The sequence below is a fragment of the Alosa sapidissima genome, chromosome 7, assembly GCF_018492685.1.
Source record: "Alosa sapidissima isolate fAloSap1 chromosome 7, fAloSap1.pri, whole genome shotgun sequence".
NCBI classification, from domain to species: domain Eukaryota; kingdom Metazoa; phylum Chordata; class Actinopteri; order Clupeiformes; family Clupeidae; genus Alosa; species Alosa sapidissima.
The window spans coordinates 23,938,716-24,082,894 of record NC_055963.1 but is presented as its reverse complement, the minus strand read 5'-3'; the positions used below and the strand labels follow the sequence as shown (position 1 = coordinate 24,082,894).

General features: G+C 44.2%; 2 protein-coding genes across 3 annotated transcripts; both read right to left on the bottom strand.

Moving 5' to 3' along the window:
* Window positions 1-45,502: 45,502 nt before the first annotated feature.
* On the bottom strand, window positions 45,503-91,557 carry tbc1d22b (TBC1 domain family, member 22B). Of its 2 annotated transcripts, XM_042098107.1 has the most exons (13): window positions 91,252-91,557; window positions 87,753-87,809; window positions 86,930-87,279; window positions 85,275-85,442; window positions 82,293-82,363; window positions 80,012-80,140; window positions 77,835-77,900; window positions 74,588-74,702; window positions 66,211-66,317; window positions 62,197-62,272; window positions 57,063-57,190; window positions 51,265-51,360; window positions 45,503-49,792 (listed from the first exon to the last, which is right to left on the bottom strand). In XM_042098107.1, exons 1-13 carry the CDS (start codon window positions 91,305-91,307, stop codon window positions 49,664-49,666), a joined length of 1,548 nt encoding a protein of 515 aa, XP_041954041.1. In that variant the 5' UTR covers window positions 91,308-91,557; the 3' UTR covers window positions 45,503-49,663. The 2 variants fall into 2 exon arrangements, with proteins under 2 accessions (XP_041954041.1, XP_041954042.1); XM_042098108.1 differs by lacking the exon at window positions 87,753-87,809 and having other exon boundaries at window positions 91,252-91,556.
* Window positions 91,558-103,767: 12,210 nt separating this feature from the next.
* pim1 (Pim-1 proto-oncogene, serine/threonine kinase) lies at window positions 103,768-107,833 on the bottom strand. The gene is made up of 6 exons (XM_042097718.1): window positions 107,409-107,833; window positions 107,067-107,173; window positions 106,845-106,895; window positions 106,329-106,695; window positions 105,565-105,741; window positions 103,768-105,423 (listed from the first exon to the last, which is right to left on the bottom strand). The coding sequence occupies exons 1-6, from the start codon at window positions 107,488-107,490 to the stop codon at window positions 105,233-105,235; spliced, it is 975 nt and encodes a 324-aa protein (XP_041953652.1). The 5' UTR covers window positions 107,491-107,833; the 3' UTR covers window positions 103,768-105,232.
* Between the last annotated feature and the right edge of the window lie 36,346 nt (window positions 107,834-144,179).

Below are 144,179 nucleotides of genomic sequence, written 5' to 3'. Positions count from 1 at the left end.
GACCATAAGAATGCTTCCTACAGCAGAGTGGACATAATATGCATAATATTTTCAACATCACTGGGCATGACGCTGATACTATGAACCATAATTGCCCCCCCCCCCCCCATTCCTCTCACGCTGTGTTCTTTTTTGGTCAGTGTGGCCTTTCTGTGACTCACTTGTGTCCTGAAGTGAGCATCCCCACGTCTACGGGCAGCCGAGAGGGAAGGAGACACCTGCCCTCTCCAGATAAATCAGACCCACACAAGCACAAAACAAGTACAAAAATAGCAGTTTTTTTCCTCCCTCGCTCCCTCACATTCCAAATATGCCTGTCTGGCACACGAGTGGCCTCCTCTCCCCACTATAGCTTCATATGAAATGCAGAATATGGAGTCCCATTATAGTTCTATTGTCATCTGCCCGGCCGATGAAGAAATATGAATTTCCTTGTTGTTGTTTTCAGGTTCAGAAACCTGGCCTTGTGTGAGAAATATCATTACGCGTTTTCTATTCCCCCCCCCCCCCCAAACAGAACACACTATTTTCAATTAGATGTAATAAGCAATTTGGTGGTGATTAAATGGCTGTTAGACGGGCCATCTGTGTGGCCTATTATAAATATGATAATTCAAAGTCCTCTGCATTATTCAGTTTTATACAAAATGGCAGTCATTCAGAGGGAATGCTTGGATGTCTGTTTGGGGAGAGGGTGCAGAAAATTGATCTCATCTATTCGAGGAGGTCATAATGACAGCCAATGAGGAAGGAACCACAATAAACAACCATAGGGGAAGACAGATAGGGTTTTAGCTGAGTTTCTCATAAAAACATAGGCACCAGTTAAAATATCTGACACATTTCACAAACATTCACTCTTGAAACAAACTACTGTTACACATTCACTCGCACACTGTTTTAAAGCTTATTCTCATATAAGGTCAAAACAAACAATGTTTTGTCGGCCACAAGCACAACAATGTTACAGCCCAAGAAATCACCACATACGGATTACTCAGTGTGCCAATAGAGCCTTCCTCAGTATAGCAAAACATTATATTTCAGTTTTATCGTGCTTATTTTCTGCCCCTGGAATGCTAATCAATAATGCAGAATCAAATCAATTAGTAACGACGTTGTCTGTATGCGGACTGAGCCATAAAGATATTTTACAGACCGATAAAAAGTTAGTGTGCGGCAGCGTTACGCCATATGGCTTCGCTTGCACGCTTTACAGCCCACTGAGTAGCCACGGGGCCTTGTTGGCTCTGGGGCTGTGGGGATCAGGTTTTTACTGCATGCGGTGACAGGCAGGGGTCTCACAATCATCGCTGCTAATCAGAGGATGCCTCTAGTTCCAGCAGTCTTGAGCTACGCTTTCAAGTATGACAGGAGAAGCATACGGGTGAACGGGGAGTTCTTAACAAACCATGTAGTCATGTTGCCATCGGGTGTGATCGACATACTGAAGCTACTGTGTAAGAACCTCACTGGGTTTTATTTTTCTTCCTGTGTGGCCTTATATCTCTAGAGGTCACTGGGTTTTATTTTTCTTCTTGTGTGGCATATCTCTAGAGCTCACTGGGGTACACTGGGTCCTTATTGTTATTTCTGGAAATCAGTTGGAGGCATTTGTGTTTGGAAGGCGCCTCTTTGGGTAATGACAGAGACCGTTAAGGTTTGTTGCTAAGAGAATTGCTGCGGTCTTATCTTGTGTCTGCTGACTGTGGCATTAGTCAAAACAGTCCCAGCTGTCTCTCTCTCATCTTTTCTTTGGGAAATTAACTTTTAATCTCAACTCTGTCGTAGAGGGGAGGAAAACATGATGTATCACATTTAGTGCTTTTCAATTTACCTCCAAGCCAAGGGTTCACTGATATCCCTCGCTGAGCAAAGGACAGAAACAACTTTGAAGAATAGGCTTTGATTAGTATTGTTTAATGTGTTTTTTTTCCCTCATTCCAAGAACGCAGTGGAGAAAAGGAGTCTTGTTCCGTACTCATTCCACCAGATGTCTCCACCTAATCTATCACAGAGGATTAGCTCAAGGTGCAACAGATTTGGGACCACCTCATGATGTGAAAAATGAATCACTGATTGGAACAAATGTCTGACCTAAAGCATGAAAATCTGCCGCCATTGTGCAGTTGATTCAAAGGGGCTACAGTAGTGGCTGGTGATTTTGAAATACTTTTCACAGGTTATCCCATCAGGATAATTGATTTAGAATGCTAATAATGTGAGTATGTTTGGCTTGGCAACATGGCATTCTGCACAAGTATAAGTATATATACTCTTTTGATCCTGTAAGGGAAATTTGGTCTCGACGCAGTGAGCTGCCTGCTACAGCGGCACTCGGGGAGCAGTGAGGGGTTAGATGCTTTGCTCAAGGGCACTTCAGCTGTTCCTATTGGTCGGGGTTCGAACGAGCAACCCTCCGGTTACAAGCCCTAACCAGTAGGCCAAAGTCAAAAGACAAAGTCATTCACCTACCTGATAATGGCATCCAGATCCCCTGTGGTAGCCGAAGGTTGCCTCAGTTACCAGATAGCTCCCTGTGTTTACTATGAAAATACCTGTCACAGTAGGGGCATTTAATGTTGACACACCCCACGATGGGAGCATGCACTGTGTATACCCTGGTTATTCCATCCAGATGGATCAGCAAAGGCCAGGAAAAAACGGGGAAAGTGACGTTTATTTTCTCCATATTCAACTGGTGAATAGGAGTATCTCTTGGTCATCACTAGACAAGACAGACATTTCCCCTGCTCAGTTTTTGCTGGTGTTACAGTCTGGAAAGGGATGATTGAAGAGAGCTTGTCAGTCTGCTTTCTTGCGCAACCAATCAGTGAGCCGCGGTGGGTGGTTTTGGGTGATAACAAAGAAGACTCCTTTTCATTTGAAATGAGACGACACAATATTGCTGCTCGCGAGAGTTTCGAAAAGATATTGCATTTGAATACATTTGATCACTGGTCTGAAACTGTCCATAGAAAACTGAGCAGAAAGTTCCCCAGGCCTTTCTTGAGTTAAAGATTTTTATTACACGGCTCTTCACAAGGCAAGTAGAACGCTCCATTGACTTGAATGGGATTTCCCAAAGTTCTAGCGGTCATTATTTCTTGGGAAAGGACCTCTGAAAAAGAAATTTAACAGTGTCAATGGCAATGGAGTTTGTGCTTAAAATTCAGGTCTTTCATATCACTACGCAAGGACTGGAACTTCATTCAAAAGTGACGGTTGATCAGCTGTGTTCTGAAGAATGTTTGATTCAAGTTCAGCGTGTGTTGTTGCAAACTATTTGTTTCTCAGCAAATGCCACGATGAACAGTAACAAATAGGCTAGGCTATGTAGGCTAAAGTCATATCGTGGGGAGTTTATTATTTCGTTTTGGCAAGTAACCGTGTAATAAGCGGGATAATGTATAGAATGCTGGTCATTATTGGGAAAATAAGTCCTGACAGGGCGAACAGGACCCAGATACGCAGCGGAGGGGTCTTGTTCTGCCCTGAAGGGACTTATTTTCCCAATAATGACCGGCGTTCTATACATTATCCCTTACTTAAGTTCCTGCTTGGGTTTCCTATTCCTGCTTGGGTTTGCTTTACTGTTTACATTAAGACATTAAAATATTCCAATGTTATATCACATAATTTGTGAAATAGATTAGGTAACACTTTACTTGACAGTATTGACATAAGAGTGACATGACACTGTTATGAACACATGACACTGTCATGACACATGAACCCTAACCCTAACTTGTTATGACAAAAAACGAATGTCACTTAATAACAGAAGTGTTTATGACTTGTTTATGACACATTCATGACAGTGTCATGTCACTCTTATGTCGATACTGTCAAGTAAAGTTAACCATAGATTTTCAGGTGATCTGTCACCAAACCACCATTTCAACAGGATGAACCACTATGAAACGCTCACTTAAAAATCTTCTGCACTTACAGTTAGGAACAAAATTATTCATACCCCTGGAAAAATAAATTTAATGTTGATTTTCTCTCGACCAATATGTTTGTTCTGACTGAAAATGACACTGCCACATAGCTAAAAGTTGTAAGACAATGTGGTAGAAACATGGAAGCATTTTTATCTTTTTAACATTTTTATGAAAAATGGCATGTTCAAAATTATTCACACTCTTTTTAAATAAGCAATGGAAACCTATTTATTTGCATTCACAGCTCTAAAAATGGTTCTTATAATACCTACCAAGCCTCTCCATGTCTCTACAATGATTATAGATCGCACCTTTTACAAGGATACAAGGATACAAGGAAGTTTATTGTCACATGCATATAGTTACTGGAAGTAAGAAATGCAGTGAAATTATGTCTGGTGTCAGTCTATTTGTGCAAAGTGGGGGGGGGGTAAAAAGTGCAGTAGAAGAGGGGTTTAGTAGATTAAGTGGCAAGGGCTGCATAAGAAAGGTGAGGGAGGATTGGAATTGGGGGGGGGGGGGGCACCAACAAGGAGCATTTTTAGCAGCAATCCGAGTTTTGAGGCAGAAACGATTATTTGCCATCGCTCTGGCTTTGTGCTCACTTTTCTGACTGGACTGGCTAGGCTACTCTAAAATGCTGTATGTTTTGGATCATTGTGTGGTTTAATGGTCGAATGCCGCCTATTTGGGCAGGTCTCTCGGCAGACTGCCTGATCTTTTCCTCCAAACATCTTAATGTAGCCCCTTGTTTTATTATTCCATTTACTTTGAGAAGGTCACCAAGTCCCATTGTCTGAAAAACACCCAAAATGAATACATTTCTATTGCTATTCTCCACTGTGGGTATGGTGTTTTGGTGGTTGAAATGTTCACCCCATCCCAAAATAGACCACTTGGTCATCATGGAGGCTGATCATTTATCACTCTTCTCCAAACACGCAGCTTGTATGCAACTCAGCTTAACCTTAATAATGGCGCACTTGGACAATTTAGCTTTCGCTGGATTTTTTTTTTTTGACCCAGAGATATGGCCTGACATTGACATAAAAAAAGCATTAAACCTCAATGATGCCATGTCCATTTCAAGTGCGAGGGTAAGAAGATTATTATTTTGGGATGTTTTTCAACCAGTGGGACCTGGTGACCTTCTCAAAGTAAATGGTAACACTAAAACAAGGGGCTACATTCAAATTCTGGAGGAACAGATCAGGCAATGATCCAAGACATACAGCCAAACAAGGCAAGAAATGGTTAACAGAGAACAATATCAGCATTTTATAATGGCCCAGCCAGAGTCCAGACCTCAATCCGTCAAAAAAAAAAAGAGCACCAGGCCAGAGTGATGGCAAAAAAATCGTTCCTGCCTCAAAACCTCAATATCAGAATACAACGATGATGTGCATCCAGGACTTTGGAAGCCACTGGTGTGGAAGTTTTGAAACCAATCTAACATCTGCTGAAGGAGGATTTCAAAGCAGAGGTGTTGATTTGTGGAGACAGGATTGATTTGCGACCAGTCTTCAGAGAAAACCTGACCTTGTCTACCGAGGATTTCACCATATTCCGCAATCAAAATGTCAACAAGATGTTCCCCAGACATGTGCTCTCATCATGGATCTGAACCCATGAGACACAAGTGACATAATCCAGCAGACTACTGACACTCTCAGAACTAGCATGTCTAGCACTATGTTGTTATGTCCCTGTGTGTCTTGTGTCCAATTTTACACTGTTCTGTTTTCTCGCTGTTTCCTGGTTTGTTTCAGACGGTCCCATGGGCAAATTATGTTTCATTGCTTGTTGGTAGTGTGATTGAGGCTCCGCCCTTTAAAAATATATTGACAAAATAAAGTATGCATAGCCATAGTAAAATGTATAATACTGTACATAAACCATAGACTGTATATATACCATAGAACACTGATGAATGTAGCCACAATGTCCAGTTCTATCAGTCAAAGTCAAAGTCAGCTTTATTGTCAATTTCTTCACATAAACTGTACTAGACATGCAGAGGAATTGAAATTGCGTTTCTCTCTATCCCACGGTAAAGAAGAAAAAGTGCAACAGATAAGGCAAAAAGTGCAACAGATAAGGACATTTTTTCCTAATACTAAACAATAAATAACAACAATATCACAAGACAAAAACACAAGAATGTAACAGTCAGCAAAAAAATTATGTATTATGTGTTGTGGTAGAGCAGAAAGATGTGCAAAATAATGCAAAAGAATAATTCTATATATGCAGCCTATGACATAAACAGTCATATTAAATCAAATTAATTTTGACTATTTGCAATAGATACACAATGAATGAACTTTTGCAATGTGCACATTGGCTAGTGTGTTTGTTTGTCTATGCTGGTGTTGGGGGACTGAATAAACGACTACAGCATGCACTGTAGCATAAATTTCTGTCAAACCATCTCTCTTCCTCTCTGGAAATATACACAGGTCACATGAAGAGGCCTCTTGAAGACAGTCAAGTATGGGTCAAGTCACGTAAGCGTATGCGTTGTTTCTGTGAAGCACTAGACGTGTGTTGCTCTTCGAGTGAGTATGTTACACGCTACTCTCCCCACACTTCTTCAGTCTTATACGCTCACGGCATCGCCATTGGTCGACAACCCCTGTGACTTTGCCAGATTATGGCAACTGAAGTGAAGAGAAGATGTAAGAGGACTGGGTGACAATGCCATCAATTAAAAGTAATCTTAATGAGACAAATGACAATTATTTTATGGTGTTAACTTTCTGTGACTGCAAATCAATGCGGGGAGCAATAAAACCATCCTTTGCTGTGCCTTGGACCATTCTCTGCGCTAATTTGTTTTGTTTGATTCAACATAATTAATGAATTCTATTCAGACTAATTAATCATGGTATCGCTGCACATTCTCAGCCAGGAGTATGGTCAGGAGAAATGGTTTTGAGTAATGGCTGTTCAGATTTATTTGGACAGACAAGGCATGCATGATTGACTGTTTATCACCCTCAGTCTAATCTAAAAGGTGTCAGGAGTTGACAAGAAACCCTATAATAAGTTCATGATTAAATAGGAACATTGAAATGCCTTTATTTGGCTTTTAAACTAAATTTTAAATAAACTAGACAAGGACAGAACAGTCAGAAAGATGTTGGGAGAGAGGGGTAATGTATGCTGCGGTGCATTCAGTGCATTCCTTTATTACTACAAATTCCTTTAGTAGTAAATGAGTTAATAATATTGGATTACTGTAATAGCCAATCAGTTGTCTAAGTTGCCTTGTATTTAAAATAAATGGTAAGAGCGGTCAATTTTTTGGTTTTCAGTTACACAGCACACAATCAAGCCTTTATTTAGCAGTTCATGCAGACATAGCCAAATGGCATAACAATATGAGAAGGATGCCATTATTCAGTTTGACAAAATGGTACAAAATCCAATTTCTCCCATTTGCAATGTTGTCAGTTTATCTGCTAATTGACAGTTGTTGTCTCCAACTGCACCATGCCTGTTGCTGTGTCTCATCTCAAAGCTCTTTTCATGGCCTCTGTGTCATAATGTCTGTACAATATTTATATGGCGTATATATAATTATACACTACTTTTTATTTCTTTCATCCAGTCTGCAACCTTTTTTATTGAATCTTTCAATAACAACATTTCTTCTTATTACTTTCTCATGCTTTGAGTTTTCCAGAATTGCCAACTTCATCATCCAAAACTATTTGAACACAGCGAATAACAATATTTTCAGGGAGAAGAGAAGAGGAAAGGATTATCAAGGTATCGATGTGAACTGTTGTAATGTGGCACTTTTCACTTTTTGCAGTCTTCATTGATAAACCATTAAAACCCATAGAGAACTAATTTAGTCAATAATGTTGCCTGGCGTGCAAGGTCAAACGCTCCAATAAAAGCTGCTAAGCATCTGTGCTGTTTGTATGGATATCAATTGACCTTTGCCATTGATCAGACCAGGCCACGACCACAGGAGGTGGTCAGCGAGGTGAGCAGTTAACAGGCTATAATGTGGTCGGTGATTAACATGCTAACTCATGTCACAATCCCCACAGTCCCGCAGCCAGCACTTGGGTCGTATCTGTGGATCTATTTATCCATAGCGGATCATGCCAAGTAAACATGACGGACAGATAGGAGGATAATGAAGCTTAGGGTGGAAAGCAAAAGTTGAGCCGTCCCCTCTTCTTGTGTTAGCTCAGCATGACAGCAGTAAATATAAAGTAAACAATGTGTGGTGGGAAAAGCCCTATAGCCCTAAAGAGACTATCACTTCACATTATTTTCAGTTTGCAACTTCTGCTGAACTTGTAATTTTCTAATTCTGCTTTATCATTCAGACACACAGTATTGTTATTGTAGTATGTTACATTTTTAACGTATGTTTATGAATATAACCTCAGTTCTAAAGGAGAACACGAGACGTTAACCAATGGGAAGTCATTCATGGATGAAGACATCGATTTAAACCAACCAATCTCCAACCACTTGTCACAGGGATTTTTTACGGGTCTCTATACAGTATATAGGCGCACTGGAAGAATCTAGTTCTTTATAGGCACTCTGAAGTGATCCAATGAACCATGTCAATCCAAAATCCCTGAGGTTGGAGATTGGTTCAGATCGATGACATCATCCGATAATGGCTTCCCATTGCTTAGTGAACTCAAGTCAGAGGGAACTTTTCTTTAACACTTTACATGAACCCTGTTAACACTAATCATGGCCATATGCTCTCATAAATAATTATAACAGTGTCATGTCACCATTATCAGCTATTATCATGACTAGGGCTGTCAATCGATATCATTTTTGCTGTGAAAGTATTTTAAATATTTAAATTAATCATTGAATAATCAGCATTAGTGACATTAAAGTTCAAAAACTCTTTTATTATTATTTTCACTGTTCAAATAATGGCCATAATAATCTATGATATGACCTAATATGCTAAGGAAATAAATTCAACAGTGCTTCGGGAAGAAGTTTTTTTTTTCACATACAAGGCATTTCAGGGCACAGATATAACCTAGTAGCCTGACCCTAGCCAGATACATTTTGTTCCACTTAGCTCCACCTAGCTTCACTCACATCCATCTGGGACCTCTTCCATTGAGAGTGATTTCTGCAACCGACTTTATGGTTCAGCCAATCAGGACGCAGGGCGGGAGTTTCATAGATGTGACATAGTGGAGAAGCGACCGTGAGACTGTTATCAGCGTCACAGGTTGGCTTTGATGTGAGTGGTTGAAGTAGCACGTCAATAGATGACGGACAAGTGGCTTATTCAATCATATGCAAGCATTTTTTGATTAGGTCCAGCCTTCTGAAGCAACACTTCAATGGATTGGTCCCAGATGGATGAGTGGAGCTAGGCGGAGCGAAATTCATCTGGCTAGGGTCAGGTTAATAACCTAGGGGACACAATGAAAATAAATTAACACTCCCCTCAATGTCAACACTTATTTCTTTGCATTGATGTGCGACTATAGAGTTGATGAACTCCGGTGATATGCAAATTCCTTGCTGCAGACATTGCAGAGGACTTTATTTTCAACACTTTATTTTTTAAAAGTAAATGTTCCAATCAATGACCCAGGCAGCACGTTTTCTTCTCTCTCCTTCATTTTACAGTCTAATTTTTACTGACTAGAACGGCTCAGGGTCAAAGGTCATACGGAATCGATTAATCTGCACAAAGTTTTTTAATCAGTTATTTTTTCTCAAATTAATTAATCGAAATTAATCAGTTATTTTGACAGCCCTAATCGTGACACTACAATGTTATAACAACTTAATAACATGACAGTCAGCTGCTATGGAACATAAAATTCAGAGAGCTGCCATGAAACATTAGCCTGTAGGGTCTGGGGACTCACCATTCGCAGTGCTCAGTCCGAGGGGCGGGATAATCAGTTGTCTTTCAAATTCCCTCTGCACGCAATAGGATAGCGCATGAGTTCCATGTGTTTTCCCACCAGCGGAGCTAGTTGGCTAGTTCAAACTTTTGCCAACTTAAAAAAAGCTTAACTCGTGTCACACTGTTCACCAACAGCAACATCCACCTTCTTTGTTTTCAAGTAGCAGGGAATTCATGCCGAACCGTTTCAACCCTGCCATCAATCATTATGTTAAGCCCGCCTATAACGAAGCTAATTTTTCCAGCTCGCAAGCCAACGGAGAATTGCTAGACTAGCCCAGGCAGGAAATTAAATTTGCTGCCACTAGGGTGCATCTAGATTTCTAGGCTAATGAAACATCGCACATCACAAGGACTGAACACCCAGCCATCCAGGGCCTGTGCGGCTGGTGCTGCTGGAGGAAGTCTAAGTGGACCCTCTCTGACCCCAGTCATCACTGTCACAGTCCCCTCACCCTCCTGCCATCCAGCATTCAGATCTTACCACCTGATTCAGAGACAGCTTCTATTTACAAGCCATCAAGATAATGAATTATTATTAACTACACAGCAACATTTCCCAATTGACCTGTCGCTAAGCGCCACCCTTAAAACGCAGATGAGCCAAGGACAGTCCAGCCTCAACTCCATAGGAAACAACAGGGAGGAAGCATAACATTACAAATTAATGGTTAATTATGGAGTTTATTTCCTCAAAAAACCCCGACGGATAACCATGGTCAAACGTTGTGCATGCGGACGTGTAATACCGATAGCCAGTACCCCGAGTAAATGGGGTATATTTCATCAACAGTAGCCTACAGGACGTCTCTCGCATTTGCAACAGCTCGACGTAATGTAGGCCACTAAGCCAACAACGTGGGCAGTGGTAACATTATGGGATTCCATTCCCCAGATTTAGCTCATAGCCTAGCCATAGAAAGAAAGAGCCGTAAAAATGAACAAAATCTCCATGGACCGCCCTTAGTGTGCGTCCAGCTGCCGGGGACCTGGACTATGCCAATATTTTTTCTTCTAAACTTGATCATCAGACTCTGCCCCGCCTATTTGTCAACCCAGGAGCCGCTACTGGTGGGCACAGTAACCAGGTTCCCTGTTAAATCCCAAGATGAAAATGCTCATTAGGCAACTACTGTATTCTTACTACATCGAATGTTAATGTAACCTAACATATCTCAGTCTCAATCTTCAACTAGCTATCGGAACTCCCCCTATTACCGTCGGTCCCGTATTTCCGCCGTCTTGCGTGTATGTGTCACTTAATATCCATTTCTATACAAACCAAGATAGCGGATTCCTAATGAAACGCACGCACCCACACCATTGGTGTATCTAAATTTGCTATGTACCAAAAATGCCATTTTACTGTGACTCGAAGAGCTGTAAACAGTATTGTAAGGCTGCGTGTACACATCCGTTTGGAGCTCCAGTGGAATTTTAATTTCATGACGAGAATTCTCGGTCTAACCATTCACATGCCGTTGAAACGGCGTAAATAGGCGACCCATCAGGCCAGCACTATAACTCCGAGCGTGGTAAACAAAATTGGATATTTCAGGCAGTAAATGCTCCCGTTAAGAACCAAACCAGATTTTGTTCAAATCTACACACCTATGGCTACTGAAAAATGTAAGGTTCATTTAGCAAGCATTAGCTAGCATTAACGTTAACGTCAGTGGTTTTTGCACGGTGATCTGGCTACTCACCTCCACTTTAAGATTGTCACGTTGTATACATTTTAAAGTTTTGAATATACCCCTCCATAGCATAATTAAGTCCCCTTTGATTGCTTCTGGAGGAAATTAAATCCTTTATCAACCAAAACGTCCTCAAAGCCTGCTTTGATATCTGTCAGCTGCCATTCTCCATAATGTATTTCTAATCAAGTCTGGTATGTTTGTCCGAGTTTCACACGGTAACAATGAGGGGCGGGGCTTAGCAACAGGTCAATTAAAAAGTGCACACAGACCATATGGCTGTAATATCAACCACCTCCATACACCTTTAATTGTTTAAAGTGGCTTTATCTGCTTTGTTTACATTGCCACTTAATTACATTTTCTTATTACTTGTTGTACTAAAGACCTAATTATTATTTTAATATCTTATTTAATATTGCGTTTTAACTTATTCTGTGAAGCTGAGCTGGCTCTGAGCCTAAGAATTTCACTGCTGATATTAATTTGACTCAATTTCTCAATCAAGTACTGTAAATGACAATAAACTTAAAGCTTGAAACTTGAAGCTTGACAATTACCGATAATAGTCACATGACATGCCAAATCATACTGTAGGGCATCAGCTGTTTTAATGTGTCATGACATTGATCATAACATGTTTATATGAAAACATGGCTATCACAGTCTTAGGTTACCACCCTGTGATATGGCTGTACCAATAAAGGGAGGTGAGAAGTTGGGCAATGGGCTTTAATGAAATCGATTTTCTTTGGACCTGAGTAAACAACCAGATTTAAATCCTTTGTTTTTAAGATTTGCTTGCTATACTTCCGAAAAGACTGGATAAGAATTGAATGTGTCAGTAAGTTTAATTTTATTGCTAGTTACGCCCCTTGAAAATCGGAGGTGAGTGAAGGGTCCCCAGACCCATTTTCAATCTCAGTTGAGATTTGAGAAGTGGTCAGGCGTTAGCCAGGCTAGGACATTCTCCTAATCTAGGAAAGTAATTCTAATCAGCAGTGGGAAGGGCAATGTTTACCGAAATACGGTAGAAATGCATAATCACGTTATACCGTATGCTAATCAGGAGCAGATAACAGTTAATAAAAGCAGATGACAGTTACTGATATTTTGCTTTTTTATGTTGTATGCTAGCCTGACGAGCCAAACTCACATTAAAATGTAGGGTCTGGGCACTCACCGTTCGCAGTGCTCAGTCCGAGGGGCGGGATAATCGGTTGTCTTTCAAATTCCCTCTGGAGAAAGGGAGAAAGTCACACATTTGATGTCAAAGTGGCAAACACTGACCGAAAATTGTTCATCAAAAGGACTAAAGTGTACTTTCAGTACACAATGCATAACTGTAGTTACACATGAAAAGAATATCTATCTAGAATTAATTTGCCATTTACAAAATCTATTTAATCTCATCTAATGTATTACATATATTGGTTTCATTTCTCTTCCAGATGAGGTGCTGGGAGCTGGATTGTGAAATGTGGTCGTGCAAGTAATAGTCTTATTAATTTATAATTCCTTGAGGGCTTTTTCTTTCGAAAGAAAATATTTTGGGATTCCTCTTCGCCAAGGCTAATTCACATAATCCAAAATAATAAAGTAAGTTTATGAATCTATTTAATTTGGAATTATCATTTTAACATTATCGTATGTGGCCAGTGCACCACACTGTGCCCTACCCGAACAAACGCTCCATAAGGAGACAAACAAGAAAAATGGAATCATTTCAGATGAAGGGAACAGCATCTTGAGAAAACTATGCTTTTGAAACATTACATTATGCAATTTGCATGTTCCATAAGCCTTAGATAATGTGAATATGATGATATGGTTAGGTGCTTCTTATTCAAATACCTTTCATTACATTAGATAATAGATTGTAGCAGAACAGATTCACATTGCTGCGGCCATCAAATGAAGCAACAGGGGAGAAAAAGACAGCCGTGACAGGCAAGCTTTGGGAAGGGCTGCACGCACACTGCTTGCGTGTAATGAGATAATAAATGCTCATTTCAATATTTAGATTAGATAGTGTTTCCAAATTAGGCTATGTTTGTGCACCTATTGCAATTTGTTCCCTTAAGTTGTTAAAAAAACAAATGGTGTTTTTCTTTCTTTTTTTTTTTATAACATATTGATAGCAGGTTGCCATTGTTACCATCTTGTGAAAGGTTAGCGGTGGCTACCGCAGGTCTTTCATGTATGCCTGCAGGTAGCCTCCTAGTCAGCAAACAGTCTTATCAATGTGACCCTGGGAATTCTACAAAAGGAGAGACCTTTAGTTTAGATGGAATATGACCTTGGACAATGAGCGCACAATACACTTTATGTACAGTTCATTTATTTCATTTCAGGGAAGTGCCCTAGACCGAAGGTTCTGGCTGCAATCTTTTCACCTTGTTATTATGCTGCATCAGGCGCCCGGAAAGCTGAATTGAAGTCAAATGACAGAGTGGACATAAATCGGTAATAATCCCTTATAATGTAAGAAGTAACCAATGGTGGCATACTACAGAGCTTCTTTGTTCAGAGGCAGACTACAGAGCTTCTTCTGCCTTGCTCTGGTGCTCTCTCTCTTTCTCTCTCTCTTTTTTTCTCTCTCTCTCTCTAGCTATTTCTCTCTCACTGACTCTCTCTCTTCTTGCCAGTCTTCAGGTCTTTGCACTCCCTTCTCCATGTTTCTATAGTAACACAACAAGCTGGATGTTACGTATGAAGTTAATGCTCACTCCCACTCATGAGTGGGCTTGCAAAATCACACACACACACAGACACACACACATGAACACTCACACACACACAGCACATACACAGACAGACAGACACACACACACACACACACACACACACACACTGCTGGCACAAACAAACACTGGCACTTACTCAGTCTCGCTCTCTCCATCTCTCTCGCTGTCTCTCTCCCCCCATCTCTGTCTTAGTCTTTGAAATCCACCTTTGTTTGCTAATTGCAAGTACATTATATATATTGATCATGCTGAGAAAGGAGAAGATGGTTCAAGGTAATTGTTTGTTCCATACATCTAATTTTGGAACGTCCAACTGCTCTATTAACTGCCAAAGCCCATAAAAGGATTATTCGCTGGGGCAAGGGAGCTAATGCATCAGAAGGGTACCAAGAGGAAAATGGAGCTGGAGTACCTTTTATGTGCTGGGTATCTTTTATGGTCAATATGGCTTTTTTGACCCCTCCACACAGAGAAAATGAATGTAGTTGACATGTGGCAGCAGATACACGAAGTTATAGCTCCCTGACAGAATGTATCCCTTTTTTCAAGATGATCCTCTCCCATGCAGAGAAGATTCTGCAGCAGTCTGGTGGCGATAGAGGTGCCAGTACAACATGGAGCCATTAGGCACTAGTCACACACACACACACCGCAAAAACACACACAAACACACACACACACAGCAAAAACACACACAAACACACACACACACCGCAAACACACACACACACACACACACACAAGGCACTAATCACACCTGGGAAATCAACAAGTCTCTCTGAGCCCTCGGACACAATCCACTTTCACCACGGGCAACAACCAGCCTCTACCGAAATCTCTGACAAAACACAGCAGCTCAGCCCCTAAGCTCACAGTCTACAGAGCCTCAGGCTGCTGCCTTTAATGCCAACATGTGCAAAAAACACATAAATAAAATGCATTACTGTCTTAGGCTTTTCTGCTCTGGCACATTCAAATGAGCTGAGCACCCCCCCCTGAGTCATTACTTGTGATGCGTACTAGAGGGTTTTCTCTTTCTCTGTCCACACTACCTATCTCTGATTGACAACCTCCCTCACCTTAGCTCTACTCACAACATCACTTGTGCCATACGCAGACTTTGATGTGTGTCTGCTGTGCACTAACGGTGTAGTTAAGAAGACGGGGAATGGGAAATGGTAGCATATGGTTGCTTCCATATGTTAGCTTATTTGAAATGACGGTATGAGTACACAAGTAAACAGTACCTCAGCGCTTGCTTGAAAGGGAAAGGACAGGTGGTTCTGCACTTCATTCCTGATTGCTGACAAACGTACACAAAACTGGCTTCTGCCGGTTTGGGAATACTTCAGCCACGTTGTCATTCACGAAAATGCAATGACTGGGTCTTGGTTATGAGAAATTCCCAGGATGGTTGCCCAGGGTTGAGCTCATGCTGCTGGTTTATTCACTGGCTTTCCCCAGAGACACAGCATTACAGTTTTTACAACTGTTTGCACACATTTTCAAAACTCTCGCCATGTCGCCATGTCAACATTAAACTCAACATTTTGAGAATAAAGTAGTTTGGAGAGAGAACGACCGCTCGGGATGATTGAAAGGGAGGACGAATGAAACTCTATGAATGAATCTAATGTAGATGATTAGACATAGGCCTACATCATGTGGACAAAACATAGAACATATTAACCTCCGTTGCTCAGCCAAATATCCTGTTATCACGGAGTTATAGGCGATAAATGCGATGGTCAAAAGTAAACGTCATTAGAGGTTTATTTATTTATTGTAGGCCTATTATTAAAGAGTGTTTTTCATCTAAAGGTTCAACTTCATGCTTATGCACTAGACTAGGTAGGCTATACAAAGTGCTCTCCCCAATCCCAGACTTTCACATTGCATGTTTGTTTGTAATGGATGCAAAACAGCCTATTGCGACCAGGCAACCATGTATTCTAAGTAAATGCACACATATTCCCTCACGGGATCAAAAGAGTATAGGCCTATATAGGCTATACATATCTGTGTTTATAGCCTCCTATATGTATTGCAGGTGAGACATGGAAAAGCAGTTTTATAAAAATGAGTTTTGCCATGTTAACCTATGGAGAGTGACGGCATTGGAAACATGTATTATTCTAGCTATAAAATACTGCATGGTATAACCGCGAGATACAGCGCTTCACGATGACGGCAATGAGTTAACAGAAGACGCAATCTATCTGAATATCTGCAATCTAGCAATCTATCTGAAATAACACCTATTTGAAGTAGGCCTATTATTCATGTCACATATTCTGTGTTAGTGTAAGCTACATAGCTTAAACTGTAGCCTATTAAACTGTATTTCGAGGCCCCAGCAGTGGCGCGACTGGCTGGGGCACCTGCACCGTACGCCGGCGACCCGGGTTTGATTCCCGCCCCGTGGTCCTTTCCGGATCCCACCCCGACTCTCTCTCCCACTCACTTCCTGTCAATCTCTACTAACCTATCTGATTAAAGGCATAAAAAGCCCAAAAAATATATAATAGGCCTACTATATAAAAAAAAAAAACTGTATTTCGAATCGACATATAGACACGTCGAGATTAAAGCCGACATGACATTTCAACTTTATTCTCGAAATGTCGAGTTTAATGTCGACATGTCGACTTTAAAGTCAACATGTCGAGTTTAATCTTGCCATGGCAAAAATATTTTTTTTCTTCATGTGTGGCCCTCATTCGTAGAATACAGTATTTTACAGCCAACAAGAAAAGGGGAAGGAAAAGACAATTAACCTTAAGATGTACATGAAGTTTTGAAAAAGCTGATTTTTCCAAAGATAGAACTGTATTTCCAAAGAAAGCAATTACTGACTACTATCAAATTACTTTAGCCTTGTGAGACCATCCTGATCTCGCAAGCTCCATTTTTCCACTCGCAGATCAGTCAGGCTTCTTGCGATGGAGAAAATTTGAAGCCGGCCAATCTGCGTTGGTTTTAAGGCGGGCTTATGGTTGTATTTTGGTCGACGCTCTGTTAGTACATCATACGCTTCGTTGATCTGATTGGTTGATTTACAACATAGGTGATAGACAGATGGTTTATCCAATCAGCTAACCAGTATTTTTGCCCCTTCCCAAAAGTTCTCCAACGGAAAGTTCCCAGATGGATATGCCGAGCAAATGCGAAGCAATTTCCACCTCTCTCACATTGAGAGAGTGGTTGAGGGAGTGGTTTTGTTATCAAACGTTATCAAACATCAGGCAAATGGCGCCTTCCTATGTTTCTTAATCAGTTATGAGTGTGTTTTGGGCGTAACATCATTTAAACCAATGAGAATGACATCTGTCGCATCGAGAATGACATCAGGCGCATTTGAAGGAATCTGCTTGCACGCGAGACCGTATGGAACTAGCCTGGCCTTGCCTTCTTACGTACTTTTCATCTCCCTCCACGACTCTGTCTGGGATTCCGGCCATTGGCCTCGCTCGCAACGAGCAATTCGACCCCGAGCCAATCAGCGAGCAGGAGGCGGGAGTTGTGAGAGACAACGTTGAGATTCTGCGCTGTGTTTGAATTGTAGTCCTCGAGGAGTTGGCAATGGCATAAGTTAATGAATCAATTCAGTCCGTGCTGGCTACGCTTCCAAATATTCAGGAATTGAAGTCTGAACAAAAGGAGTGTTTAACACATTTTATTTCGGGCAAAGATGTCGTGGCCCTACTCCCTACGGGATTTGGGAAAAGTTTGATTTGTATGTGCGGCAGACCCGGTATGAACGAAGCGGCGTGTTTTCAATGATCACATCTAGCTTTGACATTTGTGATGATGTTGTAGCGCCGAGGCTATTTGCCCCCGTGTTGGGCTTTCCCCTGTGTTCCCCTGTGTCTTCTGTTTTCTCGGCGTGTGCGTGTGTGTGTGTGTGCGAGTGTTTGTGTCTCCTTCCCCCTCCTGTGTCATAGAATGTGTCAATGAGTTCAGATGTGTTTTGATTGGGGGGAGGTGTCTGGAAGGGAATATTTAGGGGTTCAGATAGGTTAGCGATTGATAAGGGGAGGGAATAGAATAGGGGGTTCTAAGACGTATAGTAAGTTTAGTCAGAGTAGAAGTGGATTATGTGCGAGTGAGTTGTGTTGAGTTGTGTTGTTGGCCGATGAGTGTGAATGACGAGTGATTGAAACCGTGATTTATCAGCGATCAGTTTGTTGTTTTGTAGTGGAGAGTTTTGGAATGATATATCAGCCTCCCGTCTCCTAACTTCTCATCGGCGTTACAATATGTTATCTTCAACCTTACTGTTGAATAGTAATCTGCTATTTGCTATTCTTCAACTCTTAAATTTGTATCGCAAAGCTGGGATACGTCATTCACACCATCTTGTTCGCTCTGGTGGGGAATGGTTGTTGTAGGCTATACAGCGTATGCAATTTCTGAGCGTTGTAGTGTAGCTTACTTCACGATCGAGCTGGCGCATGCTGTAACATACGCCACGGCCAAAGTTAGCGATTGGGTGAAATCAGATCCAATCGTTTCAAACTTCTACAGAGTCCACGCATCCAGCTTGCAAACGTTCATCAATAGCTGAAATCCCAGACCCTTGTAGAAGCAAAGCGTACCAAGGGGATGGCAAATGGCCAGGCTAGTATGGAACAAGTGTTCTACTAAACCAAAGTGAAACTAACTTCACCGTGGTGTCATAGTCAATGACAAAACAGTTATAGGTAATTACTTTCACTATTGACTGACAACGGGTTACCATCGAAAACATAGCCTGAAAAAAGCCAGACTTACCCCAATAATGTTCGAATGACTGAATAAAAAACCTAAGGACATTTATCCTGCAGAGGAGTTGCTGCTTACATCTTGTGACAGTGCGTCTTCAGCTGTTTCATATACGTCAGCTGTTTCATATGTGTCTTTCGCTATAGACCAGGTTTTTCTTGGTCAGTGGCGTAATGCTTTTTAGATGGTGTAAGATAGCATATTTTTAGATAATGTGCCAGACCCCATCTTAGATTGTTAATTGACATACCCCTGGGCGCAAAGCTGAATAAAAGTGAAGTGCATGGCGCAAAATTCGAGTGAATAGGAGACGGGATGATAATCCGCTTTGCGCCAGGTTTTGCATCGCGAAAATAGGGCCCTTAGTGTATAAGCAGTAGAAAAAAACTGTAATAAAACAAATTACTTCTGACACCCATGGATATTAGGGAGTAGGGACACACTCAATGAACATGCGTTCAGCAAGCAGTGTGATGCAGACATGTGGACTCGAGTCACATGACTTGGACTCGAGTCAGACTCGAGTCATGATTTTAATGACTTCAGACTTGACTTGATAAACTTCGGCATGACTTGCGACTCGACTTGGACTTGAATACTATTCACTTGAGACTTGACTCGGACTTTGCCTCTTTGACTTGTGATGACTTGACATGTCTCGAATCAAAAACTAAATTTCCTGATCGTGGACCAGTCACCCCACAGACGCTTTCCCGCGACTAAAAAAAAAAAAAAAAAAATAGCGGAGACAAGCGGCCAGAGCACAGTACAGTACTGCCGCTACCCCCACACGCATTACGCACTGTGTGTAGGGCACCAAGAGACAGAGGAAGGACCAACATTTAGCCAATCACTAGTAGCTTTACTGCAAACTGATTTGCACTCTTGTTAGAGAACGTTTAATGTCAAAAAGCACCAACAGCATGTTACATAAAGTTGATACTTTTCGAGTCCTCTCCATTAAGATCCAACTTGAACTTATGCTAGCCTACTGCATTTAATTGAGAACGCATCCAAGCACGCACGAGAGGGAGAGAAAATGAGTAGGTTCCAGCTGGCTTGTCATTGTTGATGATGATTGATATCTTCTTTTAAATATAAGAAACATATAAAAGGAAATCGTGAAGGCAACAAATACGAGATTAGAGGAGATTGTGAATTATCTGGTTCTCACTAGCCTACTGTACTGTTATAAACTATGAGATCCAGGTCACTATGACATAGCTGCACTCACTGTGATTTGGAAAGTGGACAAGAATATTATGAAGAGTTGTCTTTGCCTTGTGTAATGGAACTGGTCTTAATAGTCTTGAAGTATTCAATAATTTATTTACATGAAGCACATGATATGCCGATTGAAATACATTTCACTCAGCTACTGTAGCTAGGTGGCTACTGGCTACCAGGCTCATAATTCACTTTTAATTGCAAACAGAAAATGTCAAGCAAGCATCATGTCATACATGCTTCTCTTTCCAAGGGAATGAAAGCTGTTTGTGCCAACTTAATATCATGCTTATCGTTGTTAATATTGTGCTATACATGTGGCACAAACAATGTTTGAGTTTGTGGACTAGCCATAGGCTATATTTGAACGGAGCTGGTAAAAAAAGGATCATTATGAGAACGTGTGACACAATGGGCTTAAAGTGACAGTGCACCATTTACAAATGAGATAAACAGCATCAAATGTGTAGTATTTCTTAAGAAATGAATACTTTAAAACAAAATTACTGTCATTATTATCTTTTAAATAATATAAAAGTGTTGACCTTGGCTTCCCTTATGAGTCGCCACTGCCAGACAGCCTAATAAATTGTTTGCAGGCAAATCTGTGGCCTAGCGCAGTGAACTGCCATCAGTCAAATTATTACTCATCCTTACAGTGGGCTCCGCAATTTGGAAAAACAATATATATATTTGCAGCTGTGCTGAGTGTTATGTAGCTATCCGTTTACAGATTACACAGGTATGCACATGCATATGTCGTAAAAGATTACAAGACAGAAACATTGAACATATTTTAATCTGTATTTATAAACAAAAAATACTGTGGATTAGATGGAAGTGCTAAAATTATGATCGATAGTCTAATAATGGCATTATTAAGTGAAGAGTACCTGATGACTTGTTCAGGACTTGAAAAAGATTGGGACTTGGACTTGGACTCGACTTGGCTTTGATGTGACTTGGACTTGGACTCGACTTGCCCTTCTCTGTATTTACTTGGGACTTGACTTGGACTTGACTGCTAAGACTTGGGACTTACTTGTGACTTGCCAAACAGTGACTTGGTCCCACCTCTGGTGTGATGTCAGATATGTAGTCTCTAATTTTGTTTCAATGCAAACATAGGCTGGGGTCTGCCAGAATGACGCCAACACACACACACACACACACACACACACACGTACAGTCTTATATGATTCAGATAAAAAAAACAGCACAAAAATCCCCAGAAAGAAACAGATCAACTTTCCTCACCTTTCCCTCTCTGTCCTCTTTCTTCCTCCCTCCCTCACTCTTTCTTTCTCTTTCTCTCTCTCTCTCTCTCTCTCTCTCTCACACACACACACACACACACACACACACACACACAATTACAAGACTATCTTGCCCTTGTCTCAGCAGCCTGCTGTCTCAGAGGAGCTGGGAGAGTGCTCTGGCAGCCATGACACCTGTTCCTCCTCCACTGCCTGAGGGCCTGCCTCAAGACCCTCATGCGCCTCTTACGGCCCCCTCTCCTGCGGACCTCTAACATACACTGCTCATTTCTCCTGCTGTTGGATTGGTTTTTGTGGTGATGTTTACGTTATTCCCTGTGGATTTGTTTCATTTGTATTCAGTGTCTGTTTTCTACTGATTTTAATGATTTGCTATGGATTTGTTTGTACAGCATCATCCATGAAATAATTATTAAGAGCATGTTGAAATGCCTTTATGAGCAGAGCTGGATAAATAGAATGTGACGATGAAAGGACTGACTGACTGACTGATGGATTGATTGATTCATTGATTGATTCATTGATTAATGGCATTCTGGGATATCAGTGGATATGAGCGTTCAGGAGGAAGCCTGGTAAAGTCTGTACAGCAAAAGTTACAAGAGAGACCCAGATGCACTGTTCAGGAAATTGTACTGAAAGAAGTTCTAAAGCGGATTCCACAAGGAGAAGCCAACAAGACAGAAACAGGCCAGAGCCCTGGAGGTCAATCGCAAAGGAAATGCAGGAAACTACAGAAAACACCACTCCAAGGATAAGGTCAGAAAGGGAACAGGGACATTCAAAAGGGCATAGATCTATAGATCATGGTTCACAGTGCTACGTCTCAGTCACGTAGTAGACTAGCGAACAATTTCTCACAATGACGCAAGGAACACAAGGAAGACAACAGTTTTCAAAAAGCCCAGACAGTCTGCAGGCGTTTTCAGGTGCGGTCAGGGCTTGAGTGGCTGTAGCATATCATATAAGAACAACAACATGAGGAACAGTATAGTTGGGGGATCACATTCTGAGCAATTTTGTTTATTATTTAATCAGGCTCCAAATACTTTGAGAAAAGAAAGTAGTAGTCTTCTCAGCTGGGCTAGTGAAACACACAGATAGTTCAGTGCTCCACTCTTTGCACTGGAAAACAAATGTTTTGCGACATTTTGTCCGTAGGTGTTGAGGTGGAGAGTTCACTCTCTGAAAGTATTCTTCTACCTTCTCTGAGCGAACGGGGCGAAGGGAGAAGCGCACCTACTGATGGCAGTCAAATGAGACACTCAATTACCCGTGCAGTAGACCATCACTCAAGAAGTTAAGAGAGCCTTTCATGAACACCCCTAAATGGAGGTGTGTGGCGCCGGAATTCAGTCGTTTAATTAATCCTGCTGACATGACGGAGAAGAGCATCCTGGCATTTACAGCCTAAATGGTTTGATAGAATTCCTCTCTCTGTCTCGTACAGACAGCCCTATAGACAGGAACGCATCAGAAAAGATGAACTCTATCGTAATTGTCCCTCGGGATATTCCATGCATGACTTACAGATATGCTAGTGCAGCGTGCTGAAGACTGTACTTTGGGGGAGACGTGCCGCTGGGATGAAAAGGTAGCCATCGCGGCACAGTCTTCCAGCGGTGATTTATTTGATGAGATTTCGCCCCTGCCTAAATCAAAGGCAAAAAACAGAGCTGGCATCTCTAGTGATTTATTAAACTTTTCCATTACATCACTATCAGATCAGAGGATGACACGCACAAAAAAAATTATTAAAGGGAAACGAAACTAAAATAAAGTTCATGTTTAAAATGCAAGCATTCGCTGTCATGTTTGATCTTGCTCAAGCATTGAGGGGATCGATGAATAAATATTGGTCAAATAAATAAAGGATGAATAAGCATTTAGAACAACATTTTATTATTTTTTTCATATCAGGTTACTGAGGCATTTGTCAGTACAATATCCTATTTAGTACAAGGGTTGTGCAAACATTGCAAGGCATTACAATGAAACCCTGGCTATCTCAGTGGCCACTGAGGCTTGTTTTTAGATGGTGTTCAGGCACCCTAAAACACCTGAGGACAAATCAACTTTTTTCTCCCATTGAAAAAGCTCCGCAACCTGAGGAAAATTACCCACAATGCGCCATGAGGGGGAAGTGCAGTTTGACACCAATGTCTGTCAAAAGATCACACATTTACACACACACAGACACACACACACAGACATGCACACACGCACACACACACACACAAACACACACGCGCACACACACACACACACACAGAGAGAGACCCACACAAACTTGGCACATACAAAACAAAGCGTCCAGCTCTGCAGTATCGAACACCTTGGCGTAAACATTTGGTGTCACGCCGCAGTGGCTCCCTCGGGAGTCGATCTCTCTGACTCCATGTCTTTTACAGCAGTTAGGCCTCAGCGGAGACACCCAAAGTAAACTGTTTGGCCTCACTCTCAAACACGCGCTGGGCAACCTTTAAATTGACTGCTTTCAGCGAGTTCTGAAGAGTAAGCAGCTCTCGAGGCTCGAAGGAGTGCAAGAAAGAAAGTGAAAAAAAACACATAAAGCAGCATTTAGGACCCCCCCCCCCCCCCACACACACACACACACACATACATAATTCGTAGCTAAAAATGCACTATTGTGCACACAGGAAGTGCACTCTGAGATGTTGTGTAGACCTGATGTCGACTCCTGCTGTTAAAGGAAGCTCTTTAGTAACTCAGCAACTACATATTTGAACCATGCAGGATGTAGTGCTTTAGAATCCCTCGGCTAAGTGATCTGTGTTTGTTGTTTTTGCTCTGCATTTATTTAGTAATTTCCGATATTTAAAGGGTAGAATGTAGTATCAAAATGTAATGCAAGTATACATTTGGATTCAGTCAGCATCTCTTCCTGTGTGCTGTATTTCTATGTAGCCACATTCAGATATAGACACATACACACACTCAGATACACAAACACACACAGACACACACACACACACACACACACACACACACACACACACACACACACACAGACACACACATGCACACAAACAACGCACAGCTGTATGCATGCATGCACACAAGTACACACACACGTGCACGTGAACACGCAAACACACACACACACACACACACACACACACACACACACACAGGGTGAAGCCAATGTGGGAGTCTATAACTCGATTCCCCTGTTCCAGCACATTTTGCACTAATGTCTTGGAATGGCACATTTAGGTACAGCCTTGGCACATTTTTCATTTATGCCTTTGTTACCAGTGCAGCAGGACAGAGAACCAAATTGCATCCCTACAATCATCTGTTGCTCACAGGTTAATATACTAGCGGCAGATTATGATTCATTTGTCGGTTATTACAGGAGATGACAATGTAGCCCATCTGGCGTTGCAGGTGGGGATCATGCACTTTCTTTCGCAATAAGGTCATTATTTGAGATGTCAAAATGGCAAATTAAGGCATGGTCTCTGCCCAGATTGGAAGCCATTAAAAAAAATAAAAACAACTCATTGATCATGTTTTCATCCATTTACAGTAACTTCCTCCTCATTCTGTCCACTCCATCAAATTAACTGAAATGGCTTTTTTTTTTTTGCCATGATGAAATTCAGGAAAGATCAGCAAAAGGGAAGCAGAGATATTGCAGGCAGCAACACCAGCAATTATCATTTATTTTATGGCAAAAGCAAATGTCAACATTTATATTAAAGATGAAAGAATATTAATGAGATGTTTCCTTACACTGGCGTGCATGTTCCTGGCCTTTGAGCCCTAATGGAGATACGGAACATGAGACGAGTGTTTGATCTCGCGCATGAACAGGCGTTGCTTAACTAAAACATTTCTTGCTCATCAAAGCCAACTTTTACATACATTTCCCCCACTTCAAGGATGCATTATTATGACTATGATATATATGATATGTTCCATGATTCTGCCATGTCCTCTCTCTCTCTCTCTTTCTTACTCTCACTCTCTCATTCATACACACAAAGAGTGAGTGAGAGAAGCAGTTCAGTATCGTGTCATTATTTTACTATTTTCATTTCATCTAGGGCAGAGATCATGGTGAAACGAGTCGCTAAACAAGGCAATTCAAATGGGGATGGACATGTGCATTTATTCATTCCAGACACTTCCATCTAAAGTGACTTACAGAACAGTGGGTGCTGTGTATGTACTATAATCCTTTAGAGATGAAATTAATCAGGAAAGACATGGCAAAACATTCCAAGTTCTTCCCAATGAATTCTATATTAGATTGCCAATACAGTTTTATTTCACTGGAGATTATAGGTCTCCAGCTATGTTTCTTAATAAGCTACAGTATGAATTTCACGTACACTCTTAAAAGGATTGTGTTGTCCCTATCTGGACACAGAGATGTGTTAAAACAACGCAAGTTGCGTTGTTTTCAACACATTCGTTTTAAGAGTGTGAGGTTTCATTTCAAATTAACTGTGAAACTTTGACAAAAACTTCACATTTGACACACTGTCAATACTGTCAACATTTGTTCTCTGCAGCTGTTTGTTTAACCCAAAATTAATCTTAGACCTCAAGCTATAACAATGCGACATGCAAGTGTATCATTGCCATCTTGAATTATGAGAATTAGATTTTTTTTTTTAAATTACTTGAAAATTCTGCTAGGGGCCTGTGGCTATTTTTGTGACAGCGACCCCCCACACACACACACCAGAAAAAGCCTGGGTCTGTATTAAACATGCAGTGGGTGAGGCCATGTTCGGTTGTCAAATTGTCAGCGGTGATGGTGACTCTGCAGAGGCTCTCGCCGCTTGGCTGTCTCTGTAGCTTAAACTAATGCAGTATCACCGTGACAGCGCCGGGGTGCCCATCCCCTTCCCCCTCAAGCCCAAAAAAACACCACAGGTAGCATGAAATTAAGCATTAACATTTCATGCTGCTATTTTCAGAGGAAACAAATGCTGTGTGTCTGTGTGCACTGCAGATGCATTGTTTAGATTGTTGTCACCCCCGAGTCCTCTGACTCGGAGAACATTCCAGACTGTAATGGAGAAGTTTTGTCTTTGTTTTCCTGACTAAAAAGTTTTAAGATGAGTAACTTTTGTTGTTGTTGTTGTAGGACTCTTGTATTGCTCAAAATAGCACTTATAGCGAGTCCAATCTATAGAAATGTGTGCACTAGCGCAGGGCTCAGTCTCACAGCAATTCCATACATGTATTATCTTGTCTATTGATACACTGTATTTCTGGGCTGTTGACTTGTATAAAAACGATGGTCATGACACTGGACATCACAGTCGTGAGACAGGTTAGTTTTACCCTACTGATGATGTGAATTGAACCTTAGACACATGTTCAGTGCAAACTCAGCTTGAACATTTAGGACAGAGCATATTGCGTTGCTCTTCCTCCTAGTCAGTGAATTCAAATACCATTCATCTGAGGAATGCCCGTTACATTTAAAAGGATACGTTTATAAAAGCAAAAAAAAGTCTCACATGCAATTATCTTTGTATTATCTATAACGGTACATTTAATGCATGTTTTATGACAATGACATGTTCACATCCATTAAGACCTCTGTTCTTGGTGAAGCATCAAATTGCCATTAAATGCTTGATTTCACCACAAATTATATTGTGCACATGGTGATGGTAGCAAATCTATTGCTAAGTCATGGTCTGTAGAAGATAGGTGGCCTTTTTAAAACCACTGAAACTGCAGGAACTACAGCCCCAAATCAGAAAAAGGTGGGACATGTAAAATGCAAATAAAAACAGAATGTGACCATTTGCAAATTCTGTAAAACCCATATTTAGCTGCAAAAAGGATACAGACGACATATCAAATGTTGAAAATGTGAAATTTGACAATTTCATGGAAAATATATATTAATTTTGAATTTGATACCAGCAACACATTTAAAAAAAAAAGTTGAGACAGGGGCATGTTTACCATTGTGCTGCTTCACCTCTTAATTCAACAGCATTCTGTAAACATTCTGGTTAGGAACTGAGGAGACCAGTTGCTAGAGTTTTGAGAATGAAATGTTGTCGCATTCCTGCCAGGATATCAGCTGTTCAACAGTCTGGGGTCTTCTTAATCATGCTTTTCATTCCATGATGCATCTAATTTGACAGGTCTGGGCTGTATACAGGCAATTTTAGCACCTGGACTGATCTATTCTTCCATGGAGCCATAATGTTTAAATATGTGCAGAATTCTTTTTAACATTGTTCTCCTGAAATATTCTATGAAAAAGAAGAAAAATATATTGTTTGGATGGCAATATATGTTGCTCAAAACCTGTACAGGTTTCTATAATTCAGAATTGATTGTGCCTTCAGATGTGCAAGATGCCCATACCATAGGCACTAATGCACCACATAGATGCTGCTGGGTTTTGAACTGAGCACTATAACAAGTTGAAAAAGTTGGATAGTCCCTTTCCTCTTTAGCCCAGAGCAGTCCATATTTTGATTCATCTAACCACAGGACTGTTTTCCATTTTACCTCAGTCCATGTTTAATGAGCTCAGTTCCAGATAAGACAGTGTCCTTTCTGCATCATATCTTCATATCTATTTGCGAATTGAGGGCCAGATGTACTAACGCTTTTGCGCCCACTTCAGGCGTATTTGTTTCGCAACGTGCGTGTAAAAACATTGCGAGGTATGTACTAAACAGGCCGCAATGAGGTCAAAGTGCAGACTGCGCTTTTCCGTGCCCTGCATATGCATTCAAGGGAGGATCCAGGGGAAAGTGGGAGTTTAGCGTAAAGAGATGGGAGGGGAAGCGTAAAGAGCGTTGTGAAAAATATGTCCACCATCTTGTTTTTTTAAAAGATAAAAACAGGATATTCTTTGTTAGAAAACATCTTCCTCCTTTAATTTATCCAAATGTTTAAAAATGGACAACACACAATAACTTGCTCATCAATCAGCTGTCTCACACACCAACACCCTGGCCCTTTTAAAGAGCACCAATAATTATGTATTCTGCGGTATGTACAAAAACTGCTTGTGAAAGCACATGTCTATTCTGCGCCTAATAACTTCCGCCTTGTAAAAGCACCATGGTCATCCAGTACTGTTTTTCAGCTTGTCCCTTGTTTGCAAAGATTTCTCTGCATTTTCTGAATATTTGAATGATATTATGTACTGTAGATGATAAAATCCCCAAATTCACATTTCACATTGAGAAGCATTACTTATATTCTTTCATCATTTGCCCATTACACAGTGATGAATAGCTCTACATCTTCTGAAAGACTCTGCCTTTCTGTGATGCTCTTTTTATATCCAATCATGGTGCCAGTTATCCAAATTAGCTGTGAAATATTTATTATGTTGTCTTTATCAATACACAACTTTTCCAGCATTTGTTGCCCCTGTCCCAACTCTTTTTGAAACGTGTTTCTGGCATCAAAATGAACATATATTTACCATGCCATATTTATATTTACCACATTTTATAACATTTGTTGTCTGTTTGTTGTCTATTATCTTTTTGCAGCTAAATATGGGTTTATGAGATTTCTGATTTGAGATATCAGATTGTCACATCCTGTTTTTATTTGCATTTTACACAACAGAAATAATGGAAAATGGAAAACAGAGCAAGTTGTTCTATATACTACAGGAGAGATAGATAAACAGCAAATGACACAAAATGACTGACAAAAAGGACAAAATTACCTTCATACAGTATATCTATTTTTCCATAGCATCTTGTGTTTCTCACATAGTATTCCTGCTGTTCCCAAAGATACTGTTTAAACAGATGGGATTTTATTGTTTGCAAAGCACCACAATTATCACCAAATATTTTATCTGACTGGGTTTGTTTTTTTCAACAATTCTTTCATCCTAAAAACAAAGTCAGAAATTGCCCTGGAGTGCTCAGACAGGCCTTTGTACTTTTTGTATGTGACTCCATAAATTAGGATGTTTCATGTCCTCTTTAAACCTTGCTTGTCCCTCATAGAAACTAGAAATCCTTCTCCTAAGTGTTGTATCTCTGGCTTCCTGTGCTTTCTAATATAATGTTCAAGGACAACATTTACAAGCCTCAGGGAAAAGGATTTGGGATGTTAAGCTGCTGTACAACCCATAATATTATTGTTTATTATCATTGCTTTTTGCCTTCTCCTCATGTTTCTTCTTGTTGTTAGCAAATGACCTTTGATGTACCCTGACTTGTTGTACCGTTACATCACCAAATCTGCATTGCAAGTTTCTCTCAACACAGCAACACACACAACATCTTCCACATCTCTAGCCATGTGTGGCTCCCAGTTTTATAAGTGCCATCCCCTGGGATAGCTGGAAATATGTGTGTTATTTGCTTTTTTGGACCAGAGGTTTGGTACTATATTTTCAAGCAGGTCCTTGTGTCCATGGAAACCCATCAGTTTAACCGGTAATTAGTTCGCCAACAACAAAAACATGCTAATGGTGTGACATTATGGCAGTGGGTAAAAAGATTTGATTAGCGCCATCACTGTATGGAGAGAGAATACCAGCACAGAAAATTAAAGTGCGAGGTTGCTATGCAACATACAGATTCTTGAGATAATCTCAAGACAAGTTGCCCATGGGGACCCGGGTTTGAGTCCGATCCGGGTCGTTTCCCGATCTCACCCCATCTCTCCCTCCCACTCGCTTCCTGCCACTCTCTTCACTATCCTATCTGAATAAAGGCAAAAAAAGCTAAAATATATACTTTAAAAAAGATAAACCACATCTCAGGGCAGTAGAGCAGCAAGTGCAATTTTTAATGAAGACTGTTATTTGCTCTGGCAAATTCTGTGATTCTTGAGGGGCGTACAATGGAGTTGAAATGAGTCAACACACAAATGTTGCTGAAATAAATTGTATCCAGTCATAGTTCATCCACTTAAGTGGCACAAGAACGGAAGGGCAAGGTGGTGGCAAGTGCTGACTGATTTACTGTTTTTCTTACATTTATGAAAAACACTCAATGCCTGAGCCTTGGGCAACAATTTGGATTTAATTCTTATTTAAAAACAAAAACTTTGCATTCATATGTTATCTAAAAACAGAAGCTGTAGTATACAGAGGTACTTAGAATGCCACAAAAGGCATGGCGTATATTATCAGTCTGTGAGGTCCGCAGGGACTGAACTTCATGCCCTTGACATTGCTGGCACTGTTTCAGCTCCACTGGTTGAGCAACTTGAACTGCGTGTTCTTCTTCCAGGAAGAGCTGGAGTGAACGTAGACTGCGTGGCATCACATCACATGTGGGAATCGAGCCACTCCACTCCAGTCCAGTCCAGTCCAGTCTAGTCTAGTCCAGACCAGTCCAGTCCAGTCCAGTTCATCCCACCTCACTGCTCTGCACTCCACGCAGGGGCCGATGCCAAGCCAGCCAGAGAGAGGAGGAGGCTCGTCTTAGAGAGAAAAATACATAAAATAAGATAGGCACTCTGGTCAACCTGGGTCACCAGAGAGGGAGTCCATCTTACATCACTTAGGGCGGCGGCGGTGGCAGAAATAGGCTGCCGCTGGCATACTGACATCATGAGTCCCTCAGCCTGTTCAGTTCCAGATTTCATTCCATCGTGTTTTTTTCTCTCTCTCTCTCTCTCTCTCTCTCTCTCTCTCTCTTTCTATTTCTCCCTTTTTCTCTGTCTTTCTCTGGTCACGTCTTGCTGGCTGAGGAGCCCCAGTCTTAAGGTGCGGCCCCTTGAGACAAGGCCAAGACTACACAGCAGGCTTTTCATTTATTCATCTGTCTCTTTTATGTGTGTCCTGTGCAAGTGTATTGGATGGACACAGGGTATCGACCTGGTCCGGAGGCAAACCACATAACATTTACAGAGCGGGCACCACAGGTTTCAGACTGATTGCAGTGTACAGGAATAGACATTTTCACATCAACATCAAAACACAGCACTCTCACAAACACACACACACAGATGTATTCACATCATATCTATTTTTGAGCCGCTGCCTTTGAAAAGCTCAGTGATGTAACACTAGCCTGGTGGGCAGGTCAAGGTGTGGAACACTGCAGGAGTAGTACACGGCACCTAAGCAATCTGAAAAACTCAGACAGGATTATCCAATAGGGCCCCCATGACAAAGAGAAATGCAGACACTGGATCCAGCGAGTCCCCATCTAATTAGTCTGACATCATTTGCATGAATCTTCTCTTTCCTTTTAGTGTTGTTTTGCCCTTCAGTGGCAATAGTAGGGTGCCATGGACCGGAATAACAGAGAACTTTTCTCAGACTGAGAATCCAGCGTCTGGGGTTTAAATCACTCTCTCTATTCATGTTAATGGCCCTGTTTGTGCACTAAGGCCAGGTGTCATTCAAAGAGTCTTACACGTTTTAAAAGCTCATTACAGTCGAAAAATAATAAAAGGGGAAAAATCCATCAAGGGCCTTAAAAAAGATCATTTGGTGACGGCAGCAGCAGCAGCAGCAGCAGCAGCATAAAAGTCACCTTTCACTCACCCAGGCCTCTCAAAAGCCTCTCCTCAGCACGCGGCTTTGATGTTTACTTTCCAACTTGGGCATCGTTGGTCTGTTTACTCTCAGCCCAGTGCCGACTCATTTAAGAGATTTGGCGACACAGCCATCCTGCGATACGTCGCCGCCATCGTGTCTGTGCAGAGTGGTCACTTTGGAGCACGGCTAAACACAAAGGGTCAAAGTGCTGATGGCTGAGAGACACTTCCACACTTCCACCACTCATCAGAGAGCATTGTTTACATTTTATATGTATGTGTGTGTATGTGTGTGTGTTTATGCTTGTGTGTATACATATGGCTCCAGCTGCATACTTTTAAAGCATAAATAATTCATATGCATAACAAAACATCAGCTGCTCCTAAGGCAAGCACATTTAAACCTGTAGGGTATTGTTTGTTTTGTGGAGATTTTTTTTTTTTGGTCCAGCATATTTAAAAAAGAATCTGTATTTCCGTTCACATTAACAGCCCGTTGTGGAGTAGAAAAAGTCCAGAAGGGCTGCCACAACAAAATTATTAGAAAATTGACTAAATTAGACATAGCTCTTTTGAGAAAGTAAAAGCACTATTGGCAGAAAAAGGTATACTAAAACACCTCCATCAGTGAGGAAAGCAAACACTGATGCATGTGTGCAGAGTTTCATCTCTTTCTAAGGTGCACTTAAAGCATTCCTGTGCGCTTTGTAATTTAAGGACATCCACTTGGCTTCCTGTAAGTACTGAAAGGTTTTTAAAAAAAACAATTTTGCTCTGAATAAAAGCTCAACACATGGACAACAAGTCCTTGTCCTTTACACTTACAGCATATGCACTGCTTGGCCTGTTCTGGCATTAACTGTAACAGTATTTTTTTCTGAGCTAATGAGTGTTTGCAACAAGCTCACACAGTATTGATTATATAATATTTATGTTGAACAAGCTGAGAAAAAAGAATCACTGACACAAAACCAAACCATAATATATATAATATGATTATTCAGACAAATGTGTTTGTAAAAGACTTTCTAATTGCCTAATTGCCACTTTGACAAACAACACTGGAACAACACTGCTGCTTGTTTCAAAATGAAAATGTATAAAAACAACTTTTATAACAAACTGCTGATGTTCTCCCATCCTAATAATTAAAGTAGCAAGTAACCACTTGTTTTCACAACACTTAAAAATCATTATGCCATTTTGAATTATATGTTGATACTCCCATGTTGGGCTTGACTTCCATGTTCCATGTTCCAGCTCTGTTGCCACTAGTGCTATGCTATGCTCTCAGATAATTATCGATTGAAATCAGATATTCTTAGTGATGCCATATTCTTAAAGACAACTGTGACTCTCTAGAACAGAAAAATGCAGTATAGCTGAGTCATTCCCTGCGTGTCACCTCATAGCCCTTGTCCCCAGCAGTGATGTTATTAGTCAGGTCCACATTATCAGTGCTGAGTACCTCTGTGACATCACAGCTACACCACCGCCTCTCAAAAACACCCACCCTCAACTTACATAGCTGCACAAACAGTAGACTCAATCCCAAACCCCTGCTGCTCCACTCTGCCTTCGCCAACCGCTGGACTACTGAAATTTCAAACACGTCTAGCTGTCTAATTGTTCTCTCCCACGCTCAAGGCCAAATTCCCCTACCATTGTTTCCAGATGTATTGTAATACATGTCTGGCCCTGGCAGGCTATCCTTGTCCTAAATGCATTGCAATTGAGCTGAGACACGTTCGACAGAGATATCATGGCACATTCTGTTATACTGAGTTAATGTGAATACAATTGTAAGAATCATGACAAGTCCATTCAGCTGGTAGGCTATGTTGACTCTATCCGTACTGTACGTGTGAAACATGTATACTAGATGTAACATACTGATAAAACAGCAAATAAACATGTGTAGGCTACTACATCTTATGCCCGACATCTCATATGGATCCTCCTTTCTAGTATAGAGTATTTTCCGGTCTATAAGTCGCACTGGACTATAAATCACATTTATTTAGAAATGTATTTCACAAAATCCAAAACCAAAAACAGAGACTATGTAACTGGACTATTGAGGCCAAAAATATTAATGTTAATGAAGACGAAGGAGTGAAGGCAGCCAAGAGGAGGGCCGGAAGGTCTAATTGTAAAGCAAAAGATTCACTGAAAGAAAATGCCATGTGGTACACCAAAATTTAGCCAACATGTGGAGAATACAATGCAATCAAGCATTTTGGGCAATGTGGAGTCACAAGCTGGCAGCAGATTAAATCTTCATGAGAGAGAAAACGATGGTTTTAAAAGGACGTGACCGAAGCAAGCCAGGCATAGACCTATAGGCCCGAAGGTAATTGTAAAGCAATTTACAAAAGATTCACTGAACAAAAATGTTGATGTGGTACATGAATATTTAGCTAAAAATGTAGAGAATGCAATGCAATCAAGCATTTTGGTCGATTTGGAGTGACAAGCCGGCAGCAGATTAAATGCCCACGAGAGAGAAAAAGATGCGGTTTTAAAAAGACGTGCACAAAGACACAGTACGTGCAGACCAAAGCTGCAGCAAGCAGGTGATATTTAGAAATTTATTTCACAAAGAACACCAAGAACAGACAGATGTAACTGGACACATAGAGGCCAAAAATATTGAGAATGTTAATGAAGATGAAGGAGTGAATAGCGGCAAGAGGCAAGCCGAAGGCTGCTGACGAGTGCCCGTGCTAATTGTAAAGCAATTTACAAAAGATTCACTGAACAAAAATGCTGATGTGGTACATGGAAATTTAGCTAAAAATTTGAAGAATGCAATGTTAGCAAGCATTTTGGACGATATATTGGCACAAGCTGGCAGCAGAAGAAATACTCGGCTGGCCACCTCCAAGAGAGCGAGTGAAAAAAATATGCACATTTAACTCAGGGCCTAAATTTCAGCGCGGGATTGTGGGATTGCGGGTAGCCTATTGCGCATAAGTTATTAAGTATTGAGCATAATAATAAAGTCCCACAACTCCATCATAATGAGAGATATTCCCACACATGTTACAGCTGCTGTCTGATAACGTTAATCCAATAATGGAGCGGTCTGAAAGCGTGACTATTGACTGGAAGGACCAACTCTTAGCCTACTTCAATTAAGCCCCATGCACACACACGCACGCGCAGGACCACTTTGTGGGTGCCTCTCTCTCTCCCCCTCTCTCACCGCTGAAGTCAAATTATAGCCTAGGTGCTTCTACATCAACGTTTAGCGATCAGGAACCGTCAGAAATTTTGCGAATACAGAAGCATGACAGCCTAAAATGCGAGATAACATGGATGTGTTCTCCATTTGAGGAACGTTATAATCGATTGCGGACGTGAACAGACAGATACAGACACTAGTAGGCATACTTTCACTTTATAGTGTGTGTATTCATTTTGTGAAATATAATTAGTAGCAAAACAGTGATCAAATATTAGCCTACATGGCAGTGAGTTTTGTTTTCAAATGTTTTCATGCATGTCTAGATAACGGGTGAGGAATGTTTAGGAGACAGACTATCGTAAATCCTCAAATCCTTATGGCGGGGGTCTTTTATTTAGGCTGAGCAAAGCACAACACCTTTATTTGGGGCATGGCTTGTACTGTTTGATATTGCTAAATATCGGGACTGATGACCACTGAAATCTGTGGGGTATTTGATGGTTCAAGTGTCGGGATTTCCATCAGCTTATTGCGAGATAAGGCATCCGCTTTCATTTATTCATGGGACATGTGTTGTGTTGAAATGGAAACCTTATTCCGTATAGCCAGAGGGGTCTAAGACAGCCTAAATTTAGTTATTTTTTTAATTCTGCATGATTTACTTTTTTATAAAATTCGTAGGCTGATGCCTGGCAGCAACAATTGTGTTTAAATAGGTTACTGCTTCAGCCTCTGGCAAGCTCAGAAGGGGGTGGCATGCAACCGGTAGCTTGAGAGCAACGTGTTGGAGACTCGTGGTGTAAGACAATGACTTTTCATTGGCAACAATATTAAACCAACCAACAATAGAAAATATTAAGAAGAGCTCTTTTATGAGTTAAATTAAAAAAAATTGTCCGAATCTGAGGCCCGGCTATAAATAGAATCCCGGCCATAATTTCAGGATTTAGGTATGCACATGTGCTTCAGGCATAGCGCTACCACTACTCTCTGACTGAAAGTGCACAGAACTTGTGCATTTGAGAGCGCTCTCTCACGGCTAGACAGTAATGTTTCATGTAGGGTTCATGTCAGTTATTATTATATATTTTTTTCATATATAAGTCGCACCTGACTATACGTCGCAGGGTCAGCCAAACTATGAAAAAAAGTGTGACTTTTTTATAGCATACGGTATGCTATAAGTATCTTATATCTATCTCTATTTATGCTCTCAAAATAAGTAAGTATAAGTATATATACTCTTTTGATCCCGTGAGGGAAATTTGATCTCTGCATTTATCCCAATCCGTGAATTAGTGAAACACACTCAGCACACAGTGAACACAGTGAGGTGAAGCACACACTAATCCCGGCGCAGTGAGCTGCCTGCAACAACAGCGGCGCTCGGGGAGCAGTTATGGTTAGGTGCCTTGCTCAAGGGCAACGCCGTGCCTACTAGTCGGGGTACGAACCGGCAACCCTCCGGATAGAGGTCCGAAGTACTAACCAGTAGGCCACGGCAGCCAGCAAAAGACAGTCTTTACTGTGTAATCAACTTCCAAATGGTGTAAGTAAAGTGAGGCTCACACCAGGCACTTCTCTAAACGGCCCTACAGCTGCATTCTCAGAGTGGTCTCAGCGGTCATCAGCACATGGAAATACAGAGGGACATTATACTGAAGTGTGAGAGAGTTATTTTGTTGTCTCTCTCCAGTCTGTATATTATGGCCAATGTAGCATTGCATTCCTGCTTTGCATTTGAAATGCCACCTTTACCCTTCTTGATTTCCATTTGTTTGAACAGTGGCTCCCCGTACCCAAAGCTGTCTGAGAAGGCACAATTATTTGGCCTGGGACTGAACTCAGTCATTGAATTGGTCACCATGGGCCCGGGAACCCTCTCGCATTTACATATGTTTCCATATGTCATCCGTGGCTATTTCCATCTGTATTATGGAGCAGAGATGACACTTGGACAAAATCTGGCAAATCAGTTTTTAAAAATGTGGCGTGTCAAGGTTGGGGAGTAGATTTATTCAAAGGCGCCGGCTCCGCTGGGATGAAATGAGCTCTGAGTCAGTTTTGATGTATGCAAACATAAGAGGAATCTCATCTAACCTTTTCTTTGGTGCACGCGGGACGGGAGGCACCAGCGACGGGAAGGAGGGGAGAAAAGAAAAACAGAGATAAGAGAGAGAGCGAGAGAGAGAAAAAGAGAAAGAAAGAGAGTGAGTGAGAGAGAGGAGTGCTAGAGCAAACAAAGATATGAAGTAAACAAGTGTGAACGTAATTTGCAAAAGAAAATGTACAGAATGCAATCAGGGTATTCCAAAGTAGCCTCGCCGGCTGAACGCACGCAGAGGCATGGCAATCATCATTTGGCACGAATGAGCGTGCCGTGCTTTACGTTCTCCTCCCGTGGCTGTGGGCAGAGCAAATCAATCACAATCTAGTGAATGAATGCCCTCACTGAGCATACCAGGCATGTGCTGTATTGGACTCAACCCAGTAAGACTGGAGACACTGGATACAGCGACTGCTGACGTATGTGTGGGGAAGCAGGCCATGCCAGTTCTGTGAGTCTGCTGCTGCTAATATGTAACTAGGCTCAGATCAGCAAATAAGCCATAAGGGGGCTGCATTGCACTCCTGAACTAAGACTGTGCACCCTCAATTAAAAGGGATGCTGAACATTGCCATGCAGACTAGATGCACTAGTGTGTCTCCTCACTCATTTCGGGTGCACCCTACCCTTCTAGTGATTCTGTCATGGATCAAGTCCCGTATCTGCCTTGGGTTCACAAGACATCTCAAACATAGAATGCACAGGTTTAACAGCTGGAGCAAGTTAAGATTAGATTAGATTAGATTCAACTTTATTGTCACTGTGCAGAATACAAGTACAAAGACAACGAAATGCAGTAGGCATGAATATAGACAAGAGTGTCGGTTCACACTTATTACTGAACAACAGTAGTAGTCCTGTGCTTGACCCCACAGGTGAGTGAGGGACAGGTGGCAATGAGTAGACAGACGGACAGACAGACAGAAAAAGAGAGTTGTGAAAACAACAAGCTCACTTTTGAAATTTGGTTGAATCGGTTGCTGCAAGGATTGTCACCAGCGAAAACAAGACACAGTGGAGAGCATTTCATTAGCCACGGGCTTGAATGCAATCAATAACCTGCCTTTCCAATTACTCGGCACCAGGACAACAGGAAATTCCTCCTGTATTTAAACACTTTAGTATTGACCACTCTAGTGGTCCCGCAGAAAGTCTACACTGAGGACCAGCCTTCATCCAACATTTAAATAGATCCTCGGTGGGGGGGCCCTGGGATTGTGTGCTGAACTGTTCCTCATACCTGATGGCACACATGGTGCAGTTGTCAATTATTGGTCTTAGGGGGAATGTCTGTGCTCCATCAAAATAACACTCTTTTTGATCTGAGAGTCTGTGCTTCTGAGATTGCCCAATTTTCCCCAAGTTTCAGCTGTGGCGGGGTAGCATAATTAAAGTGACACACAGGGCTCTGTGAGTGAGTGTGTGTGTGTGTGTGTGTGTGTGTGAGAGAGAGAGAGAGTGTGTGTGTGTGTTTGTGTGTGTGTGTGTGTGTGTGTGCACTGTTTAAGCAATGGCATGATGGACTGTCATTTATAAGACTATCATGAGCTACATGCACCTGAACACACACACACACACACACACACACACACACACACACACACACACACACACACACAAGCATACCCAGAGAGTGAGCACGAGGAGTGAGTGAGCAAGAAAGAGAGAAAAAGATGAAAGAAAGGTTGGAATATATAGAGGCCTGTTATTTTCAGATGGAGTCAGAGATCAGCCTTACTTACAGGATCTTTCTGGAGAGAGGAGCGATAATGCAGCTTTACAGGTCCTCTGTGTGGTCAAAGGCAGAGTGGAGTGGTTAATCACTCTTATCTGCACCAACCTAATCCAGTTGTTTGTGTTTGTGTGTTGCAACTGTACTGTGTGTATGTGTGAGGGCATGCCAGGTGGTAGTGGTGACAGGGTGTGTGTGCTGGAATTCTGCTGATTGTTTATATGAGCGCCACTGTGTGTATGTGTGTATACATGTGAGTGAGTGTGTTGCAACTGTACTGTGTGTATGTGTGAGGGCATGCCAGGTGGTAGTGGTGACAGGGTGTGTGTGCTGGAATTCTGCTGATTGTTTATATGAGCGCCACTGTGTGTGTATGTGTGTATACATGTGAGTGAGTGTGTTGCAACTGTACTGTGTGTATGTGTGTATACATGTGAGTGAGTGTGTTGCAACTGTACTGTGTGTATGTGTGAGAGGGCATGCCTGGTGTGGTGGTAGTGGTGACATGGTGACAGAGTGTGTGTGTGTGTGTGTGTGTTATAAATAGCTCTGCTGTGGCCTGTAAGGGAGGCGGTGGCATTCTCTCAGGCCCACTCCAGCACTATTGAATAAATGTCATAATGCCCCCATGATGTCTTCCTATGCGGGGAGTCAGTGTTCGGCCCCGCGCTTTAGCTGTGTAATGAAATATGTCTACCGTGATGTATGGCAGAGGGAGAGGCCCAAATCGAAAATTGAATCACACTAACTTAATTTGTGGTCAAGGCAATCAAATTACTTGTTTTGGCTGGAGTATTTCAGCAGCGCTGGCGATGAATTCATCTTCGTGGCAAACCTGTCAAGGTGGGAGCCGATGGGGGAACAAACAGGCAGGGGAATGGATGAGGAGGGGAGGGGACAGGAGAGGAGGGGGAGGGGTGGGGGAGGATGGGTAGATGTGTGTGTGAGTGTGTGTGTGTGTGTGGGGGGGGGGGGGGGGGTGGGGGTTAGGTGGTGGGGTACAGTAGCCTGGCGATGCCAATCCCACCAAGCGTCACTGTCTTTATTGTGGTCAGGAGAAGTGGTCTGGCCTGGGGATGTGGTTGGGTGACGGGGTATTGGTGTGTGGGTGTGCATGATTAATGAATGTCAATCAGAGCTAAATGAGGAAATGAATGCATCAGCTTGTAGCTCTTGTGATGAAAACAGCACTGGTGAGATTGAAACTGACAGCACCAGGCACTGCAGAGCCAGCTGCTCGCTGCTCTATGGAGCCCAGAGGGAAGAGAAGGAGCCATGAGGTCTTCTCCCCTAAGAGGCCTGAAGAGAGTCTGTTTCTGTGGTGTCCTCGACCTCCTCCAAACAACTTCTGAAACGGCAACATCTTTGCCTACCTCTACAGCCTTTGTCCGAAATGGACTTCAAATCAAAGGACCTTTTCTTTGACAGCATCAGAGTTACTTTATGATCACACAATGGAGGTGAGTTACAGTCTCTTTCGACTGGTTGAAGTGAGACTACGGGAAATGTTCACTGCTTCTTTAACTAGCCAAAACACAATGGTCTAAAAAGGAGTTCTTTATAGCTGAAACACTTATTTGATGTTGATGACCAATGAATGCTCAGCGTTCTCAAAGGAGTTCCTCGACAGAGCATTACAAATAGAACCTTTAGAGGTTCTTTTGTGGACAAAGGCACTCTATGGCTCTAAACAGCACCCCCCCCCCCCCACACACACACACACACATCAGGGCTACACGGTCACTCCATCATGTGGCATGCCACCTCTAGGATGACATTTTGATCACAGGAAATCAAAAGGCTTTCAATCTGACTGCTCCCCATTATTAGTTTTTCCCTGTGTGTTGCCGATTTGTCCACTTTCTTGTTGAGTAGATAAATCACGGCAGGACACTGGCTTGGGAGAGCCCCGGCAACAGCTGTATCAGCAAGATTACACCCCAGAATAATTATCTGCCTTCAGACATTCTGCCGCAGAAAACTCGGCATTTTTTACGGCCTCACAATATTACTTTACTCATGTTCATTCAGCGGCACTAAATTAAAAGGAGAGACCCTCAAACGTTGGCCTTGGAAAAAAAAAGTCAAACTGGAGAAAGAACAAAGCAGGACAGGATAAAGGCCACGTACATTCCAGTTTTTCAATTTGGTTGGGTTTTTTTTTTTGTTGCACACTGAATCCAATAAATCCAATAAAGTGTGCGCTGTGTCTGAGGAAACTTAAAGCTGTGCCAAGCAAACCAGAAATACTGAAAAGAGAAAGAGATACAGATAGAGAGGGTGATAGAGAGAAAGGACAACAGAGAGAGTAAAGGAGAGAGAGGGAGAGGGAGGGAAGGAGAGAGGGAGAGAGAGGGAGAAAGGAAAGGAGATGCTCTCCATTTATTTGCAATCTTCTCTTCCCCCTCTTGACGCCTCTGCAGCATGCGGAAAGAAAATCAATCAGTATGACAGGCCGGCTCACCTTCCATATACTCCGCTTTACTTATGAGTGGCATATCATTTGTCTACTGACACTTGACGGTGGCCACACACACACACACTCACTCACACACACACACACACACACACAAATAGTGGTCTGTTGCACTTCCTTCAACAATTCTTCCTTACCTTTCATGCCCCCACTCCCCCTGTCAGGCTGCATGTTGGTCTGCCAGTGTTGCTCCAGTCTGTGGTTGACAAACTCCTGCAAGAGGCGCACTCTGGCAGAAGGGGTGCCTGGACCTCCTCCAACAATCCCACGCTGCTTAAGCACTTTAACATCTTCATAAAAAAATCAAGTGCTGTTTGAACACCGAGTCACTGACAGCCAGGGAATGTGCGTGGGAGAATGAGCCTTGTAATAAGATAAAAGAAACATTGTAACTGTCCTTATGAATGTTGGAGTGGCATGTTCAAAAAACCTTGGGAATGGCATGTCACTCACTCACTCACACACACACACACTGTGACTGACATGAATTTGTGAAGTGAATGTGTAGTGTGAATGTGTAGTGTGTTAAGTGCCTGTGTAGGGTTGTTGTGCCTTGCAAAAAAGGTCTGGGCAAGGTAAGTAAGGCAATTTCACAACACAAGCATGCTATCTGCATCATATCATGCCACACAGTCAATATGTGATGAAAATAAAAAAAACCATGAAATATTCTGTCAATACTAATGGCACTTTACAACAGGTAAACTGACACTGACTGAGTTAGAACAAGGAATGCTTCACAACAATACAAAAGTACTCTACTATTAACATTGCTGCCCTGGGTTTAGTGCATGGCAGAGCAGTAAAGAATACATATAACAGTATGTACCACTACCATTAAGGAGGCTTCAAATATTTAGCCTATCAAACCATGTAAGCTACACCTGCAACATCATAACATAACATTAACCTCTTGCAGCATCACTGACTACTTGCATAAGAAAAACTCATTATTTCTTTCTCAACAGCAACTAAAGGCATATAGTATCTCTAGCGTAATCTTGAGCTGAGTGCAACAAAGTGTCTATTTATAGACAATGTTTTTTTTTTTTTTCAACTGGTCCTCAGTTTCAGCAGCCAATGTTTACCTATGCTATATTAATCTGGGCGTTAATTGTTTGTGCGTGTTGACTTCTGCAGAAGATAAACCCAGATAATGGATCCTATAAAGTGTGTTGATGGGAGAAACATACAGATGGCAGGAGGTTGCAGTTGCTCTATATTTACGACAACAGCGGAGATACACCTTACCAAATCCAGCTCACCGTTCTGCTGATACGGGTTTAACATTTTTGTATTTAGCTTGCACTTTCCCAACTTTTGTCACAACTCTGAAGTTATGCCTGCATTAATACCTCCGGTTTGTTTTGTGCAAATGTCAGGCGTGACTGACAAGCAATATATTAAATTATTTTGAGGAGCACCTCAGCAACAGCGTTGCGTTGTTAGTGGTGCAAAAATAAGCCTCTTTTTTCAGCTTGACTGATGCCTGGCAGAAACCCATAAACTATGCAGCGAGGCAAAAACGGCAGATAGCATCGTTAGATTAGAGTCAGCCCAGTTCTCTTGTCAATCACACTAGTAATTGCTCCAATGAAGCCACCTGTCTTAATAATCTTGGTCTGCCATATAGAAACACGCTTATCTACCAGACTTGAGAGAAAACACACACACACACACACACACTATCTTCTTTGGGTGCTTTAACTCAAAATAGCTGCTGGGGAAAAAAGGCCAGTTCAAAAGAGGCAAGAAAAAAAGGCTCTTGGTTTTGTAGAGAGAGAGAAAAAAGTACATTTCCACCTATGTGAGGTAGAAAAGCCTTGGCTCTTTCTGTATGCATTATTCAGCCTTTCTCCCCCGATAAGTTTGGAGCTTAAACACTTTTGCTGTTTTTAATTCAATACGCTTTCCCTCTGACTCCAGACATGCACGCACACACACACGCACGTCCCTGAGGCCTACCTGTTCATAGAGGTGAAGAATTTTCGACACTTAAGGTAAATAACACAAGGCCAAGAGGCTGCCTACACTGTGTGCAATTCTAGATGTGCAGCTCAACTCCGCTGCTGCTGTTGCTGCTTAAAGTAGCCTCAGGCCCCAGGCGAAGGCCAATTGATGACAGTAAAGCTTTTAGCAGCTAGCCCATCATCTGCCACCTCTAAGACAATACAGAGGGCACAGCAGAGCCAGTGGCATGTCCTGAGAGAAGAGGAGAAAAGAAAGAAAAGAAATCTCCGATTCCATCAGTTACTTCCTTTCTCCCCAGCTGTCTTTCTATCTAGTTTTTCCTTTTTTTGATGGCTGTGGAGAGAGAGAGAGAGAGAGAGGAGAAAAGAGAGCCCTTCACTGTGAAATCAGTCAGTGGAAAGAAGATGGACGAATAGTACAAAGTCTTGTCCTTCTTTCCTGTCATCTTTCTTCTCTGTTGCTGTAGTTCTTTTTTTCCACCTCCTCTTGCGTAGAGCTTTGGCCTGGCATCCTGATTGGCTTGAGAGAAAGGCTACCCCTCATTCCCCTCCCCGCGTCGTCCCACCAGAACCGTTATTTCTGTTCCCTCAATGCAGAGACCCTTGTCTTTTTCTTTTTTCTTTGACACGTCTTCGCATATAAATGCTTTGAAAGTGCTCTCTACTGAAAGCAACAATCAATATATTCTCTTTTTTTTTTTCAAGCGGGTCCAGTATTAAAATGATGAGATTTAATAAAGGGGGCATTTTGTCTGTGTGGTGGACAGCAGTCTCCCTTGTAGCTGTAAGTGGGCTGACAGTAGTGTCTCTGCAAAGGGAATTGTAAAAATCAGGGGGCACTTTGAAGCAACAATTAGAGAAATCATAACCAACCACCTGCAGATAGGACTCTCTCTCTCTCACTCTCTGTCTGTGTGTGCTTGTGTTTTTATGAAGAGCAAATGTAGCCGGGGGATATGTTCATGAAAGAGCCAGGGCTGTGGAAATATTTTTAGTTTCTGCGGATGGCCACATTTTTCCTCCCCTCTAATGAGGCAAATTCACTCAATACACATTTGGGCTCTTGACAGCTTCTTGGGGGCTTTTCAAAAACAATCCCGCACCAGCAGAAAGGCTGCCGGTCTCTCAAAAAAACATATTAGACAACACACATTTCAAACAACACATCTCATGTCGAGCGAATACAAGATTTCACCGTGGAATATTTACATGTGACATTTTGTTTTAACAACGAAACAGAATCCCCCTCATGTTTTAGTCATTTGGCGTAAGAATATTAAGTAGAACTGTGCACAGATTTGTTTCATAAAATTTTAATTTCAGATTAGTGGTTTTCCGCTGTTTTGCTGCAAATTTAACTCAATCACCATTTACTGCTTCGGCAGACACACTGAGGAGGTGCATATGCAACATGTCATTACTAACGCCTTGTTTGTCACGAAGCGACACACTCACACACTCAACACTCCAAGAACCCCCATCACCAGACTCGACAAGCTCGGGGGCTGTAGCAGCGGGTCGTTAACCCCGCCGATTGCTTAACGAGTTCTAATTACTGATGACATTTCCACAGGGCCGGTGGAACGGTCAGTGGGGCTGTGCGCATCAGTTAGGGGCACGGCACTGGCTGAGTCTAATGTGACAGCAGGCTTTCTCGGCTACACCTCTCGCACTGGCATGATTCATGGCTAATTGTTTGAATTGAGATCCAGTCACATAGACAGCCCACTTTGTGATCAAATGACATCTCCTTGTGAGGTTATAAGGCACAGGTGTAACCTCTGCTCATGCAGTGTTCAAGCGAAGTAGAGCGGATGAAAGTAGGGTTAAGATGTTTTCGGCCAAAGACAGTGCTGTTGGAGATGCTTTAATTCATACTTTGGTTTGTTGCCTCACAAACAGTGAGGCACTCTTTCCCCCCTACTGAAAAAAATAGGCAGACAGATGCACCGCATTAAGAGTCTCAATTGTTTAATATAAACCAACAGTTAAATATACAGCAGATAACTGTAATCTTTCTTTTTAAGGCTAAAACCAGCATTTACTACAGAAGCATTGATTAAGCAGAAGAACCCATAGCAATGACTGGAGCATTTTGGCATATTTAACAGAACAGACAAAAAAAACAAACACAGAATAGAATGAAATATATACGAAAGAAGCAAAACAAAGTAGACAGAAAGGAAGCAAGCGCATAGAACAGAACAAGAAAGGAGAGAGAGAGAGACACAAAGCGATGCTCAGGAGGTCCAAAGATGAGTGTGCAATGAATGAAATTTCACGAGTTTTCATCTGCATTTCAAGGCCTTGTGCAATTCTTCTGGAGAGCTGCGGCTCTATTAGGAACTCCGCGTCTCATGCACACACATGCGCATACACACGCACACACGCCCCCACACACACACACAAACACACACACGGCGCACATACTGTAGCACAGCAAACGCAACTGGCGACATACAACACGAGAATGAAACTCGCACGGCAATGAATAATGCAGAGCTCAAAGCACCCGGCCAACTGGCAGCGGGGCAGAAGTCAGACTTTAAAAATTCAGTGTACGGGCCATCTTGAAATGGTGATAATTATCAAGAGCGTAATTAACAAAAAGAGGTTGGGGGGGGCGGGGGGGGGTAATGAATTAATTCCCTTCTACATGTAATGAGAATGAGGTACAATTAGAACATCTCTGAGAGCTGAAACAGAACTGAAATAGCACACAAAGAACGTGTGTGTGTGTGGATGCTTGTACTGTATGTGGGGGTAACCCAGGACAAATCAGAGGAAAGTGACAAATACCTTAAGACACCATGGAAATGGCTAGAAATAGGGACACACCTACCTACAGTACAACTCCACAACTAAATGCCAGCGTTTTGGCAAAAAAAAAAAAAAAAAAAAAAAAACCAAAGCTGGTCAGTGTTAGTCCAAGCAGGAAGAGACAAATAAAGCCTGCGGTGAATCAAAATGATAACTGGGGACACACTAATATTAGATTTCACCAGCACAAGCTTCCCTCCTAATCCTCTATTCAGTTAGGAGGAGAGGAGTGTGTATATCGTTTCACATACACTATAGCCAGGAGTGGAGGACTGTTGTGAGTGTGTATGTGTGTGTGTGTGTGTGTGTGTGTGTGTGTGTTGCTTGGGCAGTAGCCCAAGCTGGAAGTCATGTTGATGATGGGAGTGTAGGCAGAACGTCTCAATATTCCCCAAAAGAGCGAGAGCGGAAGCTTCTCTGTGGAGTGGTTCTGAGAAATCTCCAACGCGGTTTCGCCGCCATCACTGGCCTGGGAATCGCTGCCCAAAATTCATATTTCTCAATTTAGGTTAATTAAATGAAGCCATGTATTACTCTACAGGCAACTTAATGCCACAGATTAAAAATATCCCTGATATAATTAAAAACAGGACATATAAGAAATTCTAAAATTTCTAGGGGGACAAAAAAAAAAAAAAAACTTCCAGAATCACCAAATCATAGATTAATCTGGCCATTATGTAATTACCAGCACCTGGTTTTTAAACCTATTTGACTGATGTACAGGGAAGAGAGAGTACAGGTCTTAATGAAAGCACACGATTAAGACCTGTAGTCAGAAGACTCATCTCTTCGACAGCGTCGAACATTATCCTATTAAAGAGCCATTAGTGGAGGAGAACGCAGGATGGGAGCGGCACGGGAGGCTGCCCCACCGATGGGCCAAAGCCAAGGCATGCCAAGCCGTGTCAGGTGTAATTCACGGCACGCGCGGATCCAGCGCTAGACGGACAAGCCGGGGTGGGCTGGACTGGGCCGAGGCTGAGTGGAGCGCCTGTCTGTGTCTAACGGTGTGGTGAAGGTGAGCTTGATTTAAGTCTTCTGGCAGGTCTCTGGGAATAAAACGCAATCTATTAAAACGGGAGGAGTGAGAGAGCGAGTGAGGGAGTGAGAGAGGTAGGGAGGGAGGGATAGAGGGAGTGCAGCGGTGTTTCTAGGCAGCAGAAGAGAACTTGCTAATGCCACATTTCTTGTTACAACCATCTCTGACACACACATACACACAGACACACAGACATACACACACACACACAATTAAATATAGTTTGAAGGCAATGCTCCAGGTTCAGTTTGCTATTTCCATGCCACAGACCTGGTGATAAAAACATCAGAGGGAGGAAAAATTGAACAATGTTGATGTAGCGACTCAAAAGATGTGTGTGTGTGTGTGTGTGTGTGTGTGTGATACTCTAGTCTACCTCAGGCCTACATCTGCAGTCTGTGAAGGCTAGGAGGTTGGGGGATTGAACACAATCACATATAATAAATCTAAAGTTTTTTTTAGATCTATACAACTTCCATCACAGTTTGATGAAATATAAAGAGGAGGCTGTGTGTTTTCTAGCCATCAAAGCTTTAAACTAGGCACGACTCAGTCACCTGTCCTATAAAGAATTCTCTTTAATTACTTTCAATATTTCATCAACTAAAAAGAGCAAATATGAAAGAAAGAAAAAAACAAACAAACACTAAAAAAAAGAACACTAAACACATTCTAAATGCCCAATGAAACAATCAATATGTACCCGTGGTCATCTCTCTCAGCCGTACCGACTTCCTTCAGGGCTCGGAGGGTCACAGGGGTCAAACCCTCAATTACAGTAAAGTGACATGCTGCCAAAGGAAACTGCTAAGGCAACAGAAAAGGCAGTGAGTAGACTAGAGTGGCCTTTTTTTTTTTTTTTAAACGTACCATCTCAAACAGGTAAGAGTACTACCGCACTGGCCATTCAAACAGAAGACTCCTACGCTGCTTCAATCCAAACCAGTCTACCGTGGAGGTTTCTGAGCAGTTCGGGACAGACTCAAAAGTGAGGTCTCAAACTGACAGAGATTAATACTTTTCCACCAACTTGTTCCATGAGTATTAATCTAAGACTGTGGGTAAGAAATACGCCTTACGTCTACTGGGACTAATGGTACAGTCTTAGCCTCTCAAGCTCTACTCATTATGCCAGTTCAGAATCAGTGTCATCAGTAGCAAACGACTTTATCTCAATGAACACCGAGTCCACTTCCTTCCTCCAGTACCACAGACTTGCACAAATAAAAGAGCTGCAGAGAGAAAAATGCCACTCAGCCTTACTCTAACACCCGATAGTACATGAGAATTATTTTTTTGTTTTTGTGCATTTTCCTGCATAACATCTCTATGCATTAATGCCATGATTAAAAACAGTGATTGTTCACATGTTCACAGTCTGATTGTTTAAAAACAAAACCAAAGCTGGCTTTTGTTTCTTGGAGAAAACAAACAAACAAACAGGAAACTAAAGCAAACAAACAATCAACAACAACAACCAAAGAAAAACAATATAAGGGCACCCATAAAGCCCTTCTGATTGGTCCAACATGTCTGTATAGTTCGCTCCTATGCAGGGGCCTCTATGGCAACAGTGCCACTCCTGCTGAATCTCGGGATCTGTTGAGCCCCGCACACTCACAACAGGCTGAGACTGGTGTTTAGAACATCTGCAGAACATTCGTCACCAGAATCTGAAAACACACGGAAACCATGGTGACCATGGCAGCGAAAAGAGAGCGGGCGCACACTGGTGAAGTGAGTGCAGGTGTGGAAGGGGGGGGGGGGTTTGCGAGTTCAGGCCGGTCGATCAAAGGCACAATCGCCTTGCGCTGTCATCTTCACCCCAACAATCACTAATAACCCCTCCTCCACGTGGGGTTTTTCATGCCGAGTGTGAAGAAAGTCAATACTGTTGCATTGAGGATTTCTGTGGTCAGGCCGGCGGCCTTCACGCCGTTGTGTTGGTTGGAGTCACTCAATACTGTAGCACTGCTCAATACTGTAGCACTGCGTTGGACTGCTCTCCAGATGTTGACATGACCGGTTCAGCTACAATAAAATCACAGGGGTCCACAGGGAGGTAGGGAGGGAGGAGATGGCACAGCTGACAGGAGTGGTGAGGCTACCCCACACACCCATTTTACCAGAACCATCTCTAGTTTACCAACACACCAGTCAATTTTAAGGGTTTGTCAGTCAAAATGAATAATAATAATAATAAAAAAAACTTCAAGCTTCCAGGTCCATGCCGTTGTGCCATTGCATAGGGACTCATCTCCGGTAGTGATTGGGGGCATCCGCAAACATATACTTGAGTCTGTAGGCTTCAGCCAGGAGCAGTCCCACTTCCTCGTTGCCCCAGTGGATTGTGGGTAGGTTCTGGAGAAGCATCAGCTGACCCTGAAAAGAGATTTATATAAAAACAGAGGTTTAACTTTTTTTTTGCAGATTGATTTTTTGAGTTCCCAGAGCCTCACAGACGACTCTTTCAAAACACCGGCTGTGATTTTTGTGTTTGGTTGCTGTTGTTGTTGTTTTTGGTTTGGTTTTGGAGTCGAGTCACGTGTTAGTAAAACATTCAAGCGTAGCCCACCCATGTTGCGTAACAGGGTGCGTGTGTGTGTTGGGGGTTGTGCTCAGATGTGAGGAGCTTGTTTAAATTAATACAGCCTTGTCATCTCCTGGGACATCATTAAAGACATCAGGATGTCAAAACAGCCCTGTTTTTTGCACTGGTGCATATTCCCTCTCCACTGAGATTGGCGATATGTCTGCTTATAAAACCCTGAGCCTAGCTTCTAATCTTAATGATCTTATTTGCTAATCAGATCTTACTATTGCTTCCCGAATATAATCCGTTAGTACAAATTCAATTAGCACATTATTAAGTTAATATATGTGGTGTAGGCCAATCAAGTAATAGCGAGGTGCTAACATTACATTAGTGACTTAAATGGTGCATCATCCCTCAATGATGGTAAGACTAGACGCACTGAAGCATCTCGGGAAAGGGTACTTTTGAGCTATTTGTACAGCCCATTGCCCTAATCATCTCGGCTAAGACCTGATGAGGGTGCTAACGCTAACGTGATAGTGATGCCTCTCCAGCTTCGGCTGTGAAATGGACCATATCATGACCTGGGGAGAGATATGGTGAACCGACAGCTGAGGGTTGGTGTGTTGGATGGTGGGGTGAAATATGGGAAGTTGTTAGTTTTTTCTGCCTGAATAATGTAGTGTGCGGAGCTCTGTGTGATCACCTGCTCCAGTTTTCCTCAAAAATCATTTAAATCCTCGGGACAAAAAAAGGGTGTTACAACAGCGAGTGCCACACGGCAAACACAGGGGATTCTTGAGTGGTGACATGCTTGAGTGGCTGTATGTGTGTCTCTTCTAGTCCTGCAGACCTCCATCTTCACACACACACACACACAGTCACCCACACACAGTCACTCATTCACACACACACATGCACACATGTCCGACACACTCTCCGCACACCCTGAGGGTCAGGCCAAGAGCACAGCAGAAGCGAGGGAACGGAGTAAAACACCATGAAAGAGAGGGGAGCACAGGCGAGGCGAAGAACAGAAATTTCTCATTTTGTAGCCACTGAGGTGTGGAGAAGCACTGGGCTGTGAAATTTGGTTACTCCGAGCCCGTTCAACTGGAGGGCCAATTATTCCAATTGCAACAAAGTGTCTGACGGGACCATGGTGCATTCAAATATTCTCTCTGCGCGCACACATACACACACACACACACACACACACACAAATAGCCTGAAAGGGTCTCTTACATGAAGCCATGTGTACACTCACAGACATACACACACACACACACACACACACTCTAACGAGGTAGTGCCATACCTGGAAGTCTACATGGGAGAGGATCTCTTTGCGCCACTTGATGAGGAAGGCAGCACAGACGTACAGGTGAAAATGAGAGAATCCCTCTGACTCGGCCTGCAAACACACACACACACACACACACACACACACACGCGCACACAGCATACTTGTCAGAAGGGCCTGACCAAACGTAGCAAACACATTATAATCCCTCTGTCGGACAGTACCCCACACAGTTTGTTATGGGGCTTCAGGCTTCACTATAAAAAATATGGATCCACACACTCCACGCTACGCTCTGTGTAGAGAGCGGCGATGCCAGTCTCCCACTACTCACTCCACTCAAGTCCCCTGCCAAACAAAAATACAGGATACAGCATACAGGATGTTTTTAGACAGATTTTTTTTTTACATTGGCCAAGGTCATGAATATTAGACTCTGACACTATAAATACATTGAATGGATAAGACATTTCAATACTGGAGAGGCTCGCTGGGTAGGCACAATGCATGCTGGGTAGGCACAATGATTTTGCTGTAGGTTGATTTGTTTCTACTTTGTTTTGCAGGTGTTGCGAAGGCCACAGCCATTGATTTCATCCAGGGCAATGAATCACTCTGTCGTCACACCAGTCACTGTCAATATCCGGCTAAAACGCAGGGAGTCCTCAAGGCCCAATCTGGAGCTAAGCTAAACAACTGCAATGACGACAACAACAACAAAATAAATAAAACCATATACACCGTTCATGAGCTCAATGACAAAGGTTCACCTTCAGTCACAAAAGGAGGATGCATGAACTAGCAAATTACAGGTGACTGAATTCATAGCAAGTGGACTTGCCTGATAGCACACAGAAATCACATGCATTCGATTTTCTGCTGGGACAAGCTGGTGGAGGGGCCCTTGTTCGTTTCCTGTACCCTTCTCTGTTCAGCCAGTGAGCACTACGCATGAAGTGTCCTTCCTTCGAGAGAGTGTACACGTCTCCTGCATTCAGCCTGCCAGTGTTCTTTTGCCTGTGCCTCCTATCAGGAGAATTTCGTCAGAGGCAGCGTGCTATAAATAGGCTTGTTTTTTTTTTTGTGCTTTTTTTTCCCCTTAAGTGTTTTGCGTTGTTTGTCCCTCTTAAAGCTATGTGTGAAATCTATGTCGAACACGGCCTCTGTGCGAGGGAGAGGGAAGACAAGCCCAAGGTGGGACACAGAGAAGTACAAGAAGAAGAGAGGGATGAAAGAGAGAAGAGGAAGAAAACAAGAGAGTCAGTGGGGAGGAGGGAGGGAGGGAGGGAGGGAGGAAGGGAGAGAGGGAGCAGGAGGAGGCAATGGAGGATAGGGAATGTGAGAAAGAGGTGGTGAGTTACTGAAAGAGACAGGTCTCCTGTGTTAAACTCACTCCTTTTCTTTTTTCCTTTTCTCTCTTCCATCCTTTCTTTTTTCCCCTTCCACTGAGACGAGTCGGCACATGTGTCTGCTCATTCGTCTGTGCGTGCGTTCCTCTCATCCAAAGACGAGAAGTGTGTAAGTGTGTGTGTGTGTATGGGGGTGGGAGTGGGGGTGTACAGAGACGTGCGGAAGGCTGCCTGCCTGCTTGCACTAATGGACTGGAAGTAAGACGTGGACGTTTTATCACTCCTGTTAGACATTAACATGACTTTCCTCTTTGTCTCCCGCTCCCCTCTCATCTGCCTCTCTGTCTGGGCTTCTTTGTGGGGAGACTAATTGATCTTCAGGGGCAGGCTTTTGTGCTTTGGGCTTAATGCACCTTGAAAAGGAGAAGATGGACGGCCGGTGGAAGTCTGGACTAGATTTGATCCACCTTATAAATGCAAGGCGTGGAGGCAGATGAGGGGGGAAAAATAATAAATTCCAGCTCTTCCATGAATAATAAACGATCGATTCCTTAATGACATAAAGAGGTATGACTCCCAATTTAAATATTTCAGATGGATAAGCATCGCATGCCAAATCCGCAGAAGCGCATGGATCAAACGCATGGGGGTGTGTGCTCAAGGGAAAAAAATAAATAAAACGAAAAAATGATAAACAGTGCATCCTTCCCCGAGAACAAACCATTATAGCAGGAAAGTTATTTATTTCTTTCTTTCTTTCTCTCTCTCTCTCTCTCTGAGCTGCTCAGACAAAGTGATCCATCCTTGGTGCTCATGAAAAAAGGGACATCTGCATTGATATTAGACTCAGGCTGTGACATAATTAAGGTGATGTCTGCTTGGCGCACACAAAAGGCAGTGGCGCTGCGGTGGCGTGGAGGTCAGGGGCGGCGGGCGGCTCGCTGCCCATTAAGCTCCCAGGAACAGTTGCTCTTTTCTCTGCCCGGCCCGGTCTCAGGCGCTTCATTCATGTCATACCCTTTCAGAGGAAAAAACAAGGTGGGCCCATTGCTGGCCTGCCTGGCTGGCCTCAGCCTGACCTCAAAGGCAACGAGGGAAGATGGAGGGAGGGATGGTGGTGGAGTGGTGATGGTGGTGTGATGTGCTGCTGGTGGTGGTGGGGAAGTGGCTCGATGGAAGGCAGAAGAGACAAAGAGCGCCTCAGGATAAAAGAAGATGTGGGGGAGGGAATGGGAGGAAGAAGAAAAGCAAAGGAAGAGGAAGGCCTTCTACTGTAAATATGTGGAGGGACACGAGGGATGAGGAGAGGAGAAGAGAGGAGAGGAGAGGAGAGGGAGGATGGACAGGGCAGAGGTGAAGAAAGCTGTGTGAGGATAGAGAGGCAGGAGAATCGAACGCGGTTCCACACACACACACCTCCTGCACTGTCGACTGCAATTATGTCTTTGGGGATGAGTGCAGCAGAGGTGGTGCTGACACAACACCGGTATTTACAAGCCATGGAGAGGCTTGCCCGCAGACTCTCTTTCTCTCACACACTCACGCGCACACACACACACACACACACACACACACACACACACACACACACACACACACACACACACACACACACACACACACACACACACACCCTCACATGTGGCAGGACCCCATTCTACCATATCAGATAGCGGTCCCAGGCGATCACATTCTGAGTGGAACATTCCCGCTCGCTAAACTACACCAGACGTTTGGCAGAATAAAAGCGGTGGAGAGCCTAGAGTTGCTTCTGTGCGCAGTTCCGTTTGAATAATGGAAAAGAAACAAACAAAGAACAGATAAAAGAAACAAAACATATTGCCTTGGCCCGTGTCCACAAGCTCCTCTTCTCGAAGCGAACAGAGCCAAGAATACAACAATAAGAAGTGGGGGGGGGGGGGGGGGGGCATAAAAAAAAAACAACCACTCCATTTTCTAAGGCTTCATGCTGCAGAATGGCTTCCATTGATTACCCTATCGATCCTGTTATTTCAAATTACATAATGAAACCAACTTCCCCAGTCTTTTATGGTTGCTGGTTTACAACCGGTATGTTGTCTGTGGTGTGAATGTGGCCCCAACAGTACACAGTCCAAATCTTTTCTTCAGCAGAAATGGCTGGTCCCACTTTGCTTCAGTGCATGATTGTTAGGTACATTGTCCAATGTACTAGGACAGTATGCTTATGTGATTCATAATGAGAACAAATTTGACGAGTGCACAGGTGGCCTAATACATAATGCAACACTTATTTAATAGTACAACGGATCTGTAATGTGGAGTAGTTCACAGCAGCTATGTTAAACAGGTGTGAATCACAAATCAAAAATACAGGATTCCAGTTCAAAATGTTTTCGGTCAAAGCACCTTCCTGCCGGTTTAAATTAACCCCCACATACCCAGTCAGGTGTTTTCACTGATGCTGTAAAATCACTCACATCAGCAAATTCCGAAAAACACTGCACTCGCTCTTAAACATTGTACATCAAAGCCAAAATTAGAAACAAACAAATAAAACACGGAGCCAATGAGCCAAGTAATACAAGAGCCCAAAGAGGAAGTCTAGCACCTCCTCCACACTGATAGTTTGCAAAACGAACATTTTGTGTGGTTGTCTCACCCACATGCAAACAATGTTTACACATTTTAAAAACGCCTTCTAGTGAAGATGAAGAGTTTGATTTGATTTATGTAATTGTATCAAGAATGCAATGACACATGCACAGACATCAGATACAATTGAGGATAAAAACAAGTCCAGGACTTATATCCATTGTGGTCCTCAACACAACACCAGGACAGGACAAGACACTGATAATCAATGACATAACAAACACATTTTTTAAAAACTGAACTGCACCTATATAGGCAATGGTTCCTTTCCCTAACAATGTCTTAAATGTATAAGGACACAGATCTGCTATGCTGCAATGACTGCAAATATTGTGTGTGTCCTTTACCTTACTAATAAGACACGCCAAAAAAATTGGGACACTACCACCACTAACATTTTATGGATCATGGTCAGCCTTGACATGACAACACGAGACTCAACGGGGAGCCAGTTGAACTCAGCAAATTATGACCTACCTATATGAGACCTATGGCCCAAATTCAGAATGACCCTTATTAGTTTATTCTGTGCTATTTGCAGCCTCCCTTTTAGCCTGTTTGTTAGGCCTTCAAACCAGGAAGTACATGCATATTCAAAATGATTTTTTCTAAAATTAAGGAGTTTGCAAAAATGATCATTGTTAACCTATCTAAAAATTTGGAGTTTCTGGCTAAAAACTTTGTGAGGCCGATGACTTTACTCAGAACCTTGTTGGCCATATTCCTGCCATCCAGGTTGTTTTCTAGAATGCAACCCAGGTATTTTACTGATGCTTGACCACAACATTATTCAGAGAGACCCTAAATTCAGAGCATCTACTCGGCCTGGCCTCTGTCTTACCAAGATGTAAGGACAGCATATTGTCAGTCAGACAGTTGTTTACAGAGGATAGCTCAGAACTCAGGGTACTCTCAAGAGTGGATTGGTGTTTATGCCACATTAAAAGTGCCGAGTCATCAGCATATAGAAATAGTTTACATGAACAGGAGTCCGCCATATCATTAATGTAAAAAATAAGGACGGTCCGAGAATGCTTCATTGCGGAACGCCACATTGAACTACATTAGGGTCACACAGCACTCCCCGTAAGTCCACCAGTTGTTCCCTCCCTGACAGGTAACACCTAAACCAAATACAGGTGGAGCTGTCTGCCCCCAGGGCCTCGAGTTTGCCAATCAGTCTGTTATGATTTACCGTATCAAAGATCCAGTCACACCATTCTGCAGAGATTTCCATTATCTAATTCCCTGCGAAGGCATGATTCGGTCGAATGTGACTTCCTGAATCCGGATAGGAATTTAAACATGAAGTTGTTTTTATTTATGTAATTGTTGAAGAGAACATTTTTAAAAACCCAAGTTTATGTGTATCCATCTTGACGTGTGAAACAGAGACATTTAGAGACGCAAACACCCACATTGACTTCCAAAGTGACCAACAAAAGAATAAGGAATGTGCATGCCCAGCATACATGAATGGTTTTGTGATAAAACATTTCTTAGGCATTGGATGGTGCATTAGGCATTGGATTTCTGATAAGGAACTAAAACACTTGTCTGCACAAAGATTGTTTTTGGTTTAAAATGGCGTGTTAAAAATGCCTGCAGCTATACCCACACCTGATTTAGCTCCTTGCCCCCTCCAGGAGGTCAACTGTGAACCCGACACAGGTGTGTTCACTTACAGTTGCCTCTCAATTCAGCTGGAGGGCAGATAGATACCCTGGAGTGGGCTCCTCTAGGCCCCTGCTGTAAGTGGCACTATCATCCCCCTGACACACACACACACACACACACAACACAACACAACACACACACCACACACAGTACCTGATAGGTGTCCCACAGCCGTATTGTGCAACGCAGGGGCAGCTCCCTCATCAGCAAGTTGTTCATCCAGCGGAAGGCAAACTGCAGGTACTCTACCTCACACCTCTTGAAGTGATTGTGGATGTCCTCTGTGCAAGAGCCAAGAGAGGAGAGATGTTAATTTGGTCTGTTAGGCACCCCAGGTAGGGTTTTAAAATCAACTACCTCTCTTTTTGCAAAGGTGCTCTGGAGCAAGAGCGAAAGAGAGAGAAAGAGAAAGAGAGAGGGAGTGAGACAGAGCAAGCAGAGAGTGAGAGACAGGACTACCACCAGACACAACCTACCATTGGAGGTGGGTAAGGCCAAAGGGCGTAAATCAGTGTTTTTTTCCCTTGACTCAGGGGCATCAGACTAGATACAAACTAAATTATCCCGTGTGCCAATCCAGGATCTGACATCTGCAACCTTTTGGTTGCCTGTGCAGAGCTCAAAGCACTGAGCTCAAACAAATGCTTGCCTGCCCTAATTCAGAGTGCAATATAGGCAGATATCTTCTCAGTGTTTGGGCTCCCTGGGACTTGAACCCCTGACTTGTGCATCGCTACTGTAGCGCCGTGATGTTATTTGCCGAGATACAGAAGCATTAACTGGAACAAATGAGTGGCAGCGCGGTCTGCTAGTCTGGCCGCTAGATACAAAAGCTGAAAATGGAGAAATCTAAGGAGAACTCTAAAGCCTACTCAAAAATGGTTTCAAATGTATAAGTTACACAATTAAATGCAATGCTCTTCACAAAGGTCACTTGACTTAATACACTTAATACATTTTAGCATTTAATCAAATTAATTAACGAGTATTTTTGATTAGTTGGATTACCCACTGGCATTTGTTAAGATTACCCACTAGAGAGTAATGAAGGCCTATTACCTCTTAACACACCACTCTGGATTCCAACAGCTGCTTACATCAGACCTTCTTTTGTAGCTTTTCCAAATAATCTAGATATACACATTTCCCTCTTGTTGATGTGTTTTTTTTCCAACAGAAGAAATAATGTTTGTGTGCACACTGCAGCATAACACTCCTCTCCTTCTCCATTTCTGAACCACTTTTAAAGTAACTTTATGTTACCCATGTTCAGATCCCCCGTTCCCTCGCGCTCAATGGTGTTTTTATGCCCCCAACGTCGTCTGCAGCGCTGCCACCGTCGACTTAAAGGCATGTAATCCTAAACCTAACCTTAGCCCATGCCAGACCCTAGCGCCTTCCAGGCAGCGCTGCCTTGAAGACAACGTTGGGGGCATAAAACACCAAGAAACTCCCCTCGCTCCATGTCTGCGTCCAGCTCACCTCTCTGGGGGTCACGGTCTCAGATGACCCCAAATAAAAGAATAAAAGTTTCACTTCTGCACAGCACACTATTCACACGAGGCACGAGCGGCGCGTGCATTAGCATGTGAGGGAAAAGGCCCATGACTAATTTGTCTCACCAGTTTAATTCTACTTATAAGGTGCTTAGGGCGGGTCAATAATCGAGTCGAATTGAACTAAATGGGTAAGGACACAGACAAGAGAAAATGAGCCAAGCATCGCTGGCCTGTTTAGTCTGGCTGAATAGATTTTTAAAGGGGGGGTGTGGGTCTTTCAAATCTCTTTTTATTTTGTGCCTTTTGTTTGGCGGCACAAATAAGATAGCTTTTTAGAATGCATGCCTATTGACCGCACTCTTGATGGGTATCGATAAAAGCCTTTGACTGTTCCAGGCGAAAGCCTTAGAGGCCAGAGAGCGAGTGAGCGAGCGAGAGAGTGACTGCAGCCAGGGCTGACGGGACGATAAGGGCATTTCACATGGACAGCGGTGCCCGTCCGCCTGTGTAAGCAGCGAGTGCTCGCGCCGCAGGGGACTAACCCAGCAGCCGAGCGCCACCGAATATTCTTTTTAACACGGTTAACGGACGCGTTGGCAATGTCTGCCGCACCGCGCTTCCTCCCGATCATCTCAGTTTCAGGCACGAGGCATTTACACACAGAGATGCTTGAGATAAACTGTATCGTGCACTGGTCAGGGTTAAAAAGCACCTGCTGCACTCTGCAAGCAAGCTCATTTTCACAGAATCACTTGAGAATCAAAACCACTCCCCATCCCCCACTCCTCCTACAAGCCAGTCAACACTCCTCTCTCTCTCTCACTCTCCCACTCATTCACTCTCTCACTTTTTCTCTCTTTCACACCCTAATCGTTGAGAGTTATGGAAAAATCAATCGCCCCCACACACCACCCCAGCGGAGTGTGGAAGGAGGCCGTTTGTTTCGAGGTGGCGGCTGATTGATGGCCCGCAGACGGAGCCTCACACCGCGGCCCACTTTATGGCCGCGCCGTCCATGGCCTCTCAGCAAATGATTACGCCAAACTCCATAAACAGCAGCCGTAATAGCCAGGTGCTAAATCAGACGGGGCCAGGGGTGAGGTGGATGGACAGTTGGAGGGGAACGGAGAGAGAGAGAGAGAGAGAGAGAGAGAGAGAGAGAGAGAGAGAGAGAGAGAGAGAGAGAGAGAGAGAGAGGCAGAGAACTGTGAGAATGGAAGAATGGAGTCCTTCCACAGGAGAGGAATGAGTGAGGACTCTGGGAGGTGTGGAAGAAGCTGAAGGTCATAATGATCCCCTTACTCCTGGCTCTCAAAGTAGCAGCTTACGCAGTGCAGTGTTCAAGTCAAGGCAATGCAGAAAAAGCCAAAAGCATCACTCCTTTTGATTTTGTTAGAGTTTGTGCTTAGTGTAGGGTGGCATAAATGTAATAACCTTCTAGCTACACTCTTATTTCTTACAATAAGACCTGCATCTGCAATATGCACATTGAGTTAGTACTGTAGGGCCCATTGTGTGCTATTGTGCACTTAAAAATGCATTTAGCTTTTGCAGCCTTTTTGCAACACTTTATTACGCATTTGGGTTTAAATTTCTGGAGTTCATGGGTTTGTGCCAAATGTCCGAAGGCTACACGGGAAACAGGTCTAATCATATCCGCTTGTCGAGGGATAACACTGATTTTGACACATAGATGGTAAAAATAACGATAAATAAGCATATTTAGGTGTATAGGCTATGCTAATTAGTGCTATACGTTTGAACCACTGATTAAGTTGGATCCCCAAATCAGTATTGATGGTTGAAAAAAAAATATCTTTATATGATTTTGTAAAAAGCAATTAACATACAGACGATAAAACAGAATTTAAAAAGCAGGTTAACAGTATAAGCAATTTGCCAAACGCTGAGCCACTGTCAGAATCAATGTTCAACAAGAGAATGCGATTAAAATTAGATTAGTGGAATAATTTCAACTGCTTTAGAGCTCTCAATACCAGGTATGGTACTGAAATAGAAGTTGAAGAGAAAAATAAAAGGCCATTGAAGAGAAATCCAAGCTGGTACCAGAGTATAGAGAACATGTGTTATGACTCATTCTTTTCAGTATGTTTTAAAACAACACTAAGCCACATGATACAGCAAAACACCATAGAACCCTATCGTACACCCTGCGCAAAGTACGGCGCAAGGCTTGTTCTTATCTTACACCCAATAAAGTGATGAATTTCTCGCCATGCGCTCCACTTTTATTAAACCTTATGCCTGGCGTATGATCCAAAATGTTCTATCTTAACCCTCTAAAAAGCATTACACCACTGCACTGACCAAGAAAAAACTGGTCTATAGCAAAAGGCGCATATAAAGCACAGTAGAAATTGCAGTGTCACGAGATGTAAGCAGCCCTTAGCAACGAGTCCCAAACAACTCCTCTGCAGGATACAGTAAATATCCTTAAGATTTTTATTCAGTCATTCGAACATAATTAGGGTAAGTGTTGTTCTCTTCAGGCTATGTTTTTGATTGTAACCTCTTGTCAGTCAATAGTGAAAGTAAATAACTATGTAGAACCATTTTGTCGTTGACTGTGAGACTACGGTGAAGTTTCATTTTGCCTATGAGTTCAAATAATAGGCGAGTGCAGATGCATGTAGGCTATACTCTGCTCACAAACGGGTGTTAGTAAAGCAAGGTTTAGTAGAAACCCTGTAATGCATACACAGTCTCACGTGCAAGCAGATCCCGTCCTATTGAGGAGCACTAAAGAGAATTTGCACTAAACATTAACCCATAAAGGAGTACCGTCACACCGGTGTGACGGGAATGTTGAGAAATGAACATTCTAAAGAATATCTGGGTTCATTGAATTCAACATAGAATTTTAGAACCTTCAATTGTTGCGGAACTTAGAATGTTCAAAAACCTACACCTTTAAGGGTTAAAGGGCCTCTCCAGTGGAGTCAGACAGCCTGCTAGTTAAAGGTGCGATTTGTAGGATTGTTACCGAACGTTCTGCAGGCCAAAATCAAAACACTGGTGAACGTTCTCAAGACTACCAAAAGCGAGCCTCTTCTGGGTTGCCAGATGTAATTAAGACTTAGCTAACGTTAGTTGACCTGCAGCTGCTTTAACGTTTCTCCAACCATGACCCAGCTACACATTACGGAAACAGTGAAAACAAAAAATACCTCTCTAACAAACGTAACATATTTATCTGAAGTTAGCGATGCAGATGAAGTTTAGCCTAGGCTACCTGTTGTGGAGAAATATGGCCAGCTCTGCATCAGACTTGATATTCTTCGTTTGACGAAGACGTCACCATCTCAGGAAGCTCCTCCGATGTCCACTTAATTTGTTTCTTGTTTAAATTTTGGAAATTTGCCTGCCTCTCGTAGGCGTTCATGACTACAACTGACAGCTGTTGACAGTTGGCCTTTCCTAATTTGGCAACCCAAATAGGAGGACGCGCTAGCCCATTATTAATACGCTATTCTAGAATGAATCGTTCAAAACATAAACGAAAATTCCAAGACATTCCGCCCCGTAACTCATTTTTTTTCATGGGTTTTACGGGTTAGAGTAATGTTGTCAAATAAGCCATTACTTCAATTCATCGTGTTTCCTTACTCTCTGACAAAATATGGTGATCATTTTTGGAATGGTTACAGTTTATTTTCCATTATTTCCTACATACTGGACCTTTAAATGCATTTTTTGTTTTCTTCCCATTCGCTAGGAAAGAGAAGGGAAAAAAGCGGAGAAGATGGAGGATTGGCAGTGAATCTCACCATCGATTCTGCTGACCAGCTCCTCCAGGGCCTTCACTTTGATCTGAATGCCAGGCTGTGCGAACGTGTAGTTATCCTGCAGAGAGAGGGAGAAGGAGAGGGAGGGAGGGAGAGGGAGAGGGAGAGGGAGAGAGAGAGAGAGAGAGAGAGAGAGAGAGAGAGAGAGAGAGAGAGAGAGAGAGAGAGAGAGAGAGAGAGAGAGAGAGAGAGAGAGAGAGAGAGAGAGAGAGAGAGAGAGATGAGTTAGAAGGAGACTAAACAATGGGGGTAAACCAAAAAAAAAAAATCGGGAAAATACAAAAAGCAAGAGGGAGGGCGCATGCGACAAAAGGAAACGAGAGGTAGAAAGAGCAAGAGAGAGAGAGAGCAAAAGGAGGATTGACAAAGGGATATGCATGAAAAGACCGATACACAAAATAATACACAGAGAGGATCTCTTCAGTTTTCTCCTGGACATCATGCATTTCAATCAATTTGTGCACCTCCTCATAATAATCTCTTCTGAAAGTCTGGATATTGGGCTGCAGGAGCAGCATCCAAATCCACAGCCAAGCAAACTAGGGGCGAGGGGTCGAGCGGAGGGCCTGGAGATTACACTGTCTGGAATCTACGACTCCATGAAAGCTGGCATTGTAATTCAGGACTGCAAGCAAGACTGTAGGTGTGGTGCTTTGGATGTGTGCGTGTGCGTGTGCATGCGCGCGCGCGAGAGAGAGAGTGTTTGTATGTGTGTGACTGTGCGAGAGTGTTTGTATGTGTGTGACTGTGCGAGAGTGTTGTGTCGTTGTGTCTTTGTGTCTTTGTGTGTGTGTGTGTGCGAGAGTGTTGTGTCTTTGTGTGTGTGTGTGTGTGTGTGCTTGCGCGAGAGAGTGTTTGTGTGTGTGTGACTGTGCGAGAGTGTTGTGTCTTTGTGTGTGTGTGTGTGTGTGTGTGAGAGAGTGTTGTGTCTTTGTGTGTGTGTGTGTGTGTGTGCGAGAGTGTTGTGTCTTTGTGTGTGTGTGTGTGTGTCTTTGTGTGTGTGTGTGTGTGTGTGTGTGTGTGTGTGTGTGTGTGTGTGTGTGTGTGTGTGTGGGCCACACATTCACACACTATCTGCTCTAACTGATGGCATAAAAGCCAAAAAGTCATTGTGATAAATGGTGTCATTCCCAAATATAGCCTGGTCGCCTCTTCAGATCACGGAATCATTCTAATCATTCTAATTATTCTTTTTAATCCACTCCAACACTTACAGGGGGGTAAGCTAATGAGAGTCACTGCAACTGCTGCGAGAGAGACTGATGCTGGCAGGATGCTCTGCTCTGACTCCCTCTCCTTCTTTCTCTCTCTCCCTCCCTACGCCTATCTCCATCACTCCATCTCTCCCTCCTCCATCTCTATCCCTCAAGCTGCAGGTCAGTTTTTGGCAAGTTGTTGCCGTTTTCTTGGCCGGCGTGGCCAGATCTTCCGTGCCTGTGTGTGTGTGTGTGTGTGTGTGTGTGTGTGTGTGTGTGTGTGTGTGTGTGTGTGTGTGTGTGTGTGGGCCACACATTCACACACTATCTGCTCTAACTGATGGCATAAAAGCCAAAAAGTCATTGTGATAAATGGTGTCATTCCCAAATATAGCCTGGTCGCCTCTTCAGATCACGGAATCATTCTAATCATTCTAATTATTCTTTTTAATCCACTCCAACACTTACAGGGGGGTAAGCTAATGAGAGTCACTGCAACTGCTGCGAGAGAGACTGATGCTGGCAGGATGCTCTGCTCTGACTCCCTCTCCTTCTTTCTCTCTCTCCCTCCCTACGCCTATCTCCATCACTCCATCTCTCCCTCCTCCATCTCTATCCCTCAAGCTGCAGGTCAGTTTTTGGCAAGTTGTTGCCGTTTTCTTGGCCGGCGTGGCCAGATCTTCCGTGCCTGTGTGTGTGTGTGCCTGTGTGTGTGTGCGTGTGTGTGTGTGTGGCTCATATAAAAGCCTGTGTGCCCGTCAGCTGAGTTTCGGATCCACTGCCAGTCATAAGCATGTCCCGGGTGACCTTCAGCGCTTGACACCTCTCAATGATAGCCCTGGTAGTAGTTAGCGGACATCTTGTCCCCCTAGAATACCCCGCTGCACTGCCGATGCCCTCAACCGAAGCTCTGCCTGCTTCGTTGAGGATGCTCTGGCTGTTGGCTGGCTACTGGACCTGGGCTGACCGAGGCTCCAGGAGGGGAGGAGGAGGAGGAGGAAGGGGGTGGTAAAAAGCCGTCTGCTTTGTAATCCATGGTTGAGCAGCGTCTCACTGCTCGGGACAATAACTCATGACGGTGGGGAGTTGTGTAAGCCCAGCCAGAGACACCAGTGGCGTGAGCCAGGACTGGAGAGGGTGCAGGATCTCTCAGAGAGAGACACAAAGGAGAAGAAGGAGGGGGGAAGGGAGGGAAGCACGGATGCAAGTGAATTTCTCAGACCATCATGCAGCTACTAGTGTTGCACGGTGTATCGATACTAAAAAGGTATCACGATGCCTTCACGCAAAAAACGATACGATTTCCGACGTTTTTAGAATCGATACTTTATTAAAATTAACGTTCTGTGTCTGCGTGAACTGCTGCGCTCACTGCTCCTTGCACGCATCTAGGCAAGTGGGCGTGTCAAGCAGGCAGCTCTGAGTGAGTGAGTGAGTGCGCAGCCAACGTCAACATACAGTAGTTCTTTGCCGACCGTCCTTGGCCTTGTGGATAAAACAAAAGGTGAAGTGAAATCTGCAACTATTTCGGATACATCGCGAATAGTGAAGGCAAGCCATCAGGTACACAGAGGCCCGTTTGTGAAATATGTTTCAAAGTCATTTAAAAGCAGTAGGCTACGCATGGAACTTGGCTAAACACCTCGCAGACATATCCCAACATTTTTGTTCAAAGAACGACAGGTTAATGAATATGCTATAGAAAACACGACTACATGGTTAGTGCCAAGTTCTTCTCTTCTGTTTTAGTCTATTTTAAGTGAAACGAGTATGGTTCTCTGGGATAAAGCGAACCTTCCTTCATCAATGAATTTTGACGAGACATAACGAGCTGTAATCATTTTGACGAGACATAACGAGCTGTAATCATAGGGTGCTTACGTAATGAAAGCGCAATGTTCACGCCAGAATAACATTACCATAACTTGTAAACAATCTATTTCATGTTCGGTCAGTACTACTGGTAATATTTGTCATGGCATGTAGACTGCAATTTGTTCAATAAGTATTGCCCAGATGTAGGATAGGCTACCCGAAATGCGCTAATTAAAGCCCACAGCATATAGGGCCTAATACCACCAAAGCGTGTTGAGTCCTAGCGGCTTATTGTCACGTGGTAGCAAATCATGTTATCAAAGAAATAGACGTAGGCTAATGTAGGAATGCACACAGACATATTGCAGGTAATGGTGTAGGCCTATCTGACGAAGACCTGAGTGGTTGTTATGTCGTACTTGTACACTGGGCGCAAAGAAGATCCGCACCTTTTTCCCTTTGCAACTGTCAAAGAAATCCCATGAACACGGGAAGGCCTAGGGACGCCTATACTGTACATCAGATGGCCTAAAGATTAGGCCCCTCTGCATAGCATTCAGTGATTTGCATGCAGTAATTTCAACACTGACCTTGATCTAGCCTAGTTTGGCTATTTAAAGCTACTTTATTGGCAAAACACAACACAATGTAAATGAACTATAACAAAAAATAAAGGACTTAATCACACACATCAAGTAGGCCTACTATTTTACTGACTAAAAATATTAATTATGTAGGAATTGACCTGCACACTACAAAAGTGCACCGAATTCAACACAAATGACTCAATACACTTGGAGGAGGTATGAGTCCTTTCTTTTCCAGATATCTTAGGATTTCGCCGTAGTATTGTTTTAGTATCGAGCATCGTGATATTTATGGCAGGTATCGTATCGAAGTCATAATTTTGGTATCGTGACAACACTAGCAGCCACACATACACACTTGCATACACACTTGAAGCACAAAGCAAATACACACTCACCTGTATGCCGTCCAGAAGCTTGCTCATGCACCAGAAGCTGTCTGCTTCGATATTCCGTTGAGTGTCCAGAGGCAGGCCAGACATCTCGAAATTTTCCACATCCTCCTCTAAAGAAACAACAGAAACAACAAAGCAGAACGCAGAACACACACACACACACACACACACACACACACACACATACACACACACACACACACACACAAAGACAAGGGCAGCCTATGAGTCACAATCCCATCTGAGGGGTAGAGATAAGCAGACAAACCGATCTGAAGCAGCCTTTCTTTTAATTCCTCTTTTATGCATTTTCAGTGTTTGGGGAGGGAAAAAAACACACGCTCCAATGTAGATCTATATCTTCATAGATTGACTCATCATTGGCGTATGGGTACAGATATCTGCAGATCCACAGACAACAGATTGAAGTGTAGGCACAGATCTCTATAGATATGCATGCAGATATTAGACTGAGCTGACAGATACACCAATGGATACATTATCATACAGACAGAGAGACAAAACAGAGGTGGAAGTGCACGACGGCAAACAGGAGATAAATATGGATGTCAGCTGGACAGATCCATCGACAAACAAACACAGACAAACAAGGCCCATTGGGATGTTTAAATAGTCCTATGTGGAAGAAGCACAGAGAACGCTCAGAGCCAGCACTGGCGAGGTCTGAGGTGGTTGTTTTCCTGCAGCTCTTTCTCTCCAGCTGATGGAAAGGAGAGTATATGCTAACACACACACATGGAGGACACACACACACACACAGAAAGGACACTCGGGTGTATTGTGCTCTGCCCGTGTGCATACACAATAGAGGGCCATGAGATCATTAAACACCGTGGAGGGGTCTTTATTTGCAGGATTCATCATCGTTTCCCCTGCTCTTCCCCTTGCTCTCACTCTCATTTTGTTTCCTCTCTCTCTGTCTCTCTCTCTGTCTCTCTCTCTCTGTCTCTCTCTCTCTGTCTCTCTCTCTCTGTCTCTCTCTCTCTGTCTCTCTCCTTTTTATTCTTGCTGGCTCTCCCGGGCTTTCCCTTGTGGCCATGACCTTTAGACGTTCTCTAAACAGCCGAGTTAAACTGCGCTCATACAAAAATTAAGCTGCAGAGATGAGCAGTTATGAGAGCTCTGTGGGTTGATGCGGGTGTGGGTGCACATGCACACACACACACACACACACACACACACAGACACACACAGACACACACAGACACACACAGACACACACAGACACACACACAGATGATGTGTGCACATATTTTTGTAAACAGCAATGTTGTTCGAGTTGATATGCTCACACCTATTCAAACACAATCAAAGTCTTGCACATTTCAACACATGCCGCAACACTCATATTAACTCTCACATTCCACAGATGGTAATAAGTGCACCTCATAGGAATGCATTGCACATTCACACTGATACACAAATCAACATGCACAAGACAGAAAGACAGTCTGACACACAGTCTCACCAGGACACACACACACACACACACACACACACACTACAGCATAACAGTGCACTCCAGTTTAGTGCTTAAATGTCTGATCCAGTGACAATGGAGAGGCTTGTGGTAAGAGGCAGTAATGCCTAAATGCCGATAGAGTTTAATAAGGGCCAGGGCAGGGGGAAAAGGTCAGAGATTAGCCCCTGGTCAAGCAGGCCAATAACCACATGAGGTACACATCACACACAGCAGAGAGAAAAGGAGAGAGGGAGGGAGAGAGTGATGGAAGGAGAGAAAGAGGGATAACCAGGGGATGGGAGGAAAGGAAAGAGAAGTGGAGAGATAGAGAGAGACAGACAGAGTTACAGAAGGAGAGAAAGATAAACAGGTGGAGAGGAAGGGGGTGAGGCAGAGAGAGAGGTGGCAGAGAGGGGAGGAGGGGCGGAGAGAAGAGAGAAGGAGAGAAGGAGAGAGAGGACAGGTAAAGTGAATAAAAGAGACGCCTCTCTGGAGCTGGATGCTGGCCAGCAAGGCTGAGTCCTGACAGGAGGGGGAAAAAAGGACATACCGTGGAGGGGTGTGGAAAGGGCTGGAAGACAGCGAGACCTGTAAAAGTACAAGTCAAACGGCAGCCTGTAAGCTCAGTAAAAAATGATGAAGGGAGAGAACCAGAGAGAGAAAGAGAGAGAGGGGGAGAAAGAAAGATAGCTTTTCAGCCTGAGGATCGAAATGGTCAGCCTCTGCATTGCAGTATGGTGAGCTTTTTTTCCCCTCTCTCTATCCCTCGCTCTCCTCCTCTCTCTCTCCTCCTCTCTATCCCTCTCTCCTCCTCTCTCTATCCCTCTCTCTCCTCCTGTCTCTATCCCTCTCTCCTCCTCTCTCTATCCCTCTCTCTCTTCCTCTCTCTATCCCTCTCTCCTCTTCTCCCTGCTTTGATGTGCAGCTGTATAGGTGCTGGGCTCTGAGATGGATGGCAGATGGGAGAGTGAAGTTCTGACGTCTCACAGAAAAGATGGATAAAAAAAGAAAACAAAAAGAAATTCTTCTTCAGATAAGCAAACTGGTGGAATCCTTTTTGGGACTCCAAACTTTCAGTGTGCGAGTACCCCTCCACCTCCAAACCCAACACTGCTCACTTTGTCAGTCCAACCCAACCTCTTTCCAAATGATAAAAAAAACAGTCCTGTTTTACTTCCATTTAGCTTTTAGTCTAGAGGATTTTCCAGCTGCTTCTCGAGGCCGACACAGTGCAGTGGCAGCGGCGGGGACACAGTTTAATGCCGTTTGGTGGAAAAGCTGCTATATAAAAAAAAAAAACTTCCTCTTGCCGGAGCCGGGGGAGAAAATCCTGTTTGCGGGCATAAAGCGGCCCCCTCTCCACACCCCTGCAGGGCCTCAAGCCAGCGCAGGCCTCCGCATTGTCAGGGCCAAATGCTCGCTCGCTACGCTCCGCCGTCACACACACATATACAAGGCCAGCAGGTTCACCCTTCTTTGAGGCGCTCTGTAAACAGACCCTGAGCTAAACTACTCAGGCACAAATTAAGCTGGGGGGGGGGGGGGGGGGGGGGTATGTGGGGGGAGGGTTTAGTGGAGAGGGACAGTCATGTTTACCACAGCTCTGGTCTGCTAATGCATGAATAAAATTTTCTCCCACAAAATGTTGTAGAGAGTGCATTTCAAGGGTATTTACGGATGTCCTCATGTCCATTAGCGGTAGCAGCGGAGGAGAAGGTGCACACTGCTTGGCATTGTGGAGTCTTACGCAAACACACACACACACACACACTCATGAGGTCCTAGATGGGGTAAGTGAGTTGATGTGGCCTTTGGGAGAGAACTCCTGGCCACTGCACTTCACAAATCCTCCACTCATCAATAGCTCTGCTTCACACCAAAGGCCACGGTGACTAAGCCGCCCGCGGCCCTGCTTTGATATCGAACCAGCACGAGCTCGCCAATATCTCCTCCCTTCCTCTCTCCCCTCCTTCTCCCTCTGCCACACTCACTCTTCCTCCTCCTCCTCCTCTTTTGTGTCTAGCATTTCTCTCTCCCTCCCTCCCTCCATCCCTTATTCTTTCTTCACCATAACTCTCACTCCCTCTCAATGCCTTTTCCATCACTTTTTCTTTTTTCCTCTCTTCCTCACTCACTCCTTCTCTTATATTCTCTCCCTCTCTCTCGTTCTGCTGATCTCTCTAAGGAGAAAAAGAACAAAGATTTGGAGGCCATGATAGCCACTCAGGCGTGCAAAGACAGATTGAGGGAGAAATGGAGGGAAAGAGATGAGGAGGGGTGAAGGAAGAGAAGATGGAAAAAGAAACAGAAAGAGAGGGGGCCAGGAATCAGAGAGGGAATTGGGGTAAAGAAAAAGAGAAGAAGAGAGAGAGAGAGAGAGAGAGAGAGAGAGAGAGAGAGAGAGAGAGAGAGAGAGAGAGAGAGAGAGCGAGAGAGAGCCCTACAACTCAGCGAGGGGTAGCACAGAATTGGACATTCTTTTTACAAATCAACTCCCCATCACACTCAGGTAGTGAAGTCTGGGGAGGTGTTCTGGCACAAAGCCATTTATAAATAAATGCAACAGCAAGGTCTGTGCCAATTATTAGAAAAACAAATAAAAGCAAATAGAGAAATGCGCGCACACACACACCTCAGCTGGAGTTGATACACAAAGCTTCTGTTTGCATCCTGTTAGCGGTAAAAGCTAACGCCTTAAGCAATGCCTCAGGTAAACAATCTTCACAACGTGAACTTCTAATAAAGTTTTTTCACATTTACATAGTTACTTTATTAACAGCTAGCTAGATACACATGATGAATATCACCACCATCATGTGTAGTCCATATGTGTAAAACTGCAGATAATATCTGTAAAAATTCCTGCTTGATACATCCATATGCATGGAAATAAAATCTAACCACTACACACTGTATTTAGTGACTGTTTAGCTTTTGATTTTCATTCAAATGTTCCCGACATCAACCAGCACCTGTCGTATTGGCTGTGCACAGGCATTTCTGTTTACTGAATCTATCAAGTGGATAGCATATACAGTACTTAGCATATAAACACCCAAAGAAAGGCTCTATTAAGACTTATAGGGCATTCCTGTTTCCAGCAAACTGGCTGTAGGAGCTAATGCCTTCAACTAATGTTTGGGTAGAGCAAACAGCCACAGACATAACGTATACACACACACACGACCCACAACCGCAGACAAACTCCATCAACCTCCAAGGACGATAGCCATAGAGTGTAAACATCCACAGACCCGACCTTTACACATTTCACAGCTATGATCTAAACACATCTAGAGATATGACCTTCTAACATTGGGGTCACACAGAGGTGACCTTTAAACACTCACAGGTCTACAAACATTTACTGACAAGATTTATAAAATACCCACCATCCTGCTCAACAGACATTCACAGACATGGGAAAAGCAACATACTGTCTATAGAACTGCACCACAATACATGGATACATGGTGACAATCATTTGAAAATGTGATCTACACACATCCACACATATCCTCTACCTATGTCAGCAATGTTCCTGACTGAACAACACTACTTCCTCTGAGGCTAACTCCTCAAAAATGCATCAAGATAAGACAAAATACTACTATAATACTACTACTACACTACTACCTTATTTCACCACCGATAGGTGAAGGGCTCTGCTGCTCAGTCCTACTGTATGGCTGCCTGCCATCTCTCTATATATTGTCTACTCTATTTTGTTGGAATCACCTGTTGAGCCTTCCTGCTAAACAGACTGGGTTGTGCATACTTTATCTACTTGCTCAGAGGAAAGTGATATCATAAGTAGCTAAGATGAAAGGGCATCTGGATTAGCTATGGAGCTGAGATCAGAAGCTCTTCTACATTGCCCAAACAATCTAATCCATGTACTTCTGATATCAAGAGGATTCTTCTTTAGATCAATATAACATAGAAAAATCCATGATGATACATCCCCACCCTATACTGAAGCATATTAGCTTCAACATAGGCTTTCTTGGCACCTTTTGATTAATAATAGATCTGGTGAATTATACACCCTCTGAGTCACATATGTTGATGGTCATGTTCGCAGGGCCATTTCATTAAAGCAAAAGCCTGGAACTGAACTGTGAACGATCAGTGGGAGCAATGGAGGACTTTGTGGGCTTGCTCTGTATGTGGTGGGGATGCTGGGAGGGTGGGGGGTGGGGATGGTTGGATGGATGGATGGATGGATGGTACTACATTTATCACAAAGAAATTGTAGGCATCCAGTAGCTTGTGACGAACACATAAAGAATAATAAAAAAAAACACTCACAACACTAAAATACAAAAAAGGTGCCTATGGTCTATCCATCAGGTTTCAGATATCAGGCAGGGAGCTGACATTAACAAAGTATGCATATGTGGAAATGATGCAGTAAGATGTTATGGTAGAGTGTTGTTAGTGCAGAGATATTATCTGTGCAAAAACAGATTCTATACTGTTGGCTGTGGTGTTGGTGGTAGAGGGTAGAGAGGTACTGGGTGGATGTGATTGGTTGGGTGACGGGGAGGTAGGGTGGATATGATTGGTTAGGTGAGGTGGAGGTAGGGTGGATGTGATTGGTTGAGTGAGGTGGATGTAGGGTGGATGTGATTGTTTGAGTGAGGTGGAGGTAGGGTGGATGTGATTGGTTGGGTGAGGTGGAGGTAGGGTGGATGTGATTGGTTGGGTGAGGTGGAGGTAGGGTGTGGAAGGCTGTTTAGAGCGGTCCCTCCCCCATCCAGAAGTCTCTATGAATATCATCCATGAGTGGTGGTGCTGAAGACAGGGGGCAGAGCCCTCAGCAGCAGAGTTTCAGAGTGGAGCTGAGCTGTGACCTGTGGACCAGACACTGGTCCCCATCGATCAGCGGGTGAGCTCCTCTCTGCTGCGCCATCACAACCTTCCATAAACAGCTCAATCCCATGGATCAATACAGCCCATTCAACCAGATTGAATGGCTGTTATACTTTCTCACACACGTATACATTCATACATGTAATCATACATACTGTATGTGCACACACATTCTCCCTCACTCGTTGTCCAGGAAGGACACATACACAAACATGTACGTGACAAGAATATTCACACATTCACTCTCTCTCTCTCTCTCTCTCTCTCGCTCATGCAAAAGGTGGGAATCGGTCGTTAAAGAGGTGGCGATATGGTGCATCCCGATTACAATATTTGGGCCATGGTACGAAATGATTACGGTTCTTTACATTTTACAAGCATTGTGATTGCTGTTCCAGTATGTCTACTGAATCTCTGCAGCCATCTTGGCGCAGTACATTTGCTCTCCTTTCCTTCTTTTCCAATTTCTGCTGTCATGTGCAAGAACAGCAAGGTCTTTTGCCATCTTGTGGACTTCAGAAGCAATGTATCAGTAGACGTAACAAAATAATATTAAAATCATAATCATAAATAGATAGACGCTTCGCTTGACGCTACTGTATGATTATACCATTGTGCTGAAAGATATCGCGATACTGTTACATGCCATTGATTGTTTTTCTCCCACCTCACAGACACCCTAAAAAACAAAACAAGCACAAACACACCCACACAAACAAACAAATTAAAGTGCAAAAACACAGCACACAGCAGAGCAGGGAGCTGGGCATCAGTATGAAAAATCTGCTTTTCAATAATGAGCTTCAGAGAGGAGAGAAGAGGAAGAGAGGAGTGATGAGGCAGAGAGAAAGAGACAGAGAGAGAGAGAGAGAGAAATAGTGTGTGTGTGAGAGCAAGTAAGCGCACAGACATCAAGGGGACGAGAAAGAGACAGAGAGAGAGAGAGAAAGAAAGAGAGAGACACAGAGAGAGAGAGAGAGAGAGAGCAGTAAAAAGGCTAAAAGGGAATTAAATGCATACAGAAAAAGAAACAGATAGAGAGAGCTGAAAGTGAAAGAATACAGGGAGAGGGGGGAAAGGGAAAGAAAAGAAGAGAGAGTGAGAGAATGGAGTCTGGATCGATCGTTGCTCGCAGGTAATCTGGGGGTTGTGTCCCCGCGTGTAAACTGGTGACATTGCAGGAGTGGCACCCGGGGGAAGGGATCAATTGTCTGCCTTTGTTCGCCTGTAATCCTTAACTATCTCTAAGTAATTAACCTTCAGACTAAATAAGCGCAGAGTGAGAAGGAATAGCAATGAGGAGCTGAGGCCCATCATAGGCCTTCCCACACACACACACACACACACAGACACCTCAGCTTCCTCCCTCCCTCTTTCTACTAACCTTAGAGACCACTGCTCTCCATTAGCACGGCTCTACCGTTGGTCACACATATGGACAAACAACTAGTACAGAATTTTCACTCTCTTTCTCTCTCTCACACACACTCACACTCACACACACACACACACAGCGTTGCGCTATGCCAGGTCCACAAGACCACTCTAGAAGCTCAAAAGGTCAAGGTCAAGGCCCAGGGCCCCAGAGCTCATATCAGGCTGATGACAACACACACTGCTCACACTCTCCCTTGCGCTGCAAAGCTTTGCATTGCTTTTCAGGAAAATCTCCGTCTGAGAAATACTCATCCCTCCAGAGCGGAGCAGAGCATCAATCAATCACTCACTCAATCACTCACTCAGCCCAGCATCCGTTGTCATGTCATGCAAACTGATGTTTGCGAGCGCGGACAAGCGTTTAATATGCCTGGCGCCAGCCGGCGCTACCAGAGAGTGCAGGATGATGAAACTGATGGAGCTGAGAAACGAGAGGGAGAACATGGGGAGACTGGGGTGCTGGTGCTGAATGATTACATCTGGGGGGGGTCTCCTCAGGGGGCAGAGATGGGAGGGGGGGGGGGGGGCTGTTATAAGCTGGACATGATCAGGGGTGGGGTGGGGGGGGGTGGGATGCACACTCACCCACAAACTCCGACAGGAACACCACGAAGAAGGGGGTGACGAGGTCGTTGATGCCCTGCACATAGCCACTCGCCGGATGACGTATGGCCCAGATGAACAAGATCCTCTCAAACACCTGCACAACAGAACAGCAAACATGCACACACGCGCACACACACACCCACACCCACACACACCCACACACACACACACACCAGCATGTTAAAGCAAACAATGTCCTCTCTGAAGATCTTTTCATGCTGTGTTTGTTTCAACCCCCACCCCACCCCTCCCCTCCAACCCACATCCACCCTTCCACCACCACCAACTTCACTGTGAAGGGCATATACGATGCTGCCCACAAAATGTAACACGAACGTCAGGCATCTGAAAAAAAGAAGGGAATAATAACTTGCTGCCTTCCCCCTGCGTTCCATTTGGGACTGCTTTGATGTTGGAAAACATGATATGCTGAATCAAAATAAATAAATAAATAAATAAATAAATAAATAAATAAATAAAGACCCTGTTTACTTAGGCAGATGTTTTTGTCTACAACACACACTCTACCATTAGAGGCACTGGCCTCGTCTGTGGACGCTTATCATAACACACAGCCGGCACAAGGCAGCGGCTCTGCATACATACATACACGCATACATGGTCACCAAACTGACCCAACAACAGCAGTAACAACAGCAACACGAGCACTGTTAATACACTGAGCTTAGCACTGAAAAGGCCCAGTCATGCTGCTTTGCCACGTCTCTCAAAATATAGGCAGTGTTGGAGCTATGGAGGAGTATTTGAGATATTTTTTTTTTTGCTTTAACCGGTGGATGGCAGAGGAGGTGGTGGTGGTGGTGGTGGTGGGACAGGCACTGGCTCTCCAAGCAGCCACAGCACTCTCTGCTGGTGTGAGGAGTACCAGCATGCACCAGGAGCAAAAGCGGGGGCGGGGGGCGGTTGCGGTGGCGGTGGGGGCGTCGGTGGCAGCTGCGGCAGCGACAGACGAGGTGCACCTTTCATCTCTTATGATGACACTTTACGCTCATGTAATATGCAGAGCGCCCGATACATAATGCAGAGCAGTGTGGCGCTCTATCTGGGGGGGGTACATCCATGCTGGAGAGCTGTGACAAAAAAGTCGGAAACAAGCGCGACAAGGACGGGACTCCTGCAAGACTCTTGACAGCTACGCCTTCACTGTATGTGTGTGTGTATGTGTGTGTGTGTGTGTGTGTGTGTGTCAGAGTCTCTCAGAGTGTGTTTTGATATGTGCATGTTTGTTTATTTGTTCATGCGTGCCTATGCACATCTTTACAGGACCAGTAAAACAATGCCTCTTGGCTGGTGGGAAAAAATCAATTACAGAAAAAAAGCTTCCCTTTCCAAGAGTCAAAGCTACAGTGCGTGTGGTTTATAGACAAACCCAAACCTCCTGACTCAATGAGGGGTTCAAACAGCCCAGTGGGAGAAGCAATGTATGGATCTGAGGACGGGGAACACCGGGGGAGTGGAGAGAGAGAGAGAGAGAGAGAGAGAGAGAGAGAGAGAGAGAGAGAGAGAGAGAAACCAAGACAGAGGCTCCCCACTGTGTGAAACTTCAGCAGAAGAGAGTGTCCAACAGCTGAGTATCAGTACCTCCACAGCTCAGCTATTAGCCAACGTGGCTGCAATACAAAGACAGCATCTCCAGGACAGCTGGTAAAGTACACACAGGGATCCTGGCTGTAACTCAGTGGTCCTGCAGCTAAGCTGCAAGGCAACAGCACTAGCAAGTGTTTGATTCCCCAGTCCAATACACACTGACAGCATATATGCACTCAACTAAATGTGATGAAAGTCAAATGTTAAATGACTAATTATACATGTAAGCACACTACTGGATGGCAAGAATGTTTTCTCTTTCTTAACTCAAGTGGTAGGAATGCTTCATTTTTGTTAAGGGTGCAACGGACCACCAAACTCACGGTTCACATCCTATTAAGGTTTTGAGTCACGGATTGGATTGTTTTTTTTGGATCAGCAAAAAAAAAAAGAAGGAGGAAGAGAGAAAAACGTTGCTTTCTTTTTAATGCTGTATTTTATCTCTGCTATTTAAAATCTACAATCAACCCACGGGCCCCCAGTGTGTCGAACCGCCAGTGTTGGTCCATAGAGGTCACGGTTCACCGATAGTCCGACGCACCCCTAATTTCTGTCTACCGTGATGATATGATTAAAATTGCTATGCAGCACTAGCAAATGCCCATCATCGCTCTGGGCTGTGGATAAAAAGTCACACTCTGTTCAGCAGGTTGCTGAACCACAGTCACAGTCATTCTATAGGTCTACACGAAGCCCAAGGACAAAATGTGTACATGAGACAAATCGAAGACACAGTACTGCTAGTGCCTTTGGAAACAGGGACAGGAGAATCACTCCGACTGCGCCAGCATCGACACCTACTACAATCGCCGGCCTAAATATCTCATCATATCAGTTGTGTCAGGCTCTACAACCACATTCAGCAGTTTGACAGGCATTTTCCCTCTCCATAGATCACACAGCACGGCTCGAGCTGAAATCAGGCCCAGGGCTGTCTGGCGTTTCACCCCAGTGACCTTGGTGCTCTCCGGCCCGGCGAGAGGTGTGCGGGAGCAAACGCTGCCTGCCGCCGTGACACTGAGAGACCTTTTGGGGAAGAAAGGGGAGCGCTCACGGACAGGAGGCGAAAGCGGAGCGGAGCGGAGCGGAGCCGAGGGAACGCCACGGGTGAGGCCAAGCGGTAAAGGCTACCCTGGAGAGCTGGAGGAGAGAGAGAGAGCGAGCGCCAGGATGAGGATTAATATGCAGAGGAGGTATGAGGGAGGAGAAGAAACAGATGAGGAAGAGGAGGAGGAGGAGGAGGAGGAATGGAAAAATGGAGAGGGGGGGGGACGGGTGACTTGGGGTGTATGTGAAGAGGAGGAGTAGGAAGAGAGGGAGCAGATTGAGAGAAGAGAGAGAGAGAGAGAGAGGGAAGAAAAGGCAGACAGAGGAGGGAGGAGAGGACAACTAGAAGTTACGCTGACAGATGCGACTCAAGGAGGAGAGGAGGAGGAGGAGAGACCGTAGCGGAGGGGAGGAAAGGGCGATTAGGGGCAATCTGGAAGAGGAGGAGAAGGAGACACGCTGGAGAGAGGACAGGACAGATTAGCCAATGAGGATATGAAGGGCACGTGAAGAAAGGAGAAGAAACGTGGAAGACAAGCAGGAGAGGAAGAGGGGAGAGGGGGAAACTCACCTCTTGCACCAGTGGCTGCTGGAAGAGAGGGATTAAGGGGTTCGTCCTTGGGATGTCGATGTGGATCTGCAAAAACAAGCAGCAGCCGCACAAACACAGCATTACCATTCACCCCGCAAATCCCAAACAGATATGTTTCCTGGCGAAAATTAAGGGCCGGCGATCGATAGGAAAAGCATGAGCATGGAATTGAGTTATGAACCTTTACGCTTACAGGTAATGCGAGAGATCCATCACAGCCTGAACCAGTCCCTATTGATCCCCTGTTTTCATAACAAGCTGTACATGAACCATGGCTTCCTCATAAAAATAGCCATTCCACACGGTCAGGCCAAAACCTGACCTCCCCTCCTTTTCCTTTTTCCCCCCCTCGCTCCCTCACCCTCTTATTAGCTCTCTCTGTTATCCCCCCTCATCTCTCTCTCCCTCTCAATCATACCTCTTTTTAATTCCTCTCCTTCCTCTGTTCTACTCCCTCTCCTTTCATCACTGGTGTCATTGTTCTCGCTCTCTCTCCCTCTCATCCCCATTCCTTCATTTACCAGAGCTCTGATTGGTAGGGTACATGTGGGGCAGCTTGCAGTCTGCTTGTGCACATTGGTGTCTGGGGACTGGAGGGGGGTTAGGGGGTCGTCAATGGCGCCCTTTGCAGGCCCAGATCATATTAGAGGGGTATTAGAGTGCTGCTCCCCCCCCATACCTCTTGTGACTTAAGGTGGGGGAAAGGGGTGGTCAAATCATCTCAAAGGAGGAGAGGGTGGGTGTGGGGAATAGTGAAGGTGAGGGTGGGGGCAACGGCAAACAGATCGGTGAGGAAACAGCAAAGACCTATCGAGGCTCCCTGGTCTTGCGTCATTAACTGGAGTTTCACAGCCTGTAAGCATATCGATTGGAGCCAAGCTCATTTATTACACAATGAGAGGAGAGAGGAGAGAAGAGAAGCAAAGAACAGGAGAGGAGGCTTCACTTTACTAGAGGCTTTCTCTCTCGGTGTCAGCCTGGTTCACGCTTCAGCTGACGCACTTCGCTTTCATGTGTTGCTACTGAGTTGGGTGTATCTCTGACAGTAGATAAAGCCCCGCGTAATGCCTATACAAGGGAGGTTTCTGCAACATGCCCACCCTACTTCCTTTTACCAAAAAAACATGTGAACAACCTCTCTAAACCTTCACATGCACTAAATATTTCAAAGGTTGCAGGATGCCAACCACACACACACACCCCTTTCAAAAAAAAAATATTCTGACTAAAGGCAATGAATAATGAAACACCCGCTGTTTTAAAGGAAAGAAAAAGGGAGCAGTCAAAATGTCAACAAGGCTGTGAGCTCGCCCGCAGCGGATGACCTCTGACCCCCAGGTGGAGTGGCAGCCGCGACATTCAGAGGGGCGGCACTCTGCGCTGAATGAGAAAGCAGCTCCGGCGGCTCCCCTGACTGAGGGCGAGGCTGAGAGACAAGGCGGCAGGCACGGACATGCCATTAAAAACTTAAGAGGCGACCTCCAAACATGAGAGAGAGAGAGAGAGAGAGAGAGAGAGAGAGAGAGAGAGAGAGAGAGAGAGAGAGAGAGAGAGAGAGAGAGAGAGAGAGAGAGAGAGAGAGAGAGAGAGCAGAAAGGAAGAAGAAGCTTCTAGAATGTTCTCAGGACAAGATAAGACAGTAACAAGACTTTGGCACATGTCTTGTAGGAGTTCTTCTTCCTTTCTTTAGCATTGGTTAGGAGACAGGGCAGGTAATCTTCATTAATTGCTCTTATGCAACTATTGAAGCGGACAGGGCCGTCCGGCCATAATAACTCATCCACTGACAGCACTGAGCAAACTGTCTGCTTCAATCTGTTGCGTAATTATTTCTCTTTCACCGCCAGGATTATCAGCTAGGGGTGGGTGTTGGCTCAAGTTAAAATACCAGAACCACTAATTGTCCAAGATTCAGATGAGAGCGTTTCCCACACACTAATGCATGCGCGCGCACACACACACACACACACACAGGGAGCAAATCTGTGGATGAGTCACCTGGCTAGTGTCTCGGAGGTGTGTGTGTGTGTGTGTGTGCACCGGTGGCATGACAATGTTTTGTGTGCATGCATGTCTGTCACACATCTGTAATGTTATATCTAAGTTAATTTGTATATGTGTGTGTCTGCATCACTGCCTCAGGTGTGCCTCCTCACCTGTCTGTAGGTGTCTCTGTGGTGCTCATCTGTGCGCGAGTGGTAGTACTGCTCTATAAAGCCGAAGTACTCCTCCCTCTTCCTCTGAAGCACCTGCTCCCTGCGCTCCATGTTGGCAGGGAGGTAGCCCTGGAGACGGACACAGAAAGGACACAGTTCCACCTTGTTCAAGGCCAGCTTGTTCTCTCGCACACACACACACACACACACACACACACACACACGGACACACATGCACATTCTCGGTCCCCCACACACAAATGGATCACACAGACAGAAACACTCAATACACACACGAACATACATACATGCTCACATGGACCAAAAAAACGAAACAGACTCACACTTTCTCCCACACACACACAGATGGATCACACACACACACACATTCTCTCTCCCCCACACACGCAGATGGATCATACAGACAGAAACGCTCAATACACACATGCTCACACATGCTCACACACACGCTCATACATGCTCACACGGACCAAAAAACAAAACAGACTTGCACTTTCTCCCACACATACACAGATGGATCACACACACACACACACACAAAGTAACCTATCCTTTCTTGCAACAAGACGCCTGCAGTCTTCTTGCTTGTTCATCCCTATTTCTGCGATTAGTTAATCCTTCCACCACTGCATTCTGATTATATTAAAAACAAAACCAATAATAAGAACCCAAATCTGAGGCAGCGCGGGCCTTCTGCATATTCCTTGCACCCACTCACCCATGGAAACGGTGCCAGGCTGTGCCAGGGCTGTTGTCTGACCGAACATGCAGCTGGCACATGAGAGAATCTCTCTCTCTCTCTGCATCACTTCACTAACACCCCCCCCACCCCCACAACAACACCTCCAACTCCCTTGTTTATTTCATAATCTTTCATTCTGTTCTCCTCCTCTTCACTCTCAAAAAGCGAATTCACCAGAGTGTGTGAATGTAAAGACATATTTCTGGGCACTTGATCCAGAAAATCCCATCCCAACACCAACACCACACACATCCACCCCAAAGCTTGCTCCTGTTTAGCACTAAGTGAATGATGATGCTTAAAATAATTACGGGTTCCCTCATGCGTGCAGACAAGTTGTTAGAGGAATATTAAGTAAAAAATCTTTCACATATTCCACATTAGTGCATCTCTTACCAGAAGGCAGATGGGCTCAGTATATCTGAGTGACTGCACATTGCCAAAGCTCTTATACAGTGCTCTGCATATGTACTGTATATCCATACACTTATCGCAAGTGTGAACACTATAAGGCTACAATTTGCTCATTCATCTATGCAGTCAGCCTCCAAGGCTATGCTAACTAGAGGAAGTGATGGCCAAATCCTCTATGTGGGTGGGTGGGGGATCAACAGAGCTGTCTGAGTATTGTACCTCTGTGGGGGTGTGGATCTAATTGTCCTGGGAATCTCAGGAATAAAAATCAGAAGAAACACTGGAGGCTAATTCTCTCTCTGATCTGTCCTCAGGCAGGTTAAATGGCTTAGAGGGACCTCTGCACTGTGTGTGTGAGGTGTGCCATGCTGAGCCGGCCACACCCACACCTTGGAACAGGGGTAGTGAGGTGCCTGCAAGGGTGTGTGTGTGTGTGTACATGTGTGTGTGTGTGTGTGTGTAGTCTGGTTTAACTGGTCTATCGGTCTGAGCCTACCTTCTTCTCTCACACTCACACACCTGCACACTTTCTCTCTCATTTACTCATCTACATATAGCAATTCTCATTTCCGGGTGCTCCCATTGGCCGCTGCGGCGGCGGCGGCAGCCTGCTGCTCTGCTGATTCATGTCCTTTGCGACTTTCTGCCCCGCCTGCCCTGAGGCTGCTGCGGAGTCCGATAAGAGCTACCCGAGTGCCAGCCTGAGCGCCAGCCTGAGTGCCAGCCTGCCCGCCTGTGCCCATCATGCTGCCTGTGCCTGCGAATTCTGCCAGTCACATCTCTGGTGTCAGCTGCACTTTTAAGGCCAGCGTGCACTTTAGGGGGGACATGGTGTGTGTTTGTGTGTGTGTGTGTGTGCTTTGGTGACCATGTTTTTGATAGGCATTTGGCTAATAAAAACTGACAAATGGAGCTTTTGGGGGAAACAAGTGCATCAACAGTGGGCATGTTCCAGATGGTGGCCCCACCTCTGCTAGTCCCGAGTGGTGGCTTTATTCTAAAGTGAATGTCAGCGAGTTGAAAGGGGTCTATTTCAAGCGCAGGGGGGCAGGGGGAGGGAGGGAGGGAGAAAGGCAGAGCCGGTGGGTGGGGTGGGGTGCTCACCGATAGCAGCCTCCAGGTGATTGGCCGCACCTCCCGGGGGATCCCCGACCAGCTGTGCTTCCGAAGCTCCTCTGCAGAAAAGATACACGGACAGATGAAAACATGAGGGTAAAATAACACACACACACACACACACACACACACACACAAACACACAAACACACACACACATAAATCCATGGCAATATCCACAATTTCACCCATGAACATCAGGAAAGTTCGATAACACAACCACATATAGGGACACACATGTTTACACCCACGTACACACAAACACACACACACACACACACACACACGAAATGCCTACATACAGCTGTGCATGATACAAACACATGGGAAAAGTAAAGGGAACACATACACAACACACACACGCTAGAGGCACATATCCAAGGCACATACATACATACATACATGTGCACGCCCACACACGTGGATGAAAGAAGGAGAGAGATTTGAGATGAACAAGAGACAACAACTTCACACAGCACACAACCCCCTGAGGGTCCCCACCACTACCACCCCCACCACCACACAAGCACAGATGCCACCTCGGCACAGATATACATTCTCCTTCAGTGGCACAAACAACCAATATGGTTAATGGATACAGATGACATTGCTGTTCCAATCTAGCCAATGGCATTGCTCTTCCCTCTAATCAGAATACACAGGTAGAACCACTTTGTGGTGTTCTGTGTACAAGATGATCCAATCACAAAAACACATGACCAACATGCAGGCCAGAGACTTTGGAGGCATTACATTTCCAGCGTTCATGATTCTTTAGCTCCCCCACATGGTCTAGAAAGTACATAGCACATTACACAATCTTTGTGTATAATGTGTGTTGTGCGCGTGTGTGTGTGTGTACACCATTGCATGCATTTATGTCTTTGTTAATATGTCTTTGTATTCATCTACATGCTTGCGTATGTGTGTATATGTGTGTTTGTGTATGTTTGTGTGAGAGAGAGTATGTGTGTGTGTGCACGCATGCGTGCGTATGTGTGTGCACTTTCAATTTAAAGCCTCTCTTGCATTTCAAACATTTAATTTCCTAAGGTGTGCCTTGCTCTGGCAGCCGGTGCAGGCTGGCACTGAGGCCCCTGATGAAGGCATTTGATTACACCCAGCGTGGACGCGTAATTGCCGCAGCCCCCACGCACTATCTGCAGAGATTATTATCCATTAAGATGGGGCCCGGGGATACGTGGGCAAGTCAATGACTTTCATTACACTTTGGCTCATATTAAGATGGGGACTGATAGGGAACACCACGCGCAGTCACCGCAGTCGTCTGGGCCACAACTATGGGGTAAAAGCTGCCCAAATGCTGGAGCTTTTTTTTTTTATATTCTGCAGTGACACATTGTTGGGAGAAATTGTGCTTCTGCGTTTTTGTCTGTGGGTGTGTGTACTACAGGATGTAAGTGTGTTGGCGCGGTTTCGTTGTGTACGTTCTGCGTCCAAACGGAAAACCCACGTAGGCACTGATTCACTCGACTAGACCACGCAGTCTGCCGACGGCATCTGTTCTGTCACTCACGAAGAAGGGAATTTGTTAGCCGGTGATAAAACCTAAAAGCCTTACAATTTCAATTCCGGCTTGAGTAGGAGCTTTTTGTTTGGTGAGATCATTACAGCTGCTGCGCTCTGCTGAACACACACACGCACACACACGTGCGTGTTCCGGCGGCTGACAAGCTTGTAGGTGTGTGTGAAAGCGCTGTCAGAATCCATTGAGATGGAGGGAAGGAAGCCCATAGAACAGAAGGTGTCCACAGCATGAGACTGGGGGAGTGTGTGGAGAACAGAAAGAAAGAGAAAGGCAGAGAGAGAGAGAGAGAGAGAGAGAGAGAGAGAGAGACACAACACACAAGAGACAGACAGACAGATACGGGAAGAGATAGAGACAGAAAGAATGACAGCGAAAGAGAGAACCAGAGACAGAGACAGAGAGAGAGAGAGAGAGAGAGAGAGAGAGAGAGAGAGAGAGAGACAGACAGAGAGAGAGACAGAGAGAGAGAGAGAAAGAGAGAGAGAGAGCGGAAGAACGGAAGTAATGGGGGGGCCGAGAGAGCTGTCAGTTAGGTCCCAGCCAGTCCCGCGAAAGTGACGAGAGGCGGAGAGGCGAGTGTGCGACTCAGAGAGCCAAAGTGTGTGGTGGGAGCAACACTGCCAGATTCACTTCACAGAGACAGAGAGAGGAAGAGGAGCAGAGGGGTGGCCAAGGAGGACACAGAGAAACAGATGGAGAGAGAGAGAGAGACATGGCAGAGAGACAACGGGAAGAGTACAGAGATTAAAAAGGCAGGAGGGTGCAAGACTACTGGGAGTGAGCATTCTAGGACTGCCACTGGCCAGCCCAGCAGTGGAAGAATACTGGGCACAAAGGGGAGGCCCGGGCAGAAAGCATCGGTGGAGAGAGAGAGAGAGAGAGAGAGAGAGAGAGAGAGAGAGAGAGAGAGAGAGAGAGAGAGAGAGAGAGAGAGAGAGAGAGAGAGAGAGAGAGAGAGAGAGAGAAAGGGAGAGAGAGAAAGAGAGAGAGAACAGTGAAAACAGGGCTACCATAAACAAGAGAAGGGACTGTGACAGAAAAATAAGATGTGAAACTGAGAGAAAACAGAGAGAGAGAACAAATGAAAGTAAGCTGAAATGAGAAAGAGAGAGACGGATAGACAGAAAGTGACAGAGAGGAAGGCAGATTGTTAGAGACAGAAACAGTGACAGATAGAGAACGGGGTATTTCTGGCACACACAGCTCTACAAGTCAGCCGACTCTAGAAAGTTGGCTTGTGGGTGGCAATACTAACAGCCTGATTGCCACTTCTGCACATAAAACACTATTAGTACTTAGCTACTGGCATGTTTATTGTTTTAGTGCAGAAATGTGTCACCTATATATAAAGGCATGTTAAGGGAACTGTGTTAAAGTAGTTCCTGGTAACTGAAAAGTAGTTCCTGGTAACTGAAACTCACCTAGGTCAGTGTTGGGGCTGGCCAGAAGTTGCCGGAACTTATCCAGGCGGCTCTTCTCCCGCACGGTCATGGGTGGCGCACCGGAGGCGTTCTGATCAGAGATGCGTGCCACCAGAGGGATTATGGGACGCACTGGCAGAGACTGCTGCTTCTGCAGGCTGGAGCGGACTAGGAGAAGCAGGCGGGCAACGTGAGACAACACACAGGGGACATGGGACAAGCACTACATCCTCACTCGGTCAGGCATGCCACGCAGCCATAGTGCTACATTGCATGCTAATAAAAAAGCTGGAGACTGGAGCAACTGCTACGAGGGAGGGAACATAGTACAGCTCGTAAATTCATCAGCTAGCCCTGTGGGAAAGTGAGCCCCGCGTCTCCGTGCCCCAGCAGTCGGGTCGGGTTGCTCTGTATCTCTGTGGAGTTTATGGACAACATAAACTTTATGAGTAAGAGGCTCAGCCTAGGGGACAGACCCATAACGGGGGTGGATAAATCATAAATTCATCAGCTAGTCCGACTCCCCTGCGGCCGGAGGGATGTTCCCGTGTCCGTGCTGACCTCCCAGCTTGTGGCTGGTTGAAACGGCTGTATGGTGCATTCAGGTTCATGATGGCACTGACCTCAAAGCTGTCCCTTTTTTATGCAATGTTCATTCACAAGGCTGCTGATTAAAACAGTTGTGGTAGCCGATGGTCTGCTTTGTTACGATGCTGAGGTCAGTGGTCTGTCCACCATTAAAAATTATTGATGCATACTTATACGAGAATCATTGTCTCCCATCAAAATATGGTTAGGGTGGTATTGATGGCAGTGACACTCAATGGATTTTACTATTTGCTTTAAACACCATCACAACTCATATTTATCACAATTGTATTTACCAAAACGTTTTATATAATGTGTTGTGTCTTCATTTTCGATGTTTACTCTGGTGGAGCCTTTGATCACTTCATGTCTAGTGGACTGAGATATTGATAACCATGAGATGGATGTCTAAAAATCTGACCTTCCAGTAAAAACCAGCCAAATGTGGTGAATAATAACTCCTAGCCAAACATAAAATGAAAGCATAAAGATGAAACTGTCTGTGTAATTCGTGTCACTGTGCTTTCAGAAAAGACACCAAGCTCACCAGACCAAACACTGTAAAATATGTAACACACACAGTTAACCTGTGATTTAAGCTGCTTCGATCGTAAACAGGTGCAAGACATGAAGGCTCCAAACACCATGGTTAACGTGTTGTGAAGCACCATAATGGCAAGTTGATAGTGTTGTATATTCAGAGAGTAGTTAGTGCCCCCTGCAGGCTAAATATGATATTGCATATCAGTGCAGAGACGGAAAAAAAAATCCCAAGTTGTCTCTCACAAGTTTCAACGTCTGGCCACAGAAATAATTCTAAACATGCAGGGCAAACAGATTTAAGAACTCATTTTGTCCAGGCCTCCATTGGCCGCTATTTAAATAATTCAATGTGATTTCCAGATTGTTGACATTGTCCACTGGCTTGTACTTTAACTGGGTAGATTGTTCATCTACACGGCAAAGTCAAAGTGCTGCACATCAAATTGCTTCTCTGGGATAATAGTAATAAAAGATATCCTTGATCCTTGCTATTGGAGAAAAGTATGGTGGATAGTTTTACATACCTGAGGAGGTGTTAAGCTGGGCGTCACTATTGGACTTCATCACCCTGCCATTGGTCGATCTGTCGTCAGTCATCTGCTGGTCGTGACACGGCTCGCTCCGGAGTGGGCCCAGCGTGTCTGAGGGGTGGGCCTCCGAGTCGCTGTCTGCCTGGGTGGGGAGGAAGGTGGAGACTGCAGGTCGAGAGTGCGGCACGGGGGCTGGAGGCGCAGCGCCCATGAGGAGATCTTCATCTTCCTCGTCGTCGATATCCCAGGCGTCGTTGGTGCTCCGTGCGAACTCGAGGAAGCTAGAGGCCTTCTTGGATTTGACATTCTGAGTGCTGTTTGACTTTGGAGCGTCTTTGAGAAATCTGTGATGAGAGATAAAAATCAAAGTCCGAAATGAGAGGGAGAGAATGACAGCAGGACTATTGCCGGCTCCGACAGGAGCCAAATTAAATCTTTCACCGAGGAGAAAATTGGTTCACGAGACAAGAAAATCACAGTGGGAGTAAGAGCAAAACAAAAACAAAAACAAAATATAGATACATTTCAAGCATGAAAATAAAAGCAACATTCAGCTAACAAACAACAAACATGATGATTCAGAAAGGCACTGAAGAGTCACTTTGAGAAAAGTAACAAATCAAATAAAAAAACACAAACATTGTCATTCCACATGATGCACAATTATAAGTACCCGAGCAGCATAACACAAACGTTTTAATAAAAGAAAAAGTAGAGCATGACGACTGGACAGAGACTGAGGAACTGGGGGGACAGAGGTTAGGTGAGGTGGGGTGGGGTGGGGTCTCCATGCAACCCAGTCGCAGGCAGCACTTACGCTCGGTGGATACGCGGGTCCAGAGGAGGATGTTGAGCCCCATATACAGGCTGTAGACTGGCAGATAGAAGAACAGGTAGAGATGAGAGAAACGGAAGTGAATGTGAAAGAGGGGGTGGGGGGGGGGGGGGGGGGGGGGGGTTTATAAAGAATGTTAGTGTTGTGTATGTGCGTACGTGTGACAAAAAAGGCAGTGTGTGAGGAGGAAAGGGAAAGAGAGTTTTGCTTGTGAGTATTAGGGAGAGGGTGAGGGAGAGAGTGAGGGAGGGAGAGATAGAGAACACAAACAAAGAGAAAGTTGGTGGACTCAGAGTTAAGAAAGCAACAGGAGGTCTCAAAAAGTACAGAGAAACATTCTGTAGTGAAGCAGAGTCTGTTCATCGACAGGGTTCAAAACTTCTAAAACTTCAAAAGAGTCTTAGCTGACATAGTGACAAAGAGTTGATACCACAAACACTTGATTCTCAGAGAGGACAGCCTGTTGCCCCAAACATAATAGGCCTTTGTTTTTGACAACCTGAAGGCCTATAGATTAGTGGTCAATGGTGTTTTGGTTGGAATGTCATAATTAATAGATTTAAAATATTTTCATTTCAACCAGCTATCTTAGACCACTAAGTGTGCTACAGATACAACTGACACCTAATTTATGTCTTAGAGCGCACAGCCTGGTAAAGCCAATCCAGAATCTTGCACAAGGCTAACTAGCTTACAATGAAGGTTAATGACTCCAGCCTTGCACACCTACTTAAATTCAAACAGCACAGGATTCTGCCTGAATATTTTTCGCATGACCATACTAACACACACAATCACTAAATGTCTTATTCCAATATGATTGGAATAGGACAATATAGAGTCACAGAAGAGTTTTTCACTCACAACTTTTAAGGACAAAAAAAAAAAAAATATGGACTCGACTGCTTTGCGTAACTGTGCCCCGCCCTGCCCCCTCCAATCACACCAGACCAGCTGAGCCAGACTGGAGGGGATGACATCTCAACGTCTTCTCATGTTACACGGCCACACCCATTATGCCACTGACACAACACAGACATACACATCAAACCCAGAATTTGAATTGCAAAAGATACAAAAAAGTTTGAAAACCCATAAAATTGCTCAAAGCCTCAGAGTTCACTGAATCCCCAAGACCTTTTTATCATAAACTAATTAAGTTTTAATTCAGGAGGAGAGCTGCTTGGGGGTATGTGAGAGTAGAAGATCAACAGAGAATGTTTTTAAGAGACCTTGACCATCATTCGGAATCTTTAAGGAGGTGGCCCCGCTGTTTCAGGATCTTAGAACTTTTTTTTTCTTTTAAAAATGATTTTAAACAAATTTGCCATTTTCCTCAAAGCAATGTCACACAGTAGCAACTTGATTATCACATTTATACTTGAGTTGTTCAAACTACACAACTCAAACACAATCTATCAAGACCTTCTTTAATGGCTTTCAGGCCTGCGGCAGTTTGAGAAAGTACCAAATTTGCCAGACTGAGGTCTTCTATTTAGACTGTTGTGTACGATCCTACAGACAAATCAAGCACTTTGCAGAATGTCTATTAAATCTCTCTGCCTTTCATGTCCTGGAAATTTGTTAATCTCTAATTCAAGCACATTCCAGAGTCCTTAGAGTATGTGGGACCCCTCTGCTAATTGTTATTCTTCAACAATGTTGAGAGGCCACGGAACTGTGTTGCCTTCACTATAGAGCACTTCAGCAGTCAGTTTAATGGTTATTACCTCAACCTGTTCTTGCACTGAAATAGTTTTTTACTCTACCTTGTCTACTTTACTCTCCTATTTGTCCATATTATTTATGCTGGTCTCTAGACCTTACTCTTGCACAGTTGCACTAATGTTGGACTACTTTTGCACCTTCACCATGACACTCACTCTCTTGAGCACCTTGCCATGCACACATAACTAAAGGACTATGGTTGGACTACTTTTTGCACCTTCACCATGACACTCACTCCCTTTAGCACATTACCAGTCCCGGCCCTGTCACTACAAGCGTCTTATGCTTGATCACCCTCAAGCACATTGGACTTTCTTAATTTAATTTATATAGTGTATTTAGTATTTAGTTTTGTTATTTTTCTTATCTTTCTTATCTTGTAGTGTCTGTATTGTACAGTGGAGTTTAGTTATATGTTTATACTTATACTTATGTTTACCATTTCTGCTGTAAGTGCATGTTGTGTGTGATGTCTGTATGCTACTGAGACCCTTGAATTTCCCCATGGGGATCAATAAAGTATCCATCTATCTATCTATCTATCTATCTATCTATCTATCTAATGGATTAACCAACCTATATCAAAGGCTTCTTTATGTAATAGGCCACACAAAGGACCATCAGGAATGGTTCTGCCCTTGTGTACATCTGCACAGCATCGCTCGTGGAGGAGAGGAGAATGACAAGGGACTTGTCTTTTGTGTTGGAGGACACCAATGGAATACCTTAGGGCTTAGGGCATGAAACAGATTTCAGAGTAATGATTATGACTTTAGGCTAACTTAAGTTTTAGCAACTTGTTTATATTACAAACTAAACTGGATGGTGTGAATGGTGCTCCCCACATAGCAAAATATACACAACCTGCACAACACATTTCATACCAATTTTTAACAAGCATTCTGTACAGGCTACTGGATAGCCTATGTGTTAAGTGGTTGATTCACATTCCCGAGGTTGGTGGGTACAACTAGTCTGGTTTGAAGTTTGCAGTGGATTGCGAAATCACCCAATCTATGAAAACCACACATCTTGGTCTTTCGTTCAGAAATGCTTCATCATTGCGGTCACATTTCAGAAGTTAGGCATTGCGAAACAAAATCTAAATTCCTCAGTGCCAAGACTGTTAAACAAACATGTTAGGCTAGCCAGTTTCCATCATGCAGCCAGTCTAGACAATGACATTAGGCTAGCCTAGTAGGCTACTATATGCTGACATTTGTTTTGACCATTTAATTCCAATAATACAAATATCAAATTTAGCGATGTAGGAGAGAAAAGCTTCCTCAAAAGATGTCTTGTGAACCCATTCAGTTATGTTAAAACCAACTACTTAGAGGAAGGGGGGAATCAAGCACATCGCAGACCCCAGTAAGGTGAGCTGACCGAGTGACAGATTGCCTGGTGCTTGTGACTGACTGACATCGACCTGTTAACATATGGCCATCGCATCCTCAGTAACACGGAAAGTATACCTGGGGAAAAACATTGTTACCACATAACTTACTAATAGTATGCCTCTATCTTGTAAGAGCTGATGGAAATAAAACATCAAGATACAAGGTGTAACAGTAGTCTATTAGCAATGATACTGCTGTAATGCTAGCTACTAACGTTAACGTTATACTGCTATCATTCTAGCGGAGATAGCATGGGTTGCACACAAGAGATGAAGTTAGGGACTCAATAAGAATGGGTTGTCCCATTATGTGAATGTTGAAGTGGTAAAATAAACGAAAAGGGAAGTACCCACCTCCCTGGCACCTTCGTGTTTCTTTTCCAAAAATGTATTCTGCTGTCGGTGGCCATGCCGAAAATGCTGTTTCCCCCTTCAGTGTGATACAAGACTCGGGACAACGTCGATGGTTAGCATTGGAAAACCAAATAAATATATGCTGTTGCTGTCGATAACATAAGGAAACTTAGTCCTTAACGTTTATAATGGTCTGAAATTTTGAATAATTTAAGTATGCGATAATATTTACTCAGAGCCTCAGGGGCGCATAAAATAGTGAACAGGAGGTCGCCATCTTGAACATCAGGGACTGGGATATGTGATTGGTGGAAATCCTTGACAGGTGCAAAGAATGCAGCCAATGGGGAAATCTGATGTGAATGCCTAGGGCGGAACTGTTGCTTTTTGTATGTAGTTGACAACATAACCTCCACAGGTGTGTGTATCAGACAGCAAACATTGTAGGCTATCTTGATACAATGATGAAGAGATGAAGCGTTGGTTTTTGCCAGGCTTGAAAAACCTTTCATTATTTCACTGACAACTTGTTATGTACTTGGCCAAATAAAAGTTAGACAGAAAAATAAAAATAGGCCTACTCTGTGTGCATTTCAACGCACTCCTGTCAGCTGTCAAAGAAAATGAATGTAACTATAGTCCATTCATATTGAACAAAATATTTGAATGAGTATATTTCAATTACTCATGAGTTGTCAACAAACACATAATATTGAGCACAATGATTTGTAGAAATCTACAACCTCAAATCAGAAAAAGTTGGGACGTTGTGTAAAATCTGAATAATGTAATAATCTGCAAATCTAGTAAACTGATTTAGCTGCCAAAAGGACACAGACAACATATCAGGTGTTGAAAATGATGAAAATTCGACTATTTCATGCATGGATACCAGCAACATGTTTCAAAAAAAGTTGGAATGGGGTAAATGCTGGAAAAGTTCTGTAATGATAAAGAAAATAAAATGATAAATGCTTCACAATTAATTAGGGTAACTGGCAACATGATTGGGTATGAAAAAGAGCATCCCAGAGAGGTAGAGTCTCGTAACGACGTAGGGGTAGGCTATTCATCACTCTGTGTCCTGTGTGGACAAATGATGAAACAATGTCTAATTTTAATGCTTCTGAATTGTGAAGTATTTGGGGAGTTCATCATCTACAGTACATAATATCATTAAAATGTTTAGAGAATCCAGAGAAATCTTAGCAAACTAGGGATAGAGCTGAAAAAACAATATTGGATGGCCGTGGTCAACGGTCATGGCTTGGTCAACATCTATGACGGTGTGGAGGTGAATTAACCTAGTGCCTAGCATGGGCATCTTGCACATCTGCAAGGCACAATCAATTCGGAATTATGTATACAGGTTCTGAGCAACATATACTGTTATCCAGACAAAAAAAAAACAGGGAAAAACTTATTTCAGGAGAACAATGCAAAAATGAATTCTGCACATACTGTATTTAAACAGTATTTCTCCATGGAAGTAGAATCCATGCTAAAATGGTCTGTCTGCAGATAAGACCTCTCAAATTAGGTGCATCATGGAATGAAAATCATGATTAAGAATACCTCATACTGTTGAGCAACTGAATTATTTTGGGCATGGAATGGGACAACATTTAATTCTCAAAACTCTAGCAACTGATTTTCTTAGTTCCTAAATATTTACATAATATTTATTTTGTTCAATTAAGAGATGAAGCAGCACAGTAGTTTGAAACATGTTGCTGGCATGACATTCAATATGATCATATATTTTCCATGTCCTTTTTGATGCTAAATGGGTTTACAAGACTTATATTATCACATTCTGTTTTTATTTGCATTTTACACAACGTCCCAACTTTTTCTGATTTGGGGTTGTATGAAAGGATGCCCTGTAAAAAATCGCTGAGCAGTTTCACCCAGTACATCATCTGCCCCACTCGGGGGAGCAGAATATTGGATCTCTGCTATGGCTCTACTAAGTCTGTTGCAGGTCCCCCTATAGGATTTTCTGATCATAACGTGGTGCATCTCCTCCCCACTTACAGACCTGTGCTGCACAGAGACAAGGTGCAGGCACGTGTGGTCCAAGTGTGGAACGAGGAGAGCACTTTGGCCCTAAAGGGCTGTTTTGACTGTACCGACTGGTCCGTCTTTCAAGATTCATCTAGCAGCATTGATGAACTGACAGATGCTGTATGCAGTTACATCTCTTTCTGTGTGGACAGTGTGATCCCAACTACGACAGTTGTTTCCTATCCCAACAATAAGCCTTGGATATCTAAAGAACTGAAAAATCTAAGGGAAAAGAGGTCTATTTTTAATAGTGGTGACAAGAGTGCATATGCTGAAATTAGTCCAAATTCAATGAGTCTGATCTCAGGTCTGTGTGGAATGGCATGAAACTAATGACAGGCCTACATAAAGGCAAGGGTTTCATTCTGTGTCTTATCCTCAAAAGCCCTTTCTTCCACAGGCTCTCCACAGGGTTGTGTTCTTTCACCATTGCTTTTTATTTTATACACAAATGACTGTAGGAGTAAGAATGAGAATAGGCACTGCAATAATGGCACTGAAATAATTTAGTGTGTGCAGTAGACTCTGATGACTTTGTTTTACCGGTGTTTTATTGAATCAGTCTTGACATTTTGTATTGTGGTGTGGTACAGTGGTCTTTCAATGACCAGCAAGCGTAAGCTAACAAAGCTGGTTAATGTGGCGTCTAAGGTGGTTGGGGTACAGCTACCACAGCTCCAACATGTATATGATAATAGGGTCAGGGGTAAGGCTGACCACATGTATATGATAATAGGGTCAGGGGTAAGGCTGACCACATGTATATGATAATAGGGTCAGGGGTAAGGCTGACCACATGTATATGATAAACGGGTCAGGGGTAAGGCTGACCATATGTATATGATAAACGGGTCAGGGGTAAGGCTGACCACATGTTAAACTGCCCTGATCACCCACTTTTTGGGGAGTTTAATCTGCTCCCCTCAGGGCGCCGTTTTAGGTTCCCTCTGTTAAGAACTAGACATGCCAGAGACTCTTTTATTCCTGTGGCTATCAGGAACCTGAATTCACTTGACTGATTTCTTGTATCTTTTATACATTATGTGATTATTTACTTACTTATTTATTCTGTCCATGCTGATAACGACAGATGTACCTGTGTACTGTCCAATTGGATTCGGTCATTGTTTTTTTAGGGGAAGGAGTGTCTCCATTGTTGTTGTGTGTCCTGTGCTGTTGTTGTGTGTCCTGCTGTGTTGTCAATGTGTTGTTGGTATCTGCTGGTGCTTTTACTGTGTATGTGTTTTAGACACCCTGCTGCACACTAAATTTCCTTTTCTAAGGATAAATAAAGTGAAACTTGAAACTTGAAACTTGAAAACTGAATAATAATGTACATTTCTAAAGTATGAGTACAGTTTCCTTCACCATCAAAAGATACTCGAAACATGGGGAAACTCTGAAGAGGTCTGACAGACCCACAGCCACAACAAAATCAGAATACAAATATGCTACAGCCCACCTAAAAAGAACAAGATGGTAAACTTGAAAACATGGAGTGGCCAGCACAGTCTCCAGACTTAAACCCCATCGAAAAATCGGGGTGTTCTACAACTTTTGACCGGTAGGCCTAGTGCATAAGGGTGATAGACCTACCAACAAGTCACCAGGATGAATCAGTTTCTGTATGAAATTGTGTATAAGAATTGTATTATGATGATATTAAAGGCACCCTTAACAGTTTTTTGACCTTAACATAACGTTTCCAAAATCATTTTGATGGCACCTCATAACATGACGAACGGCCTTCTGCCCTCTTTAGGCGATTACTGACCTATAGCAACTATAGTTTTGTGTAGGGAACTGCTCCCTTCCCCCCTCCGATATTGAAACGGAAAAGAGCTGCTATGCAGAATTCGGATATCTTTTTCTACAGATTGCTGTTGGCGCATTCCCTCTATATTATATCGGAGTTATGTTGTTCATACTTGCAAAAGACACATATTTAGTTAGTTTACTATTGCACTTCTCCACTGTGAGAGCAAATCTTGTTAATATTTCAGACTAGCAGGCTACATTAAAGTTAGAATTTCTGAGAGAAATAGCCTCTTCTGACTTCCAATCTCCCAGCTTTAAACATTCTGACTTTTTTTCTTAGAAATTCTGATTTAAAAACGTTTCTCAGTTTTTTTTCCCTAGAAATGACTAGGTATAATCTGTTATAGCCTATTAGGAGGAAATATGCCTTGTATTTTTTTTATCGTTGTTCCAAAATGTTTTCACAAGGTGAAACCTACAGAGAGATTCATTGGGAAGAACATTTGGTTTACTCAGTTGATATAATAAGGAACCACTGTAAGCTGGAACTGACCTAATTCTTTCTAAGGTTCACCAATAGGATTAATTAAAAGGAGCAAAGGAATTTAGTTTGTTGAGGGTGCTGTATTTTCTCTGTTGCAGGGTTATCAGTATACCAGCAGAGGGCAGCACACGCTGTTATATAAAGCAACGTTTTGCAGCAAGGTTATTTCTGGGCTGTTTGGCTTTCTCTCTTTCCCCATCATTCTCTATGTTGTGGACAGAACACCCATTTTGTTTTGCAGATGTAGTGTGTGTGTGTGTGTGTGTGTGTGTGTGTGTGTGTGTGTGTGTGTGTGTGTGTGTGTGTGTGCGTGTGCGTGTGTGCGCGTGCGCGTGCGTGTGTGTGTGTAGGGTGCTCTTCTTAACCATCTGGATGGTAGCAAGTGCTCCCACTAGTGCAAATGTGAAATATGTGCTTAAGTTTGGTTTTCCTAGTGGTGGATTGAAATGGATCAGTTCAACTGCAGTAATATCTCAATGCAGTAATACCACACACAAGCTCTGTAGTGGTTGTAAATGGGCCATTTTTGTATGAAACAGATACTTAAATATTTAAACCTACTAGACTACACTACACTAAAATCTATAACTGGTCTGAAGGGGGTTAAAATATATTTTTTGTGTTAAAGCAACACCAAAGAACTTTTCCTCTGTCGCACGCACTATTTGTTTATCCAGCACCGGCTTCGCAAATAACAATGTCCACAGACAAGGTAGAATATGTTGCATGATATTATGAAAGTACGATGTATTGCGACATCAGATGCAAGTCAAATTTGTAGTTTCTTATGTCTCATTTGATCAAACTGCAGATCCACTACCCGATCCCGGCAAACTTTCATGTGCGGTTAGCCGATATGAGGGCCGCGAAGCGAATGCAGAAAGTGCCGTTCACCCTGTTACGAGTTGATGAACCACTGAAACGATTTTGGAAACATTATTTTAAGGTACAAAAAAACTCTTTGGTGTTGCTTTAAGAGTTACAACAAAATAAGTCATTTTCTGATAAGTGTTTTGACCCATACCATCATCTAGTGCAGTGTTTCTCAAATTTTTTCAGACGGAGGACCACTTAACCAATAAAAAAGAAACCCACGGACCACCTAGCTAAAAAAATAAATAAAAGATTAGACCTAGTTCAACAGTAGGCTATAGCCTACACAGGCCTACTCACTGAACCACCTTGTCTTTTCACTTTGCTTATTGTGTCAGAGGATTCATATGATTTAAACTGGCATATCTTACATAGACAGTGTTGCAGAACTGTTTGGGTTTAAATAAAGTTGGTTCAATATTGCAAACAACTCATCTATATTAAATTTTACCACGTCTGCTCGCGGACCACTTGGGATAGCTTGCGGACCACACTTTGAGAAACACTGATCTAGTGTCATTGTTTAAGAAAACCCCAGTAGGATTTGGTAACCTTTTCTCGTACCGGTAATTGGTTTATATTGAGGTTCTATTTGTGTTACATCCTGGCCTAACCAATTCCAGGGTATTGTTATCCCCATATGTGTACCATAGTGGACAGAAATACGGAAACGCAGGACATTACTCAGCGCAATGGCTGTTTTGACCATACTAATAGAGTTGTTTTTGTATTATGGTGTTACGGACACATTTTACCGGAACGTTCTTTTAATAGCTGACATGAGAGATTCCAGCACGGGGCGTCTTCCTGCTGTGCTAGTCGGCATTATTTTGCCAGTGGTGGTCAAAGCGAACAAAGGGGCCAAGGGCAGATAGGCCGTGCCCTTGAGTGTGACTCTCCTATACTTCCCTGGAATGTTCCTTTCCCTTTCCTGGCTATTCCCCTTTGAGGCTGGTGTTTTTGTTTTTCAGTCCTGTTGGTGTGTGTGTGTGTGTGTGTGAGAGAGAGAGAGAGAGAGAAAGAGAGAGAGAGAGAAAGAGAAATAGAGCCTGGCTGTTTGTATGAGGGCGCCTACACACACTCCTATTGATCTCCTAGTGCCAGACACATTCCTGGACTTTCAGAGGTTATCTGGCAGGCCCATCGGTCACTGTGTTACTGCCTTTGTCAGCACCAAGCACACATTAGCGGGAACTACTCCTTGTGCTACCTCTGTATCTATTTCCATTGGATGAGTTGTTATTTGAATGAGGGTCTGCTTTCTCAGGACACTAAGGCGTTGAGAATGTGATGGGAGGGATTACTGTTTAAACTTAAATCATTAAACACTCGGTCAATGGGCTGGGATTCCATTTGTTGTTTTTACCAGGTGTGTCTTGAGTGGTTATTTTCATACCATCGCTAGGCTATTTTGGGCTAATTGTTCCAGCCTTGGATTGAATCACTGGCTAAAACAAGACTTCTTTGTAGATATTTTTAGTCTGAGTAGACGTAGGAGTCTTATTGTCTGTACAGCACTTTCTATTCTACTCAAGATTTTTCACAACAGTGTCAAAGTAATTGAGTCTAATTTCACCAGAACATTTTTCACAGTCTCTTAATGTCAGAAATCCATGTAATGGCTGATCATATGTCGTAAATAAAACCCAAAATGGAAAGCTGATTGTTTGAGCTGGTCTGTGTAATCCAGCAGGATGCCAATGAAAAAAACGCACGGCATGTATAAGTGGCAGTAAATGGTTTTTCGGCATTCACTTATCGGGAGCTAAGCCCCCCCGACAGGGTTAGCTTTCCTCAGGAGAGTTGCATGCATTGCCTGCGACAGGGGGACTGTGGCTCTGCCAGAGAGGCTTAGGGCTGGAGCTGGAGAGCTAATGCAGGCCAGGCCTGGCACACTGAAGCTGAGCCTGCGCCGGTTACACAAGCGTCCCGGTTTGGAGCGGCTGCAAGTGCCGGCAGACGGCAGGAGGAGTGAGCGACTGGTCAGCGAGGATGCGGAAGAAGTGGGTCATGCAGGCAGGAAGTGGGTCATGGCACGCGCCATGGAGTGGAATGACAGAGGGCTGCAGTGGCAAAAACTGCAGCATGCACGCACACACACACGGACGCACGCACCCACGTATGCACACACACACACATACAAATACTATTTGCACACATGCAACTCACACAATGCCCTCCCCCCCCAACACACTTGGAAAAGTACTCTTATGTTGAGGAAACAGGACTTTGCAGAACTTTGTAGTGGTGCAGTTATCAAACAGTTCAAGACACTTCCATAAGAATTCATTGCCCAGAAAATTGAGTTATCGGATTTGTTGGTTTTGAATGGGTCACTGAAATTTGTGATAGTTATATATATGTTTGTGTGTGTGTGTGTGTGTGTGTGTGTGTGTGTGTGAGAGAGTGTGTGTTATGTTTGTTGGAGGTAATTGTTTGTTAAATTATGCCATCTAGGGCAGCCGTGGCCCACTGGTTAGCACTTCGGACTTGTAACCGGAGGGTTGCCGGTTTGAACCCCGACCAATAGGCACGGCTGAAGTGCCCTTGAGCAAGGCACCTAACCCCTCACTGCTCCCAGAGCGCCGCTGTTGATGCAGGCAGCTCACTGCGCCGGGATTAGTGTGTGCTTCACTTCACTGTGTGTTCACTGTGTGCTGTGTGTGTTTCACTAATTCACGGATTGGGATAAATGCAGAGACCAAATTTCCCTCACGGGATCAAAAGAGTATATATACTATACTTATCTCTATCATACTCTATCATATCACATTTTTATCACTTTCATGATTCCAGAGCTAAATATTTGAGAATCTTTACAAACAGTAATAGGCTGCAGCTGCGGACCAGGCAACCACAAGCACATACCAGTACTCAGTCACTCATTAAGTTAGTCACACTCCCGCCCGCCCTTCACTGCATATTCCAGGCCCGCTACTATCATCAAGCCTTCAAAGAGTCCAACTTTGTGATGAGCAATGTCCAAATGCCAGGTGGAGGATGTTTGGGGTCAAAGTTGTATTTCTCTAACATTCATGGCAAACAGTGTTATGCTCTGCCTATCAGTACACACACATAACAACCCCCCCCCCCCCACACACACACACACACACACAACACACACACACACGCACATAAATAAACAAACAAACACACGCACCGCCCTGATATGATGAGCATGCTCACATGCTCAAGTGCTTAGTTTCATACACCAAAGGACTTAGACCTAACTGTGCCACTTAATCTCCTTGTTCGGAGACAAGGAGATTCAGTCCAATGTTAAAACATCCTGCACTAACAAGCAGGGCTTTTTCTCTGTGGGGACAGGCAAGATCTCCCTGCCAACCACTTAGCCTTTCACATTAATTACATCAAGGAAATGCTCCGATATGGGATTTGCTTTGCAGCTTTGCAAGTCTGAAATATCTTTCATTAGTTATTTGTGTACATGGCAAATCTGTATGCAGCCTATTCTGCACTGAGCCGAGTAGCTTATAATCATCTCCACAGACGTGCCTCACCATCCACCATAGAGCTTTCTGCTCCTCAGGTTGGTCCTAACGACCAACTATTTTTCCTATGAAGTGTCTCTTCTGGTTGTGCTCCTGATCTAGGATCCTGGTGCTCTTCCCCCCTAGTTACCATGGCGGTTGCTGAACAATGTTTTTAGGAGATTAACCCCTTGTATGAGCTGGCCAGAGTCAGATCTTCAGTGTGGTGAGGCCAGATTGGTCAATAATGACTTTGACCTCAAGACAGATCTCAGCAATGTTTATAAAGATTGAATTGGATTGTATATTCATAGTGGAAAAATTAAGCCTTTAGGACATGTGCAGGTTTGTTGCTGATGTAGTGCGGAGGATGATAAAACAAGCCGACCCTGTGTCTTGGCAGGAGGAAGCAGAAGCGAGCAACGACACGCCACTGTCTGTTTGAGAAGCCGCACAGGAATGAGGAAGTGAGGCAGAGCTTTTACGGGAAACCTGCTGGTGGCAGGGGGAGGGGCTGATGGGAATGCAGAGGAGGGAAGATGATGAATGACAGGTGTGGCAGAACGAGAGATTGTGTGTGTGTGTGTGTGTGTGTGTCCAAGTGTGAATGTGTATGTGCGTGTGTGTGTATGTGAATGGGTGTGCACATGTGTGTTTGTGTGTGTGGTGTGTGTTTGTGTTTGAGTGGGATATGCTTACTTGGGCGTTTCCAAAGGATATCTGCAATATTCCAGTGTGTCTGCATTCCTACCCAACACCTTACTATGGTCACAACTTCCGTTCATTAGATGATGGCCACACTCTAGTTTTGTTCCGGTTGCAATCTTGTGAGAAACTGCAGCTTCTTCTCTGCTGGTTGTGTCTCTACACTTCCTCCTAACCATTCTCTCAGGCCTCTCTCCCTTCTCTCCCTTCTCAGATGTGTCTGTACTTGATTGTTGTTACAATGGTATTTACAATAAGGTGACTCACAAGGGCTTGCCAACATCCTGTTGTTTGCCCAGGGAGGCCTAAGTCATTGATGCTCCAGGGGTGCCTCCCCAGTGAAGACTGACAGGAATCCCGTTGTAGTTGTAGACGTTTCCACCAACCCTCCACGTTTGGAATATTTTCCTCAGCAAGAGAGCACCCTGACCTTTTCTCTTAATAGCTAATCTGACCAGTGAACTGGGAGTCCTTGAGACTCAAGCGGAATGAGAATAGAATAGGACAGAGAGAGGGAGTGAGAGAGAAGAGAAGGAGGATAGTGGTTGATAGAGAGAAAAGTGAAAAAGAATGCAGGAGACAACCGTGGGAGAAACTGTAGTCAGATTTCTCCTGGGTTTCTGCTTGTCTGGAATGGAATGTGTGTGTGTGTTTGTGTTTGTGGGTCTCAGTGTGTTTGTGTGTGTGTGTGGGTGGGTGTACATGCATTTTGCTTCGTGGGACCCTAACTCTTAGATACACTCTCACCCTATAAAAATCTCATGCTGACATTTAACTAAGCGCACTAGAGCCACTGCAGTCAGTGAAAGGTCAGATTACATTCCCCCAATCTTGATGGGGAAACACTTCTGAAGAATACCATTATTAAGGGAAATCCTTTGCAAATAAATGCATTTAAAGCGATCCCCCCCTCTCTTATATTATTGTTTCTATATCAGTGTACATCACCCTTACCCTTGTGCCTGGGAATTATGCCTTTTGGACTTTGAGCCCAATAAACAACATGCTGGCTATATTGCTGGCCAAGATTTTGTACTTTAAACTTGTAAGCACTGCAACTTAAACACATTGTGCATCAATGATGGGATATAAACGTAAACCAAATATTGGCAAATCACCACTTTGCTGTTTGTGATGTATGATGGATGCCATGTGTGCAATACTTTTAAAACATTTTCTATGTGCAGGCATGTTTGTTATATATTTTTGACTGTGAGGATGTGCACTTATATGTGTGTGAGGATGTGTGTACTTCTCTCTCTCTCTTTCTCTCTCTGCATGTGTGCGTGTGTGTGTGTGTGTGTGTGTGTGTGCATGTTTGCTCTCTGATGGCTCTGGTGGGAAGATTACACAATACAACTGGTCCTTTGGAATTAAAGGAGGTTCTCCCAGCTGCACTTTCTCTTTCCGTTTCCCATAAACTGCGAGGTGGGAGCCAAGGGGAAGCATGACTGACCAAGTGAGAACAAAACTTAACCCATTCCCCCCTGACAACTCTCACAAAAGCACTGACCAGAGTTCACAAATCGTGCACAGTGTAGCAGAACCAAAATATCTTGTACACATGTTTTGAAAAGGAGTCCTCGTATTTGCATTCCCATTTATATTTATTTTTTTTGGCGACTTTTTTTTTGTATGACTTTAATGATAGTGACAGTGGAGAGTGACAGGAAGCGAATGGGAGAGAGAGCAGGGGTAGGATCCGGAAAGGACCACGGGGCGGGAATCGAACCCGGGTCGCCGGCGTACGGTGCAGGTGCCCCAGCCAGTTGCGCCACAGCTGGGGCCTCCCCCATTTATATTTTTGACTACTATCAAAAACATTGTGGCCAGATATGGAAAACTTTCACCTTGAAAGCTATTTGAGGTTAATCCTGCATTTCCCGTATAGTCCTTGCTCAACCCTGCCTGAAAAAAAACACAGATGGGTAGAGCATGCTCATGGACCACACATGCAAATGTTCCCTTCCTATTTTACTGCCATTTTCAAAACGGTTTGCATGATTGCTCCATCAGAAATTCTGGGGAAAGACACGCATCGCTGACGGCTGCATTTACCAAAACAAGACATGTGGGATCCCTTTTGTTTTGGCTGTATGTATCCAATCCACTGGGAAATATGATGGATATGTTTTCTGCCTGCAGACGTTTGTTTGTAAACTTGTTTTGGAATTTAGCATGGTAGCTCTTAAACAAGTATTGGTCAATGTGTCCACTTACAATAACCCCCCCCCCCCCCCACCCCACACACACACACATTGGACTTGGAGCCCTCTCCATAATAAAATAAATGCATAGTGGCATTTTATTCACTCCAAAATAATCTGAAAACGGCAGTTCACATTTTGTGTCATTGGAGTTCATTGTCCAGGTGACGAGTCCTCTGTTAGCTTTGGAGTGAGTAGTGTTATACCACAGCAATCTGATATAAAACCCTGAGGTTTTAGGCATAGATTGGGAAGAGGATTATGTGAGGATTTGGGAGTGTGTTGTTCATGGGCTGTGTTGCCTGGCAAGAGAGAAGTGAGCTGGTCGGCATTGGTAGGAGAGAACCGGGTCAGTCCACAGCGGGGATGAGAGACCGCCAAGACTGAACCGGATACCTCCAGAAACACTGAAGGCTCTGTTGACATGCCGGCTAAACTCTTCAGTCACACACGCACGCAGAGCACCATTGCGTCACCCTGCTGCTACAAATGCAAATGTTGCTTCTCTTCCAGAGAATTCCGCCTTCCAGGATGGAAAACATGGGCGAGGCAGCTTTGGAGCGGAGCTCTGCCGAAGATTCCAGGATGTGACGGCAGGACCCCCCATGGCATAATCACCTCAGCTTATACGTACACATTGATCATGATAAACCCATAAGAGCATAATAAAAGTTAACTGGATAGGGAAATGGGCATTAGACAAAAGGGCAATCTGTCTCCGTGTCTCTTTCTCAACTTTGACATATGGCCATTGTCTGTGGTTTACCCGCCTTTGCCTTTTTGAATGTGAACTACACTTTTGTTATTGTTTTGGGTGCTGCACAACATGGTTTCACAGCTATGAGGAAATGAGTGACAAAGTCAAAGAGGCTCAAGTTTATAAAAATATTTATTGAAACTGTATAAAAAATAAGTTTCTAAATTTAATTTACATCGCTAATTCAGTTGACAGGAAAAAAAAATTCCAAGCTGCAATCATGCAACTAGAGGAGAAAACCATGTAAACTCATACACACACTCAGTCATTCAAGAACATTCTCAACTGAGAGACACACTGAAAACAATTGTCAGTAGACTTTCAATACACCATGCATTGAGAGACAAGTGCTTTGAAGGTTATTGGCAGATATTTACAATTCTGTTCATCAACCCTTAAATATGGTAAAAATAGATTTTAAATAATCTGTGGGCCCTTCAGAGTGAAAAAAAAAAATCTCTATAAATAAATAATTCCACATCTTTTGCATGAAAACACAAAAAAGGATGACCTCACTCAAATAAATATTATTTACACTGCATTGCCTTGGAATTGAGGTTCAAGACAAAAACAAAAATATATTTAGATATTTTACATATTTACAAAATTAACAAAAGAGCAGGTTGTAGGTTTCGTCAGTATTGTAGTTGCATTGCTGTGTGCACATGTGATTTATGTGGGTGGAGGCTGTATATGGGGAACCTTGAGAGCGAGGTGTGAGGCAGAGAAAGAATGAGAGAGAGAGAGAGAGAGAGAAAGAATGAGAGAGAGAGAGAGAAAGAGAGAAGCGAGGTATGTCTGTTTCAGAGTTGCACGGATTGCTCATGAGGTTATCTGGTCAGCGTTGAGTAAGTGTTGTTGTGCATAACCACAGACTTGCTGGCTGCAGATTATGGCAGAGGAAGAGGAAAACCCTTAAAGTGTGATGAAAGAAGAAAAAGAAGTAGTGGTGTGGTGTGGCTATTCATTTCAAGTATATCCAACATCCCCAACAGTTTTAAAAACTCCCACACAGAAGGCACTGAACTAGAGGCCCACTTAAGCACTCACTCTGGCTCTCCCAGACTGCTGTAGCTGACAGTAGTACTTTCTAACATTCTCATCTTGGTCCGTCACAAAACAAACACAAGGCACCTACTGTAGCTAGCATGGCAGACCTTGTGCCTTTTACAGTGTGAATAGATGACATAAGACTCCCAAAATATCTTACTATGCCCAAGTTATTTTAAGAGGTTTGGTTCTTAATTCTCTCAATGGGGCAGGTGTAGTTGGAGGATAAGAAATAGACCTCTCTCTAACTTCCACTTAGCCCCAGAAAAGAAAAGTCTTTTGCTTCCAATCCCCCACCCCCCCATTTCCATTCGATTTCAGTCATGATGCTGGCAGCCTTGGACACAGCTGCCACGCAAAAAAGAAAACACACGTCCGTTGCCATTGTGACAGGTGCGCGCTCAGTCCATTCACCTCTGACTGACAGAGGACTGGCTTGGGAGTCCGATTTCAGAGTCTCTGTTGTCGAAGGGAGTTCACCGACGGGGGGAGGGGAGGGGCGTGCCACAAACGACACAGGTTTGCGCGGTTACTTGCTGCCCACATTGACTGTGGGGAAGGGCGTGGACTCGTGTGCCAGGCTGTGCAGGCGGATCTCTGTCCCCTCGGTGGTGGCGGGTGTGGTGGCGCTCTGCATCCACGGGTGATTGAAGATGTCCTCGAAGGACGGCCTCTCTGAAGGCCTCAGGGACAGGCACCACTTAATCAGTTGCTGACATTCTGGAGAGAGGGAGGAAGACAAAAAGGGTGTGTCAATGGTGACTCAGCAGCAAGCAATGACTCAGTATAAATACAAATTACTATGTAAAACAAGGGATGTAAAATTGCAGTTTTCATTAGGTTAAAGAGTGAGAAATTCACCTGCTGACACCCGCCTCCTGAAAAGCACCTGACCACGAACAATCTCTTCATCCTGCTCAAATGGGATGTCACCACAAACCATGTCGTACAATAGGATACCCAGTGACCATACTGTTGCTGACCGCCCATGGTAACGGTGGTGTCTGATCCATTCAGGTGGGCTGTACACACGGGTGCCTGGTGAAAGCAAAACAAAAATAAACAAACATAAGTCATTTAGCAATCATTCAGGAAGCACTGCTGAGAAGAGGAAATTACATGTGATTGTAAAGAACCATTAACTATCAGTTTACAATCTAATTAAAATTAAATCAACAATATTAAGTGTTTGAAGGCTAGAAATCTAGGTTTCCTAAATATAACGCAGTCATATAATTCAGGTTAATCCGCAGGATCATGTGCCTGTGAGCGTGACAGTAGGTGTATGCGTGTGGGAGGGGTGGTTGCCATGTGACTGTGTTTACAAACTTTGAGTTGTAACTATTCCCACTCATCCCAAAGGGGGGCGCTCCAACCAATAACAATCAGTTGACCTCTTTGACGCACCAAAATAAAACAAACCGTAATGTCTTTTGATCTTGAATGCTTAATGCGGTTTGTTTAAAAACAATAACACGCTACTTGCGCATACAGAAGAGGTTACACATTTAATGAAATACCTTACGTTTTATGATTTGACATTCAACACATCCATGATTGGAATAGAAGGACTAAATCAACAAAAATGCTGCAAGCTACTTTATGCCTTCAAACAGCCTGCTTACCGTCAAAATCTGTGTAAACAGTGTCCTTGAGTAATGCTCCAGAGCCAAAGTCGATGAGTTTCATTTCGCCGGTCCGCAGATCAATCAAGATGTTTTCATCTTTGATATCCCTGTGCACCACCCCGCAATTGTGGCAATGCCGCACTGCTTCAAGCACCTGGCGGAAAAAGTTCTTGGCCAGCTCTTCGGGCAAGGCACCTTTCTCCGTGATAAAATCAAATAGGTCCTTGACGGTCTCTGGTCTCTCCATGACGATGATGAAGCTGTCTGGTCGTTCGTACCAGTCTAACATGTTTATAATGCCACGAAACCCAGTTCCCACTTTCTTTAGGAGGACGATTTCCATCGGGACCCGGCTACCGTTGGGCTAAAATAAAAGAAAATAAATCTGCCATTAGTCATTTACGCAACCTTGACAGGACACATTTGCACTGGCTGACTGCAAATTCGCCCTCTACAACCAAAACAGTACGACAAAATTCGTTTGTTATGTTAACGTTAGTGAATTTCTCTTACCAATTCTCCCCATTCAGTCACCCGATCTTTTGCAACATGCTTGATGGCAACCTGTCAGAAAATAAAAAAAGAACATTAATAAATACAATCTAAAAATGTTCATGTAATCATGCAACAATTTACTATTAAAAATTAATATCTTGAAAGTTTCCCACATTGATTTTTAAAATTAATTGCATTTGTTTTAAGAATACCTAGAAAAAAACATTACAAAAAACCTACCGGCGCTCCGTCAGCAATCCTCAAGCCACCGTAGACTGTGCCGAAGCCTCCGCTTCCCAAAACAGACCCGACCTGGTAAACCTTCTCGAATGGCTCCCTTTCTTTAACTACGGATATAAATAAAAAATAATTATATATCATTGATTTAACACACCACAGAGCATGTCAAACCTGGCAACAATACACACGTTTGCTAAATAATTTCGATAATTTACAAAATAGGCTATGGAGGCAAGCGCTCCATTATCCAACCGTCTTGTGACGTTCTCTTTGGAGTCAAGCAATTAGCTTGCTAGCTACCGCATTGCTAGGCGCTAAACCAACAACACAACGTCCTCTAACCTTGATGAACTTGAAGTTGGATTTTCGCAGGCATGTCCACGGTGGAAATATGAGTGAAAGAGTTGAGTTTTGATAGAAGCATCCTTATAATCCGCAAATCGAAAGATTTCCCACGATTAGTCCGAAATGTAGGTCGAAATCCTCCGTCGAATGCGAGTGATGCCGCCGAGAGTCCACGTTGTCGAAGTGGGACAAATGCGGTGAAAATCCTTTCTCATCCAGCAGCGGTATTCGCCAACTCCGTGTTCAATTCTGTTCGTTGAACCACACAGATTTCACTCGGTAGTAAATAACAACAATAGAAACGTTAATATAATAGTTTAAAACGGAAACGAAATTTTAGATATACAGCGATGTAGCCAAGTACCGCCGTTGTATACGATTACCACGCAGCGACACCGGCTTTCTGAATCGGCAAAATGGGGGCAGGACAAAATATATATCGATAGTAAATGGGAGTAACCATTGCGTTGAACGTCACTCAATCCCCACCCATTAGCATCTACTCTACCAATGGAGAGACGATATTCTTCCCACGAGGATGTCAATCACATATGAAAATAGAGGAAAATGACGCTGGGTACACTTGACGTGGCGGGAATTAAAACGCGCCAAATAAAGCTAGACTTTGTGATTGTGTAAGGAGCATGGGAGAACCGTGGGGAGAACCCGCGAAATGTCGAGTGATGTTTATTTTGAAAAAATCAACGGCTGGCTCCAGACACAACGCGTGGGGAGTGGAACGGCTGGCAGAGTACTGAAAGTAAAGGGTAGATGATGCTTGAAAATACACGTTTGGAAGAACAATGATCCGTTGCTTAAAATGAAGGAAACGAAATAGTTGAACATTATTTTGTTGTAGTTTGTTTCAGATGGGGAACCTCTGTTTAATTATTTGGATACGTAACGTTACTCAACTCCTGTAACTTATATTGAATAATGTGACCCGGCACAATAAACCCATTGTGTAGCCTACATTTGTTTCTGAAGTGGCACTCTACGGGGATTTAATTTTACTACCTTGCAACATGGACTTTACAGTCAATTAATGAAACTTGTAGCTGTCCATGATATAAAAAAAAAGGAATAATAAAAAAGGATGTCCGATGTCGCCCGATTATTATAGGCTATACTCTGCTGTAACTTTATTATTTTCTCAGTTTACCCTGTTATCACGGCTTAAAACCAGTTGTGAATTGTTTAGATAGTCAGACAATGGTCCCCTCACCACCAAAGCGTTATGGAAAATAGGCGCATACCAGGCATTCTTTCAGAATGGGTGGCCGGCATTTCACTCTGTCGCAGGATGTGGGAAACTCGAGATAAAAGGCATCTATTTATCCTACAGCCCCCTCCCTCACCCTCTTGTCTTTTCCCGCTCATATTTTGAAAAGTAACCTAGCCAGAGCATCTCTGATTTGAAGACCATGGACAGAAATGAAGTGTCTGGCAGCCAGAGCAAGCTAACGTTACAATTGCCCACCCTGACAGCATCAGCATTTGGGTCTTTTTTGCAGAATGGCATCAATTGTTGATGAAAATAGGCTTAATAAAAAGTGCTAGTTATTGATTTCTACCTAAAACACTTATCCACAAACTTTGTAGAGCAGGCTTGCCTCAATCTGATTCTATATTAGAATGCTCATGTTTCTCTGTGAGCAATTTCAAAGCATTTTCACAACACCATGGAGAAACAACATGTATATTTCTAGCCAGGAATAGACCCTTATGTCAGACCAATTTGCTGGTGGGTTCCCTGGCTTGCCCGAGGGGGCATCCAGAATGTGTCCCCCTGCAGCTTCTAGATTATGGGATCTGCAGTTTGGGGGCGGGGGCTGTGCACCAGAAAAGCAGCAGGGACTGTGTAATGCCAGAGAAATGACAGCACAGCTAGGAAGTGATATTTGGGTGCCTACTCGCTCAACACAGATAGAGTGACAGCAACATAGTGCTTCATCTGTCAAAGGCTGCTGAGGCTTTTATTAGATCTGCGCTACTCTAAGCATGCAGCAGAGACCAGCTCTCCTGTTCTTCTCCGGAGCCTCACTTCGTCCATCACGCGCAGATTACGAGCCGACAGGCCTCCAGCGGCTAACCTCTTCTGACATCATACCTCTGTCAGGAGAGGCTCTCTTGTCGGCGTTATTTATGGCCACTGCAGTCCTCGCCTACCCTGTTGCATTAGTTTAGAATTAAGTTAAGACTGCAGACTTCTATAAACAGTGCCTCTGTGTCACTTATATATCAGTCAAATTAATCAGTGATGTATAGTCATGCTAACAAGTTCAAATTTCGACTAAACCCACCCAGACTCAATTTCATTGATTCGCTTGGGGAATTAGGCTAGGCTGTGTGACACTATAATACATGTTTTTGAGAAATGTATTCTTATAATCTATTCACTGTTAATGCAGTGATGCCCAGCTGTACAACTAATCTCAAATGAGTCTGGCTGCCCAGGCTGGTTTGGTGACCCTTGCCCTAACCACCTGCCTTTTCTAATGGCAGGCTACCTGAGTAACACAAGACACAACTCAAGCCTGCTGTCACAGGCTTAACAACCTTCCCTTCTTCACACACATACACACACAGAGGGTCCTATTTCCCTTCACCCTGTTGGAACCACCAGGCAATTGAATTGCCAGCAGATTGCTCTGCCTTCCTTACCACCTTACGACATGGGCCGGAAAAACAATCAAGTACCAATCATACCGTTTTTACCCCACACCTGCTGCTGGTGCTATAGTGAGAAAAGCAGGTGTGTCTTTGCCTGGAGAAAGTTAGGGTGAGGGGCCATATAGGGATCACCCCCATGGGCCTGCTCTTCTCTTTGCCAATGTTGGGACACACTCATGTATGTGTTGGCTCTCACTGCAGGCAGCCAGAAATACATTTCGGTGTGATTTCCCTCCGCAGACATATTTCATTTCAAGAGGTTGTGTGTGAAATGCATTTTCTGTTGTTTCTGTAGTGGAATACCCCTTTAATGTCATCACACAGTGTTCTTGAAAATAAATGGTGATGGTTGGTGTCAGATCCTATGAATAGTGGTTGGTTGCCACTGTTATGGTGGCACTGACCTTTGTTTTGTGTTGGTTTCCATGCTGGAAGGGGGTGGGAGCTTCCTCACATGACTGACGCACAGGGCTGCAGGAATGGTGCAAACACAGGTGCCTGTATAATGGCCTTACCAGGCAGAGTGAGAGTCCTCTGTAGATTACCCAGCAATTTCGATCTGAAGGCTGCTGATTGGAGAAATGCCTCAATAAAATAAAAGTAGAAAAGCACACTTGCAGATTCAGATAGTTTGCTCTGCCATTACTGAGACTAAGCAGTGGGGGTGGCTGTATAACAATGTTTTTAGAAGAAGTCCAAAAAAAACACATTTAATTTTACATATTAATTTAACAGATGCCTTTTATCCAACACGATTTAAGTGACTATCAACATTCAAGCTACATTGCAATAAGAGATGTTGAAGTAAGCAAGGATAAGTAGTTCTACAATAACCAAAAGATAACTGTGTCAGAGATTGAAGGAAGAAAACCAAAGAGATATGTTGTACAAAGATAAGCAACAGATAATAGTGCAGGAGATTAAGGGGGGAAAGTGCATGGTAAATGCAAGTTAGGCATGTTTGAGTTGTTATAAGCGTATAGGCATGGGAGGTTCTCTTGGGAAGAGATTTCAGTTTCTTAAAGATAGAAATGTCTCTGCTCTGATAACATTTAAAAATGTTATACTTTTCATAATTTACCAAGCGTTCAGTTTTCTTTCTGTTCTTTTGTTCTGTAAACTTTCTTTTGTTCTATAAGCTTGACTAATACTGTATCTGTTTATGTTTGAGTAAAAGCTGTCATCTTCAAATCTATACATGATGAGCTCCTCATTTGCCCATGCACCCCCAAACACACACCAACCTTCTCCTCTCTCTGCCAGTTTACTAATGTCTCTGACGCCCAGCTAGATAAAGCAGAGGGGGTCTGGTGAAAGTCCCACTGAAAAAAGAGGTGAGGAAATCAGTATTTTTAGTAGCACACTGAAAGGTCAGCTTACTTCCAGGGGTCACTTCCAGTGTGGCCTCCCCCTAGCCTCTCTCTCTTCAGGTAGCCTAAAACCCTATTGGTCCAGGTTCTGAAAGGTCTTGACCAGGGCGGGTGCAAGGGGAGGGGAGGGGGGGCATAGGAAAGGCTCCGAGTGGACATCAAAGCCCTGGGTTATGTGGGAAAAGGCCACTGAGTTCCAGGAGTTCACTAGAGGTCGACTTTCATGTCAGCGGAGGCTTGGGTTAGGGTGAGAGGTCACAGACATACCTGTCCAGCAGCACCAAGGCTCTCCTCCAGGAAATTACCCCCCACTTGTCTCAATTAGAGAAGCGGCCCTGAAAGCCGGGCTTTGTTTAAAAAGAAGTTGATAAGCAAGCGAAGGTCTGGAACTTGGTCTCTGCCGAGGCGGGGGGCTGACAGGAGGGACTGGGGTCAGATGAAAGGGGGGCCCCCCAGACCATCGTCCTTTGCACTGGTTGGTTTGTTCGCTGAGACTGTCAGCAGAGCTGACATAAATAACACCAGATAACATCTCATGGTCAGCCCCTGACTGATATGTTTAGTGACACGCGATATCAAGTTGTTTATATTCCAAATACATTTAAATGTTTTGTGCTCAAAAAAGGTCATTTGTTACCTTAACAGGATGTAGGCTCTCTAATAATTGTCAACCAACGCACTATAACCAAATTATTCCCCTGACATCAACAGACAGATTAGGTTGCATAGATTTTTTGTTTTTAAAGTCTCTGCAGCCTTTGTGTTGAGATACATATTATTTTACTGGCCTACAGACTGCATGTGTGTGTTGGCTTGGAAGTTAATTATTATTGTTATTATTTGGTTTGGTCTAGTCAGCTGGATTCCTGTCCGGCTCTTATCAGCATACGACACTCACAAATGCAGGCGCCAGCGCTTGGCCACTCACCAGCCGAGAGCTGTGTTGTCCCCCTGGCTACTGTAATGGCTTTAAGGGCCACAGAGCTGCAAATTGTCCTCTGGAATGTGAATTCGAATTCGAGGAATTTGATGAACCAGGGAGAGGGACTAGCTCATGGCACCATCTAGCTGGGAGGAGGAGGGGGGGGGGGGTTTGCAGCATTTCCCACATGGAAAACAAACAGCAATAAAGCCCTGCTGTGATGTTAAATGTGCCCCTTAGACGCTCTCACTTTTCAGTCAGTTGTCACAGTAGGGAAGTTTGTGATAGAGAGATTTTTTCTCTCTCTTTCGTTGTCTCTGCAGTCCTCATGAACACTTTGTAAATCTAGACCTATTTCTCCATCCTGGTCATTCCTCTCTTTGTCCCTTGTACCAGTTTTACATTTACATTTTCCCTGTCTGAAAACAGAGGGGGTTTTCCCATGCTGGATATCTCCTCCTCACTGCTTCGCTTCCTGAATTCAAAAACAGAAAAGCGGTGATGTCACCCCTGAAAAATCCCAGTGCAGCATAATAGCCAACTTCCTTGTGTATTGAGGTGGTCTCATTTAATGAATAGATCTTGAAAACATAGCCGTGTGAAAGTGAAAAGCTCAGCGACACTAAAGACGACTTAGTATGTATGACACAGTATATATAGATAGATAGATAGATAGATAGATAGATAGATAAGAGAAAGAAAGTGTGTGTGTGTGTGTGTGTGTATTTGTTCTACTCCCTCTGCTTTTACCACCAACCCCCCCTGATCCCTTCACAACACACACACTCACACACACAGGCATGGATTTGATTTGTGCATAAGTAAACATGGAACTCAGCCAAATGTGGATATGTTTTTGGGAGTCTCCTCTCTGTGTCACCACCAAAGTTGCATTAGCAATATGGGGGTGTTGACTGCACTATCTCTAGAGACTCCACCCAACCCTGTATACTAATTCAAGTCTAGTAGAGAAGAAAGTATGAGAAGTGACAGAAATGGTCTGCATGGTCATTTTCTTATATCAAAGTGTTTTGTTGTTGTTAATTTGCATCTTTGTCTCCCTTTAGAAAGAAAAAAAAAAACTAATTTTCTCAACAGGAGCCACAAGTACAAACCCACTGAAGCTGCAGTGTCACCTCTGGACACGATGGGTGTTCAACGATAGCTGATGTTGTCTGATTACTCATTCATTTGATGATTAACAGTGGGGGTCTTTTCTCTTCTCTCCCTTTCATTTTCCTTTTCTATTTGAGAGGAAAAATAAGATCCTGTGAGTGGCAACATCTTTGGGACTCCAAGTGAAGGAGTGAGTAAATGGGAGAGAAGAAGCACGTGGAGACAATAATGGAGCACAAATCACTCTAATTTCTCTGGAGGCCAGGGAGGGGGTGTTGGACTGGAGAGAGAGAGAGAGAGAGAGAGAGAGAGAGAGAGAGAGAGAGAGAGAAAGAGAGAGAAAGGAGAGCATGTGAGAGAGGGCTTCAAAAGCACTTATTTGAGCACTTATTTCAGAAATAGACCATGTGAGAGATATGATGGACAGAGAGTGAGAATTGATTGAAAGGGTGAAATTTCTGTATAATGTGTTAAAAAGGGAAGATTGAGAAAGAGAAGAGAAAGATTGCATGATAAAAAAAGAGCAAAGGTGGTTCGATAAAAGGCAGGTCTTATAATCGCTGTATGGTCATGACATATATTTTTATTATTTGTATGGCAGACTTTTCATGTGAATTAGCATTAAAAATCATGGCCTTCATTATCTCTGGTTTCCTTTCCCTATCAAAGAACAGCAGTCAAGCAGTTTCAGTCTGCTCACAATCAAGAAAGAGCAGAGCTGAGTCCACTTGAGCAGAGAGAGAGTGTGTGTGTGTGTGTGTGTGTGTGTGTGTGGATTCAGTGGTGCACCAACAATATGGCCCCGATGTCTGTGGCCGAAGTGCTCTGTTTATACACATGCAGCACGAGCACATGGCCAGCACTCACGGCAGGGGTCACCCCCCCGCTCTCCCTCCACCTACAACAATTCGGCCAGCTCTAAAAGACAAGGCCCAGACCTCTGCCACAGTGGAACCTCCCGACCATCTCAGGCAACATATTTTTTAACACTTTCCACTCCAGGGTAAACAATAGCACCTCTCCCACTCTTTGTCGATAGCATGACTAATTGCATATACAGAGGTGAAACTTTCCTCTCATCCCACAGACCTACCCCCCCCCCCCCCCCCCCCAAACACACCACTACCATCAACACCCCCCCACCCCACCCTGTGCTTCTATCGCGTAATCATTGGAAAACAAAAACGATTCACGTGGAACAAAGTTGTGGGAGAGCTGGAAAAGGGTGTCCATGCCCATGTTTACATTTACAGGCCCTGACGTCAGTCCAGAGGCCAGAGCAGGTAAGTGCCCAGTGCATGAGGCCCAAACACACACAGCCAGCCTGCAAGCCTGTGTTTACTTCACAAGCCCAGGGAATTAATTGCATTTATGACTCACAGCAAGAGAGAGAGAGAGAGAGAGAGAGAAGCAAAGAGAGCAAAAGAAGTAAGGAGGGAGAGATAGAGAGAGGCAGTCTGTATTTAGAACACGCTGGCTTGGAGCGCTGGTGGGTCAGGCCAGGGATGAAACCTGAGATGGACTCACACGTCATGGGTGTACACCAGCCATGCCTATTAGCCTCTGCTGTCTTTGTTAACCTTCTCTCCTCGCAGTAGCCCCCGCTCACCCCTTAATCCTTTGGTCCGGTCTCTCCCCTGCCCTCCTTGCTGTGGAAAGTATGGGCCTGTTTATCTAGAAAGGTACCTGGTACCTTTTTCCATGTGATTCACACCCACTGAATAAAATGTTTATTAAAACAAACCTGCATGTTTGAATTGAGATGTGTTCAGTTTTCAGCATATGTAAAAACTGCAGCTTTTTGGTCTGCCAGAAAGATGTAAAATTAGTTTGAAATTCAATTTACTAAATAAAAACCAATGATTCGATAGATAGATAGATAGATAGATAGATACTTTATTGATCCCCAGGTGAAATTCAAGGAAACCTAGCTGTTCAAACCTAGATTCAAGCTGTAATTTCATTACTTTTAAGTACAACTGTTACACATCATCTATTACCATAAATTATCACAGTCACACTTTCATGATTTATGTAGCTTCAGCCAGCATTCAGTATTATGCAGTGAGTGAACCTCTCCAGCTTGGCCTGAAGTGGAATAAGCTTAGATCTCAGGTGTTGTACGCTGCTGTGAACTTTAGGTTGCCTACACTTTTTTCTTCTTTACAGTCTGCACTCCGCTGCAAGTTTGTTCAGATTCCAACATTCCTGCACCAAAGACCTCCGCTATTGTGTAAGACTGCTTAAAAATGTGTGTGTTCAGTGGGCCACGGTTTTGCACCAGCTGGGGAGGCTAAGACCCTCCATTGGTGACTGCTGTGTGGACTCGTGGGTTGTGGGTAGGTTGATGGTGGTTTGCTACTCTGAATGTATTAGTAGCCTCCTAGTTTGGGCGTGTCATGCTACCCATAATGGTCTACAGCATGTAGTGAAATATAAACAACGTGACTTTGTGTCCTTAGTTTGCATCTGACCTGCGCCATGTTTGGCATGCACAGTTAATGGCCAGACCAAGACCTTCCAATGTAACTGTAAGGAAGTAGAATAAATATTTCCAGAGTAAAGGGAACTAAATGTGATATCTCTCAATACTGTCGTTCAGCTGAATGCTTTGATAAACACTGATACACTTCAGCTACTTTCATGACTATAACGTTCTTGGTAGGAGGAAGGGGGGACACACTACCCCCAAGCCCCAAACACTCCCAACCGGGAATGCCTCTTATCAGGGCCACTGGTGACACATCACGAGCACATAGTGAGCCGATGAAAGTATGCCTCATACAATAGGTTACATTCCGTGCATGAAACGTCCGACATATTCAGCTCCTCTGCATTTGGAGGTCATTCTTATAAGGAACAGTGTGTGAGTTGTGCCTGACGGAAGGCTTTGAATACAGGACCTCGGTTGCAGTCCAGGCAGGCACGCACTCTCCCTGGTCTCCCACAGAGTGGGAGTAGCCGTACAGGTGCACCCAAGCCAAGGCATAACTTCCAGGCACAAGGTGTTAGCTGGGGGAAGCTCTGCAAGTGGATAACATTCCGGAACACACAGTCCGAGAATTGTGCAGGGCATGTTCCGCCCATGGCATCGCATCTGTACTGGGCAGCTATGTGTGCGGGAGCAGACGAAGGGATGCCAGCCTGCATTGCAGTATGTAATGCTTTTCAAGAAACTGATTTATTAAGGTGGTTGAAGGTGAGGTGTTTAAAGCTCTCAAGTGTTGAGGGATGCTGTATTGAAATAGGTGCTGTGCCAGCAGTGTCATATCCATAAATAAGGTGGCTGTGCAACTGTTGAATATGTCATGCAAGCACGGGTGAGACACCAAGTCATAGCCCTTCATGCAATTTCATATAAAGTTATGTTTATTTAATTTTATGAGTTAAAACTCATAATTTATCACTTCTCCACAAACTTTGTTCTTTGTCTTTTCCAGTAAGCTTTCTCTGAGGTCCTCCAGCTTTTTGGATTATCTCCCAAAATACAGCTATCTTATCACATTTGGCTGAGGAAACACTGCCTCATCTTCCACAGCCTCCCTTCCTCCGTCCAGAGTGTCTTATCTGCACCCAGACTCCAGAAACCCTGTAGGGAATGGGGTGAGTGTTTCGGCCCCAATGACCCGAGAGGCAGATAGAGAGGTGCTGCAGGTAGGGAGCACTTGCAAAAGAAAGGTATGTGTTATATAACCACACTACATAGACATTGGTGGCTAACTATGGCCCAGGTCTGGGCTGCATCTGGTGTGGATATACTACCTGGGGGGGACTGTAGTTATGAAAGGCTGCCTTTTGCAAATGGCCGCTAGGACTCGGGGGAGGAGCAGTATGTAGAACTTGGTGGGGAGTCCTCCAACCGTGAGCTCATGTGTTCAACACACTGTCACCCCTGATCTTACCAGCTAGCCCAGCAATCCGCGGAGACAAGCAAGAACTCAGCAGGCCAGGCATACAGCCATTGTTACACTGGCCCAGTGCTAACAATCGGGGGATCAGGGTCAGTTAGGGCTCACAATGAAGTCATGCTGCTTCGTGAGAAACCCAAAGAGGGGGTGGGGGTGGGGAATGTGTGTGTGTGTGTGGGGGGGGGGGGGGGGTGCCTGGGTGCTCAATCCCCAATTCCACTTATTTGGGAATCAGGTCAGCCCTGTTGCCAAACCTTCACTGACACTTTTCCAAGAATCTGTGAAAAGTGAAAGAACAGCTCACAGTGGGTTCCCAGCCAGAAAAGACCCCAAGTGTGCAACCCCTGTACACTGTGGGGAGTCTATTAGCCGAGCACAAACTTCCCACGATGACCAATAAGTGCCTGAAAGAATGAAAACTGTAGGTAAGCCTTGAACGAAGTTTAAACGTATGGCATATGAATCAGTTGATACAAAAGACCTGTGTGGACGAAACGGAAGCTCCTGGTTCCCTTTTCCAGTGGAAACTGAACGTAGTATCAGTGATCAAGGCCCTGGGTTGCGGTCACAGTGACACACTAAGGACACCCATTCATCCAAGGCCAGGGCTTAGGAAGAGGAAGTAATTATATTACTGAGCGAAGGCAGACCGGGCAATTTTCACTCTCTCCCTCCAAACAGAAAATGTAAACAACTTAAACTGTCAGGTGGACGCGGTCAGCACCTAGCAACATACTAATGTTTGATCCTGTTGGAGGGACATTTGTCCTGGTCAAGCTATCAGAGAGGACGCATTATAGTGTTTGAGCCTTGCGGTGACTCACCTAAGTAAATATATACCGTCAACACGCTAAGTATATCCTTGCCCGTGCTCTCCTCGCCCATAGCTACGCCAATGCAAACAAACGTGTGGCCGGTTTTGTTTTGTTTTGTTTTGTTGTTGCCTCTCCACCTGCCGGACACACAAGTTCACGTCGTTAATCCTCCTGCATCATTGGATGGGCAGACACGTGTGCGACAGCAGGTGATGACAGAAAGCCGTCTGACCACCCCCCAAAAACTCTACACATACACTCTAAATGGGACGTTAAAAAAGGCTGCTTTCTCTTGCCTGCCCATTCAATCCTAAGCTGAAACGAGGATATGCTTCAGGGGAGTATTTTGAGCACCGCCTACTCATTTGACTGTAGTGCTCTTTCATAAGAACCTGGGTTGAAAATGTTTAGCGCCATCCATCTATGCCCACAAGGCAAAAGAAGAGGCACAGTGAAATGTCAGTGAACCAAATGAGCCTGACAAAATGTCTATAGGAAGAGAGAAGATGTATATTGTATGTATATGTATGTATGTATGTGTGTATGTACAGTGAAAGTATTCACCCCATTGGATATTTTCCCCTTTTATTGCTTTTATGAATGCAATCCTAGTCAATATAATTTGGCTTTTTTGACATGAATTGATAAAAAAAGCTCTTTATGTCAAAGTGAAAACAGATGTAGAAAGTAATGTAAATTAATTATGTAATTATATATAATGCAAAATAAGTCATTGCATAAATATTCTCCCCCTTCAAGTCAGTATTTTGTAGATGCACCTTTGGGCAGGACTATACCAGGCCTATACGTTAGAACGGTCCATCCGGGAACTTTGAATAGCTACACGTACCCGCCCCCTTTTTGGGGAAAGAAGACTGTTTGGATTAAATGGAAACCTATGGAGCTGCATCAGTACGGGGAGCAAAACGGGCTTATCCTCACTAAATATTTGAACGAATTGTCAGGTTGCATGGAGATTGGGTGTGAACAACCCTTTTCAAGTCCAGCCACAAATTCTCTATTGGATTGAGGTCTAATCTTAATTAATTGCCATTACTTTGTAGAAATCTGTTTTACCTTGACATTTTGTCTGGCAAATTCTTTTCAAAAAAGCCACATTATATTGACCATGATTCCATTTATAAAAAGAGGAAATATCCAGGGGCTGAATACTTTTTATAGCACTGTATGTATGCATATGTATATGTATGTATGTATAAATGAATGCGTGTATTTACAGTATGCACTATGCAATCATGTCTTTTCTTCTGTCAGAGGAGTAGAATAGTAGTAAGAGAAGGCTAGTAATCCATTAGCAAAGCCATTAATTATGGTCAAAAGTCAAAGTACTCTAGAGATGTACTCCAGGACATAATGACAACCCTTGAAAGATAGAAATGAACAAAAGAGAGGCATTGGACTGTGATGAATCATCACATGAGAATGGGCTAGGTGAATAGCTGCTTGGGGCAGGGCCTGAGCGGAGACAAGGATAGTGTGGGAAAAGAGTGGTGTACAGTAGAGCGGGCTTGCTGTGACATTTAACATGCTGGACGCCACACACACACACATTCTTTCTCACACACTCATGTTTTCTTCACTCTCCACCTTTCTCTTTCTTTCTCTCTCTCTCACACACACAGAAACACACACACACACACACACACACACACACACACACAGTACAGGCACCTACATTCTCTCACACTCACTTGAAAATGCAAATACATACATTCTCACACTTTCTCTTCTCATTCCCATACTCCCACCCTCCCTCCCTTGCCCCCCCTCTCTCACACACACAAACACACCTACTCTTTTGATCCCACACTCCAATAAACACACCCCATCAGACCTCTATAGGCTCAATGCCACAAACAAACTGAACTTCTCTGACTGTTACTACATTCTAAGGTATTTCACTAAGCCACTTAATCTCCTACGCTACTGTCAGCGTGAATAGATCAATAAAACCGTGCACTGGCCTTTTGCCCAAACATATACAGGCCAACACTGCCACGTCACAGTTCCACATGCCGTCTGAAGGGTGCCCAGGACACCTGAGGAGTTCTGCTAAGCAGTATAATATCACCCCACCCATTGTAAACATTCAGAACGTAGTACTCACAGTGCCATATGATACACATGTAGCATGGGAGCATGTTTTGCTAATTTAAAGTATTCTGCCTGCTGATGTATACACATAATTGTTACCTTTTTTGGGGGGAATGTTTTTGTTACATTTCGTTACATTTTTTCTTGCAGCTAGACTGAGCTGCGGTTGTACAAAGTACAAAGCTCTAAAAACACACAACAAAAAAGAGGCATATTGGGGCATTGTTTTGCTTTGCTGCAAATGGAGAAAAATGTACAAGACAGGCAAGACCAGAGGGCCAGGCTACAGTGTAAATTATTCATTACAATGTATTCCTATTAGGTCTCCTCCTTGACATGTGTTCACTTTTAATTTGCGTGAGGATGGGATGCAAAGAGGCCACACATAGATGTATGAGGCACAAATTTAGCAGCATGGGCTCAGCAAACAATGCCTAATGACGACCTAAAGCCCAGCCAGGTGTTGCTGTTTCATTTTGCACACAGCTCCAAACTATGCTAGCAGGGTTTGTTTACGTCCATCAGCTGTGTTTGAAACATGCGTACTCGCCGCTGCGGTAGAAGTTCTGTGGAAGTCACGCCTTGCTTATCTGCCTCGCTCTCACTTCCAGCGAACTCCAGCCCTCATAAAAACCGCGGTCAGGGCAGGACTGACAGATAACTGTAAGTGCTCTGTGGAGATGCTTTTTGTGCGCCCGTGTGGTGTTTTGGTTTGGGTTCACATGATCGGAGCGGACGGTCGCAGACACGTTTGCCCCTTGGGTGGCCTCCGGGAGAGGCCATTGTTTCTGTTTTGAATGGGGACCTCACACACTCTGTGCACATGTTCAAGTGCACCCACCAGGGATATCTCACATGACTGGCTGTCTGTGAAAACAAACGAAACCTTCATCAAACAATGCAACTATTAAATATTTATCTCTCTCTGGGATTCTCTGGAATATTTGCAGCCCATAGCTCTGACTCATAAGCATGTCCACTAATGCTTTCAAAAGGACAAATAAAATAGTTACAGAGTGATACACTTACCTCTCAGAGACAGACAAACACACATAGCCTATCCTGCAATAAAATATTCTTTGTGTGGGCAATGGGACTTCATTACCCAGAGTCACGTAGTATAAAATGACATCCGCTGGAGTAGAATGCACATTGGAATCAGCTGTCAGGCAGGGGGAGTGGACAAGAGTGGAAACGCGGTAAACTCGAATTGTTTGGTGCTGCTGTTAGAAGTCGCTAGTGGTATCACAATATATGGTGTTTATTTGAAATTTGGTTCTCATAGATTTTCAGCGAGTACATGCTGGGTTAGTGCACAGGCGTGCAGTGATTTTGGAGAGTGGCCCGAAACAGCAGCAACTTGCAAACCCAACGCCGGCTTTATCAATGAACTTAACTGGCGACTGAACAGAAGCAATTCTCGCTGAGACCGCCAACCACTAAGATCAACTTTGGCGCTGCATCGCAAATCAGGGCTCTCAAGTTCTGAAGTTTGCAAGGAGTGAGACTTTGTTTCTCAGGGGGGAGGGGGCGTGGCATTGACACAGTGCCACGCCCCCTCCCCCCTGATCGAAGTACATGAAAGTCCTACGTCTGCTTGAACTACTCGTGGCGCCACGCCCCCTCCCCCCCGATCAACAGAGACCCACTCTCCCCATGTCCCATAGACCCAGCTTCATTCAATTCCATTATTTCAAACACACTGTTTTATTTATTCTAGAACCCTATAGTAAATAATAATAAATAATAATAACATAAATTATAATAATAATTTCACCCAAATGGGCCCTTTGAACAGCAGTGGCTCATTCTGCTCTATAAACAAACAGAAAACAACCAAATGAGAAAAAGCACATTTAGCCCCAAAATGGTCCCACAGTGGTGGTACTGTCCGTGTGTGTGTGTGTTTATGAGTGATGTTGTGTGTTGTAAGTGTTTGTGGCAGATTTTGATGCCTTGATGACTGATACTGGGGGCTCCCATTTAAAGCACTGTGGTTCAATGTCAGCCATTTTCACAGTCATGAGGCCATCCTTAAAAATATTCTTGTTTGCCGTAACAGCAAAAAAAATTAAAAAAATGGGTCGGTAGGTAGGTCAATGGGTAGGTTTTGGTCATGGTGATTATGTAGGTATGAATTTAAACAAATGTGCATATTGTGACGTAACTGACTGGGTCCTCAACCCGTGCCTTCAGGCGCATCAGGTTATGCAGGTTATGTAGACCAGCCTTTCTCAAACTTCTTTGACCTGAGGCCCAGTCATGGCAGACTTTGGGGTCATAGGGCTCATCTACACGTACCCAACCCCACTCCCTCCCAATCGTCATTATCATTATCACAATCATTATTATGCCTATATTGTTATACATGCACTTTCACTTAAATGTTTTGTGCCATGCACATCAGAGGACTGCTTTACTAATGTAAGATATAATTAGTTTCATTGCTTTTGCATGGTTGCATGATGCTTGCATAAGAAAATAAATACTTCTCAAAACAGCAAGAATTATATGGGTGCTATTGTTTTGGGATGTTTCCCTCATGCAAGCATCATACATTGGTAGGAAATGGAGAAAACAAATACATGTTTTTTAATGAAGTTTAATTTGAATGCCTGAATATAAGGATTCAGGAAACACAATACCAGCTTTTTTGGCGAGCAGATAGGCGTAAATCACTGATCTGTTGATCTTTAACAGAGAAGGCTAGTTTTTGGCCACGTTATATTCAAATTTGACTATACAATACTCAGTGCTATACAGTGTATTATACAGTCTCTGCTCTGTTTCTATGGAAGTTCCAAAAATCAACGTTGTTCTATTAAGTGTCGTTAAACAATTAAATAGCATTCAACAGGTTGAAGCGGAGCTTTGATACCAACTTTATCGATTAGTTTCAGTTTCTCTCGCGCAGACGCCTGCATTGAATGAACGCTCATAGCCTACCACCACTTTATTGTATGGCTCCATGTTTAATGACATCGATAGCAGAAACGTTTGTTTTCTTTTTTTGTCGGTCCGCGGTATCTTGATTAACTGCGCAGCAAATTATCAGACGAAGCACCGGGCCTAATTTCACTCCACGACTCCGCGGACCAGCAGTCTCCACGTTGCGGACCCACATCAAAACAAAACTATTTCCTGATTGGTTGAGAAATCCTATTTTCTGATTGGCCGATAGGTTAGTAACTGAACAGCAGCTCTGAACTGAATGACCGCACAGACAGCAACGTTGTGTGACACGTTTGTAAAATATAGCCCTTAGAAATTTCTGTGCGGGCAAGTTAATAATTTTTCGGAGTGAGAAATGCCATGTGTGGCGTGTGAGCGTGTGAAGTCTTTGAAATGCGTGTGTCTCACACTCAATGCGTGAGACTTGAGAGGTCTGTCGCAAATGCTAAACTGGCTTGTGTGCTTGGGCGGATCTCCACGTAAAAGTAGCCCGTGATTTCTCTGGGTCTGGCTTCAGTGATGGAGCCGCGCACAGTAGAAGCCCTTGGCCTCGAGGCCCGTTAATTGATTGCGGATTTTGTAGGACGTCGCAGCCACTGTTTTCCCATACCGTGAATTATCATGTGTTTTAGCTTTTGTATCATGCCGTGCTTATGCATTTATTAGTGTCGGGACAGAAGTGCAATTCCTCCTTTTAACAGGGCATTTGTAAAGGGTTTCCCTTCTCTTTGGGGATTGGACATTGTGCAATTTGGCGAGGTAATCAGCAGCGAAACCCACTCCTGCTTGTTATGTGGAACATTAATTTATTTGTATAGTGTGCAAATTCTAGCCTATCCTTTGACTCGGGATCTGAGGTGGACAGCGGGCACTTCTCGGATGTGATAAGGTGACCACTTGGCTGCTGTGATTCTTATTGGAAATGCTGTGATTTGTAGTGGGGATAAACACAAGTTAATGCAGTGCTGTCATGTTTGCTGTGGAAATTGTAGCCTCTTAGGCTTATGAAATAAATTGTTTTTTTAACAGGTGATTCCCCGTTTTAATATTAGATAATGTTAGATAAGTGGGAGTGGCGTAGTCACGTATAGGCCACATTGGGCGTAGTTGGCAGACTGTAGTTGTTGGCTGGTGTGTATTAGCTTTTGTGATAATTGGACTATATTGTGGGAAAACAGTGGCTGGTAGAAGAAGAATCTTGCACCGTTACACCCCTATCGACTAGAATCCTGTGAAACCAGTGTTCTGGAAACCGTTACAGGCAGTAGCGTCTACTTTTTTTGTTTGTTTGTTTGTTATTTATTTACATTTTTTCTTCCACTCCTTTTCCTTTCGGGTGTGAAAGTATGTCAAATAATGCAGAAGAATTGAGAGCATTAAATGAAAAACTTCAACAGCTGCACGCCGATAATGACCGGCTTAGTCGAGAAACAGAAGAGCGATCAAGGGGTCTGGGGCCTAGGGGCTTGGGAGAAGGGTCTTCTAGTGCGGCTAGCGTTCTGTATGTTCCTCGGGAGCGTAAAGCCCCTCGGTTCTCAGGTAATGCTTCCCGGGATTCTCAGGTAATGCTTCCCGGGAGTGGAGGATTGGGTTGAAGAGACTAAACAATGTTTAAGTGGTAGGCTTATGACTCAAACAGAGAAGGCATTGTTTGTTTACGACCTTTTGGATGGCGAAGCTAAAGCTGAGGTTAAGTTCCGCCCTGCTGCAGAGCGTAGTGATCCTGAAGAGATATTTTCTATTCTTGTTGAGAATTTTGGATGTTCACAGTCCTATATAAAGGCCCAAAAATTGTTCTTTCAACGCCGACAGCGTGATGGGGACACTCTGAGGGAGTTCTCACATGCCCTTATGGCCTTGTTAGAAGTTGTAAAGCGAAAAGACCCTAGAGGTATCCCTAACCCGGATCTTGTGATTAGAGACCAGTTCATCAAGGGAGTAAGAGAGAATATGCTTCGTCGAGAATTGAAACGTCTGGTGAGGCTAAATTCTAACATCTCTTTTCTCAACATTCGCAGCGAGGCATTACGTTGGAACGATGAAGGAGAATGCCCAAGCCAGGCCAGGGCAAGAGCTTATTCATGCGATACCCAGGTCTCGGCTGCTGGTGAGTGCAATGTACAAACTAATGCTGTCGTTGTAAAATCTAGTGACGAATTGGGTGAATTAAAAGACTGTCTTCGTAGGCAACAGGCACAATTGGATGCGATATTGAAGCATTTGGGGACATCATATGCACCAGCGGCCCCGGAGGAAGGGAGTAATTACCGCACTAAGCGCTACCGCTTTGATTCAGATGGGAAACCCATTTGTATGCGCTGTGACCGCCCTGGCCATATTGCCAGGTTTTGTCAGAATGAGGCGGGTGGGCCATTACGATCGCAGAGTAGGAAAGATTCTGCTGATCAAAGCCGTGCTGAAGTAGGGGCTACCGCACTTACAACACTACCGGGAAACTAGCGCCCTCCGGTGCTGGGAGCCAGGTACCGGGAGGGGGCCAGTTAGGCTCAAGTAAGAACTCATTTTTAACATCAGTGTCACGTCCCATTCTGATTGGCCAATGTCCTGTAGTTGGTATATATATGGGGGGTGTTTTGGTGCCATCTCTCCTAGACACTGGATCCATGGTGACTACCATCTCGGAAACATTTTTAAAGAAACATTTCCAGTCCTTAGTTCAAGATCAGTTGCAGACTTGTAGTTGGTTGCAGCTGAAGGCTGCTAATGGGCTTGATATCCCATATAGGGGTTAGTTGGAAATGGATGTCGAAGTTCTTGGAACTGTTTAGACAGCATGGCACAGCATTGTGGTGGTGAGTTATGGCACCAAGTGTTGTCGGACTGCCAAACTCTTGATTGCGTGTCGGGTTCTGGAGTTTTAGGTAAGGTTACGGTGTCCTCAGACTCTTCAGTCTGTGTTCCAGCTGGGTTACTCAAACTAGTCACAGCGGTGTGTCGCCAGGGACTTGTTCCGATGGTACCCTCGGCACTACTGGAGCCTGTGGGGCCCGAAGGTCATCAGCTGCCTCTTGGCTTACTTGTCCCTAGTGCCCTACTTCCATTGGGGAATGGCAATGTCTATGTCCCAGTAGTAAACGTGGGGGAACAGGATATTTGGCTGAAACCTAAGACTGTGTTAGGGGGTCTACACCTGGCGGAAGTTCAACCAAGTAGTCGCCCAGTGAATTTTGAGACACGAGAGAATGATTCAGGCCAGATAGCATACATTCAAACTATTGATGCAACACACCAGACCATACCAGGATTGGCTGAGGCTGCTTGGCCTAATTTGACTACCACCCAAGAGCTGGAGGCTAGGTCGTTGTTGAAAAAAAAGTACCACGTGGTGTTTAGTCAAGGTGAAGGAGACATAGGGTGCACCGACCTGATTGAGCATGAGATCCCCGTTTTGGATGAGGTGCCAATACGACAACATTATCGTCGCCTCCCCCCCATCACAATACGATTTAGTGAAAACACATATTCAGGGACTGTTGGAGCAGGGGGTGGTGCGACCAAGCTGTAGCCCATATTCCTCGCCTATCGTGGTGGTTCCAAAAAAAGATGGTACTATACGACTCTGCGTGGATTACCGCCAGTTGAATGCGAAAACCAGAAGGGACGCATATCCATTGCCACGAATCAAAGAGTCATTAGATGCTCTTTCTGGAGCTAAATTATTTTCCACACTAGACCTCGCTAGTGGCTATAACCAGGTCCCAGTAGCTGAGCGTGATATAGCTAAGACAGCATTTTGCACCCCATTTGGGCTTTTTGAGTTTAGCCGCATGCCATTTGGGTTGTGCAACGCCCCTGGAACGTTCCAGCGGCTAATGGAACGCATTTTCGGTGACCAAAGCTTGCACTCCCTCCTCCTTTATTTGGACGACGTGGTTTCAACATCTTTCCATGAGCACCTTCAGCGACTGGAGTTAGTCCTGGGGCGGCTAAAACAGCATGGGTTAAAACTGAACCTCCATAAATGCCATTTTTTTTCAGTCAGAGGTCAAATATTTAGGTCACGTTATTTCTGCAGCTGGCGTTGCTACCGATCCAGACAAAATCAGTGCAGTAAAAGAGTGGAAAACACCAACCACTGTCATGCAGCTGAGATCGTTTTTGGGATTTGCATCGTACTATCGCTGGTTTGTTGAGGGATTCGCGAAGTATGCTGCACCTTTGCACAAATTGGTGGCCAAATTGCAGCCTGGTAGGAATAAGCCACACCCTCGAACCAATGGTTGCCTACAGAACCACTGGGACTGGAGCTGCGAACAGGCCTTTCAGATACTGAAGGATAAATTGATCAGTGCCCACGTTCTGGGATACGCTGATTTTTCACAACCTTTTGTGCTTGAAATCGATGCCAGTAACCTGGGGTTGGGAGCAGTGCTGTCCCAGGACCAGGGGGGGCAGCGTCGTCCAGTTGCTAGCCGGGGGTTGCGACCCACAGAGCGAAATATGTCCAATTACAGTGCAATGAATTTGGAACTACTGGCTCTGAAGTGGGCGGTCACTGAAACATTTCGTGAATACCTTTTAGGTGCCCAGTTCACAGTATTTACGGATAACAATCCTCTCTGCTACCTCCAGACAGCTAAGCTGGGCGCAGTAGAGCAGCGTTGGGCCTCACATCTGGCCCTATTCAACTTTAAGATCAATTATAGACCAGGTCCTACCAACAAAAACGCAGATGCTCTTTCACGATTGCCGGATGTTCCCTCCCCTAGTTCCATTGAGGATGTTGTACCAGGCATTACTATCCCGACTGAGGTGCAAAGTGGGATAGGAACTTCAGGAGAAACAATGTTGACCTTCTCCTCTGCCATTTGTGACTTGTGTAAATGGCAAGCATTAGATCCAGTGATCAATGCTTTTAGGCGCTATTGGCAGAGAGGTGTACCTCCCACTGGGGTAGAGCGGGTACAAGAACCACCCACAGTCTTAGAGCTAGTTCGACAGTGGAGTAGGATTCTTGAGAAGGAAGGTGTTTTGTATCGCTCCACTCATGCGCCTGGTAGAGGCGAGCCAGTCCTGCAATTGCTGATGCCGCAGGCTTTACAGGCAGAGGTGTTGATGAGCCTTCACAACAATCATGGGCACCAGGGGGTGGAGCGTACCACCATCCTAGTTAGGCAACGTGGGTATTGGCCCTTTATGCGTAGAGACATTGAGCAGTGGTGCAAAAACTGCGATCGATGTGTTGCTGCTAAAGCACTACAGCCAAAGGTGAGAACGTTCATGGGAAACCTAATGGCATCTGCGCCATTGGAGATCCTAGCCTTAGACTTCACCATATTAGAGCGGGCGACTGATGGTTTACGCAGGCTTACCCCACGGCAGACCAGAAAGCAAGTACTGTCGTAAAAGTGCTTACAGAGCGGTGGTTCTACACTTACGGTGTTCCTAGGAGCATCCATACCGATCAGGGTAAACACTTCGAAGGGGAACTCCTTAAGCGCCTTTGTCAGTTGTACAGTGTTGGAAAATCGCGCACAAGCCCATATCATCCGGTGGGAAATGGGCAGTGCGAAAGATTTAATAGAACCTTGCATGATCTCTTGCGTACCCTGCCCCCGGAAAAGAAAAGGCGGTGGCCTGTACGCTTGCCCCATGTACTGTTTGCATATAATACCACCGTTCACCAGTCTACCGGGCACTCCCCTTATAAGTTGATGTTCGGTCGTAAGCCCCACTTACCAATAGACTCCCTCCTCGGAGTGGAGGAGGAGGAGTTTGTTGAGGGTGGCAACTGGGTTAAAGAACATCAAAAGCAGCTTGCGTCAGTCTATAAGGATGCTCAAGAGCAGTTGGAAGCAGCAGCAGCCTATCGGGGTCGGCACACCACACCCATTCCTATTCTGGTTCCTGGTACTCTAGTGTACAGAAGGAACCACCCTCACGGTAGGCACAAAATCCAAGACATCTGGGACTCTGTCCCGTATGAAGTGATTAAGTGTCTGGATGAGGTAGGGACTGTAGGTAGGGAGGTAGGGAAGTGGTTAGACGGTCTTCTCGTACCACAGCGGGCCACCACTCTAACCCTTTCAACCTGCCACGACCTATGGTACAACTCCCAGTGGCCGTAGCAGAGTCGGCAGGCCAGTCTAGACCAAGCACAGTCTAGACCAATGACCTGTATGTTGTAAAGTTTTTTTTCTGGTGTGGATGTTGCATGTCACGGGGACGGTGACCTTTGAGAGGCAGGCTGGATGTGGGCAATGGGACTTCATTACCCAGAGTCACGTTGTATAAAATGACACCCGCTGGAGTAGAATGCACATTGGAATCAGCTGTCAGGCAGGGGGAGTGGACAAGAGTGGAAACGCGGTAAGCTCGAATTGTTTGGTGCTGCTGTTAGAAGTCGCTAGTGGTATCACAATATATGGTGTTTATTTGAAATTTGGTTCTCATAGATTTTCAGCGAGTACATGCTGGGTTAGTGCACAGGCGTGCAGTGATTTTGGAGAGTGGCCCGAAACAGCGGCAACTTGCAAACCCAACGCCGGCTTTATCAATGAACTTAACTGGCGACTGAACAGAAGCAATTCGAACGATTCTCGCTGAGACCGCCAACCACTAAGATCAACTTTGGCGCTGCATCGCAAATGCTTAAACTGGCTTGTGTGCTTGGGCCGATCTCCTTGTAAAAGTAGCCCGTGATTTCTCTGGGTCTGGCTTCAGTGACGGAGCCACGCATAGTAGAAGCCCTTGGCCTCGAGGCCCGTTAATTGATTGCGGGTTTTGTAGGACGTCGCAGCCACTGTTTTCCCATACTGTGAATTATCATGTGTTTTAGCTTTTGTATCATGCCTTGCTTATGAATTTATTAGTGTCGGGACAGAAGTGCAATTCCTCCTTTTAAGAGGGCATTTGTAAAGGGTTTCCCTTCTCTTTGGGGATTGGACATTGTGCAATTTGGTGAGGTAATCAGCAGCGAAACCCACTCCTGCTTGTTATGTGGAACATTAATTTATTTTTATAGTGTGCAAATTCTAGCCTATCCTTTGAATCGGGATCTGAGGTGGACAGCGGGCACTTCTCAGATGTGATAAGGTGACCACTTGGCTGCTGTGATTCTTATTGGAAATGCTGTGAGGATAGAGGATAGATAGAGGATAGTGGGGATAAACACAAGTTAATGTTGTGCTGTCACGTTTGCTGTGGAAATTGTAGCCTCTTAGGCTTATGAAATAAATTGTTTGTTTAACAGGTGGTTCCCCGTTTTACACCGAGAGCTGCGTGCTGTCCATATTCCCTATAACTCTATTGGCAGTGGATCCATGACAACCGATTGTTTTAGTCTTTGACCTGATATACTAATGATGAACAAGAAAATAAATGACATTTTAATGTGAATATTAATAAACTATTTCTGTATCGTTTTTGCACATCAGCCCCCAGCTTGTTTCATCTTGATTGATAGCGTGGGGAAAGTCTCTAGTCTGGGGGGCAAATAGGTTCTTCCACACCTTTCAGATAAGTGGGAGTGGCGTAGTCACGTATAGGCCACATTTTCTTTATGCGTATTACAGTTTTTCTCGATCGTTTTGATACCTGTGTCAACTCTGACATCACGTTCTCAAAACAGTTAACACCCGTGTCTGAACAAAAGCACTCTGGACAAAATGACACATTTTGCTGGCAAAAGGCTGTTACTCTCTCAAAACACTTAAAACATGCAGCAAAAGCATCAGAAAAAAAACTGTGAAAAGACAAAATGTACTGAATAAAAAAATAATTTATTAATTCCTCCCAAGATGTAACTATCATTGACATGTAAGACATACAGCAAACACCTAGCAAGATACTGTAAATTTCATTGAACTACAACTTTCATCGAAATAAACCTACAGGAAATACCTTTTGTACTGTTTTCTCCACTTCTTGGCAAACACCGCGCTCTCCCGATTGTTCTCTTGTTTCTTTGTGGGTGCGTAATCCAGGGAACTCATAGAAAATAACAATTGGTCGCACTCCAAAAATCTTTTCTTGCTTTTTAATCCATTTAAGCACAGGGGTTAATTGACAAACGTTTCGGCCTGATGGCCTTCGTCAGTTTGTTGACGAACACACTGACACACTGATGAAGGCCATCAGGCCGAAACGTTTGTCAATTAACCCCTGCTTAAATGGATTAAAAAGCAAGAAAAGACTGTTTTCTCCACCAAATGGGCAATACAGTACTTTGTCTAAATGTGCATTAGATCCATACTTGCAAATAGCAACACATAACAGACATATGTATAATGAATGATTGCTGATTAAGAATTGTGCAAAGGAGTTTCACACAGGTGTATCAGAGATTCAGACTTATGCAAGGAATCTATACCACCTGTGAAAAGATGTTTTCCTTTTGTTTAGCATGGGAAAACCAATAGAGTTTGGGGCTTTTGAATGACACCTGTGTTAACTGTTTTGCAAAAAGGGTGTGAGAAATGTGTGAACCCAATGAAAATGTGTGAACACATTCGCAAGAGATGACTTCTGCTGTGCAAAGAAAGTAGTCATGAAGACCAAGTGGGTTCCAGTTTACTTAAGCAGGTAAAAGCAATCGAGAAAAACTGTAAAACATAGCACCCTTTGATAAAATTCTTTTGAGACTCTTTTGAAGCCCACATAGTTTTGTAATATTTTTCACTGTAGAGCCTCATATGCAGAACGTTTTGCTTGGAAACCCTGGACAGTAGACAGACAGAATTCCTTCAAGAGTGTTGGGGCCCCCCATTAGAAAAAAAACACTGACATCATCCTCTCCACAGTCTTTTCTCTCCACATCCATTTACTTTTTGGATGAGTAAACATTTCCCTCCACCGACTGACAATGGCTTGTCTTGTCTGTGTGTCTGACGCGGGCAGAGAAAGTGGTGGGCAGAGGTGATGAAGCCATTCTCTGTGTCCGTGTGAGATCAGCGGCTTTGATTGTCCTGCCCTGTGCTGGGCAGCGTGGCGCAGCAGAGCAGACCGAGCGAGGGGCAGCCACCAGCTGCATTCCTTCAGCTCGCCGACTGGCCCCGCCGACCGGCCACTCCCCCTGCTCGTCGCCCTCCCCCCCTCCCCCCCTTCTCCTGCTCCATAAACTCAACTCTCTGACCCCTCACAGCTGTTTCCAGACGCCGTTACCACATTTTTCCGCGCTGAAATCATGGCTTACCGCGTTTGAAGAGAAAACCTGGTCTGTGGGAATTGAGTGCTCCTGCCTCTCTCTCTCTCTCTCTCTCTCTCTCTCTCTCTCTCTCTCTCTCTCTCTCTCTCTCTCTCTCTCTTTCTTTTTCTCTCTTTTCAGTCCACACACTGCCACGGCTCGGAGGTGGGGCCCAGCACTGTGACCAGGGAATTGCTCTTCTAAAATCTCTCAAACATTTGTTGTATTCTAATCTCTAGGGATGAATAATAGTCAATCGCTCTCTTTTTTAAAAAAAAAGTGTTTTTTTTTTCTTACTCAACAATCACTTAACAAACAATCAAATTTCAACATTATGTAACAACAAAATTGATGACTATTTCCTTTTGAAATTTGAAACTGTAACCCACTTTTACTGTAAGAAACTAGGCCATTGATGTGCACGTCTGTAAGAAAGCATCCAGTGTTGTCGCGGTCAGTCCTGTGGTCTGCTGCATTTGCATGAGTAAATAAAACAGACGAGTGCTGCAGAGGTGCGGTTCCGACTGACTGAAACTTCCTTCTTCCCGCCCCTATCTGCTGTTTGGGTGCATGGCGGTGGCTGACTGCGGCGGGCAGGAAATGAGGCTGCGATCAAAACAGAGTCTTCACCTGAGATGCCCTCGCCACCCGCCCGCCTGCTGCAGCTTCTGCTCTCCCGTTGCCTAGCAGCAAGGGGTTCTGACACGCTGAACGCACACGAATGCACACACACACACACACACACACACACACACACACACACACACACACACACACACACAGGCTGCGTGGCTTCCCCCTTTCCCAGCGTAAAATGTCTATTTGCATCCACCACCAGTACCCCCGCCCCCCCGTCTGCCGCCACTTGTTACAGTCTGAGAAATTGGTGTCCTTTGAAGGGAAGCCGTCTTGGCCCCAAAAAATTCCCATCTGAAGTTGCGACTTTTCCTGTCTCACCGCACTGCCAGAGCCACAGATCCGAGACGGCCGTGAGAGCTCTGCTCTGCTCTCTTCTGCAAAAGCGGTGACTTTGAGACAGCGCTTACTGCCAGGGCCTAACCACTGCAAGCATCCTCCTTTCACTTTCAAACAAACTCGGTTTGCAGCCAGTGCAAGGGAAAAGGCGAAGGGGAATAGAGCAGCGTTTGTAAGATTAAGGCTTTGAGGTGAACAGGTTCGTCCTCCTGTGACACAACAGGACAGCTTAATGTAATGCTCATTTTTTACATAATGCATGAATTTGATTGAATTTCTTGTGGATGCACCAAGCCACCCTGGGAGGCCCTCATGTCCAGTAAATAAGAGTTCATGTGGGCTCATGGAAAAGTCAATGTAATTTCACCATGTGGCACTCCTGTCTACCCCTCTCCCCGTCCGCAGCTGATCTGAGTCTAATCCCCTCAGCTCCATTCGTCATACAGTTCCTCAATTACGCCCTGATAACCTCAGCTGAGAGGACAGCGGAGGCGGATGCCTGTGTGTGTGTGTGTGTGTGTATGTGTGTGCATATATTGGTGTGTGTGTGTGTGTGTGCGTGTTGGACGGGGAGGGGGGGGGGGGTATACACCAGTGAGGCTCCTTCCAGGACTCCATCTTAAGGAGGGGGGGCTTCGGGTCAGACTGGGCAGTGCCGGGCCTGTTTCCTCAGACGAGGTGCCGTTGCGTTTACTGGAAACCCTCAGTGAGCGTCCAGGCATAGGGCCAAAAAGCAAGCGAGCAAACACCAAGCACGGTAATGGAGCAACTGCTGTCTTCCCCGAACGCCTCCGTCGCCGACGCCTCGATCTCGCCATTGCTGCCTCTCCTCACTCCCCTCGTCCTGTGGAGCAACAATAAAAACCCTAATCCGCATTATCAGAGGGGTGCGAGAAGGGGAGGAGGGGATGGATGGGAGGAGAGATGGAGAGAGAAAGGGAGGTAGGGAAGGGGAGGTTAAATGATAAAGCTCTCATTCCACTCAGCCTTCTCGGAAAAAAAGAGCTCTCTGCTTTCCCACAACAGCACACTGTGTTGATTGGTTGGTTGGTTGATTGTCCAGCCCTGGGCACTCATGTGCCTCTGACACTTAACGCTGGGGTGGGGATGCGGTGAGAGTAGGGGGTGCGGCTGTCGGATGTGGCAGCAGTGCTGCGGCGGAAGTGTGTGAGCGGAGCAGGGGTGGAGAGAGGCCTCTTCATGGCCTTTGTTGTGCACACTTCTGTGGCCTTGCCTATGTTTTTCTGTGTGTGCTTTAGACAAACAGAAACAAAGTGTGTGTGTGTGTGTGTGTTTGTTTGTGGGGGGGTTGGGGGGGGGGGGGGGGGTTAGTGTGCATAAGTTGGGATGGTGAGTGTCTGTCCAGTGTTTATATATATGTACATATATATATATATATAAATATGTGTGTTTGTTGGTGAAATATGTTAATATGCTGCACAGCCTCAGAGTCCCAGTTGCTGCCCTTCTTGCCAGCCTGAGAGTTGGAAACAGAGAGGGAGAGAGAGAGAGAGAGACTGAGAGAGAGAGAGAGAATATATGTGCATGTGTGTGCTTGGGTGTGTGCTGCATATGTACAGTTAGGAACAAAATTATTCAGACCCCTGGCAAATATTGATGTTGATTTTCTCTTGATATGTTTGTTCTGACTGAAAATGACACTGCCACGTGCTAAAGGTTGTAAGACAATGTAAAATGGAATAAAAAAAAGAAGCATTTTCATCTTTTTTTTAACATTTTTATGAAAAATGGCGTGTGCAAAATTATTCATAGCCTTATGGTTCTTATAATACCTGGGTGTTTTTCAGACAATGGGACCTGGTGACCTTCTCAAAGTAAATGGTAACACTAAAACAAGGGGCTAAATTAAGATTTTTTGAGGAAAATATTAGGCAGTCTGTCGATAAACCTGCCCCAATAGGCGGCATTGGACCATTAAGCCACACAGCGATCCAAAACATACAGCCAAACAAGGCAAGAAATGGTTACCAGAGAACAATATCAACATTTTAGAGTGGCCCAGCCAGAGTCCAGACTTCAATCCTTCAGTCATTGCAAATAATCATTCCTGCCTCAAAACCCGGATTGCTGCTAAAAAGGTGCAGTCTAGAATCACTGTGGAGACATGGAGAGGCTTGAAGAACCATTTTGAGAGCTGTGAAAGCATTTTGAACTTGCCACTTTTCATATATAGTATTACTGTCAGTCCTGGGCCCTTAGAATCATCCAACCCCCCCCCCCCCCGATCCCAGCAGCTCCCCTGTTTTTACCACATTGCCTTACATCCTTTAGCCACGTGGCAGTGTCATTTTCAGTCAGAGCAAACATATTGGTCAAGAAAAAATCAACGTTAAATCAATATTTAATCAAGTATGAATAATTTTTAACTGTATACTGTATGTAGACTGCCTGACTGTGTGTGTGTGTGTGTGTGTGTGTGTGTGTGTGTGAGAGAATGTGTCAGAGCAGGGAGAGAGTAAGTGTTTCCCTCCCTGCTGTAAGCATGAGGCAGTGTCTCGCTGGCGCCTTGAGTCAGAGCTCAGTCAGTCAGTCCAGACACACACACACACACACACACACACACACACACTATATTCACATCGGGAATAAAAAAGAGAACAACAGAACAGCTCGGCGCGCTGTGATGAATGTGGGGCAGGGTGACCGAGACCAGACGCACTCTCAGACGGACTAAAACCGCTCCGCTGGATGGCTGTGATTTGTTGTGTGGGCACCCAACCACAAGCATTTCGCGCACAATTCCCTCGGTGCAAACAGGTTGTAAATGACGCTGACAATGAGGCCTGCCAAACACAGCATTCCTGGCCAAGCCATTAACTTCTGTGTTGTGTTTTCTCTTTTCTTCTTCGCCTCCGCTTTCTTCTCATTCTCATCTCTTTTTCCTTTCTTTCTTTCTTTCTTTCTTTCTTTTCCTCACAGACATGCATTTACTCACTCTCCATCTCTCTCTCTCTCTCTCTCCCTCCATCTCTGTCTTTCCACCAGTTTGTAATTAAGATCATGTGGAGCCTTTGATGTGCACGTCAGCATGGACTCAGGGTGCTTAAAAGGCACAGTAAAACTCAGCACCGCTCAGGGCAACCAGGGCTGCATGAACTCAGGAACCACAGACTTCACACAGGAAACCATGTGGGTCTGTCCACGCTGTAGTCAGTCACCCCCGTCCAGTCCGAACGCCAGGCCTGGGATAGTCATGTCTCATGTGTCATCCTCTAACCCCACACACACACAGACACACAAACACACACACACACACACACACACAGACACACGCACAGACACATACCCAAACACACACAACCACCAGTCCTGCGGAGAGGGAGAGTGTGGAAAAATCTGTCTGAGACCTCATATCATCTCATCTCATCTCGTCTGCATCTCCATCTGCGTGTGATTCAGACACCAGGAATCGCATTCCCCACTGCCTGTGGTCAGGAGGAGCCGTGCTCTGGGGAGCCTGGTGGTGGAGTGGGAGGAGGAGGAGGAGGAGAAGGAGGAGGAGGGGGTGGGAGTGGCGGCAGGCGGCGTGCCGCAGGATTTGGCTCCCGTGCTGTAAACAGTGGTGGTGAGGGAGGCAGATGTGCTCCTGCTGAGTCTCCTCTCCACTCCCTCTCACACACCACTATAGTCTGGGGCGCACTGACATCAGCCTACCTCCCAGGGGGAAAGACCTACGGTACGAACTTGACTGGCAGTATGGAAAGTCTGTGTGTGTGTGTCTGTGAGTGTCTGTGTGTCTGTGTGTGTGTGTGTGTGTGTGTGTGTGTGTGTGTGTGTGTGTGTGTGTCTGTGTGTGTGTGTGTGTGTGTGTGTGTGTGTGTGTGTGTGTGTGTGTGTGTGAGTGTCTGTGAGTGGGTGTGTGTGTGTGTGTGTGTGTGTGTGTCTGTGAGTGTCTGTGTCTATGTCTGTGACTGTGTGGGGGGTGTAGGGTGCGGTGCTGGATTTCATCAGAATGTGGGATAGCTATGCATTATACTCATCATTTACGCCACTGCTGTGACAAAAACAAATATTTCCCCCCCACGCCTGCTTCTTGGACCACGTGCAGCTGACTTGTGCAGTGGGTGTGGGACTGGGAGCGAAAGCTGAGCTGGTGTGTGAGTGTGCGTGTGTGTGTGTGTGTGTGTGTGTGTGTGTGTGTGTGTGTGTGTGAGAGAGAGAGAGAGAAAGAGAGAGGGAAAGACAGTTACAACTCTGTTAACCCTCTCTTTCCTACCTGACACCCTTGCATTACCTCTGCATCGTGCTGCTAGACACTCAAATCTCATTAGCGAGCCATTGTTTGTTTACAATGATCGTCCGCCTTGAGAGCGCCGTGTGTTACAACGCCGTGTGTTACAACGCCGTGTGTTACAACGTCGTGTGTTACAACGCCGTGTGTTCAACCAGGCTGGGAAGAGGCCTGGCTAAGGTTCCCATTAACCTGTAATGCAGCCGTCAGAACGCTCAAAGCCGGATGCCACAAGGGCTTTCTCAGTCTCATATGTCTACATACCAAATTACCAGTGTAAGTCAATGAGCTCACTCTTCACAGGAGCCTTCGTGTTAAGGCCAGAAGTGCTCTGACCTAGTTTCCTGACACACAGCTTTTCTGTCTGTTGCTAACCAGAGCAGACAATAGCTGAACATGATTGAGTCGGAATAAGATTGACTGACAGGATAATATAATGTTGGACTATGCTTTTGACCCGTGAGTGGATGGATGGAATGGCTAAATGGAGTGCATGGCTACTGTCTGAACAGTACTTAGCGCTGCACTTCTGTGCCTTGTGCCTTCGTGCACACACAGGCAGAACTGAGGGTCTGTTAAAGCAACACAATGAAAAAATTGATGTCTATGCCCCTTTGTGTGAATATTCAACGGCATTTAGCGCTTAGCCGGGATCCAGTTAGTCAGAAAACAACTAAAAAGGGTCATGAGCCGACCTGATCAACAACGATACATCGATACATACAATATCAAGCACTCCGGGTGGGCATGGCAATGTCAGAGACTTCATTCTCCGTATTATATCTCAGTGTGGCATCAGAATGAGTCTGAAGCTGTTATTTTAAGGTAAAATAACATTGTGTGGTTGTAAGGTACATTTGCATCTAAATCAGGTCCATCTGGCTCAAATGGAATTCAGGGAAGAGGGTGGATAATATGTGGTGCAGAATATGCAGTAAGGTTATATGAAGTGCACTAGGTGTGGTACTGAGTTATGAAACTAAAGCTGATGATACACTAACCAACTTTTTGAGCAATGTTGCTGGGCAATGTTCTTGGTATTATTGTTTGGGCACATTCCCTTTGACCAATTGGTTTTTTTTTCTTTTCTGGAGAACTTTAATCAAGTAGGCAAATTTACACAATCCTCCAATCAGAACACAAAGAGTCAGCTATTTGGTTGTCTATCAACATTTCTCAGACAATTGCCCCATGTATCATCAGCATAATGCTGGTGAGTCAACTCTAATGAAGAAAATGTGTATACTTGCATAACTCTATTTCTCCATACCCTACTATACCTGTAATAGCAGTCTTGTTATTTAATACTATACACCTTGTCTCTCTACATCAGTATGCATAGGCAAGCACAATCTGCGTATGTCTGGGATGCATTATGGCATACTGCAGCTGGGTTTGCTTGCAATTAGCCTCTTGTTTCTCTAAAATGTGTTGACGACAGCCTTAAATGGAGAATGTGAATTGCTCGTGTGTAACATTAAACTCCTGCTAACCAGGCAGATTTCCATCCAAACGTGGCTCAGAGACGGAGCCGGATGCACTCTGCAGTTTGAATGGCGCTTGCCTCTCGTCATGAATACGATAGTACCAATCAGTGCGCATTTGGGCTCTTAATTAGCGACCATCCGACAAATCCGATAATTGCGTGATGAGAGCACGGTGACATGAGTGTGTCCCTGTCGTCGAGGAATGATTAGGAGGAGGTGGGTCTGTGTTAGATTTCATGTCAGGCTGCCAGTAGCAGAATCTCTGCGATTAGCCCATCCCACCACCCACCTCCCCCCCCCCCCCCCCCCACACACACACACACACACCTCCACCCCTCATTGTGGTCACTATCGCATTCAGGCAGGGATGGGGGTCTGTTCAGGCGCACCTACATCTGTGTCAGCTCCACCTCACTCAGGGGGCTTATCAGAGCAGTTATACGGCCCTGGCTGCGGTCCAGGGCCATAACATTAACGGGGGCGGCAGGAGAGAAGGATGTAAATGAAGGCGAAAGGGGGTTTTTAAGGCCTTGTTAAAGGCAGCCATGTCAGCTGAAAATGCAGGTAACAAATACACACACAAACACACACACAAACTCACATGCACACACACCCACACACAGACAAACAAACCTGCTATCGTCAGATAAAAAAAATGTCTTCACTGCAGTTGGTATACAGTATATGTTCTCTGCATTTGGTATGATATTCTCTGCATTTTGTGATCACATTTTACCTGCCTGCTATAATGAACTGGCGGGCGAGTTATTGAGTGTTTGTGTGTGTGATCTACTTACAGTAGATCTTGACATCCTTAGGATGGGTAATATGCATAATATTTCCAGAATGTGTAGGATAATACAAAACATAAGCCTTGCTATAGTGGAATGAAGCCTTTCTCAGTTAGCTGTAAGTATGATCTGAGACACCACCCTGAAACCAAACTCTGTGGAGGGGTTTTTAATGTCCTAGATTATTCTAATAAAAGCTGATTTTAAATTTTAAAAACCCTCGTGAGTGTCTGGTGTGTGTGTGTGTGTGTGTGTGTGTGTGTGTGTGTGTGTGTGTGTGTGTGTGTGTGTGTGTTGTTCCTAATGGTGAACATTATTTCCCTTATTACTCTGTGAGTCCGTAATCATGTTTATGAGGTCCTGTGCCTTATTCTGGTGCAGGATGATTAGCCGGTTTCCCTCCCCCCACCTCACAATTAGGCCCCATATAACCACACAATAACACACACACACACACACACACACACACACACACACACACACACACACACACACACACACACACACACAATAACACACACACACAAACACACACACACACACTCACACTAACTTCGGTCTCGCACCCTGCCAACCTCACAGCAGGATAGATGCATGCATACCAGCCAACCACCAAAACAAACACTGTCACAAATAAACACCTCAGAGGCTGCTCCACCCCTTCATCCCACCAGCACACTCACACATTCCAAACGCGGCTCAGACAACCACACACGACTGGGAAGAGAAGAGAACGCTCCTGTTCTGTCAAACTGATGTCCCCACCCAAGACAGAATCGCAAAAAACTATAGAACATCAATAAGAAAGGAGAGGTAGAGAGAGAAAGAGAGAGAGAGAGAGAGAGAAATTAAGATTCAGTGGATTTCTTTTTATAAGGGTCTTTGAGTTGGCCAAAAATGAAGCATAGCACTCTTTCTCCAGTATGTATGAGCTTTGTACAAATTCCCTATCAGAAATCGAAGAGATCCCTCTGCTGAAGGTTTATATGGAATGTGTGTGTGTGTGAAGGTTTATACAGAATGTGTGTGTGTGTGTGTGTGTGTGTGTGTTTGTGTGTTTGTGTGTGTGTCTTTGTGTCTGTGTCTTTTTGTGTGTGTGTGTGCGTGTCTTTGTGTGTGTGTGTATGTGCGTGTACATGTGTGTGTATGTGTCAAAGCTGTCAGATTCTGATGGAGATCACCATCATCATCATCACTCCCCCCGAACAGCAGCGAGAACAAAGAATCCTCCGGTCTGCTGTCGCAGGGCGAGGCCTTTGGCTGTGCACCAGCTGTGAAGGGCTGCACTGTCTGTCAGTGGAGTGACAGTGACCTCACTTTACCTCTCTGACCACTAAGTGCGGCAGCAGCAAAGAGTGTGACAGTGACAGCCAGCTTTTCAGGACACTGTCAGTGGCAACATAGGGAGAGAGGGAGAGATAGAGAGAGAAAACAAAGACAGATAGATAGAGCAAGTGAACGAGAGATAGAAAGAGATGCGAGTGACAGACAGAGTGAAAGACAACAGAGTTAGACAGAGATGAGATTGACAAATAGAAGAAGAAAAAAAACAGAGTTGAGTATGAGAGAGAGAGAGAGATAGAGCAAAAAGAGATAGAAAGAACGTAACTGATTGAATTTCTGGCAGAGGAGCACACCATGCTGCTTCTGCCAATTACCCAAAGCAGTGAGGTGCCTCGCTGTTCTCTGTCTCTCTCTCTCTCTCTCTCTCTCTCTCTCTGTCTCTCTCCTTCTCTCTGTCTTTCTCTTCTATCCTCTGCCTGCTGTTCGCCCGTTCGCCTCCCGCCACTCCCCGCCGCCACCACACCGCCGTCACTATTTACCCAGCCAACACCGCCCGCCGTCCCATCGAGTGCACATCAGAGCAGTCGAGGGGCCTCACTCGATTTCGCCGACACAAAAGCCAGCGCGTCAATGCGAGGGGTTCAGAGCAGGACAGCCTGCCTGCTACCTGGCGTAGGCTCCGGCGCCAGGGCTGGCCTCAGCCCCAGTTTAATCATTAAATGAGATCTAACGTGGGCGAGAAGAGTCTTTTCCTCAGCAATTCTCTTTCCGCTGAATGTTTCAAAGGGCAGCGTTTAGACGACAAGCGCAGAGTAGAATTGGGAAAGACGATGGGATTGCCGTAGGTTTTTCAGTGCGGATCATGGGAGGGAATATTCAAGGACTGCATGAGGAAAAGGCCCCTGTATTTCATTTCATCAGAGTTAATCTCGTTTAAAGCATTGATATTATTGTGCGCCATTATCATTGTGTTTCAGAGCGTTGGGCTCTGGGCTATAATCCCTGTTAAAACATTTCTGAGGGGATGATATGATTTGAAGTAATCTTTGTGTCCTGTGTTTTTTGTTTCTTCTTCTCTTCCTGCAGAAAGGAAAACTGGGTTCAACTGAGGTCAGCTGCGGCCCTCGGGATTGTTTCCGTCGCGGTGACAGTACTGATGCATATTCATGGGTTTGTTTGTGGTTTGTAGGAAGTCGGATGAATGAATGCTTGGAGGGAGACAGAGAGAAAAATGAGAGAGAGAGAGAAACAAATAGAGGTTGTTTGAGGTTGTCTGGCCTTGTAAATCTCTTGGAACACGGGCATTGTTGCCGCTTACAACATACCAATACAATTATTTGTCCTTTCAAAACAATGTAGCCCTCTGTGCAGTTTGTATCCTGGATAGATTCATTTAATAACAAACATACTGTATGGGTGAATGAATATGTGTGCATTTGGGAGGACATGTTTGCATTTCAGGGCAAGTGTGTATGTGCACATGCTTTTATGTATGTTTGTATGAGTCAAGGTGATGCACCCTGAGCGTACAGTAGGATCATATATCTTATCTGTGTGTGTGTGTGGTGCCAGAAACTCAAATGCCCATAGTTTCTAAGTATATATACTCTTTTGATCCCGTGAGGGAAATTTGGTCTCTGCATTTATCCCAATCTGTGAATTAGTGCAGCGCAATTAGTGAAACACACACAGCACACAGTGTACACACAGTGAGGTGAAGCACACACTAATCCCGGCGCAGTGAGCTGCCTGCATCAACAGCGGCGCTCAGGGAGCAGTGAGGGGTTAGGTGCCTTGCTCAAGGGCCTACTGGTCGGGGTTCGAACCGGCAACCCTCCGGTTACAGGTCCGAAGTGCTAACCAGTAGGTCACGGCTGCCCCTCCAATATGCCCCGCCTTCTCCACATACCCTCCAATCCCACTGACCTGCTTGCCCGCCCACCCACTCGCCAGCCTGATTGTCTGCCTGATTGTCTGCCTGCCTGCCTGCCTCAGCCTCCTGTCTCTGCGTGCTGGCATCTGGCACTGGCGCTTCGTCGCAGGGGTCAAATTACCCATCGGTCCCCACAGCCAGTGCACAGATTGGCCCCGTCTTTTTGTCCCCCGCCTCCCGCCGTGCCTCCCTCCTCCCAACACCGCAACGAGAGGCAAAATTAAAATGCGCCCGAGTTTGTTTGTTGTCTGATTTGTTGCTGATTGCGAGCAAATGCCATCTGTACCCCTTGGAGATCAAAAGTTGCCCATCATTTATAATGTATGGTGTGTGTGTGTGTGTGTGTGTGTGTGTGTGTGTGTGTGTGTGTGTGTGCGTGCTTGCGTGTGTGTGTGTGTGTGTGTTTGTGTGTGTGTGAATGCCTTGACACTGATTTAAGTGTTTTCTGCTTGATGGTGGTGTGAGACGTCAGCCAGCCATTCTGCCAGGGAGGCAGTACCACGCCTCATGTGCCTCCTTGCAGACTCTGCAACCATGAAAACCAAAAAAAAGCATGCAGGTTTTCAACAAGAGCCTGACGTTTTACAAGTTTTACACCTTACTGCACCAGTGACCATTGCAAACAAAAAAGAATGTGTAGCCATAGCCACACATTAACCTTTTTACATTGGATTTTAGAATGTGTCCTGGGTGAACTGATGACAAGTGGTCAGCCGAGACGCATCGTGATTTATACATGTATTCCAGGTATACTGCCAGAGACGTTGGTGAGCAGTTTAGATTTTGCTATTGCTAACATCACATTCATTAGAACCCCAATTGTCTGAGACACATCCGAATACATTAGCGTTCACACTACATAGGTGGTCAACTGCGTCTCAGGCCACCAGTGATCGGATCACAATGCGTCTTGGTGATTGTTTACATTTGTATTTAGAACTGACCACTTGTGATCGGATCACCCAAGGCGGATTTTAAAAACAAATGTAAATTAGGTCGTTCTTTTTTAACATTTCATCAATAGTTCTCA

Bases quoted from the DNA above. Each gene is read 5' to 3' on its own strand.
- pim1 (XM_042097718.1), bottom strand. From the start codon at position 107,490: ATGCTTCTATCAAAACTCAACTCTTTCACTCATATTTCCACCGTGGAC. The intron at 106,896-107,066 runs GTAGGTTTTTTG...ATTTTCTGACAG, and splicing joins GGATTGCTGACGGAGCGCCG to GTTGCCATCAAGCATGTTGC. The intron at 105,424-105,564 runs GTGAATTTCTCA...CCCTCTCTCCAG, and splicing joins CAGGAGGCGGGTGTCAGCAG to AATGTCAGCAACTGATTAAG.
- tbc1d22b (XM_042098107.1), bottom strand. From the start codon at position 91,307: ATGGCCACCGACAGCAGAATACATTTTTGGAAAAGAAACACGAAGGTG. The intron at 82,364-85,274 runs GTGAGTTTCAGT...TCTTTTCTGCAG, and splicing joins CAGCCCCAACACTGACCTAG to AGGAGCTTCGGAAGCACAGC. The intron at 51,361-57,062 runs GTACTGTGTGTG...GTGTGTTTGCAG, and splicing joins GGCTGTGGGACACCTATCAG to GCCGAGTCAGAGGGATTCTC.